General features: G+C 38.5%; 1 protein-coding gene across 1 annotated transcript; it reads right to left on the bottom strand.

The window, feature by feature from the left end:
* Positions 1-28,354: 28,354 nt before the first annotated feature.
* LOC122996140 (seizure protein 6 homolog) lies at positions 28,355-120,972 on the bottom strand. Its single transcript, XM_044371714.1, has 18 exons — positions 120,576-120,972; positions 74,164-74,916; positions 73,591-73,712; positions 55,026-55,218; positions 47,063-47,248; positions 46,013-46,181; positions 45,375-45,541; positions 45,083-45,277; positions 44,091-44,229; positions 35,995-36,191; positions 34,971-35,165; positions 33,947-34,138; positions 33,301-33,495; positions 33,114-33,152; positions 32,904-33,012; positions 32,718-32,814; positions 32,409-32,606; positions 28,355-31,964 (listed from the first exon to the last, which is right to left on the bottom strand). The coding sequence occupies exons 1-17, from the start codon at positions 120,658-120,660 to the stop codon at positions 32,538-32,540; spliced, it is 3,102 nt and encodes a 1,033-aa protein (XP_044227649.1). The 5' UTR covers positions 120,661-120,972; the 3' UTR covers positions 28,355-31,964; positions 32,409-32,537.
* Positions 120,973-121,896: the final 924 nt, after the last annotated feature.

Raw genomic sequence — 121,896 nt, forward strand, 5'->3', positions numbered from 1 at the left:
ATGAAACTCATTAATGTGGCTGCTGTGATCTCAGTCTGAGGTGATATTTTTCCAGCTGGAGTGAAGACCCTTGATTTTCAGACCTAGCAGACCCGGGTGAGGTATAATCAGCCCTATTGCAGTAGGGTCACGACTCTTGGTGGAACGGTTCGACTGGCCTATAGCAGCTTATCACCTGCTCCCACGCTGCCCAGTCCATCCGCTGAATACTGACAACAAGGAGGGATGGGGAGGGGGGCACTGTATGAATTGATCTGCACTCCCACAGATATGTCCCGCTAAGAGGTCACTGAGACTGTGTATTATGTACACTGGCGAGTCAATAGGAAAATATTAGCCAAACAGCTTAACAGAGAGGGGAGTGAGGGGGACACAGACACCACACGCATGAAAGGATGCACGCGTGTGTCAGACACACATCCCGGTCTGCTTCCCCCGGTGCATCTGTCAGTCTCTGATCTCTGAGTTGTATGCAAGCAGGGGAGTCATGGATGCAACATTAGAATAAGAGTGGACTGCAGGAGTGCCGCAGACAGACTGTGTCCTGATGCTGCCGCCCACCCTTGTCTTTTCAGCTGGGCCTTCTCATGCTCACCCTTTCATTCCAGCAGCTCTTTGGGACTGGGCTCGTCCCAATGCACAAAGCAGATGGGCGTTTCACAAAGGGCCCAGCTTCTTGGCAAGCTGGTGTCCTACATGGCTGATTACACCTAAATACCAAACCAAGAATTGATACAGTGGCTCATGGTCACTTTGTGCAATGGGGTTACAGGGCCAACATAAAAAAACAAAAGATAATGTTGGTTGAAACCTGTTTGTATTGTTGGCAAAAATTCATAAATACTACTAACTTTTAGGAGATGCTGGAGGATTTGAGATGCATAGATATCAACAATAGAAACAGACATGAACATTTTCATATTTTATTTGCTAAAAGATAATTTTATGTTGGATGGATAATCTGTGTTTGACAATACTTTGATATGGTATCATTTTTCTCTGTTGTGTGGGGAATATAGGCGCTTTACACCTCCAATCCAAGATTATAATTATACCGTAGAGCTGTGGTGACAGAGCATGTACTGGCTGAATACACATAAAATTACACTTTCGATGCTTTTAGAAAGAAATGCAAATACATACAGAGTGATTTACAGGGAGAGACTGACCAATAGAAAAATATATAGACAAGATTTTTTTTTCACAGTTTGTAAGATGTTTTATACAGGTATAGAAGGAGGGTAAATCTAACTAAACTCAGATTCAACACTTAATATAACATCTTCATGAGTAAGTATCAAGACTGGGAGCCTTTAATCAAATTAACACTCAGTCAAAGCATCACATGGTCACAATTGACATCACCATTGTCATAACTCTCTTTTTTTACTATATTGAATGCATTGCAGGAATTGCATAGATTAAATAACAATCCATGCATTGTGAATTACTTCTTACTGATTATCAAACTGTTTTCAATACACCTGTTGATTTACAATAAAGTTATTTAAATCAAATATACAAAGCACTGTCTATAAAACTATATTGCATAAGCATAAACATACACGTTTCCCTGTAGGGCTGTGAGCAGTGTTTCTTTCTCAAATCCAGTTTCCCCCCTTCTCCCTGATAGTATGTGTATGTGTATGAGTGTGTGTGTGTGTGTGTGTGTGTGTGTGTATGTGTGCATCCACATGTCCATTCTCATCTGAGGCTGTGCATGTGCACATAAGATAGAGAGGAACATAAAGAAGGGAGTGAGTACATGCCTGTAGCCAGACTATCCACATTTTTCATCAACATAAAAAAAAACAAACCAGGCTTCTTATCAGCAGCTGTGTCCTTTCCTTCCTCTCAGACTGCCCTCCCATCCCTGTCTGGCCTCCCAGATATGCTAATCGCTATGTAAGAATATCCTGTTGGATAATTACCATACATTACCCTGTGCTCATCTCCGGATTAATTCTTCATGTGCATAATCGCATTTGGGCTTCTTTTCCAGCCCAATGTTAAAGGTGAAAATTGGGTAAATACAATTTATACTGATCGAACATTATGGTATGGAATGTGTTAGCAGCTCTTACCTCCAGGATATTGTCTGCAGACTGAGATGACTGAATTAAGAGGATTATCTCTTCAGTCATAAACTGCCTTGACTGCTGCTGGATCTTAGAGAGTTGTAATACTGCCACCAAAGGCTGTTTTCAATGGAGCATTACCCTTTGTTATTTGATGGTTTTATATTCATTTGTATATTCATGTTTTGTATTAATTTCATACAGTGCAACTGTTGACACAAAAATGCTAATTATAGCATGAATTAAGCTTTTGTTGTTTATCTTTTTGTTTATATCAGCAGTACGACTTTACAAATTAATATTTTAGAAGTGCCATCATTTTTCTTAAAGTATTAATTTGACTCTCTAAGAAGATACAATTGGCATGAAATAATAAATATTTAAATGCTGAATTTCAATCTTATTACACTTATTACAGCAATTTATTTCAAGATCTGACTAAGTTTTAAAATAACATTGTTGGATTCGAAACTGACCTGCTTTCCAAATCACTCATAGACATTTAATTGAATATGTTCTGAAAATGTAGCTGAAAATGTGTCTGGCTTATAGACTGATCAATGCATTCTTGTCACATGATGCTACAACTGGAACCATCCCCTTATTGACAGCCCCTCCTATTTTTATATCTCATTTGAATATATTGAGTCGGCCATCTGTAAGCCATTTATCTACATCAAAAAGCCGTTAGAATTGCCGTCTCCTCCCCCTGGCCCGGCCTCCAGCCCTGTCGGCACACACAAATCAACACATGCGTGCGTATGTTGTTACATGTAAAAAATACACACACACACACACACACAGACACAGACACACACACACACACACACACTCGTGTTTCCATCAGTTCAGAGGACATTACATTGACTCAGATTAATTTCCTGGAGACTTATCCTAACCCTAACCATAACCACTACTTGCCTAACCCTAACATAGCCTAATCTTACTTTAACTTTAAACCAAGTCTTCACCCTAAAGTTAATGATTCAAATTAGGGAGACGAGTCTCCACAACATGACTGTGTAAACAGATTTACATCCACACAATGTGAGGAATACCTGGACTACACACACACACACACACACACACACACACACACACACACACAGGACAAAACATCTGCCTGATATTCACCATTATTCTTATCCATGGACATAGGAAGCTTTTTTAACATGATCCTTCTGACAACTGATGTCTATGTCTCTGTCTGCAGAGCTTTCAAAAAAGACCTGCTGGGGCGGTTGCACACATGACCCTTGCGAACAAAACATAAAGGCACTATTACAAGAGTAATGACCAAATTTAACAGTTTGCCTCAGTACACCTGGGTTCCAGACAAGGACCGTATATTTCCACTGACAGTCCAACATCTCTGCAGTGCGCAGCCAAGTAGAACTGAACTGGCAGGGTCAATATCCCTGGAGAGAGAGAGAGAGACAGGAGTGCTGATGTAGTGTATTTGTGGGTTCTCATTTGTGGCTGCATAAAAGCCCAGAGGGCACAGAGAGAGAACAACGCACTGAAGTCTCTTAATTCTCACAACTCTGGAATGAGACGGTAGTCAGCAGTGTTGAAAGCAGTACAACAGGAGTTTCATCAGGAACTGGTGGGGTAAAGTGGACAGTTCCCTCATGCTGGGGGGCTCATTTTCAGCGTTTCTGGCTTGCTGGATCTTGTGCATTAAATGTACAGTTCCATATTAACATTGTTATGTGGGGGCAGAGCAGGTGAGTGCAAGTGCAGACACTCAGAAGCAAAGAGACAGGGACATAGTTGGACAAGGTATTTATTACCAGGAGGGGAGAAATGGGATGCAGGCTTGGGGAAGCTTGGACTTGTAGCTGGGAAACTGGGGCTGGGGCTTGGGCTGGAAGTTGGGCAGGGAAGCAGGGCTGACGAGACAAGAAACAGGAGACAGGGACTGGAGACAGAGCAGACGGGACTGCAGGGAACAGGAGACAGGGACTGGTGGCTCAGCAGGCCCAAAGCTCGCAGACTGGGAGACAGGTTGATGGCTAGCAAGCTGGATACACCCAAACTGGAGGATAGTCACACAAGACACAGGATTGGAGCTAGCTGACAAACTGCTTGACTGCTCCAGGGAGGAGTTGGGAGACTCTGAAGAAACACAGGAGGTTGGAATGGTGGGCCTGGGAGGAAAAGGGTTAAAAGTGACTTTCTATCAGCTGGGACTGAGGCTTGAGCTGGAAGCTGGGAGGAATGTGGATTAATAGCAGGGAAGCAGGGCTGTCACGAGGGACTGGAGACAGAGCAGAAGGGACTGCAGGGACAAGATGAGGAACAGGAGACAGAGACCGGAGACAGAGCAGACAGGACTGCATGGAACAGGAGACAGAGTTAGACTAGGAAAACAGGCAACATCAAAGTAACATGACAAAAGCAGGAGAAATGGCTTGACACATAGACTGACTAGTGCAGAGGCTACAATCTGGCAGTGTGGATCTGGCAGAGCTGAGTACAAGTAGAGGTCTTGATTATAGAACGGGTTGCAGCTGGCGGGGCTCTGCTCTGACTCCAGCACACCTGTCTCCACTCACAAAATCATACACACAGGGAGAGAGAGGGAGAGAGCGACCGAGGAAGTGGCAACAGGTAAGGAGACACAGAACTGTGGCAGGAATTGTGACAAACATGAAAAAAAAACAGAGAGAGTGTTTTTGATATTAAAATCTTTGTATTTCAGGCAACATGAGCTGGATAATTGTCTGCTGATGTCAGTGAGCAGCAGCTGCTTTAATAGCCAGGAGAGCCTGAGGCAGAGCCAGAAGTCCCCGTTCAATCCCTGCAATGCTAATGTGCTAATCTGTTTTCTTCCAGCATGCCCTGGGGCTTTACACAGCATTATGGCCACAAAATAGTTTTTACATTGAATTAGTTAATTGGTCACACGACAGGGAGGGGCAGGTAAATGTGTTAAAAAGAACTTCTGAATGACATTCAAAGAGATGCGTTAAGCTTCACACCATGTTGCTGTGTCTATGTGCTGTGTGAAATATGATCCTGTAAGACAATGCCAACTGCTATTATTTGAGGAAAATGGTTACACCATCACAAAATCAGAAATCAATTACATGATGGTTATTTGTCTGTTAAATAAAAAAAAAAAAGAAATCAGTTTAGATGACAGTATGTAATTAGATTTTTTTGTGCCAGAGTCAGTGGGGCAGTGAGAGTCAGGAGGGAATGCATAGAGGAAGGTGCTAATGGACACAGTAGAGCAGCTGATCACAGCTCTGAGTGTCTGTCAGCCGAATGCTTCTTGCCTCTTGAATAAGACATATGCTCATAACAAAACACATCTCAAATGTAGCTCGGGCACCCTCACTGCTCTCCGAACAACATTGTTTCACACTATAAATTATCTGAAGGAGCTAAATCACTTCACTTTTCTTGTATGTTATGTTCAGTCAGGTACTTTGTCTACTCACTGTGAGAACACTGTAATTTTCAATACAAATTCAGATCTATTATGATAGTCAACTACTTACAGAAGAAAAATAACTACTGTAAATACTGTATGTTCTAATCAAATAGCAACTGGGGGTGAATACAATTAGTGAAGCCCTATTTAACTTTACATGATCTTAACCTGAATTCTGAAATCTGACATGATGAAAAAACTGATAAACTCATTTCCACTGATTGGTCTTATGTATCTGAGACACCACCACCATTGCTACATCACCATGCCAACTATTTGTCCAAACAGCCTCATCAATGCAGATGTTACATTTGCTATGTCAATAAAGCTATTTGCCGGCAATTGATCAGTTTCAAGCTCCTGGTTCCCACGAGGGCGTGAGTGAGAATCAGAGAGAGAGACCAGCAGAAGGAACGAGAATCGTTGATTCTTTACCCCTGACCCCAGATAATATCACTGGACCTGTGATCAGCTCTTCACAGGGGCCTAGCTGCATCTCACCTATTGGCTCCTCTCTCTGGAGATAGTGAGAGATAAAAGACGCCATGACACCGTACTCCCTCATCAGGAGTAGTCAGAGATCAAAATCAAAACACTGGGGAGAAAGAAGGCCTACCAGTCTGTGAATATTGCAGCACTGATGTCAGAGTTGATCCACTCTTCTGCATTCATCAAGAACAGTACTATTACTTGGGACTATGCTTTTTTCTGTTCTGGCTCAAGCATGAGCTAGGTGATCAAGCATAACACTACTTCTCCCCAGAATGCTTTTGGGTATCTTCCCTGTGGGTGAAAAGGAAGACGTATCTGTCAGCTGAACAAAGCTTTCCTTTTCTTTTGAAAGGAGAGGGAAAAATCAATGACTATCTCTACTTTGTGGAGACACAATCAATTTTGTGTGGGTCTTATCCTCTCAATGGAGATGAGGGAACAATAATGGAATATGGTCATTTCAGGGTCACAGCAGACTCTGGGTGCTGGCCTGCGGTTGAGGTGTTTATGTTGGATCTTGAGTGTCGTGTCGTGTATTGATTTCTTTCATCCTCTGTGTCTCCAGGAACCTGGGCTCTTTTAAATATACAGGGGGCAAATGATCACTTCATGGCTGCTCAACTTTATGTCTCTTCGTAGTCTTAGGAGACCTGAGATCTGCTGTATTCTCCTTCTTTTGAAAAAAATTCTCTGCCCAGAGCTTAAGAATGTTCCAAAACAAGTATACACTCATTTTCCATGGGTTTCCCCATTTTGAAGAGCTGAGGAATCTGAAAGGATGTCACATCATCAGTTGAATCAGTACAAATTTGAAAACCCCAAATTTTCATCTTATGTCTAATTATTAAAAAACAAAACAAAATAAATATATAAATATATGAGTTTCCACTTCAAAACGACACAATATTTCATGATTAGTTGGTATGTCATGAATGGTGTAGTACAGTAATGGAGTATAATTACAGAATCTATCATAGATGATGACTTTTTTAGAATGAATATGCTTTTATTTCTTCTAATTTAGATGATTGGAAAGCTCTTTTTACCTTTTTAAATCAAACTTCTCTGAATCATCTCTAAACTGTCCAAAATGCAGCTGCTCGGCTTTTAACTAGAAATAACAAGAGATCACATATCAAGAGATCACACCAATTTTATCCTCTCTGCACTAGCTCCTAATTAAGTTTTGCAATATTTAAAATATTGGTACTAACCTATAGAGCCTTGTCAAACACCACAGTATATTTTTGATCTGCTCCTCCCTTATACGCCCAATTGGGCTCTTAGATTTGCTCAACAAAAATGACTAGTTGTCCCTCAAACCTGCTATAAAACCCGAGGTGACCATGCTTTTCAAGCTGTTGCACCCAATCTATGGAATGCTCTCCCCTTATCGCTGCAATCCCTAGACTCCTGTGACATCTTCATGAAAGAGCTGAAAATGTTTTTATTCAGACAGGCTTTTGATTAGCCTGTGTGAATAGTTACTCCACTTTATTTATTGCTTTGTTTTTGGAACTTTTGTACTTGCTTATGTGTCTCTGTCTCTTATGTGTCATTTGTTTGTTGTTGCTGTGATTTCAACTTGTCAGCCCTGCGCTGTTTGTTGTCAATGTGACTTTTTAATATTGCCTTTAATAGTGTATTTTTCATTAATGTAAAACACTTTGATTTAGTGTCTGTGAAAAGTACTATACAAATAAACTTCACTTACTTGCTTACTTGCTTACTGCAGCAGATGTATAGCACACAAACACATGAAAATATCATCCAGACAGGACCAATCAGTACTGACAGTTTGCTTTTGCATTAAGAAAATGATAATAAATAAATTAGGTAAAGATTAATAAAAACAATATAATATAATATAATATAGTATAATATAATATAATATAAACATATGACCGTCATGATTATCACAAACTATAAACCAATGCAGAATATTCACCTGGCAGAGTTTGTCTGATATAAGATTTCCATTTTTATTTTCTATTAATCCCCTAAAATAATTCTTAATTCTATTTCTCATTCAGAGGATTAGGTTGCCTTTTTCCCACTGCATCTGTTGTTTACCTCCCATGATTTGACACACCTCTGCCTGCCTACTAGTTTTTACCAACATTCAAAGTCTTTTGGAACCTCAGATAATCCATGATTGGCATGGTATGATCCTCTGAAGCGTTAACATCATGTGAACAGAGCTTCAAAATGATTGTCTTTGAATAGATTAGTCTTATTCTTCATGTAAATCGCATCTTTGTTGCAATGCATTCAATAATACAATTGGTGTGACTCCTTTGATGTCACCACCACGCTAAAGTTAAATTTGGTGAGGTGATGCAAATACATTGACAGGTGATATCACACAGAGCTTTGCAGTAGACAGGTTGCTGTCTGATTACCACCACCTCCACATTAGAAACCACTGGCTACTCTGAGATATGGACAGTATGTGAATACTGGACCAGGATCAGATACGGCTAATGTGTGCACCACAGCTGAAAAGTATTTTGAAGGGAAAATCAATTGTCTACCTGTGCAGACGATCATTTCAAGATCTCTTAAATAGTGGCCATGTATGGACAGAAATCAGCAACGTATCATTTTCATTAATCTAAATTTAAAACATTTTATATGATGATGATTACAAGTCAACACAATTTAATTTGGTCAAACCAGCAGACATCAGAAGTGAAGCAACTAGCTCAGCCTGACCTTCAATAGTCATCACTGTGCATTTTATTTGGCCAGTATCTTAGTTTTTAACTCCAGGATGGGAAATGAAGCACAGTCCAATCACTGTTATAAAGAAACTCAACCCTTGCATGTTATTTAACAAGAGGTCTCAATATTAAGTGCAGTAAAAAGGGCTTATGTACTTGTTTGCACATTCATTGTTTACGTCATATCATGTTCCTGCTCTAATCACTCATTTTATGATTGGTGCAATACTTTCAAATGCACAGGTTGTTTTTTTCGAGCAGTGGTGAGCACCAACTTGAAGTGGAAAATAAATCAACCTGTAGAGGATATAAAGCATTAATGAGCTGAGGGACATAGTATAGAGAGAAGGAAAATGAGAACTGGGACCATCTGTCAGTTCTTGTGATTAATGGAAATGGACCTCTCTTCTCCAACCATAGCACTCCAGTATTCTCCACCACCTTAGATGACATTTCTTTGATCAGTCATGTTTTGTACATTTGTGGCAAATGACTCCATCAGACATTGCTAGCACCTGTCTGTCAAGCAAAAGGAAAACCTGATGTCTCACAGACAGGTGAGTGACAAGGACAAACTTGGGGAGAAAACCGACCAGAAGCAGTGGTGCAAAGGAAAAGAGCAGAGAAAAAAGAGTGAAGGACTATAAAAAAAAACAGTGACTTCACTGAACATGAATTCCCTGGGGTGAGGCAGTATCAGTCACTCTGGGGCTAATTCATGTCAGATGGTGTATGCTATCACTTCGAGAGGCCAGCAGAAGGTTGATAAAATTCAAGTGGAAATGAAGTTGGTTGCACAAGTGGACAGATATAACACCTGTGAAGAGAATAGGAAAGAGATGCTGCTACACTTTTCATTGACATTTCTCTGTTCTTAGACCAGACCTGGCCTCTTTCTAACTTCCTATATATTTGTAAGAGCCCCCTTACTGTAAAAAGATAAAATGGATGGACATTTTTTAATGGTGATTCCAATTATAAACTCAGTTCCTTTTTTAAAATGCAAAAGCATTCTGTTCCATTCAATTCTGCTCATAAAAAGAATATTGAACAAGTTCACAATAAGTTTGCATATTTGCAGTGTATGAAAGTTAAGGGATTTAAAAAAGGAAATACTATAAATGTAGCTACACAGTGAGGAGGAGTTGAAAATGTTAACTGAATTGCATCATATGCCCAAAAAGGGAGCGAAACCTGAGTCATAAATCCATCAGCAGCTGAAAGAAATGAGCGACTGCTCAGAGATAAACCTGTTCCACATTGAGAATAACAATGATTTTGTCCTTGTGAAGGTGATTAATACAGCTGACACATGCAGGAAAGTATTTGCTGTCATTGATGTCATTCTTAAATAACAAGATAAATCTATGAGATAATAAAAGTAGTCATCTGCATAAAAACACACATATGTCGTATTTTATTTGTTGGGGCTTTAAAATACTGGAAAACATCTAATACTGGTCCAATGATGTATGGTCTCTTCATTAATGAATGCAATGCAACTGTCTGGGATGTAGAATTAAGTTCTATATAACACAGATTATATATTTTTCTAATCTGGTTTTAAACTATTGAAATCCTTCCCTACTGCCTCTGACAAAATCATCCACATGTCTTTTAATAGATATTACCAACATAAATAAATAAATACACAATTTGCTATCTTGTTATATTAAATTATTGCAGCAACTAGTAAAATGTAGACATTCATGTGAAGAATCAATGATTAATATGGTTTTCTTAACCATATATAGGAAATGTCTCTATTTTCTCTATTTTCCATCTTTCCACAAGAAATATTAAAAACAACAAACAAAGAGGAAGCAAATTAGAAATAGTGATAAAAAAAAAGAGTTTAGTGGAGTTGCATTGGGGTGTCAGTCAGAGGCAGGTGAGAAAGTAGAGCAGATGGTGACATTTGTGGCTCTGTGTTGAGTGCATAATGTGCCCTCGAGCCTGAGGAAGCAATGTCTAAATTAATATGATTTGTCCACCTTTGATATATAAGAGGATTATACCTTATGTTCAAACACAGTGTTGTGAATAGCCACGGATGAAAAGTGACACAGAGTGGAATAGCATTAGCGGCTTCTGAAGGACTTCTTCATTCATTGTTAACTTCTTGCCTAATCCTTATTAGGATGTACAGGTCTGAGGGAGCTGGTCGTGGCTATGGGGACATGTGCCCCTATTGTGTGGCTGATGGTTAATCATGCTGTCATGGCAGGAGGAGGGGAAAGCAAATGGGAAGAGAATGAGGGATCAAGAAAACTCATAAAGGCCCCCTGCTCTTTATGGGTGTTACCCAGGCTGTGCTCTGATCCTCCTCCATGGCGTTAAGTATGAAGTGCAGAGCACAGTCACTGGCGCACATAAGGTGTCTGTGCACATACGTGTTCAGACACACAAACATATGATTGAAAAAAGTTAATTATATGTAGGCCTATTAAGGAAAAAAGAAAGTTCTATTGGAACATATGCAAAATTGGCATCATGAAACACTGATTTCATTCATCAAAACCTTTTTGACCATTAATTTCAGGCACTATCTATCTAAATCTATCAGGCTTTTTATTTGATTTAGTTGCAAAACTTTAAAGAGAAGTGAACAGACTTCTGTTCCACATACTTGCTTTATGTTGGATGAATGTTTTCTCAGTGTCTCTGTCAGTATAATTTTATAATTTTTTCTGTCTCACAGTTACAAATTTCCAAATCTTTTGTAATTGCTGTGAGAGTTTTTCTTCTTTGTTGTCCTCGGAAAAGCCTCTCCCTCCCCTGCTGTTTTCTGTGACCTCTTCTTTGGCCTCTCAGCAGGATTCAACGCCATGGAAACACAGTGTGGCAGTCAACTCCATTCAAATGTTCAGACTACAAGAGACTTATATCAGCTGATAAAGCTAATTTAGTCTTTGTTGGTTTGTTTCTTTGCTGTCACAGTTCCATACCAGACAATTATCACAGCTAATATGCATCAGTATGTTGTGGATGCTTGGAGTGTTTTGACAGACATGCTTTTGTGAATAACCTATTATTTAAGATTCTGTCTGTCCACCCTCTGCCCAGCCTGGAGCCTCTGGCAGGCCATCAGATTCTCTGTTGAAAGTCAGCTTTATTCCACTTAAACAGACCTTTATCACATTAATCATGATGAAAAACATAGATGAGAGAATTCTTTCAGGAGCAGATTTTGCTCCAGACAATTAACCCTCAGTGGGAAGTGGGAGAGAACTTTGACTCACTGCAGTGTTGGCTTTTGTATAATTTATATTGGAATCTTTAATTTTTTCCATCATCACAATTGTGATGGTAGGTGAAAGGGATTAATGTTTCCCCAAGAATGCCAACTGCCCTCAAGTAAATGACCTAATGCATGACTTTAAAGGTGGGAATAGATTGAGCTTCAAAAGGAGTATTTTTGCAGTTGTGTCAGTGGGGTATAAATACAAATTATGTTTTTGTCCATTGATAGTGTTGGAGAAAGTGCAAGTTTCTGCTACCTCATCTGTGACTATGTCTTGAATGGAGTCATCACAAGGCTAGACATAATGCATTGTTTCCTTTCCCAAGATCCAGTGACACTGATTAACTTGGAATTTAGCAATATTCATTTAGTTGGTTTATGTGAATCTTTCCGTACACACTGTCAAAAATTTTCAGAAACCTACCAGCAAAAGACCGACATTTCATTAACTCTTTTTTCATTACACCTGCAAAGTTGGCTTTTATGAGTCCCAATATTAGGAACTAATCAAAAAAATATCTAATCATGAGTGAAATTTTGAGGAGATAAAAGATTGGAGTTGAATGTCTTGTGACAAAGCTTATTTCCAAATTTGCAGATGCTAAAAAGGTACACTTTAATGCAGAGCTTCTGTCCATGGTCCTGAAACACTGACTGTTTCATCATCAGATGGGTAAATAGGCAAATATACAGTCATATTTCCTGTTACAGTGTCAAAAGTATCTGTGTGAACAGTGTATAAATATCTCACATTTCTCTATGTTATCATTCGTGCAGAGTAAGTAAAATAGCTAAATGTACAGTTCCATCTACAGAAATATGTCAGAACAATTTGTTGCATTCTTTGAGAATCAGAAATTAATCTAGGATTTGATCTAACCAGCAGTAACCAACAGTATTTTAGTGTGCCTATGCAACAGTTATTAGACATATTCATATATATATATATACACACACACATTTGTGTGTCAGTGTCATAATACAGCATTGTCCAAAGACTACCTTGTCATTGTACAGCACTGTACACGTGTTCTCTTCTCAGATAAGGAAGGAATAGCAATGTTAAATATTATTTGTATTCTTCAGGGTGTGCACCTTCTCCTGACCCCCACTCCCCCAAACACCACCGCCACAACAACGTGCTTCCATCTAATGCCACAGCACACTGGTGTGACCCCAGCATGCTCACAGAGACATTGTGGCAATACTATCATGCAAATGAAGTCAGGCTCATTTGAAGTGCCTTTGGGAGATCACTGGTTTATCAGAAACATGCCTGCCAGAGCAGCTCAGTATTGTCCATTCACACCAGTGCAAAGAGAGCATTGTGGGAGTCATATTCACAGCCCAAAGGTCAACATCAATACTAATGCAAATGCCGGAGCTGCATACATAAAAAGCAATTCAGACTGTCGCTACAAATTGTTGCCATCATATTTAGAGGGTCTACTTTCTAATTCTTAATAATGACAAGAGGCTGTAAATTACATATCAAATTCTGTATATGTTTATTCTGTTTCAAAAAACAATCAAGAACTCCCTTCTCACATCCTCTCGCTCACATTTGGCATTTTTCAACAACAAAACTAAAAATGTCTCTAGTGTTGGAGGATAATGTACAGGGACTATAGGTAGAATTACAATTGAAACAAATTTTAAATCATCCAAAATAGATTAGATTGTTGGTGAAATCAAACCCAGTTCAGTCTGCACTGTCCTAATGTACATATCAGTGCATGACATTGACAGCAACATACCCTCTTGTCTTGGTTATTCTTACGCCTGCAGAGCTTACCATCAAAATGTAATTAAATTACAAACTGATACATATCGGGCTCGTCACGCTTGTTTGTTTATCCATTATTAGAAGCAGAGAGCTTCCATCTTGTGAATAAGAGGCAATGCTGACTCAAGTGCCTCCCCCGCCACACTCCTGCACAGTAAATAAGGGTAGACAATAGATTTTAACCACTGTTTTAAGAACTGGTCTGGATGAAAATCCCAAAAAATTCAATGGGTAAACAAATAAGTAAAATCCATTGTTTGCAGAGAGCAGTTTGTGTATCAGTGTATTTTTAGCCAGCCAGCAGTGTCAAATTGTTAACATCCAAGTTATTTGTAAAGGAATTTTACAACATTATAAACCAATTTCCATTCAAACATTGTAGCAGCTGTGATGTTTGACTTCAGTTTGTGACATTTCCTCAAGTTAAAATACATGAAAATAACAGACTCTGACCCTTTTCAAACAAGCAAGCGGTTGCTTCAAAAATGCCCCTTTTCAAATTTGTTGACATCACTCCAGCAACAATCCATTTTCCCGTTGCTGGCTTTTGTTCACCTGGTTGTATACCCTTTTTGTTAGGAGAAGCGAAACAGCACTTGCCCTGCTTTTTGTTTACACACATAAAATTGGCGACACATTGCACTTTAAGGGTGAAATTCAGAGCCAAGTCAAGCAACAATTCAGCCACATCCTTTCTTCAGCAGTAATAATGAGATATATTATTGTCCCCATTAAATATGCTGTACTGTGTGTCTAAAAAAAGGCATAATTGTAGTTGTTAGTGCAAATTATGACACTTGTGGGTAAACGTTCTGTAAACTGCCATTAGAGGTAAGGAGGCTTTCTGCGCACTGTAACACAGCACAGAGAGCAGGTGGAGAGGCAGCAGGCTTTAGCTGCCACAATCTGACATAATAACCCTTCCATTTAGTAACACCTCCCAACCCCCATTCTTCTGCGTGATTGAAGTACTTTGACAATTTCTGAAGTTAGATGGTCCACTTATCTTCTTATCTATACCAGGTAAATTATTTGTGTTTAAACTGTACTGTACAGTATTAGAAATGCTTTTTTAAATTACTTTTATTCTGAAATAATAACAAGTCATCATGTTTTGCTGCATCTTTCTTGCACCCCATAAGGTGAGTATTTAATATAACATTTTGCTCAGCGCTTTGTATTTTTGTTAGGTTTTCTTAAATTGCCAACTGCTAAAGTAGTTAGTTAGTTATAGTTCATATCTTTTGAATTTCAGTAAACTAAGTGGATATGTTACATGCACATTTACTGGACAAAATCATAGGGTACATCTCATGCCATTGCATTTTTCCTTAATTAACAGTAAGAGCTCTTGATTTAAAGTGTCTCCCATTTCTGTGGTCACTCCTCTCGGATATGGTACAATTAGAACAATTACACAAGCAAAGTGGCACTCTGTCCTCAACAAGAAAAAGAGTGTAATATGACCCTCTGTCTGATTACTGTCTCCTCTTCACACTATAGCCATAATGATAGTGGAGTACATAGCTCGCTCAGATTATGAACTTTAGCTGGACTTCTGATGCACTGGTATTCATTATTGGGTTGATTCTCTCAGGTGTGATAATGATCCACTCTAACATGCACAGCCTTGTTATGCCTGCCATTGAAAACCCTCTTATTAATTGTCGCATAAAATGAACGCACATGTAAATATTGGAGATTTGTTGCACCTTCTGTTTTCACTGCTAGAATGATAATATCATAAGGAGAACTATCAGATATGTTACATGCAGGAAAACATTAATATAATGAAGCCTCATAGCTTATCTGCTGGTTTTATTTGTGTTCACAAGCACTTTTAATTATGTGTGACCACAAACTTGACAGATGTGGTGTCTAATTTTTGCAAAGTGGCATTTAATGCATCAAACAATTCTCTAGTCAATTTGTAGCTTGCCAGTTTCAGCATCCCATCATCATTCATCTCTGGCCTTGACCTCAAATCTTCAGTGGCCTTTGTCTCAGACACAGACTTGGTGATTCACAAGCAGTGCATGCCTGGTTTGTAACATCTCTTTTTCCAGTATTTTGTGACGGAGGCACTCTGTGTGTGTGGGTGTGTTTGTATGTGTATTTTCCCCACACAAAACATTTCTCAGAAAAAAATAATAAATTAGTTATGTGAGTCAAACATAAATAATTATGAGTAGTTCTGAGTGTACATAACTGCTATATTTCTGTCCTTATGCTGGCCAATCTTAATTTCATCTTAATGTATCTTATCTTTTTCATTACACGTCTTACAAGAATTCCCTCACTGGTAATCAAAATGTGTACCCTGACTTTGCATTAACCAGTTAATCTTTTCTAAACATGTTACAGTATCTCTGTCAACCTCATGCATCGTGCATTTCAGGCAATGAGATGAAAGCATTTATTTTTATTTAATTTCTTCTCCATTCAGTGACTTCCATTCATAATCACTCAAATATGAGACAAAAGGCTGCTGACAAATGTGTGCCCAAGCACTTAAGCAGCATCCTTCTGAGCTGTTTAGCAGCTTAGCTGGAATGTGTGCCAGCTGGCAGTGAAACATTATCCTGCTCTGATTATAACAGAAGTATTGTAACACTTTTTATCAAGCCAATATCAATCCATTACTATATACGTACCTAGCACATTATAAAGCATGCATTATGAGAGTTTTTATTGGCCTTCATAATGCTCTATACTATCTCAATAACCTTAACAGGGCTGCTTTACTTGATAAAGACGATTCAGCTTGTAATAAATATGCAAACCTTCAGGGATTACCATGGCATGTAAAACACTAAACATATATTTTAGTTTTTTGTTATCCCTTCACTGATTGAAATACACTTAAAGAGCCATAACTCTTGAATGCATCATCCAATTGCAATCCAAATTTGGGGTTGCTGTACAGAAGGGAAAGCTGAAGAAGTCTGTACAATCGGATGCAGTTTCACCCATAGGTGGCACTACAGTAAAAATAAATCAGTTTGCAGCAATTACAGGCATTTACTTCAGGAAATGTACATTCTAATTTGTTGTTTGTTTAAGGAAAACATATCATGCTAGTCTCCTTTTTCCTTTTCATGTTTTTGCTATCAGCAACATCGAAATAGTCTCATAACAGGGATCCAATTGCCCAGAGGACATCCACTTTCAACCCCTCTCCCCGTATGATAATATTCATAGCAAAATAGCTAATAACTCTGCTAATGATTGAGCGGGGAGAGCTCTTTTCTCCTCATGTTATCTTGGAAAGACATATGACAGCTAGAGGAATGTGGAGATCTGGGCCGTTAAACCAAAAGGCCAAGGAGGCACTTTGAGTGAAGGATCTTAGGAGATGCTCATGTTTTATCATTAGTGCAATACAGTCCATTACCAAAATCCTAGAACACTGCAATTACCCCTCAAATCATTTATCTAGGCTCTATATGTATGGCCCTCATATTTAATCTCAACCCTTAATCTCCACATATGTAGTTAAGCCTGGGCATCATTAACTAGGCCTGTCAGAAATCTAGTCTGGCTCATCTGCTAGACCTCCACTTCTTTACAGTCCTTTCTCCCGGCCAGCTATGGTTTATCACAAGTTAAATTATGTTTGATTCAAATAGTAATACCAGTGTGATCATGAACCAACAATCCATTCATCTTCATCATGGGGGCTCACATTAAGCTGGAGCCATTCACCCAATAATTGGAGGAATTGTAGAAGATTTAGTTCAAGTTAAAAAGGAGATATTACTGAAAACAATATTTGTTAAGTGTTGTTAAATGTAGCCACACTGCCTTTTAGTGTGATATCATGTGGTTGCTTCACATTGCCATACCCATTCAATTAAATGGACAAAAACTAGCTGCCATGCAGAGCAGTAAGTGCCCACCATACTACTTGTCATTAGACATAAACATTATTAATTGGCATTATGTTAGTATCAGTAATAATACAATTTTTGAAAAGTGTACTGTAAAGGGGCCGACAATAGCAGTTAGGCAGAAAAAAAGAACTTGGAAAGGATATTACTTTACCAGCTAACATAAAAATAACAGACATCATTAAGGAAGTAAAGGACAATCAATAACCAAAGTTAATTAATATCTAGACATTTCTTTCAAAATGGATGACGCAAGCTTTTTGCCTAATAGGCTGACACACTTACATTACATTGCTGTTGTACAAATGACTTTAGAATTGCATATACACAGTGTGAAAGATGGCATAAGGGATAAATGAGTACAGATCAGGCCACTATTAAAGGTACAATAAGCAAGATTTTCCTAAAAAAAACAAAACAAAAAAACAATGTATACACTGTTACAAAAGTATTCCTCTCAGTCATCATTTATGACCCACTAGAAATGTGGCAGTGTATTTATCTACAGAGACCCTGCCCTCTGCCTGTATTTTCTTATTTTCTTATTATTTTGCTGTATTGCTGCTTTGGGCAGTGGGTGTGTAGCCCCCAACCAATAACAGCACACAGGGTGTGAGGTCAGGACTTGTAATGTAGCAACTAGGGGTGTGCCTGACTACAAATTATTCGGCAAAGCACAAATAGTGGGTTTTTTATGAAAATTTATTTTGTACAAATATTTTAAAAATGATTTGTTTTTCGAGAAGAAAAAAGAAAACATGTTAAATACTAGTGTACAGGTCAGTTACATTGCTATCTCAGTCTGTCTCCTCTGCTCCATTGTTACATCTACCAGCAGGTCTCAACCAGGTGAATCACATCCACCTGCTACATGTTACACATTTCCTTATTTGGACATCACTCCAAAGAGATAAAGCTGAGCTACTGACACAAGCAAAGTGCTCCCAAGGGGCTCTCCATAACCTATTGTTCCCCTTCTCCTCTCCACAAAGTTAGGTTGTAAAAAAATAGGCAATAAATGAAAAGTGCACAGCAAGAATCGCCTTTAAAGTTCTTCTCTACACATTACATGCTGTGTTGTCTCTATGTTAAGGGTGTATAAATTAGAAGTCTGTCTGCACAGTTGCGATGCACTTAGTTTTAGCTCAGTAGTCAGCGCATGTCTATGATCTGGGAGACTCGAGTTCAAGACCCAGTATGGGGACCTCCTTCATAAGATATTATGAAGTGTTATATTTTAACACTTTAATATCCTAAAATTAAAAGCGTAATAAAAACAAAAACTGTATTTTTACACCTATTTCCTCTTTTTTTCAAATATAAATACAAATATAAATAATTTTGCTACCTCAACAAATACAGATACAAATACAAACACTGGGCTCTCCACACATCCCTAGTAGCGACCAGGTTACATCGCTGTCCATGTCTCTCTCCTCTGCTCCACTCTGCTCTCTGTGTCTGTGTCATGGATGTATAAAAAGCTGCAGGTCTGTGTGTCTTCTAAACTGAGGACAGGATGAAGCTCTGTATTCACACAAAATCCAGTAATGCAGCACCTTCCTACAGGGTTCCACGGAGGTGTGGGCATGTTTATTTGTGCTTTAGAATGTAACCACCATGAAACAATCAGAAAATAACATTTTGTTTTTTTAATATTTGTCTGATATTTGTCTGATTTTATTTGTTCTCGCCAGCGCGGCTTGCTCTCTTCATCCACTCTCTCTCTCTCTCTCTCTTGCTAGTTGAGCCGGGGAGGAGGGACCAACTTTGAATGCTGTGTGTTTACAAATACCAACCAAGAAATCCTGCATAGTATACCTTTAAGCTCCTCATCAGGCATTATGAATGTTCCATTAACATAGAATATAATACTTTGAAGCATCATTCCAAAATGAGATATTGCGTTGCTTCTGTAAAATAGAGACAAAATAGTTCAGTCATCCTAATTTAAAACAGTAAAGGAAATATCAAATAATACTGTATTTTGCAGTGCACTGTAGATTAGTGAAAAATTAATCTATTTTTAATGAATCCTTTTTATTGTTAAAAAAAAAAAAGAATCAAATTCTTTCCATGGACAGTTCATTCAGCTTTTCACATATATCTTCAGCCACAACTGAAACACAAAATGACTAATTATACTATAAATTGCATAAAATGCATTTGCTGCTAAGTGATTAATCAAGACACTTGTAAAATATAGTCCTGTAGTGCCTCCTGGTTAACATATTAAAGAATCTATTAAATTTTAATGTTTAATTATAAAAAAGACCTCAAATGAAATATTTATTACTTTTAATGATTCAGAAGCAGATTATGATTCTTATTTGTAGTGTGTACGCTGCTCACACCGCTGCCTTTGAAAAACAAAGATTTCAGATGACAAATACAGCTTTTTAATATTTGTGAGAAGAAAAGAAGACTTTCTTGGTCCTGAATGGGACAGCTAAATAAACTTGAAATAAATGAAATGGGTTAATATAAGGTAAACATTAAGTTTACTAATTTTTTTACAATTCAAATACATTTATTCCTGGTTACTTGTAGATGATCCTCTCCTCCAAAAATGTGCTAATGGTTTAAATGTGGAGCACTTGACAAATTAATTTGAACTTCAAACCAACAATGAAGTTATTAATGTGTAAATACCTGCTCAACTCAGTCAAAGTTAAAGTAAGTTCTCCTCTTTGTCTACTGTAAGGCATCTCCTCTCCTCTGGCCCACTAGATCCCTACTCTGAGGTTTATGAGATATTTTTCTTTATATTTTTAATCTATATGATGAATTTACCTCCCTTATAAAATAAGCCGTGTTTACATACCCTTGTTTTTTTTTAAATAAACAACAAAAAAGAGTGAAAACATCAGCATTGCATTAGCATTTTGTGTCTGGGTGTTTGCACCTGAGGCAAACATTTCTTCGGTTTCAGAGGCTGTGAGCCGAAAACTGTTAAAGTGCTTGCTCAGGTTAATCATTGTTTTCTCTTTATTTTCTGATGGCTATGATTCTCTCCATTTCCTCCAACAGTAATGATCAGGAAAACGAGCTCTGCGAACAATAGTTTACTCCTCTCTGCCTGTCATGCATCCAAATTTAGCCATGTACAAACAAACTTTACCTCTCATCCCACAAATTCCAAATCAGCAATGTTTGTTAATGATTATGCATCACTGTGCTGAACTGAAATGTGGGAGGGTGGAGTGATGAGAGACTGAAATCGATATGAACAGTGCATTCTTCCCCTCCGTGGCAGAGAGGGGGACCTATTATGGAGAAATCATGATTTATGTCAATGGTAGGAGGGATGTCAGGTTGAGCAAGGGATGGAGGTGCGAGCCAATAATGATAAATGCTCCCCATTCACATGCCCACCCAGCCCCCAGTACACTCCTCTGTGACCAGAGGAGAAGCCCTACAGCACTTCTCTGTGTTCGTCTTCTCTTCATCCCACAACTCTGTGATTCTCTTCAACATTCTCACCACCACACCCTCATCCAGTCTTTTGTGTCCCATACTCTTTTTTTATTTATGTCTTTTTTCTTTCTTATCAGATATAGTCCCCTCTTCTTCTCTGTTGTCCTGCCCATCTGTTGTTGTCTTTTCCATGTGATCTGTCTATGTGGAGACCGGCGCTACTGCCCATGATGGATTCCAATGATCCAGCGCTTTAGGGAAGAAGGAGCGAGGCAGTCACCTTTAAGCTGTGGCTGTGCAATCTGTCTCTGTCAGACATCCCCCATACATGCAACATGGGCCAGACAGTGAACAAGAGCAAGAGGAGGGGATGAAGAAGAAAAATGGCTAAGATAGTGCGTGGGAGAAGATGAAATATCTACAAAACCTTTCATCTGGTACGACCACAAATAACATAATCTCTTGGTTTATTAGCCTAAAATAGACAGTATATACAGTAGTAATGTACTATGTGACCTGATTGTATTAAAACAAAAAAAAAATCATACATTTTAGTGTTATAGCTAGTTGATTATCAGTGTACAATCTAAATATTTTGTGCAGTAGCAATTCAAGGGTGTGGATATCAGATTTTGACTGTATAAAGCTGTGGGCTTTACATGTTTGCAGTTGGTAATGATTTCATTTTAGTTTAATTAGTATTGAGTTTTGCATCAATACAATCTACTACAAATGACAGCTTCATTCAATACAGAAGTATTTGATTGGTCATCAATTAGAATTAGTATTAAACTGAGCATGATATCATTTATTAATCTTAAAATTATGGAATGATTTTCTTTTATCAGAGCTATTGAATATGTATTAAAAATGATGCTCAGTGATCACTGTGGCCACGCTGACCTGTGTTTGTATGTTCTTTCAATTTGTGTTTCCTCCCACAGTCCAAAGCAAGTCAGGTGAGCCGATAACTGACTGTAAGTGTGAGTGAGTGATTGTCTATATGCGTTAGGCCTGTGATCAACTGGCCCGTTTCTACTGAGATAGACCCCCACCGGCCCCAACAATACCACTCAAGAAGTGGTATTGTAAGTCAATTAATTAACGAATATAAGCATTGTTGTATTTAAAATCCAACACTGTGCTTCAACAAAATAACTTCTCTGCACATGTTCAGCAGGTGTCTGTTGTGAATGTGTGGTAGGATCTTTTTCACTACGCTGTGGCAGGGGGGCATGAGGCACATAGTGTGTAATTGATGGAGACAGATAGCAGTCAGATGTGATTAGTTCCAGCTTGGTAAGCAGTCCGTTGGTGGCATAGCTGACAGAAGAGTATGGAGAAGTGCAAGGGCAGCATTGGAAAAAAAAAAAAAAACAGAGGACAAACAGTCTAAATATCACATAGTCTACCTACCCCAAATTTACTCTCTCAGTATTCAACTGTATTCATTCATTGAGCAGTAGTCACTCAGTTAATTTTCTATATACTCCGCCTTTCATTGTCCTTAATTCTGTAATTCGGACATAATGTAATATTGCTATAGTGGCGACAGCCAAAACCTTTACAATTTTATCTTGCACCTGCCACATATTATATATAAGTAAATACCAGCTATATGCTTTGTTATTATTATTGACTTTGGCTGTTTGACCCACTGTACATCACTCTTGAATATGCAAATAGTCTAATTTCTATATTTAGATAACCATGATTTTATTTCTCACAACCATGAATTTACATTTAAAAATGCCCCAGTTGAATAACAGAAATAAAATCTACTTAATATGCTGAGGTGCATGAGTAAATAAGTTCATATTTGCTATGTGGCACACAGATACCTCCCAGCTCTTAAGCTTCTAGCAAACAGGATTGTGTGCTGCAAATTTACATATAGGATGGAAAAGGTATAATACCCTAGCACACCTGCGCACTGTGCTGGAAAATCTCAGTCTATAGGTGAATTAGCAGAGACTACTTTCATAATAGAAAAAACAATTGCTAGGAAAAAATTACTATTTAATTTTGGATTACTTATACACTACAAGAAATTTTATAAAATGTTCTGACTCACATTTTATCATATTTTACTGCTTTTCAAAAACATTTTTAATTCACTCAGTAGCAGAAGTCTGTAATTAACAACTCAAGAGATATCTCAAATTATAAATCTCGAATCAGTATGGTGCTGTGTGAGAGAAACAGAATGAATTGCAAATGCAACAAAAGCTTTCTTTTAATTATTATATTCCATTGAAAACACAATCTCTCTAAAAAGGCATTTAAGTGGTGCCTTGCAGAAACATCCAAGGTCTTGTCAAGTGTATTGCCAAGTTCTGATATTCATGAATGCATACTGTAAGATGTTTGCTACAGTTTCAGAACAAAGCTGAATATTTAATCTTTATTGATTAAAGTTAGTAATTACACTTAATACACTGTAAAGATTAGAGTTGTGAGTTTCACTGGGGTAGACTGAACAATAGCAGAAGTACTGATGCACAAACAGCTGACAAAATGTCTCTGCTGAGCCGGAACATGATCTAAATACTAATCAAACATCATTTACAGCTGGCTTTATTTGAGGCTCCTAAGAGACTGTCCCACCCTGCTTCTTCTCCATGGTAACCAGGGATTCATTTCAGAGGTGTCATGCTGCATTATCATCTCACCAGCTCATCCACTCCCCTCCGCCCTCTGGCTCACTCGCTTTCGTCCCCCCTCTGTTCAGACCCCTCTGTCTCAAACCTGCCCAGCATCCTGGAAGGAAAACATCTCCTATCTTGCTCTGGCTCAGATAATATACCGGAGTGATCTCTTTGCCTCACATACATACACATACATACACACTTGTAGGCACACACATGCTGCATACAGAGCAGGCACACTTTTAGGCTATTTTCACATTCATAAACATGCTTTCTACACATACATAACCATCATGGTGCCTTTTCAAACATGTAACAGCACATTTAAGTAACAAGGTGCTTATCTAGATTGTTCTGGCCTTCTCAACAGCATTCTAGTCCTGTCTGTAGAAGAGCATGTATGTATTATTGTATGTATTATTATTTTTACAACAAGTCTGACTTATGGTGAATTTAATTTTAAGTACACTGTATTTACTTTGAACTGCATTAGTTAAGCATTTGCGTTGAATGTGAATGTTTTTCTCTCAGGCTCCCACTCATCTGTCCAACATGGTGACCCCAGTGCAATGACTTCCTGCCTTATTCATCTTCACAGTCATTTATCCTCCTTCTGCTTCCATTCATCCTCAACACCTAAATCTTAATCATCAAGTGGCCAGTAAACAAATCATCTTTATTTCATATGTAAAAGTGCAAAAATGACCTTCTCTTTACTCCATTTTCAGCAAAAGTAGAGGTATATATAGATGTGTCACATGCTCAATTATCAATGGGTAGAAACAGCCAGAGTGGTCTTCAATACTTTTTCACCATGGCTGACAGTGAATGGCATTTTCAAAGGAAATAAGGGGTGAAATATATTAATGCACAAATAACTTGTGCACACAGTTGTTGTTCAAGACCATGATAATTATCTGATGACAAGAAGCAAGAAAATACACTGTACTGTCCTTTTATTCTTCCATTTAGACAAAACACAGTACTCTTTTTTTTTTTATCATGATCAGAAAAATTCTCAGAACCCACTGTGCATTCTAAATTGAAGTACTTTGAAAAGTGACAAGAGATTAAAATGTATTTCCCTCTTTGTTTGAAATCAGCTATGCCAGTGGTGGGTCTGAAGATTGAAGATGGAAGCTAATTCAAGCAGTTCTTTGTTTACATGAGTCTCAGTGATCTGAGGGCATTAGGGAAGCCCTGACCCCCTACATCTGCTGGAGAGTGAGATTTGGCAACTTGCCACATCAAGCAGCACCAGAGGCGTGAGGGTTTACCCTTTGTTTTGTGCAGAATGGCTTCCTGAGGCTTCAGTTTGTAATAACAAAGACAGTGAGCCCTGTCTGCGCTCGATGACATGGCTTCCTGCCTCATCAGCCATTGCTCCCCATGGACCGTTACACAGTACAGCAGCAAATTGGAGAATTTTCTTACATGAGAACAAAGGGATAAAGAAGAAGAACTATATTATTTCATACTGAAAGACTGAAGATCTTGTCTTGTCATTTTACAAAATATTATGCTTAATTTCAATGTTGAAGCAGTAATAATTCCCCACTGAATTGCCGCAAACTCAACAAAGACTTCCTAAAAAATTAAAGAAACTATCAGCACTACCTGATTTCAAATAGTTTTGGTATTCAAATTATGTTATGTTGTATTTCTTTACCCCCTCATCAGTCCACAGGCAGTGTGAGAACAAGATATAAGTGATTGTCATGCCTCTTGATTGAAATTTCAAATGTCCTTGACACCTAAATCTGATGTGGTTGATGTGGTTACAAATATGTATTCACTGAAAAAATTTAAATGAAAAACTAATTCACGATAGCTGGTGATTAATTCTTGCAAATGTTCCATTATCTGTCATGAAAAAGCTAAACATGATTTGTAAGTGTAAAAACAAGACAATAGCACAGTAAAATATATTGCACACATACTTTATTTCTTCTGGGAGTTATGATGCACAGACAAGCCTATAAAAAAAAAAAACGTGGTGGACCATATACTGCAGGTCAATGTTAACAAAGGTCAGGCTTGCGAGGGTCACAACCTCGACAGAGCAACTCTGGTACCAACCTCTGAAGTGGTGTCACTGACAAGACTGCATGTTCATTTCTCCTGCAGCTGGTGCTGCTGTCTGAAAGGTGAGGCAGCTTTTAGTTGCTCTCTCCTGCTATACTGTCTTAATGGCATATTAATCAGATTAATAGAACTGTGCTTCAGGGAAGGGAGAGCTGTCTGTCAATCTCTGCTAAAAACACAGAAGTACAAAATTAAAGAAGCCTCAGGGTGAACCATCAAAGCCCTAATAAACCTGATTAAACTTCAAATGTATGACAGAAACAGACAGAATGGAAATATTTTCATTTTTTCCCCCAAACTGAAAGCATCCATCTGTCAGTGATTGTGCTATTGCATCTAGATCCTCACAAAACATTTTTTCTAACTTTTAAAATACAAACCAATGTGTCCTGTCTCTATAAATATAATCACCAAGGTTTGCAATGAATTTAGGCAACAGTGATTATATTATCTGTACACACATGCTGTACAATGCTGCTAAATTTTCCTAACTGCTACAAATCCATGCATACACTAAAGCTCATTGAATGGGTCATTACATTAAACTATCTTTCATAATATGTATCCAACAGCCCCATGGTAAGCGCACTGTATGCCCTGGGGCTGCCGACACAGAGAGGGAGGTCTAATGGTCTGCTGTATTAGTGGGTTAATTGCCATGTCCTGGTCTCCACATGTCCTGGTCTCCATACTGGTCTCCACAATGCAAGCAGGAGGTTTTAGGATGTTAATTGTGAACCATTCTGTCCTGAGACCCCCACATCAAGCAGCCAGCCACTAGTGCATGGTGGGAGTATGAAGTGTTGGTGATGGTAGTAGACTGCCACCTGCTGGCAACCTAATATAACAGATCCCTCTTTCAAGACAACAGAGACAACACAAAGGACAGTCATTCTGTTCAGTGACACACAGATGAACTTGTACAAAATGACTTGCCCAGTATCTTCATCTGAACTCTTCTTGGTCTTATTCCATCTGTACTTAGGGCAGTGTTGCATACGTTTGACTAAATTTGGCTGCATTGATGAGCTTCAAGATGCATGAGGCATGTGAAATGTAAATTTAACTAAACAATTTAAACAAAAATCCAAGCAACATAACACAGTAAAAGTTATTTCATATACTTGTCAGTTGTTTATTTTGCAAACAGAAATCACATTTTCCACTATGGTCTGTGACCCCACAATTATCAATAAATCATATGCCAACTAACATCCTGGTAAATAAAGAAATACAGAACTCATTCAGAATATAGCAAATCATATGATGTTAATCCAAAAACCTTGAAACTATCCACAGTGATGGTGTTTACTTTTTCTTATCAGAAGTTTGTTGACCATTGTTATTTATGCTATCATATGATTTTAATAATTATCAGCCGGTCCTAGTTGTACCTTACTGAAAGTAAAGTGATGAGATATCTGTATTTTGATTGGATATTGCATGAATGTAAACATTTCAAACTGTTTTCACCTAATGCAATTAAATTACATGCAGCCTTTCAGTTCATTACAGAGGATGGCATTGATCCCTACTTGAATCACACACAGTGTAGTTTATTATATATATTTTTTAATACCCTCCACATTTTTCACAACAGCAGATATCGGGTCAGTCTGTCTGTGATTAACTATGAACTAAAGAGAACAAGCTGACACACGAGTAGATCCTTTGTTGTTGTCATCTTCTTCCTCAACCTCAAGACTGACTGCACAGCAAATTTACATTTTAATGGCTCAAGCTGCTCAGTGGCCCCTGCATCGACATCAGAGTGAAAGCTCAGCTGAAATAGTGGGTGACTGCCCCCAAACGACACACTAAGACAAACCAGCTCCCAAATAGACAAAAACTCAAGCCTTGACCTGTTTATAAAACCATGAGGTTGTACTTTATATATAATTATTCATTGGATATAACCCAGTATAATATAAACCAAACTAGTATACCAGATGACAAGAGTCTCTAGGAAAGAATAATCTGGCAGGATGGATTAAAGTCCTCCAGGTTATTTTAGTGATTGAGACTTTTACCTACTGCAACTGTTTATGTGAACAGAAATAAGGTGATATTAGATTGTAACTTTTGTAACTTCTGAATACTAAATATTTTTATTAGTGACAAAATATACACAATAGATGCACAGACATGTCAATTGATTCCCTTTTCATTTATCTGACACTTTACTATCTCAAAAAATCTTATTCCCTTTGATCACACTCCCAGAGATCTAACAAAAAACATGTGAGATCTGGAAATTTTAAACTAATGTTCAGATTTAACCTCCTGCTGCTACCTCCTCTCTCACCAAATTATTGAACATGTATGAATGCTAATGAGCGAGAGCACTTGATCTAAACTGATGGGCCTCATTGAGTGGCTCAGGGAAAATCAGTGACTTTTGATCCTCAACATGAGTGATTGTACTTAAAGTACATATACACAAAACAATATAGACTCTGTAACATAATCCAATGAAACACTGGGAAGCTTGGCAGCCTCTGGTGGCAGACAAAATAGACCTATAGTATACAGACACACCTGTTCACTGATTTCAGGGATAGTTGAAGTCTTTATTTGTTAAAGGCCAAGAGAAACTTTTCATACAGTTTATGTGTTTTTATAATACAGAGATGTCTGACAGTTTACTCTGATGTCTAAGCTGCTATGGTCATTGGCTATAGATCTCACTCTGCCAATTACAGTTATCATGCTGCCATCTCTAGGTAAACTTCTGTATGACAAACTGTATCCCAATATTGGTCACACCATTTTCACTATGGGTTTCATCTAAATACTAACATGTATGCTCCAGTTAAGCAGCTGTAACTGATTTTAGCAATTTATAGAAGATATTGATTATATTCAGTGATATTGCTGTTTTCTCGGTTCTGGTGGTCCGTCAAAACAAAGGTTCTCCTGAGTGTTTTAAATCTCATCAGCTGCTGCAACTAAACCAGGGATGTAAATCTGTGTTGCGAAGAGTAACACTTTACTTTAAATTTCCCCCATAAAGCATTTATTAACAATAAACAAACGTTTAATAAATGGTTATTATAACATGCTATAATGTATTATAAGCAGATATAAGGACATCTTTAAATGCATTGTATTTATCAACAATTATGACTTATATTAAGAAAAATATTATTACATCTGTGTTTTACTATGTTGTTATTCATTATCTGTTTATACACCATATACTAACTATTTATATACTGTTATAAATGCTAAATATGGGGACTTAAAGTAAATCTTTCTTCATTTGATTTTTGTAACCAATAAAGAACACTATGTCATTGATTAATTTACTCATTAATGAGTCAATGGTTACTAATCAGAAGACTATATTTATTAGAAGGTGATTTGGCTTCCTGGGTGTTAGTTGCATTAGCTGTGATGCTGAAAGAAAGCTTTGTTAGAGTATAAAGGATACACACAAAGGATATGAGGTCTATCTACAAGTCTAACACAAACAGATGCACCGCAACAATGTCACCCTAAGTAATAACCCTTGTGTCAAGAAAAGATCTGTTTTATTTAAACCACTGCACAATTTTAGCATGTGGTTTTTGTATGTGATCACTGGGTTTCACTGGGCTTTATCTCAGGGTCTACTAATGTTGAGGTGCAATCACATTTTGGAACATACACAAATGACCTAGTTGCTTCTTATTCTTTGAGGCAGACTTTACAGTGTGACATAAGAACAAAGTTATGCATAGCCGATGGATCCAAATCTGCATGAAAACATTTATGTGAGAAATCCTCTGAGGCTGTATGCAGAGCCACACATCAGCTAGTAGCTGAAACTTTATAGTGGAGCAGACTGAACACTGAAAGAGTGGAGGGCCAAGAATGTCAGACGCACAGCCATAAAATAACAGTTAAATCAAGATTCAGTTTTACAAACATTTTCATAAGTGATCTCTCAGGTTATAGTCAGTCATGAGGCACTCATATTGGACAGGCATTTTATTTACAAATAGCAGACCCATACACACAAAGAAAAGGAAGAAATGAAAATTTCAAAGAATGTTGGGTGATGGTGAATTTGTAATTTGTAACAGATCTCAACAATAAAAGCACCATTTCCCTCAATCTTTAATTGCTACTGGCTTACCGCAATCAAAAAGTACTCAAAAATCGATGCAGTCACCAACGGTCATCAGCAATTTCCTTTATAAAAATATCACCATGGTGATCCACAGGTTCACAGGTTTGACCATGGAAATGAAGACATATTTACAGTAATTCACAAAGAGGGAAATGGAACAAAATCAGTTGGGAACAACAACAACACCAAAAAAAAGGTTGGAGGAAAAGATGAGCAGTGCAGAAGAGGGTCCAAAAGGCAAAGCTTGAGCAAATCTTGCTTTAAGGTCTCTAAATGGACACCTCTTAATCTTTTTCATTTGTCCTGTAAAGACCAGACACACAAATCAGTTAAAAAGGGAATCATAATGGTAAAGGAGGGTAACATTTGTGAAGTACAAATAAACTTTAAAATGTGGACCTTACAAACTCCTCCTTTACAATACAATAAAAAGAACTCTTCAATATCAAACCAAATATATATTGTCTATCTTCAGTTGTGTCTTTATGATTTAACATACAAGCAAAATGACCTTCGTGAGTTTAGATGGAAAAAATACTCTAGTGTTGCTGTATTTGCAGTTGTTAAGATGATTATGGTGATTTTTTTTTTTATTAGTCTTGGGCATTTTAATAAACCCTAAATGAGAAAATACAACACCCACAATTTAGTGTGAACGTGACAAAACAGAAACAATCATTAGAGGTAATGTTGGATATGTTGTTCTTTACGTTAGGAGGGCCAACTATTAATTCCAATTACCATGTTTTTATCAAAAGCCCCATCTCTAAAATGTTTACAATTAATTCCATTTGAATGAATGACTAGTTTGGAACAAAAGCTCAGTGAATATTAGCATTATCTGTACCTTTGGTTGGGTAATTTGGTACATTAACTGCAGTTTCCGTTTTATATCAGAATACATTTTTTTATTCCAATTATTCCTTAACTTTTCTAAATTAATTCATCTGCCATCAGTATTTTTGGATGAAACATGCAAATAAACAAATGACAAAATTATATATTAGTTATATACCCTAAAGTAAGGTGCTGCTAGTGTGTAATGTAATGTTAATGCTGTGACTCAGGAGGTAGAGCGGGTCGTCCATCAATCAGAAGGTCAATGGTTCGATCCCGACTCCTCCTGTCCGCATGTCGAAGAGTCCTTGGGCAAGATACTTAACCCCAAATTGCTCCCAATGGTTGCGCCAGCACCCTTTGTGGTAGCTTGCCACCATTGGTGTGTGAGTGTATGTGTGTGTGTGAATGGGTGAGTGAGTATCAGAAACATTTTAAAGCGCTTTGGATAAAAGTGCTATATAAGCAGCCATTTACTCTTTTAGCAGCCATTTAAAACACCATAAACAAAATATGAGCAGTATATATATGTATGTGACTTACAGTAGATATTACAAAGCCACTGTTCCCACACATATACAATCGTTACTGTAGCATGATAGCACATTATCAAGTTTACTGATGTTTTTAGGATGACAGAGATACAGGGAGAGATAGTAGGTTTAAAAAGAAAAAACAATTAAACAGTTTTTGTTCTTTAGACTTTCAGAACACTATACATTGGTTTTTACACATGATTATACATGATACGTGAGGATTATTTAACTCTGAAATGTGTTTTGAAGCACTTTTTCAAAGCTAATATCCATTATATTGGGTGTAAAACAAACATGATTTGTATTTCTGTGGGTCACATGTCTCACCACCAACACTGTGTTTCAAATGCTCACCAACCCATGATTCTGTATACCGTAAATAACAGAAATGTGGTTTCCGACATCAAGTGGAAGAAGAACACAGAGCAGAATGATTGGGTAATTTGCAGAAAAATATGTCTACAAAGCGCCGACTGAAGTTCTGCAGTGAAACCAGATCAGAATGTGTGGCAGGTTGGGAGAGGTAGTCAAAAATATACGTCCGAAGGCTCAGGTGACATGTGAGTGACATGCTCTCGGCATCAGAAGGAGATCTCACCTCATAGTTGTTCTGCAGTACAGCCAAAGTGGACAGACTGACAGGGTTTAGTATCTAGAATGAGTCTGCCAGTGCTGAAGGAGCAGGGGGGGAAAAAGGGAAGAGGATGCTCCGGTCACAATTGAGACAAGTCCATGAAAAGAATACTTAAAGAAAATACTCACATTCATATACAGTACACACCATTCACACAGCAGCCTATGGCGATATGGTAAATATTTCTGTAATTTACCCACCCCGTCAAACAAAGTGCAGCCCGCTTTGATGCTACAGATATATAGAATTTATTCATTTAAAATAAGTAACATCCATGAATGATTAATACTCTATAAAAATATAACACCTCAATTGGTCACTAACCACACATAATTAAGTGTCATATGAGTTTTTACATTTAAGTTTTTAAACTGCATCTTATCCAGAGCAGTGTAGACTAGTAAATGTGCATTTACACACCCGTTGTGATTGCAGCATGCAACATGATACAATTAATATAACATATGTAAGTGATGACATACCACAATGTGAATGATGTACTAGTCTAACACGTCACTCTCTCTCCTCCAGGTGGATGAAGTATGGAAATCCGGAATGAAAAATGAGCTCTGACATCAGAGGACCTCAGATGTTGCTTATGAGCAACATCATTAGCTAAGACCACTTTGCTTACTGATGGGTGATATGGTGATGAAAGATGAGGTGGAGGGTGCCCTCTGCTGGTGAAACATGAGATGATGACGGGATGACGGCCAGATGGGAAAGGATCAGGACAGCACACTGGTGTTCTGTGAATCCACATCTTGCATGCTCATGACATCTGTACTTACTCCGCTCTCGTATACAGGGTTGTCGAAAGCTGACTCTTCTGTCATGTTGTCATATGGTGGTGAGGATGTTGGCATTCTGATAGACTTCCCTTGGAGTCTGGTCAAAGAGTAGAGAAACAGGGAACATCATGTACAGGCTCATTTGATTGTTAAAGTAATGTGTAAAGTTTTAATTTAACAGCTTACTTTGCAAAGTAGACATAAATCCCAATGACAACCACCAAGATGATTGCAGTTGGAATAAAAACAGCAAGGGCGATATTGGTTCCCTCCATGCTGTAATCCATATTAACAACTAGAAGGAGAGCACACACAAAAAAATATGAGAAAATATGAAATATGCACACAAAATAAATATTGATTTATTGATACTGCAGTCTTTTTAATACAACTCACCATCCAGTCTGCGTTCATTCACATATTGAGTTGAGGATGCTACAAAGAGACAAAGTACAAAGTGCAGTTCAGTCAGTGTTTGGCTCTGCATTCATTACACTTAAGTAAAAAATAAAAAAATAGTATTTCCAAATGTTGTGACAATTGTAAAATGTAAAGTTTGCTTCAGTGTGTAGAGATGATTTACCTCGACAGGCAGGGGGAGTACTGTTCCACTGTGACGGGTGTCCAGGGATGCAGTAGATGGTGGCCTCACCCTGCAGCTCGTAGCCTGAGTGGCAGGAGAAGGTCAGCATCTCTCCTGCTTGGTAAAAGGCCTTTTCAGAGCTCTGTACACTGGTGGAGGCAGCACCAGGGTTCCTGCATGGCTCGTACTTTTCAGCTGAGGGGACGCACAGTCAGGACAATATCTCATGTTACAAAAATAATCATATGTGTCTTTTTTTAACAGTAGAAAAACACTGACAACACATAAAGACATACGCATAAAACACTCCATGTCAGTGAGAATTAGGGGCCAATTCATTTGTATGTTGAAATTATGGGGGCATGAAGTGGCAAAAATCAACCAAAATTATAACTGACACCTTAAAAATGCTTTTACATTTACTATATATAATAAAATCTAAATAATTCAATTGTGTGTATTAATTAAAGTTTGTCACCAAATAAATAAAATAGCAGAAAATGAACAGATGTTTAAATCATACAATAATAATAACCTTTATTTATATTGCACTTTTAAAAAACAAGTTTATGAGTTTATATAGGTACATGCATACAATATGTGTGTGTTTCTGACTTATGTGACTTGTGTGACTTGTGTGACTTACGGACACACTTGGGCAGCCTCTCGCTCCATTTAGGTGTGGCTGAATCTCGGTTGTAGCAGGTGAGGAGGCTGTTGCCCGATAAGATGTAGCCTTTATTACAGATAAACTGCACTGTCGATCCAACAGCGAAGCGGCTGCCCATGATCACCTTACGACTGTGCTCCACATTGCCAGGGTCCTGACATGTCATAACTAGTGCAGCACAAAAACAAATGATGATAATCATATATGTCTTATTTATATATCTTTTGCAGTAAAAGTGGTAGAGTAATAAATAATATATATATATTTTAACAGACAAAAATATACGGTTATTACTAGAGGAAGTAAACAAAACAACAAAAAAGGTTGTAATGGTTGTTGTAAGCACACTTACTGAGAAGGATTTTAAGTTAACAAAATTACAAGCACTACTACTAAGTCATAAGTCAGTGCTATGTCAAACGCTACCAAGTGCATTTGACAGCTAGAATGAGGTCACAAGATGATGGACACTACAGTTTTTAAGGGCCTGATGCCTGATGCTTTACAATTGAAAAGTATTTTTTCCTCTCCCTGTATATCATCAACCTCCATCCCATACCAGTGAGTTTTAATACAGTATTTAGTGTATTTATAAAACTGTATTTATGTGCAGTTTGCTTCTTATTTGAGTAACTGATCAGACATTTCAATCTCTCCTCTATGTAAAAATCTCTCATCATTAATTATTATCGTATGTGTTTCCTTGTAATATACTGTATATAGAAACTGCAAAGTGGGCTGTCATTCTAAGAGTTCACAAGGTTACCAGGTGATTTTGCTTACATCGTACACAGCTTATCTGAAAACTGGTGACTCACATAACATGTGCAGATTATATTCACTTATCCAATCAGATTTTCATTATATGATCTAGTCTGTTCACTGTGACACATGTTGCACTTACCTGTGAGACAAAGGATTTTGAAAACACAGTATATATGAGGTCTCATTCGCTATCCCTGTGTGATCAAACAGAGAAAATACTAGTGCTTCCTCTCACCTTCCTCGCATCTCGGCACATCACCGCTCCAAGAGAGATCCCACTGGCACATGAGGATCTCAGAGCCTACCAGCTCATATCCAGGGTAGCACTGATAGGTGATGACGGTGCCGTGGATGAGATCAGGGTGGGATGTGCTCTTCCAGCCGTTGGTGATCTCCGGCAGCTCAGAGCAGGTGTCGTTCCTCGGCACCTCTGTTAGTGTTGGAGCATTTGGTGTTGTGTTGGTAGGAGAGAGGAGGGAGGAGAGACAGAGTGGGAAATGGAAAATGAATAATTACAGATATGAAGAAATGGATACAGCGAGTACAGATATACTTAAATGTTAAATTCCCTTGTATGATGCATATTTGATTTTCATTTTTTGTACAGGACTTAGATTGTAAAGGGAGATATGATGAGAAAACCCCATGTAACAGCTTCCTCTGTAGAGAATACAACTGTAAAACGTTCTGTTCTGTGTACTAAACAGCAGTGGTTTGGGAAGATAAATGTAAATAGAGGCTTGTGATGTTTGCTGGGAGGAACACAGCATGTGGTTTGGCACCAGTCAATCTGTGCCTCACTAACTGCAGCATACATGGCCAAGAACACAAAGCAGTGGGAAAAACCAGCTGATGTTGAAGTGTACCCTATTATTGTGTTTCTGTGTTTGTTGTTATCGAATCCGGTGCACCTGGGATAAGCCAGAAGACAGATAGACAGAGGCACAGCAAGAGAAAGAGAGAAAGAGGCAAAGAGACAGATAGACTTTTTTTTTCTAATTGGTTACCTGCTGGCATCTAGGTATGAGTAACATTTTATATTCCATGGTTGTTACCATTTCTGATGTTCCTAACTTCTAGCTTGGTTTCTTGCCAGTCTTGCACAGGGAATTTCACACTAAAACCGCAGCATACATAGACTTCTAGAAAACTATGGATTGCAATTTACCAGAGATGAAAATTAGGTCGTTTTATTATTATTGTTATTTTTTAAATCATTTTATCAATTAAAAAAAAAAAACAATAAACCACAGTCTTACCAAAGAAGTGGACCACAAAGCCATTATTATAGCCATAGATGTTAGTGGCGGGATCTGACTGAAACTGAATGGTGACATCAGCCATGGATGTATAGAGCTTGAAGTGTGGCCGTGTGCCGCTGTATTGACCCAGGATGTTGGCTGTCAGGTCATCACCATCATAGAAGGTCAGGAGGTCGTTTTTACCAACATGGAGCCTGGGAGGAACATAAAAACTGGCTTAATTTCTACAATACTAATGATATGAATGAAGACTACTGCTATACAGATTACCATGTAGCTGTGGTTATGCGATGTGTTAGCTGTGTGTTATGCTCAGAGCCTAAACAGTTAAGTGACCGGCATCTTCTGATGAAAGCAAAAGCTGATGACATAAGGGAATGTCAGCAGTACGTGGAAAATTTAAATTCTGTTTATATCAGATGGATCGAATGTGAAGTAAACACTAAATAATTCAGGATTTATGTCTCTTCGCCCCACACATTGATCTCATGAATATGTAGTAAAGTGTATCTGCAAATATGAGCAAAATATATGGAGGAATAATGTAAAGGAACCCTCAGTTTTTACAAATAATGCTTTAAGGTACTTAGACCTGCATAAAAAAAGAAGCAATACAGTACATGTCACCCAGGATTATAGAAAAATAATATAATAATAATAATAATAATAATAATAATAATAATAATAATAATAATAAGGATGAAAGGCCTCAGAAAGGGAGTAAATATCCAATAAAATAATCTAAATGTTGCCTAGTACATTGTAATTTAGTTTATTTGGTTTGACAGAACCTCTGCTGTCATTGATTAACGTAAGAATACATTGACCTTTTCCATTTGGAAATTCATATGTCCTTGCTCTTTTTACAGAGCATCAGTAAAGCTTGACATTTATTCAAAGACAGGTGATGGAGAATTATGGAAAAAAATAATAAGCCACTGAAGTTGTAGTTCCTGCTGATTTAATAAGCAGGCGAAACTAGTTCTTATGGGGCTTAAGGCAGGTGTCAAAATAGTTGTGCAGACTGGCTGTATGATTGTTTTGAATTAATACTAACAAGCTGTGTACAGTAATAGTAACAATAACAATAGCACCACACCATTCTTCAAACACATCATAGGAGCAATGCTCTTGTAGCTATGAATTACCCGTCCACCAGTGCATAAGCTCTTCATCACCATTTACTGTGCATGATCAAGCAACCTATCAAGGTCAAAAACTATTTTAGGGAAACCAGTGTTTTTCCAAAGTGTAACACATAACGATCCTCGTAGCTTTCCTCCCATTGTTTTGCACAATTTGCATTAATGCAAATTGCAAGTTGCAATGACTGAAAATCATATTTCCGGCTTATCTCAGCTGTAGTTGTGATCAAACCCCCCTGGTCTCAAATAATCTGCCATTTTTTCTTTATTTGTCTTTCTTTGTCATTGATTTACTTTAGCAAAAACATCCATGTTGTCATCACTCTAGTATTGAGCTAGGATCTTTTTAATGATAAATGTTTAAATTGCTGATAGTTGAGGTCAAACTTAAGAACAAGTCAAAATATTTAACAAACACATTTTTGATCAGAGACAATTTGTCATTTCCATATGAAAGAACAGCATGCAAATGCACTCCCAGCAGGGTCACAGGTAGACATCAGAAAGATGCGGTCTTTGTATTAATCATAAAAGTCAAAATATGAGCACATATTGTCTTGTTCAGGACAGGAAAAAAACACATATCACCTGAGAGATATATATAGAATGAAGGGCAGGTGATTCAAATAAATGAGATCACAAGGCAATCCACATGAACACAGAAACAGACTTTGTAGAGAGGTCATATTTTCAAGAAAGCTCAAACATCCATAATACTATATGTCCTAATTCTAGGAACCAACTAACACAAAATAGAAAATCAGAGTAAAAATGACCAAGTGGAAAGTGTGCATACATTTAAATTAAGCTAAAAATCTGCACCCAATGCAATATTTAAAGTTAAATAACATTTATGAAAAGATTTGTTTAAAATATCCTTTGACATATATAGATGTCAGTATAGTATAAATAGAAATGTACACAGCAAGTTGAAAAAAGACAAGAATGTTTGTTATTGTCTTCAGAGTTAATGTACAGAGAGACAGCAACCCATCAGTTGGCTGTGAACTCATAAAGACATTATGGAGTCTGATGTCAAATTCTACTTTCTATACAAATACATTTCCAGCATTCTCAGATTACCCATCAGAGCCCATTAGATTAGACCAGTCCTTAGATTTGAATATGCAGAGAACAAATAAACGTATTTAATTCAATTGTAGCTTTGTTGGAACAAACATAGGAATCTGTGATGGGGCCACATTATCAGGGATTGACAGAGTTTTATGATGATAGAAAGAAACAAATGACCTGTGTCTGTTTCCCACTCCTCAATCTCTTATCAACAACTTCCCCCCCAGAATTTCTCACGTCCTTCCACATGACCTCTGAGTAGAAACAAGAAGAAGTTAAACTCATCAGGATGCACCCACTGTTTGTCCTTTATCATTAAATAAAAACATAGTATGCCTGCTGACCATTTAGCAAAAACATGCTCAAGCATAACTTAAAATGCTTAAAATATATTTGCAGTGCTGTTTTGTGGTGAACTCAAATGATTAAAATAATGTAAAAAACTGATTATTAGTTTTTTTTTTTAATAATAATCCTATATTATGTTAACAATCAGCATTAACCAATAACTTATGGATCCACAAGATGTATATTCATGGAGCACTATTCAAGAAGTAACAATTGTCAAACAAAACATGACTAAAATGAGTGGATTCCACTCTCTGCTTGTGCAGTGTGCCGGTGGTGGAACAAAACTAAATTCCAGCCTCTCCTGAAAAACACAAATAATAGATGCCAGCTGCATGAATGAGAGTGAAATGAGGTGCTGAGTGACAAGGTACTCCCTCCCTGTTAGTTGGACAGCTATAGGGACAATTTATATGTCCATATTCTCTAACAATCAGGCACTGTGAATAGAAGTGACAGGAATAACAACGCCAGTTTTCCATTTCCAAACCGCCATGAGAACACTCTTGCATATATAGAAGTAACAACTCTTAAAATCACATTTGTTAAAAAGTGTTTAAAAAATAGTTTCCACATAGCGCTTACATTCAATAGGCTACTATATATGTATTTGTGTAACCCCTTATTTGACACATACTCCATGGATAAGATTCACTTTGATACACACTTTGTGGTTGTATGGAATGACGGACAAAGGACTTGGTGTTATTAGTAGTAGGACTTGTAATATCTGGACTGCAGGTTCACATCCTCCTGCAGAGCTAGACAGACAGAGACTCATCTTATTCAGTCTTGTCACAATAAAACAGTGTCCATCAGTGGAGTCTACAGAGGGGCACTGCAGCCAAATTGTTTGCATCTTTTTCTATCTCCACATCTCACGCCTCACCTCTATTCAAGCTCCATCCTCCACCTGCTGCCCATGTCAACAAGACTTTCCACCTTATCATTGCACTGTATTTCATTTTATCAGCTCCCAAAGGTGTTGCTGCATTCAGACTACCCTAGAAGGAGTGATATGGATCTGTCAGCCAGCAATCTCGCCGTGTGATTACCTCCAGTCTCTGCATTTCATCAAATTCAACACAAAAATGCAGCACTGCTCCATTTTGTTACATACTTTACAGGATTTCTCTAAAGGGCCACGTTGGGGCCAAGTGCCTGCTCATAATTGCTTGCTTATCTCTTCTACTCCAAATGAAAACATCTTTTTGTTCTTTCACATGGATCTAGTTCTTAATTTCACTACTTTTATTGTAATCTGTACATTGCTGTATGTTAACACCAAAACCTGTATTCTTTTAGCTCGTTTCACTCACCTGGTATGGTGATAGAGCTCAATAGCAGAGGTGTGGGTCTTCATTCTCCTCTGATAACCATATACCACAGATTTTTTTGCACTCAATAGCAAAATCTGCTCTCAGTTTTTTTATTATCTTTTCATAAATCAAAGCAGCTCTCAACACTCTGTCTGATATCCACCTTAAAATTGACATTACAAGGCAGATTCTCTTGGCAAAAACGTACATCTGCAATAGCTATTTCACAAGTGACAACACCACATTGGCTCCCGGTCAAGAATTTTAGTCTGATGTTAGACGAGGTGCAAGGCCAACACTGCAGCCACATCCGAAAACATCAGATTTATAGTTGACAGTGTTAGCAAATCACACGCTTCCCCACTTGACACACTGTAACCTTTCCTTCTGTCTGGGTTCCTGAATAGTCTCCCAAGTCACTCTAACTCATCAAAAATGCTGCAGTCAACCTTGATTTTAAATTTTCCCACTGAGCCCCATCTATTCGCTCTACTGCCTACTTGAAGTGTATTCAAAACCTTAGTGACAACACAGAAGAATGCCAAACGAACAGTGCCTTCAGTCCAGACTTGCACAGGACTCTGTAGTGAGTCACAACAGGCCATTCAGCTGCCCTCTCTGCAGCAAACTGGCAATCACTCCACCCAAATGTCATCCCACCTGGCTCCTTTTTTAATGGTTTCCCCTCCAGTCATTTCCTGTCGTGTGTTGCAAACTGATAACTAACGTTCTAAAGAATACGTTGACTGCTGCAATACTTGTTTTATTCTTGAAAACAAATGCATTTAAATTAAACTTGCTGTGACAGCCACTCCATGTTGCTAAGTGTCTAAAATAAGTATGTTTTGGCAGGCAGTCAGACAATCAAACAAGCAGCTCAACAGTTATGGTTAATGGTTCAAATCAGTCTTGAACATGGTTTACTGGAAAGGATGCAAATGCACAAAACCTTTCAGTCAGTGTTTAAATGAAAGGCTATACTTGTTTAGAGATGTCTTATTTGATTAAATATCTCATTCAACCGACATGGCTTGGGTGGGTGTGCTAAGTTCCAAGGGATTGTTTGAAAAAGGAAAACTCTTCCGCATATTAATGGCACCAGCTCAATTCTATAGATGAGGGAATGACAGCAGTGCTTTGTACTAGCCTCTAGGCACTTTGTCACCTTACGGTAGTACCATGCTGACCTGTCAAGTCTAAAAAACATAGCAAATCTCCAGTAACTCAACAGAATGGAAATTGCTTTCAACGGAATGTCAAACTTTCAAACGCCAACCTTCTACATCTTCTCATACACATATTGTCATATGAATTTTTCTGTTCAGTGAAAAAAACGTTATCTGTTCAAATAAAAATAACCATTTAGTGTCCAGGCAGCTACGTACTCCAGCATAACTGAGCTTGCTGATAGTATGTAATGCCCAGAGTCTCCACAAGAGGACTCTGTAAACCCAGTGTGTCTACTCAAAAAAGTCTCAACAGTTTACAGTGTTCAACAGATTTTCTCACCATGTTATATTGTGAAACGTATTTCTAGATACAGTATACTCTGAATGCTAAGGTACACATGTATGCTGTGTACAACAGGTGGGGATATCAGCTGTAACCTTGTGTCTCCATCTCTTGCTCGAGCCATGCTCCACGCTAATTAGCAAAGAGCCAGCCCTCCTGTTTGGCCTAAATTAATTAATCAGTCCTCATTATGCACACTGCTCCTCTGTAATTGCCAGCACAGGCACAGTGATGAATGATAATACAGAAAACATTCTCATTAATGTGGAAAAGTGTGTGCCCACCCTTATAATGAGACAGCACTCATCCACAAGAGCTGTTGTCGCTTCAACATGCAGAACAGGTACACACAAATAAACACACTTTCACACAAATTACATGTTGACCGAGCCTTTAGGAATGCTACTCTCAAGATGAGCAGACCAGACATGAGGGTAATGGGGGCCTCTGCAGGGATCAGACGAGGTGTGTGTTTCTACTGCCATGAAGGCCATGCATGATCAACCTTGAGATAAACTAGAGCCAGCCAAAGCACCATTCATTTACAGTGAGCGGCCTCATGTGGCTCAGATTAAAACAAATTTAAGGCTGGCACAATTTAAAAAGAGGTCTCTGAATGAAAATCAATTTACCTCAAATCAAACTTGTTTACTTCTGCATGTAGAAAAAAAATCCCCTCTGATCTTTTTTACCCTAGGTGCACTGGTTGACTTTCAACATCAGACATTTATCACTGAGTCTTAATCTTCAACTAAAGAACAGGGAGGCAAGCAGGGTCACACAAACCCCCATGTGTGGCTCTCAGACATTGCGTATTATTGGTATCGTCTGATGCCATTATTCCCTTTGATCTGTGACTCATATTTGAGTGATGGCTCATATCTCAGTGCCTGTAAGCCGCAGAGATAAAAGTTTGGAGCATTATGTGCATCATGGCCATGCAGCAGCATACAAAACTGAGCCAGAACAGAAACTATCCGCCCATCCACCAAACCCTCTGTTGACTCTATGCCACAGCCAAGCCTACTGAGTTGAGAGAGAGTCCTTGGTTCTATTTTATTCTTGATCAGTATACTTTGGATTTAATTCAGCAACATTTAAAGATCTCCTCCAGACATGTTTTTGAGATATATAAAATTACCATACTCTGCTTTTAAAAATAAAACAAAAACCAAATTATCCTTAAAATCCCTAAAATTTCATATCCACCTTCTCCCTCACTGAAAAATCCAGAATCTATGAATATGCAAATCTTTTTTTCATTTGAAAGTTTAACTGCTGGACACAAAATGTATCCTACTTTACCGAAAAGTCCATTCTCAGTGCAGGAGGCTTCAAGTTTCCACATCATACTTGTGTAAATTGCATACTGGACCACGATTAGCTTCCAAACTAGCTGTGATCACACAAATCCTACACATTGGTACACTCAGATTTAAGGTGAGCTCAGACAAACTTTCAGCAGATGAATGTGAGAACAGTCTTCTAGTGTCAAACTCTGCACATACATCGTTCTGCACAGTGAAGCTCAAACGTCCAACTGAGGTACACACATTTTTGAGCAGAGGGGGTGACTTAAAATAACAAAAACAAAAGAGAATCTCACCATATGCCAAAACATTCTGTGCTCATTGGTGGTGTTAAGAAGAATATGTTTTCTCACTCTGTTGTTTGGTCACACCAACATGTGAAGTTGAGAAGACGGTGCAGCTGAGATATGCATGGTTAAACCTTGTAATTTCACCAAACTTCTCTGAAATATATGAATGAATAATGTATTTAGAAAATCAAACCTAGCATTGAAGGGTGAAAATACATGCATGCATAAATGACCACTATGACCAATAGCTTACAATAGCCTCTCTTTGAGATTGTCAGTGACTATTTTTCTACCACCTCTGGCTGTATTCCCACTGGTTTAATTTTAACCTCCCTGCTCCCTATTGTGTGCAAGTGCTTCAGGCGGTAACACCAATCACTTATGCTGTATTTTTTTGTGCTCTCTATAGGATGAATGTTCATGAAAATAAATCTGTATAAGAAAAGCAGAAAAATATGCGGATTCTAATGCATACACTTTAAAAAAATGCAGTGTAACATGAAGGAAACAAGGATGATGTGATTCACACTTAAGAGCAATAACTCAGATGAGAGAGCAGGTGTGTGTGGTGGAGATGACGTTCATATAGTATGGTGAGTGGTGAGTATCGGTGAAGGAGAAACAGAATGTGCCTGTATTTGTGTGTGCATGTGTCTCTTCTGACATCCGTGTGCATGTGTGTTGAATGTGTGTTGAATTACAGTTGGGAAGGCTGGATAAGTGGCTCAGAGTAGTTCACTGCCAGAGCATATTCATTTCAAAGCCAACTCTGAGACACACACCAGGGAAGTGGGAGCAGGGAGGCTTACTGGCTAATCTGGTCAGAGAGCGAGCTGGAAGCAACACAGAATTCTTAATGTAGAGGATGAAAAAAAATCTAATTAGTGACTGCAACCAGAGAAACACTTCCCCGTGTCCATGTCGTAGTGTGTCTATGTGAGTAAGAGGAAAAAATAAGAAAGGGAGAGAAAGAAACCAAGAGTGCATGTGCTGTGTGTCTGGAGATGCAGTGTTTTACATCTCGAAGTCAATCTGACCTCCTCTCTGACCTCCCTGTGTGATTTTCTAGTCTTACACCTGGGTGCAGTCACTTACACTTGGATATCAAGCATGATCCTCTTGTCCTCTTCCACATGGATGCCCCAGATGCAGTCCTGCCCCTTGTCATAGGCCTCAGGCCAATTAGGAGACAACACCACACCGGCGGAATCTGTGATCTCCCCACTGCACACAGCTGCAACATACACAGACACCCCAGGTTGAGAAACATGTATTGTAACTGATCTCAAAACAGACAAATTTGAATCAAAATCAATGTAACATGTAAATTTAAAAAAAAGATGTTCAAATATTAATCGTGCAATTTACACAATGTGTATGTATATGTTGATATATGAGCTACTATGTGACTTGATAGGATGGAGCCGTGGTAAAGCTTAGTGCTTAAAAAAACTGAAATTGAGTGAGCAGGCTCCTTGACATGAACCTTGTAAAACTGCCTACTACCACTGAACCAAATGGTGACCATGACCCAGAGGAGCAGAAGTTAAATTTTCTCATATCTAGCTTTACTAGAGAGCTTTTCAATTTCACTGTGTGGCAAAATGACCATGCAGCCAACAAAGTCAGAAAGAGCAAGGTCAGCGTGTCATGTGTGGGAAGACTGTTAGAGAATGAGAGGAAAGGTTCAGGGGTAAACTGTTACTTAGTATGGTATGTCGTCTATGTAATGTGGCAGTGTTCAGCTAAGGCTAGCTATTGTATGCCTCTAATCCTAGGCACTTCTAAAAATCTTCCCTTCAAGTGGGTTATATTAACACATATTAAAATAAGCAATTGTTATAATTTTAAGAGAAAATTTATCAAGGATCAGAGTAAGGCAGCTTAAGAGGATATAGTTAACTGCTAGTGGTCCTTGATGTTTGAATAAAAATACTTCACAAGCTCCTGCAATGAATAAGCATACAATGAAAGTCTTGGGTCCTCAGGTCAGTCATATTTGCTCTTTTTTCCCCAGTGGAGTATACATTTTTAAAAAAGATTTAATGTCTCAGAATTACTCGAACAAATGAAATAAGTTGACTCACCCCTACAGGCTGGCTCGGTCTCATTCCACTGTGGGTTTTGCACGTCCACGCACTCAATCACTACGGAGCCTTGCTCCAGCGTGTAGCCTGGGTCACATGAGAATTCAACTACTGCACCCACACTGTAGGTGGAGTCACTGCTGCTGAAGTTACCATACTTCACAAATGGCTCGTAGCACATCCCTTTTGCAAAAGCTGAGGACACAAAAAGAAATGGCATCATGCATAAGTGATGAGATATAGTATATTCCTTTATATTAGCACACTCTTGCAATCTGCATAATAAACCTGCCTTCGTATCTAATGGCTGCACCAGTGGAGGTCATTGTCCCGTCTGTGGTGAATTCTACAAACAGGTAACGTCCAGTGCTGACCACACCCTCATTGGGCAAATACTCCACCTCATAGGAGTCGTACACAGGGGGAGAGTCTATGTTGTTGCCGTTCTTAATCAGCAGCCTAAAAACACATACACAGAAAGAAGAAAGATAGATTAAAAAGAGATGTGAGTGAGAAGTAAGAAAAGCATAAAAGCTGCTCACTGTTCCAGTGGTGGCTGTAATAACATGTGATAACATTCTCCGCCACTCCGTAATGAGGTGAATGGCCATGTGTGACGATAGCCATGTGGATCAGTAGTTACTGAAGAAGAATGTAATGCAATTGCTGTTTCCTACCACTCACCTCCATGGTCAATTCATTCGCATGATAGAGCACTGTTAAAGTATTAAAATGATAAAAAGGTCCTTTCAAATTCATCTGTCACTCCCTAAAGATTTGGATTATTTATAGCTCTATCTACAGTCATAATGTAATTCAGAAGATGAGTTTAAAGCTTGGTACCGTCTATTAGCTGAATACGCACAAAAATTCACACACTGTCTCTTACTTTACATTCTAAATGTGTTTGATTTTGTGTGAGATTGCCACCTGTCATCATCCTCTGCCAGAGCCACCTTCTCAAAGTGAATATGAAGCCGGTGGCCTTCAGGCGCCTCCAGGACCCAGTGGCACGTCAGATTGTTGCTGTAGTTGCCAGGAAATCCAGGAGAGACGATCCGGCCATAGGTGGCATTTTTTATCATTCCTCCACAGGATGCTATATGAATGTGAGAGAAAGGCGAGAAAGGAGACAGAGTTAGAAGGTAGGACTAAATGAGAAAAGTAACGGCACCAAAAGTCCCTGTCTGAGCATAGATTGCATCAGGATCCAGTGGACTGTGGCTGGGCAACACTGGGCAGCTCACCTAGGTCTAAAAGTGTGTGACTGTGTGTGATGGACTTGTAAAAGGAACAGCAAAACAGCAGCAGTAACACTATCAGTTCAGAGCAGCTGCAGGCAGGAATGGAGAAAGGCTGGGACTGGCAGATGAGCGTTTACCAGCAGGAGAAGGATAGTCATGCGGCCCAAGTCTAATTAAGGCAGCCAGGTCCAATGGCCTTGTTTTGCCCTGTCTCCAAAGAATAGCTCCCTGTGCTGCTAATCACATGCAAACACACTCATTTGGCCTCGGCGTGTAACTAATCAACTCAATGGGAGACAACCCATTGAAAGCTTTCGTTAATCAAAATCACCTGTATTGCAATGGGAAATAGGCAAAAGGGGCTTACAATATACCTCTAATATACTTCTAATTTGTCAGATTCTAAATAATTTGAAAACTATTTAAAACGTGTATTTGTAAAACACTTGAACAAATTTAATTAAAAAAACAAGTTTGCTTTAGTAGTTTGTCCCCAGTCACAGTTACAACAAGGTAATTGAGTACAAAAACAGAAATTAAATCATAAACAAACAGGTAGCCAACATCCAAATTAACCTGAAGATATAAGGAGACCTACAGTATAAGTGCGATTTGGTTTGTGTAATTTTTTTTACACAAACGTTTGAGCTGTTTTGTTGTTGCAGTTCAAGAAGGGGCTACCTCATTGCCCTGAACTGCCCTTAGTGTTAATGGCAAAGAACCAGATTCATCTTACCCACACATCGGGGCTCCTTTCCACTCCAGTAAGGTGTAGTTGCATTGCGACAGGTGAGCATTTTGGGACCCTGCAACCTGTAGCCGGTGAAACAGTGGAAGTAGGCTTCTCCGCCAGCATGGAGGTGCGTCACAGAAACCTCTCCACCAGCAGGCTCTTTGGGGAATGTACAGCTTAGCACAAAGGCTAGAAAGAAGGCAAAGGCGTTAGTTTAATTTATTACAGTATAATGTGGTATTTTTGGCATCTCTGTGGCTGGTAACTAGCCAACATATCTACTGAAATGCATTATAATAATGTTCAGTGACTTGCCTTGAGGAAGACTAATGTGCTAATTAGGCTGTGTAAATGTAATGTCAGAAAATTATATTTAAATGTATTATAGCTGCTGTGGTATGTCCAATGAATAATCTTTGATGCCCAAGATGTTACATAGTACTGATCATTTAAAAAGTGACGGCATGTTAATGCTATAATGCAAATGCAATTGCATCCAAATGCAGTTAATTAATTTGCTAATGATCAGCTCTGTAATGAAAGTGCAAATACTTCTATACATATTTGAATACATATATGAACAACACAATTTTAAATATTCCTTAACCAGTCTGAGGCCTGAGGGAGATTTTCAGTGTAAAAACAAACTTAAGTTTCTAGATGAATAATATCCCTGGACTTGACGTTTCATTTGAATATGCATAATCAAATCCTGGAAAAAAAAAGTCAATTTCTGGCCAAAACAAAGAGTCAACAATGTTAACTGGCTCCACAACATAAGCCTCTGTGTCCTGCATTGTGTATAACCCCTGCTGCTTTGTTGCATTGTTGACCATATTGTCTCCCCTCCAAACCAGTGCTGAGCAAGTGGTAGACATTTAGATATAAATGGGGAAACAAAAATACACATTTCACCAATATTTGTGCAAAGAAATCGGGTACAATGTTTTAACTCTGTCTCTGCCGTCTTGTTTTTCACATACACACATTCATTTCCTGGAGACTTATCCTAACCACTACTTGCCTAACCCTTACTCTATCCTTAACATAACCCTTAACTTACCTTAATTTTGAACCAAGTCTTCACCATAAAATCAATGATTTACATTGAGGGGACTTGCTTTTTGTCCCCATAAGGGAGACGAATCCCTGCAACATTACTGTGTAAACAGATTTACATCCCCACAACATATCTGGTCCACACATTCAGGGATGCTTTTTAATCCACCTTCAACTTTGTTTCTAAACACTTCAGCTCTTAATTAATTGCAGTTTACCAGTTACATACAGTATGCAAATGTACAGAGATATGCAGCAGAACAGTAATTAACATCACTACGTGGTCCGGTGCAAATACTTTGACAAATGGAAATGTTGCTGATCAGTTGAATATCGTAGTGGGCCCATAGTGTGATAGCTTGAAGAGGAATTGCCAATGTAGTGGTTGCTAAAGAGTCATGATTCCAGCAGGGTAAGATCAATGTCCCTGGACTTGCTTTGCATTGTTGTCCTGTCCCTGTTTTTAAATAAATGCTGTAGGATGGGATGAAGTTCACATGGATAATGGAGGGAGCAAACCAAGTCTGTAATGGAAGCTATTAAACAACCTTCTCTTCCCGTCTAATAACCACACTGTTCTACCTCATTAGTGTAGGCACTTTAATGACCAGACTAAAACTTTTTTTAAACTTCTGGCAATGTGTGAACAACAGAACAAGCAACATAATTGGACCCACTATGGGTTGTGATACAATGCCGGCATGTTGTGCAGCCACAAAATACAAAAACCTTTTAAAAGCTACAGACTTACTCAAACTTTGCAAGTTGCACATCATGTTTCAGCTTAATGGACTGTACGAAAAGCTTAAATAAGAGCTAATAGAAGGAGAAAACAACAAAGTGAAGGGCATATTGGAGGACCTGTAAGCGTAAAAATTATATTTGCAGTCTTAAAAGCAATTATGATAATAATCAGGCATGGTCCATGTAGTGTAAACACCTTAATCTACTTATGTTAATATGATTAAGGTTATTTGGTGTTTACAGAATTACAACATGGACTACTGCATTTTTCAGCTACATAGCTGAAGGGCTGTTTGGTTTGAGCCTTGCTTAGTTGTTACTGCTTTCTATTTTTGCTTACACCCAGATTTTGTTGCTTGATACCTATCATATTGAACATTACAGAACTGTATCATAAATCACTGCCATGTGCATTTCTATATGCATGAATAAAGGAGGGAAAATGGCAACATCTGATCCACATATACTGTTAATATTTGCTAAGGATATTGACAGTAACTTCACTATATTGTTATTTTTCAGGTGTTGATTACATGCCTGACCCAATCTAAATTGTCCTGATAAAGTAAACATCAACTAAAACATTCGTTAATATATTTTGGAACAGGTTCCATAGTAAAAGGATTAAGAGCCCGGCCTCTTAACATCATATATTTAGAGCTGGTGCATTTGCCACATGTAGAAAGGGAAAGCTAACAGGTTAGTAGATAGGCAGACTTGTTGGTTCACACACGGATACTTCAGTAAATTTGGGTTTAGAAGTCTTTGCCTGCACAGATGCTGAGTAAGTGGAGGTTATAGCAAGCTGGATTTGAAGTGCTTTCATTACAGCCAGACATTTGTAGATGTACAACAAAACTTTAGTGATGTGTCTAGCATTACCTTGAAGCTAAATTGGATATTCAATCTTTGAACTTGAACTCGAGGGAAAAATCCTAAACACATGATGGCCATAAAAGCTTGTGAAACTGCCCCCTATCTACAATGTTTTAATCTACTGACTTGGGTTTTTCTTTTATACAAGCCACTGGTTACCACCATAATGAAACAGGCCTTTCTCCTGCAGTAAATCAGTGAGCCACAGGGACGAGGTACACTGCCCCTGGGTCATCCATTCAATTCATAGTTTATCACTAGCTCCAATGAACCTAGTTATTGCCATTATCATAGCGGCATTTACATCCCCATTGAGCATGCAGTGGGAGAGCCAGAGGCAAAAATTGTGGAGCCAATTCCTGAAGTATTAAATTACGTGCTGCCTCCATTCCGGTAGATGTGGTGCTGGGCCATAAAGTCTGATTGTTTTGCTATTATAAATAATAGATCCACTGCACAGGCACCCAGGAAGATTAGCTGATGGTACTGTGGAGCCACAGGAAACAGCTGTGGCGCTTATGTCTTTAGTTATCGTTTCCTTGTAGAGGAGAAGAAAACTGTCACACTGGCGATACTCAGGTAAAATCTTCAGTTCTACAACAAGACTAGTATGATCCAGCATTGCATGTCTAATTTCAGCTTTATTAGAGAGACTGAAATTGGAAAAGACCATCCACGACATATGTGTATTACCAAAAACATTTTTTGTACATCTAAGGAAGTTACAGTTACAGTACCTGTGAAACTACTAGGCGAAATTTCTCTGATATCTGAATTATAGTTTATAATAGTATTATAATGAATCCCTATGTAAAAGGGGCAAAATATATTGTATAAAACACTATGAGACACTGCATTTCAGTTATCACCCCACTGTGATCACAGGTCAAATCAAGGAAACATTACTGCCATATGTGCTACAGTATCTCACACTGATTACCTGTGAGTGACACATATTGTTTGTATTAAAATCAGTGTCCTTAAAAAGATAAGAAAGAGGAAAAGAAAGCAGAAAGCCTTTGCGATTTAAATAGCATAGTTTCAAGTTAGACAGTTGTTTTATATGTAGCTTGTCATAGCCAGTATATAATCACAAGGCATCTGAACATGGGTCATTTTTTTTTAACTTTACTTTTGTCATTTTACACTTGTTCTCAGGGGTTCAAAAGGCGCATGTCTTGTCTTATTTTCTTTATTTCTCTCTGTTGCTCACCTGTGCAACAGCTATTGATTTGTAGCCTAATAGCTCTTTTGAAATATAAAATATTTCTGTTTATCCTGCTTCCTCAGCTATCTGACATTCAAGTGGTTTGTGTCCTTGTTTAAGGTAATGAACCACGAATCTGTATTTTGGATCCATAATGAGTTATGATTTCTTCAGCCTTCTGTTTAAAGATGCTTAAGATCAACTTCTGGAAATCATTTAAAGAGAGAAAACATTTCCTTTTATTCTGTATGCACATTTTTCATTCATCTGAGTACTTCAAATTGAGAATCCTGGTCTCCAACCAATATTGGACAAATATTGTTGACTAGGACACAATAGATGAACTGAGGAAGCCAGTAAGTTAACTATCAAATAAAATGTTTTTCCATTCAAGCCTAATAAACTTGTATTTAAAGTGTTGTATCACTTCAGGTAGACAGCTGGAATGTGATCGAACTTGGCAAGGTGGGGGCAGGAGATAATGAAATATTGTGACAGAACATAGCACAAACAATGATTGCTGTGTCAATTGTTGTTACTATATTTAATGACAGTGCTATTGGCAGAATATTATCCACCATGAGTTACATCTACATTTAGACGGTAAAATGTGTTTCCAGGGAGAACAATTCCTGTGCTGATGACTAGTCATCTCTCATCAGTTGTTATTGTTTTGATATAAAAGCAGTTGTAAAGCGGTTAGCAGGTGACTTGTGATAGTGTGACTGTCACTGTATCCAAGCCTCATGTCCTGGCTGTGCACCAAAGGATTACCTTTCACAGAAAGATCAATAGTGTTGTCTCTGGGAAAGTGATTCAGTTGTAAAAAGCCAGACCATAGTTCTGCCATGATGTGCCCTATTGATATTTATGTGGTTGGGTTAAAAACTCGATTTTAATGGTCATTTACTCAATAAAGCCTATTAAAGAGAAATAACTTTGGACTAGAGACAGCATCTCATTAATGCTACTGAGAGTTGTGGCACACGGTGGATTATACTGCCAGTGGCAGAGGTCCTCTGGCCACCTCACTTGTCAACACAGCTTATTAGTAACAGCCGATCAATAATCTCTGTAGAACATCAGTGCCATTGGCAATGCCACTGATTTATGCTCTATGTACTTCATAAAATCTTGAAATGACAATTTTTAGCTCACCTCTTTGTTAAGAGGTCAGATATGATGGCAACAATATATCCATCAACTGAATAACGAGAGGTAGTTATTCAATTCATCACAACTTAAGTTCAATAAAGCAACTTTTTAATTGTAGGGATCTAGGCCTAGGGTTGTCCACATTTGCATGTGCAGTGTTAAATTCAATTATCAGCACTTACAATGCTCATGCATACAAATGATATTCCTTTTTAAATAAATGACAATATTCCTTGACCTCCCTGTTAAAGGTCAGAATATCACTTCACTTTTTCTGCCAACTAACTTAACTCTTTTGCATGCAAGCTCTCTAATTAACCCAATACTATGCTTCAGAATGGCAGAAATCTCACTTCTCTGTTTAGTTTGCTAGTCTGGCTGCCGCTAGCAGGATAAAGTATCCTCGCAAAATGCTGTCAGGCACTGTCGCACATGAATTAGGCTTTGGGAGTTAAAATTGCAGCATATCCTTTTATTGTAAAAAAGCAAGTTGATCCATTTTTATATTGCATTCTGTATAAAACCAAGAATATCTGTGCCATGTCACATGAAAGTGCTGTCATTATAATATACTAGATAAAATAGTCAGGCCTGGATTTGTCCCAGAATTTCAAAAAAGTCCAATTTTTATTACCTCTTTATGGCTCTCCAGGGTGATGGCTTGGACTTGGACAACAGCTCATGCATAACTGTCTATGTCACTAATAAACCTGCCACTTAAGTATTTTGTAATTGTCTATATCATTGCAATAACAATAAGTATTAATAAGTATTAGTATTTTGGATTTATAGAGCCTAATAAGTCATAACTTCTAAATTGCGATTTTAATTATTTTCATAGCAAATGTGATAATTTTGTGGAAACCTGAATACTAAAAAGATAAATGTTATTTCACCAGCAAATAACACTGATTATGTGCATATAGACTTATTTATTCTTAGGATTATTTAATTCATGTTATATGTTGTGCATTGTTAGTTGCATGTATGGATGTCATTTTTTTCTGTATACTGTACTGCAGCTGCAGTAGTTGTCTCTGCATATTATTGTTGAATGGACAATGAAGACATTAATACCCTCTGTTCTATGTAGATGCAGATATGTGCATGTGTGTTTATTGTGTTTATTGAGGAACATCTTAGGAGAAGGATATACAAGGGAAGTGGTGCATCAACCCCCCCCCCCCCCCCCCCCCCCCCCCCCCCCCCCGTGCCCCACACTCAAGCTCCCTGTTGCCTACATATAAACAGTAAAACACACTGCTAATGTTATAGAGACATCCATCAGTCTGCCATCGCAGGCAGAGCCAACACTGTAGCAGATATTAATTACCCTGAGCTTGGATCCATCTCTCCACAGTTCTGTCTCCTTCTCCACGCTTGTCCAATCACATTTCTCTCAGCCCATTATAAAAGGACAAGGTGATACTCTGGCTTACCGAGGAGAGGAACACAAATTGAAATATTTTCTGTCTCCAATACGTGTAGTCTTCTAGAAGTCTGCTCAATGCATTTTTTTTCTCATTAGTGTAAATGTGATTTGAAATTTGATATCAGTTGTTGTTGTAAGGGCACAGGAATACCTACTGTAGCACTGTCAGACACAACAGGATCTAGCAGTAAATTTAGCCGTGATGTGTATTTGGGTTGAGGCCAAACTGAGCAAACCCGCAATAGGTACAATCCTTGGATGGATAGATTGATATAGTGTTTATTTTAACAGCACAAAATAGTCAAAGAAATGGTACAGGGTGTCTATCTACACTCATCAATAAACTTGGAAAAACATACATTTTCCACAGAATTATGCTGGGTAGGATTTATTATTTTCTCCTCTACTGAAATGCAAAGAAGAGAAGTGAAGGAGAAAAGTACACATACTGACAGTATAATACATTTAAACTATTTGTCACCATCTGCTCCATCTATGCATCACCCTGTATGATCTGCACTGACCCCACGCTGTCATCATTCAGCCTGACCACACAGCGATATTCACACATCCAACAGCGATGGGCTGATTTATCTCACGTCAGCGGCACTGTTTTGATGGTTGCTTTCATTTTAGAGCTGATGAAAGTGCCACAGTAATGTGGTGGAATGAATGTTTTGTCCACCAGCTTCCACCATCAACTCAAATCGATGGGGCATGTAATTGGTGGCCACTTTGTGAGATTGCTAAGATAAACAGACAGTGTTGTGGACATGGAAGATCGATGTCACGCATATAACAAGCAAGAGAGGAATTTATGGGCCATCATATTCACCAACAGCATACGGTAACTATTTCTCCTGATAGGTTTTTCTGCTGCCACACTCTCTTGTTGTTACTATTTGAACACATTTACTGTAATTATTAATTCTGCTTATTTTTAATCTATGCAGAGGACAACTGCATTCAGTGCTCACAAAAATAGCTTGAATATGTAAATTCCCCTAGCAAGCTATCCTCCTGCACTTCTGACCTACTCACTAATTGCTTGAGTGCTTGACTGCTTGATTGCTTGATTCATTGATTGATTGATTGATTGACTGACAACTTCACAATGGATGCCACACACAGTGCATGACAGTGAGGTCTCCTTTGAGAACATCAGCAGTTTTAGAAACGCTCCTTCACACAATTTCCTTTTGGGGAAGAGTGGAAACATACATACCCAAAAAAAAGAGAGAAAAATGTTATGAACAGTGTGGGGAAATAGTTAGTAGGGGGGGGAAGCCTGTACACTTCACGGGGCTTATGAATGTGTTATTTTGTATCTGTAAATTACGGTAAGCTCGACAGTCAATATTTAAGAATAGAGCATTGTGTAAGAATGAGACCTTGTTACTACTTCTTTGTTGTAACATGGTCAAACCCTAAGCTGAGCAATTGTTGGATTAATTTATGGTGAACATACTATAGTTAGCATAGTAATGGCTCACCTTGGTAATGCAGCAGGAGGAATCCGGAGTTGTGCTGTTGGTCACTACGAAAACGGATGGAGATCTGGTTGCTCCAGCTGCGTAGTACAAGGCCCCGCATCAAGACTGACTCATTGGCAAGGATGAAGGATTCTCGGCCACCCGTATCCTCTACTGTCACCTGTTCTCCCTCCAACACACTCACATTTAGCACCTAAAAAAAAGAGAAGAGGCAATATGATTACACATACAGTAGGTTTTATTGCCCTACCTTAGTGCATCATGTACAGTATGAAGTCATGCTAGCAAATGGTTCACTGACTGACTTACCCTTTGCAAAGAATCTCTATAGACCAACACATTGCACATAGAATAACAGTCAGTGAATTGTGCTTTTAGCACTGTGAGGATGGACACATTTATTTCTATTTACCCTCATCATTTCATTTTAACATAAAATAAAAAATCACATTGCACACAGGCCTGTTGACTTCTGACGTCTCAGTTCACACCAGATGAGGTCTTAATTCAGCCCCATCACTGCTGCATTTCCATTTAAAGCCAAGTTTACTCGAATTACGTTGCTCTGAAAAAAATGGGTCACTTCAGTGGCGGACTCAGGCTGTCTGAGGAGCAGGGGCAAAAAAATATAAAGGGCACCTGAAACATTCAACAGCCATCAACAGAAAACAACAATGCATGTTTGGTAAAAAGGCTACATCGCCTATTAAGATTAACATGTTATATGTTGACTCTGAATGTAAGGAAAACAACACCTCTGTTTTAAAAAGGATTTACTTTTTAAACATTTACTTTGCAAACTTCTCTGTAATACAATACAGAGAATGGGTAATGTTTTAAATGTTTATTTCTCAAACACAAGTAGAAACATGGAACCGGTCTTGTCAGGGAAGCGAGAGGCAAGATTGGTGAGATAAAAGGAGGCCATGAGTTTGTGAATATTAATGACCTTGTTATGGTCAGTTGGGATGTCCCTCTGAATGAACAGCAGAAGATCTGAGATCCTTCCTCTCCACATCTGTTTCTAAGCTGATCAGCTTCAATTTGGAGAATGATCGCTCAACTGATGCAGTTGTCACTGGCAATGTCAATGTGGCATTTATTCTGAGGAGTTTTGTCAGCTTTGGAAAAACTGTGTCCACATAATTTTCTTTAAGACACTTAAGCATAGCTTGGATGTTGCTGGTATGGAGAGCATAGGAAGAGTGGAACACCCTCAGTTCAGTGACAGTACTGTCTCCCTACATGTCATAGAAGTGGAAAATATCCTTGAAAGATTAGGCAGCTTCATCATGCCTTTCCAGTTACTTGGGGCATTAAAGGACTGACATACAGCACTAGAACTGCACTAGCCCTCTTGCCTCTCATGTCATGTATGATTTTACCCCTGCCAAGGCAGATGTTTTCACTCCGCTCTGTTTGTTTGCCTGTTAGCAGTTACTCATAAGGTTCCCTTGCAGATTTCATTAGTTTCATGACAGGATACATTTTTTAAAACTTTTTAACATGCCAAGACAGAGGTTTAAATTCTAATGGGCATCCCATCTAATTGCTAATGGCTAATGCAAATCTACCTCTATATCTGTCATCTCCTCCCTTGCTGCCGCTAGCTGCATTTTGCAGATTCCTTTATATTGTGTTCAATTTTCTGTCTTTTCTTGACATTCTGTAATCATAGGGTAACCCATTGCTAATCTCACTCTCTACAAGTACAAGTTAATCCAAGCTAAAGGGCTGTAAACGCATTTTGAATAAATAATACTCTAATGATTTCCTATGTGATTTTATTACACCACAAGGCTGATTTCCAGTTCGTACCAAATATTTAGTATAGAAATGGTCAGGTACATATCTAGCTAGTTAGCTACTATCAGTCTAACATATTGTTTGGCATGTTTTACAGCTTTGAACAGGCCTACATATAAAACCAACTTAGAAAATACAGTCTACACACATTAGTAATGCATAGTTAATACAATTTAATGTATACCCTTGTTTCAACTACAAAAAGCCTTGCTATGTTACCTACCTCACAAATTGCCGTAGGATCAAGGTTACAGCTTAGACTGCACTCCTAATGCACTTTCCTTATGGTCAGCCTACATAAAGCATACATTATTTCTAACATAATGGGCAGTCTACTCCATCATAAGGGCATCTTATAGGGCATAGTATCTCATACTCTTCACTGGAGGGGCACTTCACCATTTTTTCCTCCCATACAGTGCACCATTAAGGGCACTTTTTTTCATCTAAAGGGCACCCAATTCTGCTCTTCAGTATGTTAGACTTAAGGGAACCCTAAATTGCACTTTTTCCCCTTTTTTCCCCCTTTTTATTCACTAGAAGGACTCCTATATAGAACCTCCAGCTCACCCCATCACTATGGCAACTCATAGAGCACTGCATTGCATCCTCTTCATTTAAAGTGCACATCATGTTTTCTTGCTTTTGGGGTACCATATTTTATACTGTGGGGGCACCTGTGAGGGGACTTCAGGGGGCACCTATGAGGGGACTTTATCATATTGTGGGGGCACCTTAGAAGGCATTTTATCAGCTTGTGGGGACACCTTAGAGGGCACTTTATCCTACTGTGGGTGTGATTTTTGGACATGTTCTTACAGAACTCTGTGTGGAATGTTCTATGATGGTTTTGTCCCATTTGCTAAATTTATTATTTAATTTTGGTCCCCAAATTTCACTGCCATAGAGAATTATCAGTTCTAATAAGAATTGGAATTTTTTTAGCCAGATTTTAATTGAAATGTCAAATTTAATATTTCTTCTAATTGCATAGAAAGCTCTCCTTGCTTTGTCTCTCAGATCTTTCAAAGCCAAGTTGAAGCTTCCTGTGGAGCTTATGTTGAGGCCAAGGTATGTGTAGTTCTTTGTATAGTGTAATTTAGTGATATCCAAATAGAAATTGTGTGTGTTTTCCTTACGTATGGACTGCTTCTGAAAGATCATATATTTTGTTTTTGTTTGGTTTTTTTTTTTGGTTAACTGTCAGGGCCCAGGTCTGATAGAATTCATGCAGGAGGTTAAGGTGCTGCTGTAGACCTTCTTTTGTTGGTGTCAGCAACACCAAGAAATCTGCATTTGGGAGATGCTTAATTTCTGTGTCATTCAGGGTGAGACCAAATGCAGTGGATTGATCTAATTGATATACAAATTCATTAATGTATAAATTGAAGAGGGTTGGACTTAGATTGTACCCCTGCCTTACCCCACAACCCTGGGAAAACAGGGCTGTTTGTTTGTCTCCTATTTTAACTGCACATTTACTATTTGTGTACATTGTTTACATCATATGTTTTCCCTCAGTGCTACTGTTAAGTAGTCAATAGAAAAAGCCTCATGCCAGATGGAATTGAAGGCTTTCTTGAAATCAATAAAACATGCATGGGCCTTTTTCTTTCTTTTTGTCTAATTCTTGTTAAATTAGGGTGTGGAGGGTATAGATGTGGTCTGTTGTACGAATCTTTGGTAAGAATCCAATTTGGCATTTATTCAATACATTTTGGTTATTGATAAAACTGTCTTTTATTCATAATATTGCAAAAGGTTTTTCCCAGGTTACTATTCACACAGATTCCACAGTAATTGTTTGGGTCATATTTATCTCCATTTTTATAAAAATTGATGTTACTAGATCTTTATTCCATATGTCAGGAAAGGTGCCAACTGCTAGAATTCTATTAAAAAGTTTGAGTATAGCAAATTTATGGTCAGAGTATTTAATCATTTCATTTAAAATGCTGTTGACTCCACAGGCTTTTTAGCTTTCAGGGATTGGATGCTGTCCATCTTGCTCTGTTATTGAAGCATCTAGAGGGTTTTGGTTGTCTTTAATTACTAATTCTAAAGTTTTCCACTTAGTGTGTATTTTGTTTTGGTCAATGTTCTTAATAATATTGCTGTATAATTCAGTAAAATAATTAATCCAAATGCTGACATTTTGTATTGCCAGTTGATTTTGTTTTGTTTTGTTTTGTTTTGTTTTGTTTTGTTTATATTTTTGCAATCATTGTAAAACCATTTGTTATTGTTTATTTGTTTTTGTTTTTGATTAGAGATTTTCAAATTTCAAAACAATGCAAATTTATCAGAAATTGCATTAATTTTGCCCATAGCACAGTTTACACCCTCATTATTATGGGGAAACATTTTAGAAAGAAAGAAATCAATTGAATATTGGATTTTGGGATTTTCAAATGCCTTTTGGTAGCTCTCCATGCTGTCTGATTTCTATCTATATAAATGTGTGGTGTTGTACAGTTTACTGGGTTTAGAGGCCTCATGGTTGGTGTGTGCTCTCTTCAAAATGACAGTGATCTTACTGTGATCTGATAGTGGTGTGAATGCGTTGACTGTGAAAGCTCTGAGAGACATTGGGTCCAAATCTGTTATGTCATAGTCTACCGTGCTACTGCCCAGAGCTGAACTAAATGTGTAACAGCCCAGAGAGTCTCCTTGTAACCTACCATTGACTATGTACAGACCCAGCATGTGGCAGAGCTGTAGAAGCTGGATACCACTTGTGTTTGTAATTTTATCAAAATTCTGTCTAGGGGGTAATTCAGGGAGAGAAAAGAGGGTTCCACCAGGTGTTTCTCTCCCTGGATGGGATGTTTCAGCCAGCAATGAAATTCATATCATGTTCTGAAAGCTAATGCTGTCATAGGTAGTGGGCTCAGGTCTCAGGTATGCCATGAGGCAGAAAAAGTGTTGCCCTCCATAGGCTGATGTCCCTGAAGTAATACGTGTGCAGGAGTGTTAGTGCAACCGCTTGGAAAAGCCAAGACAGTGGGCAGGATGAGCACATAGCACAACAGCAGCAGCAAAATGAATGTGGTCACGTTGACTAACTGTCACTCAGTCGAAGGGGAGCTGACAATGAGCACGGAGAGGTTAATGGACACTCTGAGACTGAGCTTAGAGGTGACTTCTTCTGGAATGATCCATGAGGTCAGCCACTTTGATTAATTTGATTTTTATCACAACCAGAATTAAACAACACTCGAGAGGTTTTCAGACAAGCAACTGAGAACACAGCAGACAGTCAAACAGTACATCAAAAATGTCAAACAGCAGATATTCCTTTGCTTTTTGTATTACAAAATCACAAAATCTTTATGTTGTTAACAAATATAAAAACTGTGCATATTGCCATTGTAGCTTAGGTGGTTACAAACAACAGCCAAACGGCAGCCTCAAACCAGTGTCACAGTGAGTAATAAAGAAATGTCACATTATTTTAGATCCCATGTTTTCTCAGTTTCTCAAGGGCAACAGCAATGACAAAGCCTTAGGCACAGTTCTTTTTTTGATTTCTGCCTTTTTTGTCTCAGTTAATATGGAGGGCTTGAATGCTTTGGAAATTGGGTTACTTCGGGTGAGCATACTTGCTCTTATTACAACCTCATATTTTACCCCACAGTGCAGCACAATAACTCCTCCAATTTGATATTCATATTCAAATATTCAAGAAATAAGACTGACAATGTGGAATTGCAATTTCAGTGACCATGGGTTTAATTTGATAGTCTGATAAATTTAGAAAATGCAAACCTTGGAGAATCTACTCTAAATTACATCTATAATTGACTGTATTGTGATTTATTGTTTGTATTGTAGTCTTGTATTTTCAAGGAACAGGGAATTTAGAAAATGTGTAATTTGCTGTTTCATCCTGGCATTTCTAACCCTACAGTGACATAGGCACGTTAAATATTTAATTTAAAACTATAAGTTCCTTTATCTCTCAGTTTCCATCAGGAATTATTTCCCTGTTATGTGTTTCTGTTATTAAGCTGATGGATGAGAGATGGCTGATATTTTAGTCAACCATTGCTTCAAAAAACACCTGATGAAAAGTATCTGTAGTATCCTTGCTCAGTTCACCAATTCCTGTAGCCAGTTGCTGCAAGGTTGGCAGTCTTTCATAATTCAAAAATATGTGCTATGCAATGGTTGCAATGTAGTACTGAAGAACTTCAACAAAAGCTACTGAACATCACACTTTAAAAGAACAGTCTACTGTCCTGACACCCATCTGACAAGACATCTTTCTTTTGTAACAAAGCAGTAACAAATGACTAAACACATTGCAAGTGTAAACTGGTTGAGAATTTCTTCTGTTTTCATTCATCCAAAATGAAATCATGGCAAGTTAAAAAATATTTGTACACATATCCACATCTGCACATGTTTCTGTCACTATCAAAGTAAGGATCATCTACTTTCAACATAAATATTAATCAATGACAATATTTTTCTACCCTCATTTAATCCATCAATACTAAATAATATCCACAAAGCCATGATGTCTTCTTCATATATAGGTGACACACGGTTAAATGTTCCATAGCAATCCAATACCTTTCAGTCCAATAACAGTCTTTTTTTTAATTCAAGAAAATTTTTATGTCCTAATTTACATTTAGTTGTACATGCTTTTGTTTTTCTCACCTGGACTACTATAATGCACTTTGATTCAGTTCACCAGTTCCAATTGGTACAGAATGCTGCTGCTTGAATTATAACTGGCATCAAGAGATAAGAACATATTGTGCAAGCTAACTGCCTTGCTTCAAAATATATTACTGATTTGCTGACTCCTTACATGCCTGTGAGCTCCCTTAGATCAATGGATGGAGCTCTGCTTGTTATTCCTAGGACTCAGCTCGTAACCAAGGGTGACCAGGTCTGTGCAGTAGACCTTTTTCACCTCAGACATTTTGACATACTAAAGCAGGAAACGAACAGGTGCAATTAATACCATTAATGATGGCTGAATCCAATTTAGTATTTCCAAATCCATGGCCCTGGTATAGTGTATGATGGTTCACCAGTACAGTGTGGCTTCCTCAGACACTGAGCCATCATTGATGTTATCAGTTCCACCTGTGCTTGGGTGCTTTTCCTGCTATGACAAGTCAAAAACTCTGCTCTTAAAATGGTCTGTTAAAACCCACAGACTTTTGAACACTGCCTATTGACATGAGACAGACTACATCTATCACTACTTCTAAATCACTTATGAAAACCTTCTTTCATAAGAAAGCCTTTGTGAATATTAATGTTTAATCTGGTTGCGTTTGAGTCCTTTTGATTATTAATATGACTATATGATGACGATGATGATAATATGACTATATTTAATTTTGTCTTTTTTTTGTCTGTTACATGTTTTTATTCTTTGCAACTTTGTTACTACTTATTATTTATTTGTCAAATCAGACTGTTTTCTTGACTGTTTTACTGCAACATCTTGGGAGAAAGTTGCACTATTACTGTAGGTGATGGAAAAACACATTTTTGATAATTTTCCATCAATCATATTCTTACAGTCATATTCAGTGAGGTTTTGATTATTATATTCATAATCAATGCAGATTGCAGACAAAACTAGTGTAATTACACCAACGTTGAACAGTAGTAGTGTTTACAGTTTATTTATTATAGGCATAACACCTGACTGCACAGATGTTATGTCTCATGTATGGTACACACTGTGATACTGCAACAATTTCATTAACTTCAATCATTTTCAGTGAGGTAAAACAGGTTGTGAGTCTGTGACCACTTGGTTTACATATACCTGGGAGGCTTATGAAGGACAGGGTAAGCAGATAGTGGACAGTGAACATTTGGACTGATAGATAGTTTGGCCCCAGAGGGCCCTATCATCTGTCATCCACCCTGGGACCTGTCACTGCAGCCAGCAACAGCTGTCCTGCCTCAATTATGAATCATTGGCCATGTCAGGAGACATCATTACCTTATCTTCACTAGTACTGCAGCCAAATGCCTAGAGGGACTGCTTTCACGCTGTCTCTCTCACTCACTCACACACACACACATGTACGTGCATATGTGTGTGTGTGTGTGTGTGTGTGTGTGTGTGTGTGTGTGTGCGTGTGTGTGTGTGTGTGTGTGTGTGTGTGTGTGTGTGTGTGTGTGTGTGTGTGTGTGGTCCAGGTATTCCTCATGTTGCGGGGACGTAAATCTGTTTACACAGCAATGTTGTGGGGACTCGCCACTCTTATGGGGACAAAAAGTAAGACCCCTTAACATAAATCATTAATTTTATGGTGAAGACTTGGTTTAAAGTGATGGAAACACAACTATGTGTGTATGTGTATGTGTTTGTGTGTGTGTGTGTGTTTTTGTCTGTGTGTGCATGTGTGTGCACATGTATACACATGTATGTTCAAGAAATGTAAGACTTTCCTGTGAGTAGGTGCTCTTTCACTTCAAGTGTGTTCCAATAAAATATTTCCTATGCCCAGTCAAAATGAGAAGAGAGGACAGAGGGTCATCTCTCTCCTCTAGCCACTGTCTTTTCAATCAAACCACTACAACAAACAGACCATCCTGCAAGGCCAAAGTACAATTGACAGGCCTGGCACTGCACTCGGAATAGAAAACATGGAGGAAAATCTCTAAAATAAACGTTTCAAAGCAAGACAATATTTGCAGGATTGAATGCCTTGATCTTGCTGTGTTTGCCATGACCTTTGTAGAACCGGGAGCTAGCAGTGTGCTGCAGTGTTAAACTGTGAGAGTGAACAGTAAGCAGAGGTGAAGATCCATATTATCACATCCAAACAGAAAGCAGCCTGCCATTGCTTTTAATCTGTGACTAGTCACATTTCAGAGGGAAACATGGTACTTTTTACGCCACTGTATTTACCTGACAGCAACTAACTAGTGACTTTGCAGATTAAGATTTTATTCACAAAACATATGATCAATTTATAAAATACGATGTTTTATTATAGATTTAAACTACCCAATATTTTAGTAAATTGTTAAAACTATAGCTCCACCTTCATCAGCTATGACAGTAAATGCTGTTTACACATTAATGCATCAGTAATGATATCCCACAATATATAAAATATAACACTGACAGTGACCTTTCTGTAGTAGAGTACTTGTAATTTTAATACTTTCTAGTACATTTTGCTGATATACTTTTGTAGTTTTAGTTAAGAGAGCTTTTCAAGGTAGGACTAGTAATTTGACATTGTAGTAGTGTTACTTTTACTTCCAGTAAGTAAAGGATCTGAGTTGTTCTTCCACCACTGCACATAATAGATCAACTAAATAGGCTCATCTGTATCATGCAATTAGGAGATTGCTGTCTGCTTTAAAAACTAAAGAAATACTATATATCTGAAAATGCTACTTGGACAAGAAAAACTATTTCTCCTGGTGCTTTAAAATAAACAATTTGTCAAACAAATTAGACTTTTACGCATGGCGTGTAATCTTTACTTACTCATTTATTAATTTATCTGTGAGCACGCAGTATGAGTTAACTGTCCAGAGAGGCTGGCTCTCACTGATAACTCACTGTTGAAAACATCTGGTGGTGCTCTGCAATGAACATTTACACTGACTCACAGGAGCCATTGCTGATGCTGAAATGAGTAGTTTGTAATCAAAATGATCCCACTATACATGGAAATCAAATGACCCTGCTGCTGGGGGCAATAAATCAACAGCCATTGGACTTGCCAGCTGCAGTGCCATTACTATGATAAAAGCCACTGGCCTATACGGTGGAGCACACTGTTAGTGCACCTACCTCATCTCCCCCTATCTAAGGCTCATGTTTCTAAATCATAGTGTGAATAAGCTTGGTTCACCCAGTTGGTGTTTTTGTGTATCTCCTGATAAATTCATACAAAAACAGACTTATTCCAGTGCTCATTATATGAAAAACGTTATCTTAATTGAACATTCACCTCTATATAAAAACAGCCAAGGCCATTTCCTGTTTGCCCTGCTGTCTAAAACAATGGATCCTTACCAATCAGCAAAAGCTGAATCTTAATGAGAATGTGCTGGAGCCAGTGGCTGAATACAATACTAACTTGCTCATTGTCACTAATTTCACATTTAAGCTTGCCCATTTTATGCTCCTGGGATCACCAAATGCAACCACCATATAGTGACCATTGTCTCAAATATTATATATTTTTTTATCTTTCAGAAGCTTCTCTATGGACAAGGAAGCAGCCATTAAGACCGCCTGCATTTGAAACACTTTCATGAGATGAGATTCTTGCTTCCTGATAAATCTGCTTCACTTTTCGATGTGCCTCTCGGCCCTTGACATCTCAGTTTATTTGCAGCAGTGTGCAGTTTTGCATAGATTTAAATTCATGCATTGCTGATTATTCTTCGGCTTTTCTTGCATGCATCTTAACTCTCCTGTCTTCATCATGACACTGAAAGAGTTGGAGAGAACATAGCCCACTGCCAGACAGAGTCTTCTCCCCTTATGACAGCTAGCTGGGTGGAGGAGCAATTAGTGTCACCTGAAAGCATTCCTCTTGGGATGGCTGGGCCCCATGAAAACTCATCTCAGCAAAGCCCTGACACCCTTTAAAAAGCTCATCAAGATCAAACTGGCCTTCTTTATGTCCTGCCTTGCTCCCCCAAGGCACAACATGATGAAGGCTTCCTTCTGCCTCATCTCAAGTTGATTAAAGGCAGCAATCCTGTCTTGGCCTCCATTACTCAGTCAGGCTCATTTTCTCTGCAACATATCTGCCACGTGTTTTCGCGCTGCTGGGGACCAGAGTTACAGAATGGACAAAACATGTGCATTGCCTTGTTAAAGCACCAATTTTATTATGTCAGCGGTGAGGAGGAAGGCGTGACTGTATTCTAAAGAGACACTCTTAGTGTTACAAAAATGTCAGAAGTGGAAACTTTGTAGCAGTTCTTTGTGGCCCTTTCATCAGATGAGAGCACTAGCGTTCACTGAACACCAACAAAACAAATCTAATTCCCTCCCTCATCAGCCACACTCAGCCAGGGTCAATGCCGTGTGCATTTTGCTTCTTTTGTAAGAAATACTGGAATTAAAATGATAGTACAAAGATCAATACAGCAATTCACCCGGCACTGAGAGGACACTGTGTGTCAAGTATTGGTGCTGCTTATTAACATGACTATTGATTGGAGTTAGAAGAGCATGGTCGCTGAGGCAGCATCAAGTACCAATTGCTAACCCTCGAGCCGAGGTTAGATATAAACACTTGGCATGCTCTGTAACATCTCAATCCTTTAACAGGCATTTCACTGATGATACACCTCAGCAGTACTTTGTGCTCATTTTAGGAGTAATTAACTACAACATACAGGCTTGAGCTCATTAGATGTTTTGGATGTTCTTAAGATTTATTTTTGCTTTGTTTGGAATTGTCCAAAACAATATTCACTCATTTGAGCATGAAAAACTTGGAAACTATAATTTTCCCCACTGAGACTTGAGGCCTTTGTTGGATATTTATAAGCTAATTAACTAAAACAACAAAAAGCTTTGTGTATTCTTTCACTTTTACATTTTATAACTCACCATAAAGCAAAGCTAAAAGACTACTTCAGATGCAGTATTCTACCGTCTCTGTTACTATATTATGTTTCCTTATTATTGAAATCCTGCTTGAACATTTAACTGTCACCCACTGTTTTAACCAGCACTATCAGAAGAATAAAATACAATATTGATTAGAAAAAGAAATCACATAACAAGTGTTAATTTGTTCCTGTGTTTTGTTAATTAAAGGTTCACCACAGGAACTGAAGCTGATTGAGACAGGGTAGAGGAGCTAGACAAATAGAAAAACTGATAAATGACATAAGGATGAAAATAGAAAAAAAGGAAAAAAGAGAGGGTGAAAGAGTTGGGAAAGGGATGGAGAAGAGAAAAAAAATGAGATATACAGTGTTGACCTCAAAATCCTTCTCCACCATCTTTTTGAATGATGCTGCTTTAAACCTGTCAGAAAATGGAAACACTCTCCCAATCAGCCTTTGTGGCAGAGGGAGAAATTGGCCACGTCTGGGCTCCTAACCCCTGAAATGTATCAAACGCTCTCAGTCCTTCCCACACAATGCATTCTCTTTTTGCAAGAGTGCAGGATGTGGCCCCCATGAAACAGAGCTGGGACAACCTGTGCAGATCCTCAGATGGTAACTCCTTCAGACCCAGGCAGGTAGATCAGTGAGCGGAGGAGACAGAGAAATCAGAGTGGGACAGATGGCCTGGAAAGAGCTGATAGCTAGCTAACCCACCGGATTTATTTGATCAAATAAAAAAAGCTCCAAAACCTCCATCTGTCCTCTAAAACAGTATTACAAAAGTGACTGTGCAGAGAGGGAGAGACAGATATGGAGAACATAAATAAGATGTGCTTAAGATATCAAAAATTAACTGGTGAAAATTTCATTTCCACATGTATTTATACAGCAGAAAGTGGAGCTAACTTAGTAGACCCACATGTGAAAATAAGATCCACATCCCATCAAGCCTAATTCATAGATAGATATGAGTCTCTGAAATTATGGATGAGAAATTGAGCGACATAGCTGTTTTGACATGCTCATGAAATAAAAAAATTAGTTCTGGATATGAGTAATAATTAATCACATCCATCTTAAGTATATAGTGATATTGATTTGTTATATAAACCTACCTACCTACAGTAAATAAGATGTCAAGGACAAGAAAACTGAAGATACTGAATCCTGAAATAAAGCCCTCCTCCATATAACACTGACATGCTCAATCTTTAAAGCTATACATCATTGCAGATCTTAATGTAATAGCAAGCAATGTCATACAAAAATCAATATTTTGTATCTTAACTGATAACTCATAGTTTGCACTTTGCCTGTTAAATAGTTGAGTTACTATTACATGAAATTCCTCTATTTTTTAAATTGTATTCAAAAGCACAGAACATTTTTGAAAAAATTATAGTATTATAGTATTAACTACAAACCATATACTATAGTGTTTATTACACTATTGTTTTTTCTTGGCCCTGAACGTTGGTGTTACATCAGCCTCCTAATATTTGTGCAGTTATTCTGCAAATAAATCGTAATGTGGCCAGAATCACCAGATGGGGCAATGCATTATATGCTGTTAGCTGTGGCCGAGGGGTTGAACAGTCAGGCTGAGGGCAATAAATTCTCCTGATACGTTTTTCATCCTCCCTCTCCTGCAAGCTGCCAGACTGCTGAAAGGAGTATCGACTAAGCACAGAAAAGGTCTGATCTTCCTTATTTATTCCCCACCAATCTCAGTGATATGTGTGAATGCTTGCGGTGGAGATCAGAGGGCTCTTGGGGAATCACAGACACTGCCTTCCTATATATATTATTTTTTACAGAACCACAGGTAGAGTACACCAATGTTAATATTTATTATAAAGTCACCACATCTGTCCTTCAGATTTTTACTTTCACCTAATTTCCCTCTTTCACTGTTGCAAACTGCTGTTCTGTCTGCTATAACGATCACTCCCTTCCATACGATTAGACAGCTGCCAAAACAAGTACATGCACTTCAACCATGATGTCCCTCCTATGACTCCTCTGCTCTGAAGTGTGGAGCATAATTCCACCATTCCACCGCAGGCTGACATGCAGGAGGCACGGTGTATGCTCGCTGACCAGATACTGTGTGTGGAGCGGACAAACCTGGACTCTTTCGTTATTGTCCTTGGCGACTTTATCAAAAGGAATCTCAGCCATGAACTCCCTCAATACCGTGAGCTGATTAAATTCCCGACCAGAGAGGAGAACACTTTAGATCACTGTTTTACTACAATCAACAGTGCATATCATGCCTTCACCCGTGCTGCACTGGGACACTGACCACATCATAGTGTACCTGATTCCTGCAGAAATTAAACTTCTCTAAACCTGTTATGAGGACATCTAAGAAGTGGACCTGTGAAATTATGGAGGATCTTCACAAGTGCTTGGACTGTACTGACTGGGATATTTGCAGGACTGCCACCACCAGTCTGGGTGAGTACTCAGAGGTTGAAGTCATACATCAGCTTCTGTGAGGACAGCTGTGTACCATCACGCTGTGTATCACACCAGGGTTAGTTGCAACAATGACAAACCCTGGTTTACAGCTTAACTTAGACAGCCAAGGTGGGAAAAGGAGGAAGTGCTTAGGAGAGGGGAGTCAACCAGAGTCAACTTTTGGAGAAACGCAACCCAACATCACTGCAGCTGAAGGCTGCGGTGGCCAATCACAGCTGGAGATCACCAACCTCAGATCACAGATCATCAACTTCAAACTGAAAGTCCCCCACTCTCCTAACAACTCACACCTGTCCAACAACCTGAATCAGTTCTACTCTCAATTTGAAAGACAAAAGGACGGTCCTAACACATCCCTCCTGACTCCAGCAATCATCTCTAGTTCCCCCTCCTCACCACCTCAGATCCATCACAGACCCACTCCTGGACCCCCTGCAACAGGCCCCTGCCAACAGGTCAGTGGACAATACACTAAATATGGCCCTCCACTTCATTCTCCAGCACCTGGACTCTGCAGAAACCTACGCCAGGATCCTGTTTGTGGATTTCAGCTCTGCCTTTAACACAATCATCCCAGCTCTGCTGTAGGACAAGCTATCCCAGCTGCACATTCCTGACTCCACCTGCAGGTGGATCACCAACTTCCTGTCTGACAGGAAGCAGCACGTGATGTTAGGAAAACATGTCTTCAACTCCCGGACCATCAGCACTGGTTCCCCTCAAGGCTGCATCCTTTCCCCTCTACTCTTCTCCCTGTATACAAACAGCTGCACCTCCAGTCACCAGTTAGTCAAGCTCCCTAAATTTGCAGACGACACCACTCTCATTGGGTTCATTTCTGGTGGTGAGTCCACCTACAGGTGGGAGGTTGACCATCTGGTGTCCTGGTGTGGCCAAAACAATTTGGAGCTCAATGCTCTAAAGACAGTGGAGATGATTGTGGACTTCAGAAAGAACCCAGCCCCTCCTGCCCCCATCATCCCGTGTGACTCCCCAGTCGACACAAGTGGGAGCTGAACATTAGCTCCCTCACCAAGAAGGCAGAGCAGAGGATGTACTTCATGTTTTATTATTATTATTATTATTATTTATTTCAGTTCAAGCTGCCAAAGCCAATGGTGGTGCACTTCTACACTGCCATCAATGAATCCATCCTCACTTCCTCCATCACCATCTGGTACGCTGCTGCCACTGCCAAGGACAAGGGCAGACTGCAGTGTGTCATTTGCTCTGCTGAGAGGGTGAGAGGGCTGCAACCAATGTCTGCACATCATATCACATCTAACACGGCATGCCACATTAACGCAATCATTTGTATTCTTTGTATTATTAGACTTGCACATTACACATACTGTTTATACTGTGAACATTTGCACATTCCCGGTCAATATCTTGTACATTATATTTTTTAAAGTCTACAGCTTTCTTCACATAGAACATATTTTTTATTCATCCTTTATCATAAAATTGTATTCATATATTTATACACCTGTCTTTTGTGGCAATTGTATTTTTCTCACTTTGTATAGATACTTGTTTTTTCTCGTACCTTCTATTTTTTTACTGTTATGCACCACAACACCAAGACAAATTCCTTGTATGTGAAAACTTATTTGGCAATAAATCTGATTCTGATAAGCATTTTCCCACATGATAATGTTTGGCACAGTTAAGGGTATCAAAATCCAGCTGATCAAAGTGAATATTTGAAATATTTGCGTATACATCAAGATATATATTTTTGTTTTTATAACAAATAACAGAAAAAAAACAATCTGCAAAACTGTGCATAATCTGTCCAGAGAAATGAGTGGGGGAAGGTCTGTGATCCCACCAGAGATCATTGAGTGAAGATGGCAAATAAGCTAATCAGAAAATGGAAGCAATTAATTTACTCACTACAACAACCATTCATGTCATCTCTCTTTTATTATTGGATATTGTGATTAAAAGGAGATTAGTATTGTCAAGACAACATACGTGAAACATGATGAAAAATAGGACTCTCAATATGGAAGGACAGAGCATTGATCTGAGCTGTTTAATAGATCTATTTGGATTGTTTTCTGCTGTTTATGTGTCTAAATCCACTGCAATTCAAAGAAATTAGTTGGTCATTAAAGCATCTCTTGCTACTGTTAACTAAGGACTGTTTTATAATATACCCATTTAGCAAGTACAATGTTCATAATGTGAATTCTGATCATATTATCTTTAAAATACCCTGCAAACTAGTCTCTGTATATACACAGGGTGGCCTGCAGAAAATTTTTAAAAAGACAAGGAAGAAAAAAGTCGTTATAAAATGTATGTTAGAATGTGCCTTGTAGATTAGTTCATTACCAGCTGTCCAATGGCACGTTGAGTCCCTGGACTGGAGTACCATATGTGCAGAAAAATTACAATTTGACATATCAGAGTTGTCATCTGTTCTTGTGTTCCATCTCCAATACAGTACGGTACTTGTTTCCATGCTGGTGAAAGAATCAATCTAACAATTCAAAAAAATTAAAAAATAGAATAAAAAACACTACAAAGGGTAGAGGCTTCCAGGGTCAGTGCCTGGTGGTGTCAATATAACCACAATGTGCCTGCAGTTCAAATCCTGCTGGGGATCTTTGTTGCATTTTCTTATCTTCTATTCATGTTTCCTGTCACTCTCTGTTGTGAACTGAGGAAAAATGCCAAAAAAAAGGATTATAAAGTGCGGCTGTCCAACACACCACACAGTGTGTGTAGATACAGGACAGAGAATGTTAACCAGGTTGGAGCAAAGACAAGGTGCAGCAGCTCATTGTCTAGACCATTAGTACTGAATCTTAGAGAAGTGTTTGAATTTTATTGCTGCTGCATTGCTTCATCTTTCAGACTTCAATTCCTGGTTTGGCTATGTATTCCTGCATGCTTGTGTGTGAGTGTGTGTGTCCCAACACACATTTACATGAGTTAGATAAGTCTTGTCAAATGGGCAAATTCTATTTAGCAGCAGCTAAATGTCTGCCCTTCTTGTCCTTTGTGCTTCAAGAATTAAACACGGGTGAGTGAAGAGGTTTAAATTGTAAATAGTTGAGAACTAAAAATCATCTAGGTGTAAAAATGAAATGTAAGGTAAAAATTGTCCAACTTGCATAACAATTTCTGAGCACACTGCTACTCCCTCCACAAGTCTACTTTGTGATCTCTTCCATTCCTTTAAAACCTTGAGACCTGGATAGCCTCCAGGCAGAAGAGCTTCACACATTGCCGATCAGAAGGTGTGACACATGCTTGACTTCATTTTCTATCTTTCCATCTTCAGTTTATGTCTTTGCCAGAAACAGAGACCACAGCTTCATTCTCTTCAGCCGTGCCAAGCACTTGTCTGTATAGTTTGCCATCAGATCACTATCAGTTTAGCAGTAGGAGGTTGGGAGACAGTGGCCCCATTTGTTCACATGGAGGTGCTGAAGCGCATGGCTTGCCTCAGTATTTTTTTTTATCAGACATGGTAGATGTAAGAGGATAAAATGTCAGTATGTTCTGGCTTTCTACCCTTGCAGTCTTTAAAGTATGCTATGAAATGTTCTGCCAAATGCACTGGAGAACCTGTAGAAGTAGAGATCTAATACGTCAAATGTGCTCAAATGCATGCACTTTTGTGTGTGTGTGTGTGTGTGTGTGTGCATGTGCACATGTGCAGGTAAGTGTGCCTGTGTTTGTAAGTGGTTGAAGATTTACTTAAGTTACCCGGAGGAAGCTTTCAGAGAAAAACACACTCTCAAACATATACTCTGTCAAGACTTATCTTAGCCCTCCAGAGGCAACAAGACAAAGCTCACACATTTTAAAGTCTCCAGTGGTAAATGAGGCGTTTGAGGAATTGCAAATGCCAAGGAACGCACACACACTGACAGTTAATTTTTATAACCTTTTGTGAAAAGACTTACCGAGCAAACATTCAACCTGAGACAGACCCCGTCCCTTGTGCCCCCATCCACCCACTCACCCCAGCAATTTCCTGCCTGTCTATCTCCATCAACCCACACAAGAGCAGTGAATACTCTTAGCAGCTATGACTAAGACCAAAATATGTCAGTGCTCTTCATTGTTTGAATGAAACCTTTTTTTTGCAACATTATTTAACTTTAATTTTAAAAAATCAAACATCACAGTTCATAGTACAACATAATTTGTATATATTATAATGGCTATAGTCAATATTTTATAATAACAATGCTTGACATTACTTGTAAAGTAAGCTGTTGGTAGCTTCGTAGCGTCTTTCAGCTTATTGTTTTGGTTTTATGGCCCATTACTTCAATGTTTTGGTTGACTCTCACTACTATCATCAGCATAGTTTCCCACTGAACACTACCTGCACAGCACCAACCTACAGACAGAAAAAGTCAACAATCCACTGGTGAACATAGTGGAGCATTTAGCAGCTAAAGAGCCTGATTATCCCTCATGGGCTGGTGGAGACCAACACAGAGCTACGAGGAGAGTGAACATATGTATTGTATGTGTATTATGTACATAAGAAAGCCAGAAACATCCATATTAAGGCTAAATGTTGCTCTATATTTGCTGGATGTGTAAATATGTAAGCAACTTTTTTGTTGTGGGGGCATTTGACAGTGCAATTTTGAACTTTATCACACATTGCATTCTGTAGTTTCAAATGACTTATAACAACATCATTGTGAGCACTGACCTGAACCTCAATGCCATATCCCAGGTAGACAGTAATCAAGTAGTTACACTCCGCCCCAGAGTCAGGTTGCTGCAGGATTTCGACGTTACCCTCAGGGTCAGTGAAATTCAGACTGCATGGCTCTGTAGGAGACAGTAAAAAGACAAGTGATTCCCTTTTTCCCGGACCACTGATCTATCTGACAGCCCACCTGTGTCTCCATGGCCTTGTAACCCTCTAACTATCTCTGCAGATTTCCTCTCCATACTGCTCATCTGGGCCTTTAGCCCTCTGTGGCCAGTGGAAAGGACGGGCAGGACACATCAGGGAAAATCAGATTGTTTTTGACACATGAGCAACTCTGTTATCCCTGGTGGAGAGATGAATAGCTGTGTGCAGCATGCAAAATGAACAGCAGTGATGCTGATGACCTGATGCTTAATTTTCTTGCCCTCTGGGATCCACGTATTAAAACTTAGGGGGGAGATATTCTCAATTTTGAATTCCCAGTGGGGGGAAAAAGTTATTATGTTGCTGCTTTTTATTTCACAAAATCATTTGAACATTCATCTTTGAAAGTCAGAGAAAACATACCTGATGTTTGCATGGTGGTGATGGTGGTAGTTGTGATAACGGTTGATGTTGTAGTGGTACCTTTTACTTGGGAAACTGAGGTTTGATTGGGGAGAAGATGATCAGGGCTGGTTTTGTTTTTCAGTGTTGTTTCCCTTGCTTCCCCTTTCTCCATCCTCATCGCGGAGGGTGCAAGGGTGGCCTCTACGGGAAAAGCACTCCAACTCCGAGACTGACTTCTCTGCAAGGATGAGGAGGCCACTGGGATATTTTCAGTGAATGAACCTCTATTATTTGGTGTCACTTGAGTTGTGAGGGAGTCTGTGGTTGCCTCTACCTTGTCTAACGCCACGGTCTTTCGGGGGAAAGATGTGGACGGCCTTGGTGTTGTGGGAGAGAATGTGGTCAGTGGGGAGGTTGCAGCTGCAGTGGCAGTAGTGGCAATGTCTGAGAAGGCTGGGGCATCCTCATGGGGCACTAGCTGAGTGACTGGGTCCCCTGCATCTGAAGCAGACACAGAGCCTGGCATGGTGGGATATGCAGCCACAGAGCCATCCCTTCTGAAAAAGTGCTGGTCCCCCTGGAAGTCCCTTGTAAGAAGGTGCTCATGAAACAGCAGGCCCTTGAGGACAGGCCGGTGGTTGGGGCTGTTCATAGGTGAGGCAGTGGTGACCGAGTGGACTTCGCTCTCTGTGTCCTGTGTTGAAGAGTGTGTGAAGAGATCCCTGTCTGGGTCCAGTGTCCTCTTATTGATGCCGTTACTTTCCTGTGGACCTGAGAGTGAAGGAATAAAGATAATATGGTTATGTTAAGCAAAATATTACGGGCCAGTAAGCTACAAAAGCAAAGTACAATACACAAGAGCAGTATGTCTTTTTGACAGATTCATTATTGAATCATCAAGGCTGCCAGACGATAATCTACCAAAATTACGCCTAATGAGGTGAGGCGCTGTCCTCTTGTATAATTCTTCCCCACATATTTTGTTGCTATTTTAATCAGTTCATTATGTGTGTGTGTGTGTGTGTGTGTGGCTTTAGGGGTAGGGATAGTGGCATAGTAAGTATAATCCTTTATACTTTCCCTTATAGAAGCTTTAGTGATAGCACAAAAATCTAATGGGTTGGCATATGTAGGTCACCACAAATAAAGCACAGTATGATATGATAGTAGTAAGAACACATATATGTATATAATATCTTCTAGTGCATCTTCGGTGGTTAAAATCAGAATATGAGGTTTTCTTTCTGTACTTGACAAGCTATATTCTACATTTAAGTTAAATTAGATTAGTACATGGTGAGTAGCAGCTTGCAGAAAGCCAGTTTATTATCAAAGACGAATTCCACAATCACACCCCGCAGGCAGTGGAATCTCAGAGCGGAGAAACACTGAGCAGAAATAGTCTAGTTACTTGTAGGATAAAAAGGTTTAAAGGCATATATTTTTCTAAGGCCTCCTTCTGTGGGCTACTATTCTTATTCCCTGGATTTTGCAACCTCACCAAGACACACAGACACCACTCAAACACAGTGCAGGCATTGTTAAAAGTTGCACAGGAAAAGCACTCAACCAGTGAATAGTCAGTAAACCACAATAAGACTGAAATGAGTAAAACATTAATATATACAGATTTAGAATGTTTAATAACTCAAGCAAACAAATGGATATATCCTGATGCTCTGGAAAGATGCTTAATGACACAAGTTTGAACATGAAGCTTTTACATGATATCCATTAGAGAGTAAAAGCAAAGTGAAAGATATTCTCTGCAGGTACTTTGCCATTTTAACATGGCCCCAACAATGACACTCCTAATCCATTTAAATGACATACTGAGCACCAATTTTGAAACAGTCATCTAAAGACAGAGTCTAATAACAAAATAACCAATAACCAACTTCAGACAGATGCACATACTTAATCTTTAATTGAACAACTTTCAAAAATAAAAAAAGGTAATACCACAAGTAGGAAGTAAACAATACAGACCTGATTATTAAATTAAAGACTGAAAAGATTAAAGCTGCACATATTAGCTAAGCTTTCTTTGTGACACCTGTCAGCCTAAATCACTGCACAATAAAATCAGTTAAAGGAGATTTGCTTTTAGTTTTAGCTACAGAAGGTTCTTCACCTATAAGTGACTAACAGTACAGCGCAATATAAAACTCTGTCATTATCTATCACCTCTATATCAGTTTAAACACCAGTGTATCTTTTAACAGCTTGAGAAGGACAGTGTAAATGTTTTTGGTAGCCAAATGATTTCACTGTGAGTCCAAAAGTGCCATATTTACCCCATTATCTGCTACATTTTCCCCACATCAGTTGCTTTGGGTGATGAATGGATGGCTCCAACCACTGCAAATCCTTAAATGCTCTGTAGTCAGTGTAAACATCAGCAAAGATTAACTTCTTTGCATGTCCTTACTGGCTTTGATGGGACAGTTATCCTGAAATGATCAAATATCTTCCAGCTGGCTGCTAGTTATGCATACTCAGACGTCAACAAAGAGTTTTGCCTCATTTATGAACCTTAACGTGGAATGGGTTTTCATCAGGTTTTGAAATTCCAGTGCTGACTTGCCGTTTTACAGCATGTGTTAGTAGGCTTTAATTCTACCTTGTTAGGATAGAGAGGTGAAAATACAGTGCACTTCTTTGGGTGCATAAAAATAAAACATCTATGGAAATCAGCATTCTTCTAAAATACTGTGGTGAGATGAGCTGACTAAAAATACAGCTGACTGAAATGAGAGTTCTTGCTTTCATGTTGGCATCAATGCAATCTCCATCTTTCTCTTTTTCCATCTAATTTTCTGAACTTACCTCCCACCTTTGAATCTGTATAAACTGTAGCTAATTTGCAAATATAGAAAAACACAGAACATAAATGTTTACATAAATCTAGCAATATGAACATGAAACAATTATATGTGTTTTGAGGTATGACATGAATAAGTGGCTAAGATAAATTGTAAACACAGAGAACTTGTATAATCCTCTTATGCGCCTATGTGCATGTGTCTACATGAAACAATACCGTCTGTTTTGACACCTTAATTAGCTTGCATTCTGGGTGACAGTTTGTCCTAATGAGGTAGAAAAGCTGCCAGCACACGTTTCATGGTTATAGATGAAAGGATGCTGTTGACATAGAAAGCAAATGAGTGAGATATCCTCATGTTTCCTCAAGAGCTTAAAGGAACCTTAACTAAAAGGCAAAACAGATATAAGGTTTGTTAAATAATGTTCCTTAGAGGTCAGTTTAATGGCAGTACAATGTTTGTGTACATGTGAAATGACTAATCATGTACAGTAACATGTCACATCTGAAACAGTAAGTCAGGTTTGTGGAGAATATAATCTCGACTTTGCTTGTAATTTAAATGTTAAAAATACTAGATTTCTAGATAACTGTGTCTGATTAACATCATACATCTATTTTCAACTTCTATTTGATTGTTTATGCCTGTTAATTCCAATGTGATCAGTTCTTGAAATGCTCAAGCTTGCACACTGTATTCTACAATTGACTGGATCATTTTTGGTGTATTGATTGAAAGCACAGTTGCTTTTATTGCATATAAAATAGATGCTTAAATCTGCTTGCCAGGAGGCAAATGTTCATCCTGGAAAACTGACTTTGTCTTTATCGATTCTATAAGAAATCCCATAGCAGGAAATATATATTCAGGTTTTAATGGGAAATGTTCTCTGAATAAATGTGAAAATAAACCGTGGCACAGGAGAAGCTCTGCTTTGCTCATAAAACTTCGAAAGTAGTTGCAAGCCATTGTAACATTTGCTGATGCAGAGTAGTTTTACCACCAGCCAGCACACTAATAAAAGTTTGATCAGGCTATTCAAGAGGAAGAGTAAACAGTTTTGTTACAAAGCCCCTGCACAACTGACAGAATTGACACATGGTTTTACGTTTTACTGGCAGATGCGACAACACCCCATTTATCTTTCTTGGCGACAGAAGCAATTCAAAGACCTTTTGATGTTCTAAGATGGAGGAGGAACATTTCCTTGTAGCCTTATTCTGTCACAACAAGAGCAGCCAAAGCTGCACTTTAAAGGCAAACTAAGCATAGTTGACATGTCTCACTACCAGAGAAAATAAAGAGTGTAAAGGGAGGTCTTCATGAATGATTGAAGTGTATAAGGCTGCCCCCTCCACATAATTGCAAAAAGTATAGAGGATTCTCAAACACACACATACTGTATAGTAAAGCTAGGGAACAGTCATTTTGCCAAGATTACTGTTATTCCTGCATCAAATTGGTTTCTAGTGGAAGTGATAGTGAAGTCCTGTCTCTTATTTTCTTATCTTTGTCTCCCTCTCTGTCTCTATCTGTGTTGGTCATGTTTTGACCATCCAGTTGCTGCCCTTTAGTCAGAATATTGAGTGAAAGTGGAGAGTGAGAATGTAGAACTGGGTTAAACCAGAGTTTCTCATACACAGATCAATACAGGATCAATGTGTACAGGTTGGAGACCTCACTGTGGTGATTACAGAGAAAGAGTACTGCTACAACACTGTTCTCATCTCTGAGCCTTAATTGGATATTTACACTGGACGTTTCAGGGAATGGAGCTGAAAACTGAATTTTGAATGAAATTTCTTGCATATTAGTGTAATGTAAATCAATAAATACAAAGCAGGAGATTACCAATTTACACAATCTTTTTTTCATCAGTCTCATCAGGTTGCAACTGTTAGTTGCAAATATGTCAGCCAAATATGACAATTGTAAATTTCCAGTCACTGATTACTAATCGTCTCTATAAATTATGTAAATTGCCTTACATTTCAGTGGCTGAAACTCCTGACAGATGAAATTTCCAGAAGTCATGAGACAATGGCAGAGCTTGCCAAGCAAATTAGATGATGTATGAATGTAAATGTGCAGAATGTGTGAAGGCTAATACCAAAATTTTGAAAATAATTTATAGCTTCTTTCCAGGGGCTGCACCAAGGGTGGCAACAACCACCAGGGGAATCTGATTGGCCAACCCTGGTGCCTCCTTCTACTGGATTCTGAGCATGGCAGGCAATTACCTTGTCATTGTTCATGTGTGAAGAACATGTAGCTTTAACAATTGACAATAGCAAACCAAACAAGTAAAATAACAGACTGTTCATTGACGGATGGCACAAATGTATTCACCAAGAATGCTCTGCTTTGCCAACAACCAGCAATACTGGCTCAAAAGCAACTGCCAGTATGTCTGGTCTGGTTTGTAGATTGTTTTACAGTAAAGTAAATGTGTACTTTGACACACAATCTCAGCTACCCATTTATTTCCTTTTGCTTTGGTTCAAAAAACAATTCCTTCTATCAAACATAAGCTGCTGTATACTGTTTTTGTACGGTGCCAATTCTAACAAGTTTAGCTGAAAGATCAGATCCAGCCTCTGTTAAAAGTGTTTGACAGCCAACAATTCTCATACATTTCACTTGGGAGCCAACTAGCCCACATACAGCAGCAAGAGAAACAAAAATGGGCTTTTTGTAGAACAGCTATTTTTATGTTGTTCTCAAAAATGAAATCAAATATTTGTGCAGTGACAGGCTGTAAATGAAATGCAAATGCTGTAATTATTGTTCATTTGTTCATTTGATGTGTTTATCCAACCTATTAATGTCAAGCTGACAAAAATTACAACCTTTGTCAAACCCCGATTCTCTGTACAGAAACACAGACAGGCCCTGTTCTCACCTGTTTCCATCCACTGTTAGAAGATCACACCCTATTGCCAGCCAATTTAAATTGATTGTGCTTGAAGGACTTCAATCAGGTATATATATATACAGTAATATGCTGGCTTAACCGATGTACTGTCAGAACAATCCTGTTGTGCTCTGTCAGGTTCACATGATGGGTGTCATGCTGTGATATCTAACCCCTACACACAATAAAATCACAAAGAGATGCTGTGCTGAGTATTGTACTAGTGGTCAGAAAGGTTTTGCTATAAGCTTGATGCAAGTGCAGCAGACATAGGAGATGATGGGAAATTTTATATAGTTCTCTTACCTCAATTGAACATTTAATTTAATGCAGTAAAGCCAGCAGCTAAAAGTAGATACCATGCTTCACACTCAAGAGGTTATGTGTGTAACTGCATTACATCACGCAACATTGAAGCTGGCTAATTAGAGCTAATTCATAAATTAAAGGTAGTAATTACCATGACAGAATGAGATTGCTGTTATCTTATTCTGAGCAGTGGCACAAATACAATAAAATACCATTTATTGTCCTTGGGGAAATTTAGTTAGTGAAATGTTTCTTCTGTGAGCACATTCAGTAGAACACATTTAGGATATGTTAATGTCTCAGAGGAAGCCTAGGGTCTTGTGAGTGTGGAAAATATTCACGTTCTTAAAGACACCAAAGACCTCTTGGTGATGTTAAATGCTGTCTTAAAACTGAGGCTAAATATTCATCCATCATTACTAGATATCTAGTTACTGATGCAGACAAATCTAACTTGGCAGTATAAAAATTATCAAAGCAAACCTAATAAAACTACTGAAATTTGTCTGGCTGTCATGAAGTCAAGCATGTTTGTAATGGTGATTAAAAATACACAATACTTTCTGTTTTCTTATGGCAGGACATATTCTTATCCCTTAAATTTGTATAGACCACCCTGCCACATTAACAAATGCTAAAAAAGGTATAGTTCTACTCTAAATCTTAAAAAGATATCTTGCAGGATAAGGTATGACAATGAACAGGATGTCATGCCACATCTCAACTGTGCTACTCCTTTGTTTTTCTCCACATAATGAAAGCAGTAAGAAAGGTAAACAGGATTTGCTGTAGACTTCTAAAATTATAAAGCATGTTTGCAGACCTATAGCTCATCTCTACTGACCTGATTATAATTAAAGGCTGCCCAGCCATTCTGATTATGTGCGACACTTAGAATAGAGGCACAAGCTCTGACTTTGCCTTAAAATTCCATGACAATCTGTCATTCTACACCGACTAAGATGACAGAGTGAGCAATCATAGGGGAACCCTCCTCAAGATGGCAACAGACAGCCTCCTCTCTTCAGTTGCATATCAATGGAGTCATCAGTGAACACTCACTGCATGGAGAGAACGCTAATAAGATGGGACAAGCCACACTCGAGGCAGGCTGCTGATTGACATCAATCTCCTTATATCCAGGGCTTTATTTCCTTATTATTACAGAGAGTCACTAGACAAGCAAATCAATAGACAGTTTCCGCTGGGCTCAGATACGAGGGCTTCAGATCTCTCTACGTGACTCCTTCTAGGGCCCTTAGTGGAGGTTTAGCTCATGAATTCTTTGTAAGGTGAAAAATTTCTAGTAGTGACATTTGCTACAGTTCCTGCAGTATTTGTAGATTCTTCACTTGTTTGCATAAAGCAATGAGGAAAGACTATAGGAAATAATGGGCTAAAAGTGATAAATGATTCCATTAGTCAACTTAATGAATTGATAATTTAATTTGGTTTGTGGGGTGTGACAGGTGCATGGGAGGGGAAATGAATAAACAAAAAGGTAGCAGGAAAGAAATGTAGAAAATTAAATTAAGCGAGCACTGGCTGGAAGAACAAGCCTCTCAAGAAAGGAAACAAACAAAAAACAAACAAACAAAAAGGTCACAGTTTCATCCCTCACACAGTAATTTACAGTCTGAAATCAGGATGCATGGGATAGTGCATCCATGACTGTGCAGAGATTCCAATTTCAAAGCATCAAATTTTCCTTTTACTGTCTGTCTGGTTTTCGAGTCGTGAGGATAACAGCATATTGAAATGAGGCAGACTCTTATCCTCCATCTGCCCTTTGACTTCATTGAGCGGAACCATAACTTTTCCCTTTCATTTATTACGGCCTGTCTGTGTTCTGGTTCATTGAGCATCGTCCTTCACACAGACTTTAAACAAACTGTGTCTTAATAGTGCTAGGAAGCTCATAAGACCTGACCTTTAGCTGGAGCAGAACAAAAACAGATCTACCCAGCATCACTATTTGCATGAGCTACTGTATAGCTGCAGGGGGTAAATGGGCAAACCTTAAACAAATCTGAACTCCATGGCAAAAGGTTGAATGTAGTTTAATGAATGTAGTTTCATTGACAATAAATTGCTATATACTGTATGTTCACATAAACCATTTTCATTTCCTTATTTAGATTTCTTCTGTGCATCTTTTGCTTTTATGCTGTTTTTGTCTGCCAAAAAAAGGAATGAATGAATGCATGTCTTGTTGTACAAATGCCTGGTATTAAAATTACATCATTTTCTGTAATCACGGCTAAATCTGTCTCACATAGAAGCCAGATTCTTGTTGTATTTCAATTTACCAATGCTCTGCATCCTAGAAAATACTGGGAGGAATGTCTCTTTTCACACTTCATTTCCTTCCATTAGAGTAATTTATCTTTTCATTTTCTTCTCATTTACTCCATGGTGGAGTCAATTAAGAATGGAGCTGTGGGTGAAACAAGAGCTACAACTTTAAATATGTAGTGGATTACTGTAATGTGGGAGATCTGCTAAATCTGTAACAACAACAGTTATGAAGTCATAGAAGTTCTGGATTAATAAAAGAAACATTTAATAATGTTTCTTTTTGTCTATGTAGTGTATTATTTATTATTATCAAATCCTATATGCATAGCTTTAGTATTGTAATGTAATACAGTTGTTGAGACAAAAATATATAATATACACCCAAGTACAGTCATGTTATACTTTAAAGAGCATTCTCTGAGAGTGCAGGTTGAACATCTGACTCTCTTCCTGACAGCAGAGACATTAGTGGTGAATTTAAAAGCTGCTTGATTGATGTCACACTTTATGCCCTTCTCCCAATGATTTTCCAGCCCCATAACAGTTCATGGGGCTCATGGAAAACACTGCTAAAGGACCATGCTGGCAATTTTGTACCTTATCTATGTACATATCAAAGATTGACATGCTTATGTATGCCATTACAATTGTCAATACTCTGCATCTCGTAAGGAGGCTCTAGCTATAACGCTGAATCTGTCAGTGGCAATGAGGAGGCAACAAAGAGTCATTTCAGCCTCTAGAACTCCCTCATTTTCTTTATCAGACAGCTGCGACCATTTGAAACTAAGAAAATTGAAGTGCCAGCAGGATACATCAAGGACCGTTGTCTTTGTTTTTTCCATGTTTTGAATTTGGCAACAAATACACTGCTCTGTTTGAAATAAAATGAGTGTTTGTATGGTGTGTACAAGCATGGCAATAATTGGCAAGGCTATTTAGATAAGGTTTGGCATAAGTCTGGTGTCTTGTGGGCATGCTTGGTAACCCTCTATTTTCACTGCTGTTTTAGTTGGCTTTTATTGCAGCAGGATGGAAAAAGAGAGAAAGTAAGAATTACTTCAGGTTAATATCTACAATGGTATATTTTTTTAGGCCTGAGGCTAATTTCATGCTGGCTGTGTCGACTTCACAATTATCCAAATTGTTTTAAATTCACTCGCCCCAACACACTCAGGAAGACTAGAAACCTGTTACTCAGTCTTACACTCTGTGGGAGTCTTCTCCTGCAGAGTCACCTTCCTTTGAAATAAGCTTCCTGGCATTCTCAAAGAAACAGACGCTGTCTGTTTGTCTATTTGCGTCCAGGCTTAAGACCCAGTACAGTTTACCTTCTACCTTACTTCTCACCTGACCAGCTGTTCCATTTGTCTACCCCTTTATAGTCTGACACACTGTACAACGCTACTGCTGTGATCTGTGCTGCCTGATGCATTCATACACACATACAGAGACAAACACTCCAATCCCCATTTTAGCATGACGCACATTAGACAATATAATGTATTATATCAGTTATTCTACACCATAAGTGGACAAAGCAAGCCATTAAAATAGTAAATCTGAATAATGTGTCATGATGATATAAAGGACAGTGCCTTGTGCTACTTTTCTTAGACTGAACATTCGGTCTGAAATGTCACATTTAAGTTTTCTGATTTCTTACTTCAGGCTAGCTCATTTTTCACATGCTGCCATGAGGATCTTGTATGATAATCATGGCACAAATATTACATTTCATCTATGATTTCTATGATTTCTGATATGACTAGGCTATCAGACACTGGGTAAATCTGTGGTTTGCAGGGACTCACCTGTGAACTTCACCAGCAAAGTAATATTTTTCTCTATGTGTTGCAACACTTTTCCTTCGATGTTCAAATATGTGGATGTCAATTTCTATGGGTAAGAGGGAAAAGGTGAGTTTGGAGAGTCTAAAGGACTGCAGAAGTAATCGTATTCAAGTGTGAACCTTGAACTTCATGTATTTACAAGATTCGCTGAAAGAGTTGGGAGGACTGGGAGGTGGAGCAGCAGACTTTCAGACAAAAATCACTTCAGCTCTTACATCTGCCAGAATCAGGACAACATGAACAGCACAACTGTTTCCTGTGTGCACTCTGCTGAAGCAAGCAAGCATAATGAAGTATAATTGGTCGAAGGAACAAGAGAAGAACGGAAAAGTCTGAAGGATCTGAGAGACAATGCGTTTGAAATTGTATGTTTTTGACACCTGATGGCTGAATCTCTTAAGGAAAGACAGCTGCGCAGCCAGATAGAAAGACTCGACATTATCATTCTCCAAGGAAGATGTTATTTTCTTCCCTCTAAACATAGCAGACACACAGTGGAAAATTGCATCTAAGTGGAGTGACGACATTCACTTAAACATAGAGAAGAGGCTAGAGTCTGTCGTTCTTGCTTTGATCAGAACTACAGGCTTATTTCTTACACTAGAGCTTTCTATTTTAGTGTGTTCAACTCTGTTGTTGATAGTCACTAATCTTTTTGCAGTGAGTGCCAGCGGGATATCTGTAGAGAACTTTCTCACTGTATACTTTTTTTTTTTTTTTACTGTTCCACCAAGCATTGTGGTGGGGTGTTATATTGAGACAGTAGTGATAACTGTAGTAGCTTACCATAACTTATCAATCCTTTTCAAACAATGAAAAATATTTTCAAGCCTTTGAAATTGTAATCGATTACAGCACAACACATCTTGACTGAATCAAAGCTCAGCAATTTCATAAGAATATTTTCCAAAGCAATCTTGAAACATAAAGCAAAATATAAAACACTAACAATACAACCCTGAATCTTAGAGGGAGTGATGAGAGAGAGAGTGTGAGAGAGAGACAGAATGTCTTCGAGCAGAAGCATTTTAATATGCTGGCTGCATGTTATGTTGAAATTAGTTTTATGCGTTTTGGCAGGGGGTTGCCAGAGAGCAAAGCCAGGTAAGGGCCTGTGAGTACACAAGTCTGAAAACATAAATGCTGTAAACCAAAACACGAGCTGCCTATTGGGAGGTGAGGGGAAACAATATTAACACTGACAGTGATGGATGATGCTGCTTCTTGTAGAGGTCTGATAGATACAGGGCCTTTTAGAGCCGAGAAGCACCATGTTGCAGACTAAAAGATGCATTCCATGTGTTTCATATACAAAAGCAAAACCTGCATTCATCAGGAAAAAATGTCCTAGTGTTCTTTTTTGCATAAAGATAGATGGGTTTTTCTTTGCTTTCTTCATTTTCCAGCTCGACTGATAAAGTAAATGTTAGATGCGCAGCACATTCATACTGTGGCATACAGAGCCACTTGCATTGCCTCTGAACAGTTTGCCAGTGACTGAAATGTACTGGCCACTGCCACTATATTGTAAATGGTGCCTACTTTAACACAATAGAATGGACTTTGACTGGAGCTATGGGAACTCAAAAGTACATTTGGAGCTTCAGTCCAGTAGGCCTATTGGCACTTTTTTTTTAGTGTTGTGTTTTTCCTCCAGTTGTGATGCATTCTTTGGTTCAGTGTTTTGAGACTGTATGCATTAGCTATATATCAGAATTTATTGTAGCACTTACAACATTACGTGGACCACATTGATTCTTCTTCAGATTTTGTGCCAACATCTGGTAAATGTTGAGATATTTCACTTGATACGTGAAAACTTTGACCTGCTGGTGATGCTACAAAAGTCCGGGGTCACCAAAAACATAAGATTCATCCACTAGGAATAATGAATGTCTGTCATTCATTATTCCTCAACCCAATCCATTCAATAGTTGTTGAAATATTATATCTGGACCAAAGTGGTGGATTGGCTGACTGACATTACCATCCCCCGAGCAATGCCTCTAATGTGGCTAAGAACTGAAGCTGTGCATACGGTACCAGTCAAAAGTTTGGACACACTTTCTCATTCAAGGGAATAGAAAGGTGTGTCCAAACTTTTGACTGGTATTGTATGTTGAAGGCTATCTATTGTGATGTTGAGTCTCACAAACATATGGATAACCGCTGTTTAGGCCTGCAATATCATCAGCCTAAATTCCACAAAGCAATTGGCTTGCACATCTGTATTAACTGCTGCCAGCTCTTCTACCTTCTCCTGATGTTGGTTTCAAAGTAAAACCAAAAGCTTGAAACAGCAAATGCCTCTCTACTCTCATTTCACCTCTGAATGTTAGTGGGGAAAATGGTGATTTTATCAATGGTGATATTGATAAACATAATTTATCAATATTTTGCTAGAAACAGTGAAACAGTGAAACAGTATCACTATACTGGTACCCATGTCAAAAACCTATCAAAAGACTACAAAACATATCAAAATATATGACTTGATGATTAGGTGATTAGTGCCAACCCCTGTGTGTTTAGTTGTGTGTGTCTCTCCAGTGCTCACCACCGCCGTCAATCATGCCACAGCAAACATCTAAAGTTCAAATCCTACAGTCCAGATCATTGTAATAAGAAAATATGTTGGCCGAAGGAAAACAGTTACAAGGGAGATAAAATGTTATATTATCTTCTTTTTTCAGCTGCAGCTCAAATTGATGTTAATCTACCCTCCACGACAGCTCTATTCAACATACAATATCAACCAGCCACATGTGATATCTAAGTTTTGAGTAAGTCCCTTCAAATTCTCCCCACATATGGTGAAACTGTTTTTTTTTTGTTTGTTTTTTATAGCATGGGAAAAGGTTAAGGGGAGATAAGGTGAAATAAAACATGGAATTGTCATTGATAATAAGAAGAGATAAGATGACTCCGCTAAGCTGTGAGGCAGATGTGAAGATTGAAAAAAAACCTCATATAACAAGGGTCATACTGTGATACTTAAGTTAGTTGGAGCACTTTTGTCATGTTTTTCAAAATGTATATCTGACTGTAGCATTCTTTTACGTCATTTGTAAGATGTGCAATCCATGTTTCAATGCCATAGCTTAGTAGTTCTACATCCTATGCTCCATGGTAAGTACAGACATAATTATTTATATCAAGAAGGACAAGTGGACTGAAAAATGTATACTATACTTGGAAAGGAAATTGCTTCATATTTGAAGCCATTTTAAGAGTTAAAATATCCAGTAAACAAGCTTGCACACATAATGAACATGTCACTGTGGTACAACTAGGGAAAAAAATAAATAGAAAAAGATTTATTGTTCATATTCATATTCATTCATAATACTGTGTTTAGTTATTCCTGTTTTATTAAAGCAATAATCCACTTTACAGTAGGAGGGTTTTGACACTTTGTGTTTTACCTCAGAGTAACTTTTGCAGAAGATGCTTTAAATAACTGCAAACAACCTCTTGTAGCTTATTGCTTTAATAGTCTGCTACTGATGGAGCGATGTACTCGCTGCTCTGATCTCATTTAAACTTCTCACAGAAAAGGACGGCCCTGCCTCATGGTGAAAGAGCATGTTATTATGAAGTGCTGTAAATTACCACACCAGGTAATTGGAGAACATCAGTAGAACTAATAAAGTTGAAGCACTGGCAGATGGTGAAAACAAAACCCAGATGATAAAAAAATCTCTTGGCAAGCAGCTGTTATTCTTTAAAAACAAACTTTACATAAGCAGTGCCAATTCCATCAAAAAAAAACACCTTTCACCGCACTAAAATTGCGAAGTTGTTTTCCATTGACTTCTGTGTAATGAAAAGAATCATGACAGTTTATAAACTTTTTTTATTTATATCTTTATTTTTCTTTTTCTGTGCTTTAAAGCTTCACCAAAATTGGATTTCAAGCCTGGCTACCCTAAGAGGATCTACAAACACATGTGGTGCAAGAGCAAATCTGTGTGGAGAAGCACCGAGTGAAAAAAAATAAAAGAGTGAAAATTTAAGTGGTTTAGCCTGAATGGATTTAAGGGGCTGGAAAATAAATTTTAGTACCCAGTCATTCAACCTTCTCATTTCACTGTTAATTTATATTTTCAATGGTTTGTCTATTTCTGCTCAGTAGAAATCTTGACACATTCATCAGGAGGTGTTTCACTCTCACTCTGTTTCATGCAGCTAGCTGTTGTATGGGTGGCATTAAACTGTTGCATCATTAATCCAGTTCTATTAATTATAGATCCATGCAAGCGACAGTACTGTTTAGCTAATGAATGACTTACCACTCAAAAACAATACTGTACTAAGACACTAACATTGGCCAGATAATTCAGTTTCGTCAAACATTAGAGAAGAAGTTAAAAGTGTTGTCTGATACGTAGTGAGATCAAATGTTATGTTCCTAATTGCGTAAAATACATGTCTTGTACATCACGTCCAGTGCATGGATGCATTCCTGTGATATTATGTGTTATGCAATTTGAATCTCATGCAGGAGAGGCAGACTTTGTCAGCAGAAATGAAAAGTCCTAATAGAAAGTACAGACAGAAAATTGCTGAAAAATGCTCAGAAATAAGGGTTGATATAATAAAAATATTAGAGATTATGACTTTAAATGTCTTTAAATGTCTTTTTTTCACACTTTTTAAAATACAAAATAGTATCATCAAGTGGGAGTCACGGGCAGCATAAATCACTGACATAATCATCACTTCATAGAGAAAATGAGTGCTTCCCAAACCAAATATAGCATTGTGTTAGCGTTGTCCTTTGTGTGAACAACTCATGTGACTTCATCAGCTGCAGCTCTGGAGAACTACATACTGTATGTACAATTTCATCACAATTAAAAGAACAGCTAGCAAATGTTATTTTATATGCACTAAAGAATCAGAAATCATTAAAGCCTGTTATACAGAGTAAGTTTTGTCAATCTATGTAAATTTAACATTTTCCATTTTCTACAGGACTGGCTGCAGAGTCTCAAAAGTATCATACGCAAAAGTAAATGACGTCCATGTGATGCACTATGCTAGATCAGATGCCATCTGGACAAACTTAAGGAACTCCAGGAGAAGCTATAATTGGTAGGTGAGCAATGGCAGGTTTGTGGCTGAAATTGTTCTAACAATGAAAGAAATCTTCTCTTTCATGCCTATTTCATTTGTCTGCTCCTCTTGAGAATTTAGCAAAGCTCCTTAAGGTCTTTAAAGACAGCAGGTGGTCACATCACCCACGCCAGTACTAACACATGTGCCATCCCACATGCTGGAGACATACATCAAAGCTGATACTCACATCTGCAACTGTTTGTTTATTCCACAGTGAGATATGAGATCAACAGCTCTTTATTTCAACATGCAGGAGACATTAACTCTCTTCAGCATAAACACACGTACACAAGTCCTACTAAACCCTGCACCGTGATCATCATCAGTGTTGTGTTATTGTTATGTTGCAAAATCAAGCTTGTCAACTACAAACTGCACTAAAACAAGAAGGTCTGATTTGCCAAAAAAAGACACGGCTCTTCTGTACAGTAAGTTGCCCAAGTTCAAGGCCATATGACAAGAATATGCAATGCTTTTTAAAGCTTACTTTTCACCAAAGATCTGTTCACTTTTGAAGTTTAACAGCCAGCCGTATGCGCTGAAAGTCTTGATATGACTTAATGTCCATATTTAACAATAAAAAAACTTATCAGTGCTGATCACTATCCTCTGGCAGGTTTCATAAACATGACCCAAAAACTTCTCTCTTATCTGTTTTCAAAGTGATGTGGACTGACAGTAGCAGTATCATGCATGAAGCAGGGTGAATAATTCAGAGTATTTTTTAAACGGACAAAAGACTAGGGGAGAGTGACAACTTGTCAGCGGGAGATAAACTGGGCGAATGAATAAGAGATGAAGAAAATAAAAGTAGTCTAGTAGATGTAGGTAACCCAGTGCCATCCACTTTTCTGCAGCTTCCTTTTATATGTGTGCAATGATTTACCCTTCCTCTTCTTCTTTTTTTGTTGACGTGCATCTTAAAAAGAAACAGATTTCTGTAAATTCTTCATTTGCTATGTGTCGGAGCACGTAGAAGCCAAGGCCAAGGCAGGGATTTCTAATTCAAAAGGGGTCATGGGGAGAGACGTGAGGTGAGGAGATGTTTAATGGTGACTAACATTGGCTGCTAACGCCGTTGGCCACTATGTGACTCATTTTAGCTCCCGTCAAAGTGAACTCTGACCAAGTGTGTCCAACACGGCAGCCATGCTGAAGGGGAGTTACACGGACAAGACAGGAGTGAAAGGGTGCAGAGCGTAACTAAGGGAGAGGCCAGGAGGCAGGTTCTGCTATGATTTGACAGTTTATGGTCAGTGCATTTATCACAAATGTCATCCTTCATCACTGCTGAGCTCTACCACATAGCCTGTATATATGGAATATGCAGTAAGGGTCTGGATAAAGGCATCCCTCAAATGGAAAGTACCAGGGATGGAGTGAGTACTTGATGATATTTAGTTGTAGACAACATACAGGTACAGTCCAAAAGCAAGCATCAAAATCCCTTCTATATGACAGTAAGGAACTATTATAACATGAACTGTATTCCTTACTGTATATTTCTTTGCAATCCATGTAGAAGAAAACCTCATTCAAAAACCCACTTTTGAAATTAAAAAAAAAAAAATCGCCCTTGTTGTTCAAGTGTTCAGTGGTGCGTCATTTGGCAATGCGTCATGGTGTGACAAGAGGGAAATACACAATAAGTATGTATGAGTGTTTTGGAAGTATTTTCTGCAACTATCATCAAACATAAACTGCTTTTTCTTTGCTTCAAAAACCTGTAAAGCAACTTTTCTACCTCTTTTATCATAAACTCATCAAAAAACCCTTTTTTTCAAACAAGGACATATAAGAAACGCAAACAAAGCCAGTACTAGTGCAGTGTGATATACCATATGTGATTTTCTATTAGTTAAAGCCCCAAGACAACACACCAAATCTTTTCAAACATCACAATACTGATTGTTTTCTTCAAGTCATTCAGGGCTAACAGTGTTTTTCAGTGCATATTCACTGACTCCTCAACTCTAGCCATAAATCTGAGCTCAGGATTTAAAAGTGAAAAATAAATCATAATTTTTCCATATTGGGCTTAGATACTTTTTATTAATGCATAAACAGATTATGTTGGATATTTGTGTAATCAGAAATTCTGTGTTACAAATCCTCTGCTTGCCTATAGATTGTGTTGTGAATGGGTTTGAAGTGTAGCCACCGCTACTCATCAGTACCCTCCACAATCACAGTACACTAGAGTCTAGCAGGCAACAATACACTACATTTTATTAACTTTAAAATGCCCAAGTTAGAAATTAAAATTTTAATTTAAAATTAAGACATCAACAGTCTGCATGGAACACTTTCTGTTATGAAATGATCTCTGGCATGAAATGAAGCACATTAGTACATGAGGTACTAATTAAGTAAGGAGTCGTCTCAAGAGCTTGCATTATGAAACAGCTATTATCTTGAGGATCAAATCATTTCTGTCTTTGAATTTCTGATTGAATTCCACGGTGGCAGCACTTTTCATAATAGATATGTAACATTTTGGAACTACACCCTTCAATTAGCAATGATACCACTTTGTACTTTGTTGTATCCATTTGAAGTTCAAGACAATTAGTCTGAAGTTTGTTGCTGCACTTGGCTTTTCATGCTGTTTTTAAACTTGATCATACAGTATGTGTTTAAGGTCTCCCCTGTACAAGCAGTTTTTTCAGCACACCTTATTTCTGTGGAATATAATGTATGTTAACTTCAGAGGCTGTATCTCTGAGTGCAAGTTTGTGATATGGACATTTGTTCAGAAAATTCCTGTAGATATGATTCACATTTATCAGTACTGTGAGCACATACAGTATATTAACCAAGGAGTGGGGCAGTAACCGTCTACTCTGTTCCAGAGTAAATCTGGTAAATGTGTACATTTTCTGGTTAATCTGAGTGGAAAATGTTTGTCACAGTAGGGCAGGGTTAAGCGGTCTGTAGCACCGTGGAAAATACAACCCAAGTCTAATCCCTTAAATCTTGGCATATACCGGCACAGGAAAAAAACAACATTCAAGCCAGCATTACCGGAAACAGATACTATGTGATACACATTGTCTCACTGTGAAATTTTTCATTAGCACAGCCTCCTGTGAAAAGACAGTTCAATTTGGTCACTTGATATTAGTTTGGCAGGAAAAAATATAATAGACAGATAATTGCAACCACTGTTTAAATCATCCTGTTGCCATTACTTATTAAACTGATATGAGGCAACATTTTGAGAGTATTAAAGATTTTCTTTTCAATTATTTTTGATTCGATTGCAAAATTGAGTGCTCAGTGTTGATAATTTTGGACAACCGACTTTGCAGTCAAGTACCAATCCAGTCTTAAAAAAGGCCTGAGGTCTTAGTGGCACCAGCAGTCTGTGACTTAAATACTTAAATAGGAGAGTGTGACTGAGAGCTTGTTACAGCATCTGTCCTCATCACTACAAACTCAGCCAACAACCTCACACAGTTCCAGCTACCTGTCTGCTCCATCCCACAGGGAGATGAAGAAGTGAGCGGTCCGACACATCAGTGTGTCAGTGCTGCGAGCCGTGCCAACCACAAGGTTAGGAGGATAGCAACCTTTACGCATGGCTGAGGTCATGCATATTCTGATTTTAACTGAGCTTGAAAGAGTTGTTGTTCATTTTGTAGCAACGTATCATCATAGTCTCACAGCTTCTCCTGGAAAAAAAAAACATAAAATCAAAACTAAAGTAGAGATTGGCTGATTTGGAGCCTGAGAGCATCAGACCTATCACCCTTTTTAATATTCTGAACTCAAAACACACACACACACACATTTTTCTGCCCCTAAGGCGATGTTTGAGGTAGATGTTTTCAACAACAAAAAAAAAATCATTTAAAAATGAGAATGCAAATGTGCCAAATTGACTGGAAGGTTGATGGATCTGAATGAAATATTAATAAGCAAAGGTCTGTAAGACAAAAAAGACTAGAGTCTGCCAGGTTCCCATAACTATTATAAAGTCTAAAATATAATTTGCTGTATCTGCACCTAAATTTGATATATATTTTCTCTTATGAAACTCTTACTTATTAAAGGTTGTTTTTTCCTACTCAAATTGATTAGCCTAAGGTGGAATACCTGAAATAATTTCTTTAGGATTTTAAGAATTTTCCTGGTTCTTTCCTGAGCCAGACAACCAACCATTCTCTCCACTACTCTGTAGTTTCTTCAGTCAATGCTCTTTGCTATCCATATCCATCAGGCTTAGCATCAGTAGTGCTGATGGTTGACTTCATGGATCGAAGTATGTGGATTGGAGACATGTCGCACAGTGTCAGGATCAACTACTTGTGAGAAGGTTCATCCGAGGAGCAGGAGCTGTGATTGGAATATTTAAACATATAATACAATACATATAATATCCTTCTGTTGCTCAATATTATTTTTTATTTGTGGTTATTTTTTACAGCAACAGGTATTATTGTTGTGTTGCAGCACATTGTTCTGCACCATGAATGACTGTTCACATATATAACTGCAATGAAATGGAATTTTAATAAATGAGCTGTTGTTCAGTGAGCTCACAGCGGTTAATAAATATTTTAGTAATTATTAATATTTGCTGGGAAGCAAAGCAGTCTCATGTCTGCTCTTTTATATGCTGCACAAGGGGCTACAGCAGCAGCCATGACCTGCCGACTGTCCTGTAAAGTGCTCCTCTTATCAGCCGGGAATTTATGTCAGCATGTGTAGTGCAATAGCCACATTTACAGATAAAACTATCCATCTTTGTCTGTCTGATGGCTGAGGACAGAGAGCTGAGGTCATGTTGCTGTTATAGTGGAGCGATAACTGATGAAGCGATGACCCTACAACGTTGCAAAGATTGGCAAAGACAGAGTTTTATGGCCCAGAAAAGGTCACTGGAGCCATAAACAAAATCGGATACTGACTGAACAGGCAAGGTTGTTGATTAAAACTCCAGAATTTTGCTCATAACTCCATGGCGAACTTAAAAATGAGACACACACTCATCGACCAGTCTGTGCCGTCCATATAACTCAAAGACAGAGGGTAGTTCAATAAGGTGATAAAGCAGATGAACAGCTGACATTTGAGGCAACAAATGGCAAAAATAGAGAAAGAATAAATAAAACTGACAGGAACAACGAGGCTATCGTATACAGTCTGAAAAACAGTCCGTTACACAGCTTGCAAAACAAGACTGATTATTGTCATCAAAGATATTTCAAAATGCAAAGCGCTGAGCTTCACGCTGAGTTGGCAGCATTGCCTTCTGACAGATTTAGATAAAAACTGATTGCTTTACAGTATTTTATGCCTGTCATTTCTTCAACTGTTGTCATTCAAGGCATGTAGAATACCAGTCGGGATCAGATCTGTAATGAAACATCTTGAGTGTGTAACTAAGGAATGAAACAAGAGTGTCTGTCCATAGAGGTTGTGTTTGCCATAAAGAAGTGTACAGCGGGGCAGCAAATGGATTTTTTTTTTAATGTAGCAAACTTAGAGATGAGAAACAGCAGAGGATAAACTTCTATCTAACAAAGCCTCCCCATGCTGCTGATCCATAGTCTGTTTGTATGTGTATGTTGCAATATAATACTAAAGACACAGTACATAGTAGTCAATGAATACAATCCTGTGAACCTAAGCATTGTCATAAATATTATTTTGTTCACAGATAGTGTTGCACTGTACAGTTTCAATGAAATTCAAGATCTCACTACAATTCTTTGCTAAATATCCATCATTAGTCTAGTTAAGTGCCTTTATCAGATAAAGGTACACTTTTTCCCTGAGATGTACATAATGATGATAAATTGAGGGAGACCATCCATAGCTCATACAAGTGCCTCTAACACTCCAGCGCACTGAAGAGGCAGGAAGGAATCATAAGTTTGGTTGTAAAAAATTGTAAATTATCAAGCTGTTTGTCAGACGTTTGCACAGACTCTGCATACTGCTGATGCTGCAACAAGATGCACAATAGTATTTCATTCTGTTTGTGATTGAGTGCAATTGTCAAGCCATGAGCTGTAGTGTCATAAAATACATGTTTATTGAGCGAGACAGCCAGTCTCAGACGGGCGCGGCAAATCAATTCTAGACAGCATCGGCAGACTCAATCAAATAAAAAAGAACAACTTTTAACAAATCTGGATTTGATTAAGAAAGTAATAACTAGATAAACAGATCATACTCTTCCAGACATCTCACTCGCAACACTCGTCGACATCATAACTTGTAAAGCTTGCAGAAGCAGATTCAGGCTGCTATGACAGAGCTGGTAATGAACTGAATTTCATACACAATCACTATGAGTCAGTGGACTGTCAGGTTGTGAATTTAAATATATCTCACATGACCCTTATTACACATAAGTCATTCTCTTTCACCTTTTGTGCTTTGAATAGCCACAGAAAACAATAGAAATCTGATGAGCACGTCTTTTTTTCCTTTTCAGATAATACCGTACACCGGCGTAAACATGATCCCCGAGATAAGATTTAAAGCCTGAGAAGTAGATGACTGTCATTGGAAATCTGTGGTTATATTTCTTGAAAAAATACGCTTTGTTCTTCCATCCTATCATCCGCTTAAGTGTGAAAGAATACTGTTATCAGGCCTGAAATGTACTGTAATTGATTAAAACTATTAAGAGGGACAAAAGGACAAAGGGAGTGAGTAAGACAGACAGCGAGTGATGTTTGGAGGAGATGATGGCAGGAGAAACCCTGGCCATCCAGCAGAATTTTAATTACTGCAGGCAGCAGCACTTCTTGCAGACTAATCTCCTCCACAGTAGGATTTATAGGCATTACTGATGCTGACAAAGTGATCGCTCAGGGAGAGATAAAACATTATAAAATAAAGCATGAAAACGGATATGAATAACACTTCCTCTTCAAGGCAAGGTTGTTTTAATGTTTGTTTCTCTAAACTGAATTTCTTATTAACAGATTGCTATGGATTATTACAATTTGTAAGAACAAGTGTGTTTTTGTGTGTTTGTGTGTGGCATATGAAAAAGATTGGACAGTATTCTACTGATCACTAATTATCAAGCAGCTTTGTTCCAAACAAACTTGTGTAAAAGTCTTTCCCCAGAATGTCTGCATCACAAGTGTGTATTTCCTCAACAGCAAAGGTTAATGTCATATTAAAGCCGATGTGAGTGGGAAGCAGAAATGATGAATTCTACACTAGTTGTGATTTCTAAGGCTGTTGCAGTAAGGACATCCCCCTCACCCCTCCTTCGCTTCCTGACATTTCTATTATTGAAAAACAGCAACTCTCGGATAGCATGCTACTGCAGCCGCACTATATCCGCTCCAACTTAATCCTCCTGGCATTTCACTAGCCTGCTCTTCTTCCTCACACACGCCAAACTATTTAATATTTAATCCACTTTGGATGGGATTACCACGCTACGGGTTTGTTGAAAATTTTGGCAGGGGACAGCCTTATCAATGGTTATGATGCATGGCGATTTTTCACTTATTTCCCTTTGGCTATGAAATGGAAAGTCAGTTGATTGTGCTTGTTGAGTGTGAACGGGGATTGATGAGAGGTTGGAGTCTGCAGTGAGAGTTCCTAATGAACAAATAAATCAAGCATCTCTCTGAGAGTGAGCCGATGTCTCACCGCCTGGATCGCAAAGTCACACCGCATCAGACTTGCTAAAGAAGATGATCAAGGGCGCTAATTGAATTGCAGTGTACACACGTACTGTGCACTGCGCCCCACCCCCGTACAACCGGAGCTTTCACCTCAGTGGATATTGCCTTTACTTTCTCAGCCTGGAGTCAATTTCACAGCCTGCAATCTCCATATGTTTAGCTAAAGAAATTTAATTTCTGTTATTAGTGACAGTCCTTCGGCCACATGCTCAAATGCTCACACACACGTGCCATGAACGAGACAGACGCAGACACATTCCCAGATGCAGACATACCTTGAGTGAACACTCATACACCCACAGCATTTAAGTGTGAGAGCAAACATCTTGCATGAATTCAGTGCAAATTATATAGCTAATTCATTATAGTCGATCTCAGAAATGACTGGCTGATATTACAAAGAATAGTCTGAAAGAAGATGGTTATTTCAAAAAGAGAAGACTAATGACTTTGGATTGACTTTCAGTTTCAAAAAGGATCTGCAGTATGAGCAGCAAAGGAATGTTATGACTTTGTTTTGAGCAGTTTTGTGGGTTGGTATAAGATACTGCAGAATTGATGGAGCTGAGCATACAGCTTTAAGTATTTTTTTTCCTTTAAAGGAGAGCTGATGGGCTGAAGCAGAACTCTCAAGGTATGATTAATGCTTTAAGTAAAGATTTCCATATATCTACATTGTTGGAATGTTCCCATTTAATTTCCTACATAACGACTAGCTGTTTGTCTGCAGGGAGTCTTGCTGCCAATCTTGCAGATGGGGAGAATGGGGATCATTACTGGGAAAATCAGGATATATTCTCTTGTGATCAAAATAAAAGCAAGGGCCCCTCTGGAGGCTTGTCTGCCTAAGAATAGAAACAAAAACATCAACTCACAAATCTTGTGAACTAAACACAGCGATAGAAATCCAATAGAACTAGTTTCAAAGCACTCCACGGTTAACCATCCTACTGTATCTACCACCTGCAGCAAGACTAAAACTTCCCAGTAATACAGATAAAGGCAAAAAAATGTTTTGCAAACACAAAGCCCTGGGTTATTTTCTCTAACATGTATTTAATATATATCACATGTCACAGCAGGTTGTTCATTGTGCATCTAACTTAGTACCATTCTCCAAATGAAGTGGAATGATAAAAGCTAGAAAAACACAATGATGTACTGATTTATAACACTAGTGACCAGATATGGGATGAATCCTACCCTTATATGATTTATTTTCACACCCTAAATCCAGATTACAGCTCCAATTTATTATCAGAAGGGACACAGGTGTGTGCATGTTTATGCAGGGACTGCTGGCACAAGAGGTTTGTTTTGCTGTTTACTTTGCCTCACACTCCCCCTTACCCCAAAGTTATCAAGTAAGATAAATTGAAGAATTTGTGCAAAGTAAGCCCATGCCACTCACCTGCATGCTTTAACATTTCTTTCACAGTACCAGGCTTGACTCATTCCCCCAATCTCACATTGCAAATCAGTTTCCTTGGTAGAAGCTCACGAGTGGCTAAAGTAATGTGTAACTTGGATGGACTGATCGTGGGCACAGAAAGAGATAATTAGATATTATGCCTGTCTAGCTATGCCTACAGCATACAGAATGTAAACACCTCTTCAGGTTATTTGCTGCTTGGCTGTTTTGTATGTGGTTCAGAAAATATCACAAGAAGTCTCACGTGGAATGGGGAACTTGTAGGAGAGGGATTTAGATGTGTCGCCAGCAAGCCTGCGTGATTATTGAGAAACTGCGTGAGAGCTCAGCACACCAGCATGAAGAATGAGATTTGTAGTGTAGAGATGTGGACTCAATGTGACAACACATAATGTGGGAATGCCCACTGGCCTCGTTCCCCGGACTTACATATGATAAGCTGCAACTATCGTGTCTTGAGCCGCCAAGTTGGTGTGTAACACAGCCTCATCTGGCCAGGGCAGTGGGCTATGACATTTCACCCCCCTGCCAAGAGGATCCTTCTTCTATCTTCTCTCTCCAAAGCACCCGTGGCCCCTAAGAGCACCGTCAGCATGCAACAGTCAGCTGAGCCTGATTGAATTAACTGACACAAAATGGATTCTACTTGCTCAACCTGCTGGACAGATGAATGCATCACTGCCAGACTTTGAATGCAGGCATGTGTCTGATACCAGCTTTCACCAGGTTATAAGGATGCAGTGGCTCAGACAGCCATTAGGAAATACATCCACAGCGCTACATCAAATACAACTAGGACGACTGTAAAAGATAACAACCCTCAACCCTGGAATGGAGTTCTCAGATGATCTGTGAAAGGTTTCTTGTTTCTGCGCTGCATCAAAGGCAGAGTTGGCTGTTTGACATAAATGTATGTGTTTAATGGGGCAGTGGTGGCCTAAGGTTAAAGAAGCAAGCATGTGACGGGAGGTTGCTTGGAAAGTCTGGGTTGTGGAAATTAATGAGAAGCACTTTCCTGTGGTTGCACTAGGCAGCCCTCGAGCGTGAGTGAATGCAATTTCATGAATTGCTCATAATCCCGCTCTCCCTTCAACCATTGCCCCAAGGGTGTAAATGAATGTGAGCTCCAAGGCAACATACCTGGTAAAATAAAATATAAACTTTCTGTTAAATCCACAACAACAACAACAACAAAAACAACATCAGCATCAACTATTAGTGCCGTGAATATGGTGCATTGAAGAGAGCTACACTATCAAAATACTCAAGAGCACTAATGGATGTTAAGACCAGTGTTGTTCCATTTGGTGCACTCAAGGCCACAGCACAAAACATACATTCAGTTTGAGAGTTACCTAAGGCAGGAGTTCCTGAAACCTTTCACCTTCCTGGTTGTACGTGGCTTATATGCCAACATATATAAAATGTCATTTTGATAAAAGAAAACAATTTTGGAGCATTTACCATGACAAGTTTCATTTGTATGTGTATAGAAAATAAACACATGAATAAATCCACTGAATGGAGGAGCAGTGAAATTTATCTTCCTCTTGCAGAGGTCCACTGAACCTTTTAAAAGAACCCTGTAGTGTTCCCTGTTTGAGAATCATTGACCTAGACGCCTCAGCTGTATGTTACTGGACACATGAATCACTTTTTCTTCTCTCAATTTAGTGTTGCTGCCTCCACAATGAAACATTTAGAGAAGAAACTCACATTTTGAACAACCCTAGAGGATGGGTGTGGGTTCATCCTCAGGGATTGACTCATTGATTCCCTTCAGCCCTTGAGGCTGGCTTTGAGAGCCACTAGGCCGATTTCAAGGGCTCTCATTACTAACACATACATGTAAAAATGTTCATTGCTGCCTGAAGCTGTCTACAGAAGAACCCCAAATTGAGCGCTGCAGCGAGGATGATGGATAGCCTTGTCCGAGACACAGATGGCTCCTGCAGGGGGTCCGTTTCCCCGTGGGATGAGTCAGCTGGGCTGAGGACCACATGTTGACAGCCAGAACCTCTTTGCGGTGTAACATAAGGCACCACAGAGCCATATATAACAGCTTGGAGACCATGCATGTCTCTGAGATGTTGTATTAGTACCACATGATCAATAAAGCAGCCAAGTGTAACACTAACAGCTCCAACATGTATTTTATTCATTCTTGACTGTGAATAGTCATGTATGCTGTGACATTCCCCTTCTCTGGAAACTATTACCCTGACAAAACCTTCTCTGTTGTGCCTCATCTACTCAATACTCAAAAATACATATCTTATTACTTGTGAAAAAAAGAGAAATAACACCCACTGGCACAATAAGAGAGACATGGTGATAACGCATCATGTTGAGAATCGTATGAAATGAGTCTGTCCCATAACTGTTTTGAAAAGGTCAGAGTACTTAACATTAAACAAATAAAAAAAATAAAAAATGAAAAAACACTCAATGTGCTACCTATTACAAAATGATAAATAGGTTTTTAGTAAAAGTCTTTTTAGAATATTTTAGCTGTAGGAAATCAAGAAAATAAAAATATGATCTTTGTAAATATAAATAATATTGGAAATAACAGAAAAGCAACACCCTATTATAATGCTTATATCCATTTCAATTATTAACAAATAATTTATTTGTAAATTATTGACAAGTACTTTTTTGATATATGAACCATTTATAAGCCATCAAATTAAACTGTAAAAAATTAATTATTAATTATCATTTTCATTATATGCATTTGTAGATTATTATAACTTGTTGGCCTATTACTGTACATGTCATTCACCCTTAGAGGCTAAAACAGCTTAACCCTTACTTTATAAGCAGACACATATGCCTTTGCTAACAGAAAATTTAAAAGGCTTTTTGTAGGATTATTTTTGGATGCTCTATGTCAAGGTATTGGCAGAGCAAAATAAGGAAAAGCAGATATGGGCATGCACAGGACTGTGTGACAGAGAGCGAGACAACAAATCACACAGAGCGTGCAAATAATAGAATCAAAACACTGAAAATAATTTGGTTTAGATAGCCAAAATCCTTGCCCCAGCTTCCTAAAAAGAACCAACCCTAGAGTAGGAGTATTATTTGTGCTGCCACATCCTCACAGCGCAGGGCAGCAATAAATAAAACTAAGCAAGTGCGGGTTATAGTGGTGCTATGAGAGGATCTGCGCTGTATTTCACTTTGATTGAGGGGACAGGAGGGTAGTGGGTGATGGAGTGCACTTGTGTGAGTGCAGGCTGCAGGGTCACATGTCTTTGTCTCCTGCCCTTTGAATAAGTCTTGCCCTCCTGGTCCTGCTGGCCCTGGCTCTCCTGTTGCTACAGGTATGGCTAATCAGAGACTGTGCCATTGGGTCCATGCAGTCAGCTCTGAATAAAACATAGAGCAAAAAATTTAATCAAGAGAGGGCATCTGCGGCTGTCTGAGACTGCTGGTACCAACACTCCAGCTATTCACCACATGTGTCCTCATACTAATGACAAGCCTAAAAGGAGGCAGAGGGCAACCTCTTTTCATAATCAAAGTGCTTTTATTCATGACATGTCTATTAATTAGTTTGGAATAGTCAGCACCATGTGCTCAGGAGAATTTAAATTGGCTGAAGAGGATTTGCCCTTTCTCTGTTGAGCCAATGATTTCTTGGCAAGCCTTTATAACCAGGGAGGGACAAAGAGGGGGAGAGGAAGAGACAAGGAGATAGAAAGGGTGTATGTGTGTGTCTCTGTCTACCTCTCGCTCGCTCTCTCTTTCTCTCTGAGTGACTCATAGAGCCTATAAATCACTGCAGCAAAATTGAAACTGTCAGTGATATTTGTACTGTTACAGTGTACTGTACCTAAGCTTGGTGTGTATATTAGTAAGAACACACGGGCACATTTGAATCCTATAAAAAGACTAATCCTTCCTCCACAAGTCATATCTGTTTTGTGCTTAATGTGCCACATAATGCTAGAAAAAGAAAATGTAACTTAGAAATCAAATGCATTATAAAAGCATTAGATCACCTTGACAGCCTGTGTTACATTTTGCCAATGAAAGGCAGAGTAAAGTATTCTCTTGTATGAAATACTTCAACAGGATACGAGAGAAAAAAATTCTCCAATAAAGGTCTTATATATAAATAGGACTGCTTGAAGAATGACAACACCTACTACACCTACCTGCTCTTGAGAAACATCTATATTACAAACCATATTCTTATAGCATTGTGTGATATATCTTTAAAATCCTATATTATTCTAGTGTAACAACTAACAACGACTTGGATAATTAAATGTCTTCTTTCATGGCTTGCTCTCTATCCTCTGCGTCTCACGTCCACAGAAAAGAAGCTATTAATGTCTGTTTACATCTCTTGTCATTAAGGCTGCACTTCAACTTTTTTTTTTTTTTTTTGGACGCCTGTGACAATAAAACCTAACACAATAGCATTGTTATCTGCTTTCATTAAAACTGTGAATCAATGACAGTATCCAATTCAAAACTGAAATAATAGAACCTCATAAACAACCTGTCTTTGGTACAGTTAATAAACAAGCATGCAGTATTGACACTTGTCAAGACATAATCAGCAGTGATGTTTTAGTCATGGTGAAGGATGGAACAGGAGGCAAATTGTTTGCTAATTCTCATTTCACACTCCCAATGTGAAATCAGCCAGGCACACAGCGCACCGGTTCCTCTACATGCACAATGGTTTGGCTCGCTGCGTAACACCAAATTATCTTTCCCTTGGCTTAATTATTCATTAGGCAAACATAATTAATTTAAGAAGCTTCTCTCACAGGAAGTGTTTCAAATAAAGGCCAGAAGGACAGCTTTCTGCTTAATCATTAACTGAGCGCAGAACACAGCCAAGAACCTGCAAGGGTCTGGATGCTTTATTGAATATAATCTCAATGTGTGCCAACATTTTCTCACAGAGCTATAAAAAAAAAAAAAAGTTGGGGCCTTGTGCAAAAATGCAACTTTTTTTATTGGTTCAGCTGATACCAGCTGATAGGTATACCTTCAAATATAAGCTCTTGAACATTTTTTTTTTAAATGTGTGTAATTTAACTCCCACACTAATATGAGCAAGGAATAAAAGCACTGCACAAACTCCACGGATAACATGACACACAGAAATCTCAGATGATTAGGAGGCATCTGATACATTTTCCAGTCCTTGCTTGCACACATGGTTTAACAGGCCCTCTCTGCTGTGTCTGATGGGGTCATGTTGCTTGTGTGACCAAGGGGAGAAGGATTTTCTTTGCAGCTCTTCTTAGCCATTCCATCTTCCAGCCTACACATTTACCAGAAAACCACCCTAATTATACACACTGAGTACACAGACACACACACGCTCAAACTTTGCCCTCTCTTCTCCTCCTTTATCTCCCCCGTCCTTCCCTCAATCTTCCAGACTCGGAACAGAAGCATCTTAGAGAGAAAGCGCAGGCTTTGATCTATCTTCTCCGTGATTCAGAGCTTTCAGATCAAGGGCTGGTTTGTCTTCACCACCAAATCCACAGACAGCCCGAGACAAAGAGCAAACATACTAAAGTGCCTTTCGAGATCCATTTGCGTAATGGCAGAGCTGTTTGTTAGTGTGTGTGTGTGTGTGTGTGTGTGTTCATGCATTGACCCTTTTCTGTTTTACCCCTTTGTGCCACTCCATTCCAGCAATCATTACAGACTTCTTTTGTGGTAGATTATTATTGTTTTTATGCTCAGTGTTTCAGCCATGATGAGATGTCTAAACTGAAGGACCATGACTTCCCTACGGCTTTTGCCATTGTCTGTATTCACCTTATTTCAAGTAAAGTTTCTTTGCAGGATTACTCTCTGCAAGCGAACAATCCTCATTTGTATTACCATGGAAACAAGATATTTTTTCCCTGAGGATCTATTAAAACACTTCTATTCTGAGGATCTATTCATGAGTCAATGAAAGGGGTGAATGTGACACCTCTCTGCTTCTTTTGTAAGTGTGTCTCTTGGTCATTTTTGTTTTAAAGGCTCCAAAACAAGTAGTAATCAGGGAAGGATTGATTGTTTTTATCATATTACTGAAAAAAAACAATTCCGTAGCCACAAAAAATGATTTAGTTTTCTAGAGTTCATAAATTGTACAGTTATAACCTCTAAGGTTTTTGTCAGCCACATTTTAGTCTTGATACCAGACAATTGGAGATCTCTGCCTACCAATCGTCTGGGGATTTCTAGATGCATGGTAGCTACTTGAATGGCAAGAACGGCCGCTAACAAACCTACACCCCTGTCTTTTTGTCAAGGACATGCCTACTGGAAATGATGCTTTCCCGCCATTCTCCTCCAACTTTCTAATCATTTCCACCCAGTTTTAACAACAAACCTGGGATATGTCACTGTACTCTGATTTTATGAAATGATTGTTGGCCCTCTGCTTTATTTTCTCCCCCTTTAATTGAGACAGATCACAACATTTAGATGCAATGACTGCAGAGGACAGGAGCCAGAATTTGGTGTTGGGCAAATTTCCCCCTATGCATGTAAACTCATGTCATTTCATGTAAAGGTCACACCCTTGGCCACCTGATAAACCCCAATAATTTATTTTCTTTATTTTATAGAATTTTACATGCTTCCCTTCATGTGCTATGCAGTTATAGATTTTTTATTATTGATGTTTATTCGACTATTGATCAAATAAGCCAACTAGATTATTATGCATGTTCAGCTTTATGGCAAAACATAACTATTTTGAGACTTCAGTTCCAAATAAATATGCACAAATATCTTAAACATAAGGTTTATATCTCAGATCTCACATACTTATTTCATTAATTATTTCTTTCTAGCCACACATACACTAAAACAATCATTTTGAGTTGTTTTAGTAACCAAAGTGACCATCTAATCCTTGTATAGCCAACCCCTTTTGAAAGCAGTGGCATGTAAAGACAAATGAGTAGAAAAAAAGCATTTGCAAACCTTTAGGATCTGTTTGAACTCATGCCTTCAAATTTGCTCTCATATTTGCCTTCATAATCAGTTTGGACAGACTGGATTGTACAGTGAAATGAAATGTGAGCTCACAAATCCCATTGGCTTATGGGGTGACAAATCCAGTTGGCTTGGGAACTTGGTGTAATTTTTTTTTTTTTTTTTTTAATGAAACCTTCCTCTTATCTCTACTTTTATTTTAAGTTGGGTGATATAAATATGAAAAAGTCCATAGCTAACTTTGTTGGTGTTTAAAAGAGTAAAACCAGGGGTGAAACCCTAGAACATAGCAAGGGATACAGAGACAGAGAGCACACATACCGACAATAAAAAGATAGGCTGCAGAATAAAATGCCTCCAGAATCACAGCAGACGTTTAATCCAATTTCCTTGGCAGTTGGAGTTGTGTAAAAATCCCATGGTGGTTTGTCCCCTATAAAAGCCATGAGAATGGCTATATGACATCCAAATAGGCAATCCCAAAACACTAAAAGCAGAATTGATCAACAATATAACAAGAGAGAGACAGATTCAAAGAGAATCTACTGAAGCCGAAGGAGAGAAGTAGAAATCAACATGCCCATGTAATAACCAGGTGGACTGTTAGAAATGACTCAGTCATCTTCAGGTTTTATGTGTTAAATACCGTGTGGAAGATCATGCATGGTATCATTATCTATCTATTTATTAATTTCTTTCTTCATTTTTTTCATTTCTTGATGTATTCTTTATTAATTAGACTTACAATTACAAATAGTTTTTTTTCCTTATAATGTTCGTGTCGTATTTCAAAATGAAATTTCTCAATATTTTATTGTCTAAAATTATACTTCTGGTTTAGACAGAATTATAGATACAGACAATAGCACACTGTACATGGATGTCCGTTTGGGACCTTAAAATCAAACATCTGATAAAGCTCCCTGGGTTTTTGTTTTCTCCTCATGCTACTAAAACATTCACTTCACAATAGGCTGACTTACACCACTAAAACTATGTTACTGGGAGCTGCCTCCCCTCTCCTGTCTCTACATTACCTTTCATCACTGCCTCACATGTGCATCCACACGCGGAGCTGGGGCTCCTGGAGCAGGGCCAGGGTGCGTCCCTGCAGCCTCTCAGAAGAAACAGCTTTGTCAAACTCAGTTAGCTGCCTCCAAGGGGAAACACCTCTTTCCACAGTAATACTCCAACTATTCACCATCATGCCCCTGCCTCTGCCTCAGCCACCTCATCAATCCACACAGCAACAAAGGTAAACAGCCTCACACCTTCCAAACAGAGGCCTGTGCTGCTTTGTTGACACAGTGTATGTGCAAACCGCCTGCACTGAGGGTAAGCGACTCACAGGACAGACTGTGCTTCATTTACCGAAGGTAATTGCACTGGAGCCAAGTGGTGCACTTTTGTGATGAGATTTTTTCCAGCTTTGCTAAAACCTTGTCTAGATTTGTTTACTTGCCAGATGAAACTACTTTGACAGAGACACATAATAAGTTCAGCTAAACACAAACATGTCACCTTCAAGCGAGAATGGTCACTGACATTGACAGGCTATTTACTGACTGTCCTCCTTACGGTGTACACCTAGGCATGAAATAACATGGCACTTGTCTGGTCGGGAATCACTTAAGATGCTCTGAATGAAAACACTGAAATGATGTATTAGCAATTTTTCAGGATCAGGATTTTGAGCCCTGTTGGGTTCTGTATGCCCTCCTGGTTTTGTTCAGGCACTCTAGATTAAAACAATTGACAGGGTGTGTATCTGATGTTTTCATTAATATAAATAGAAAGTGAGAAGATTCCCACTTTGCTTTCATTCTCTCCACATCTGTGTAACGCTGCTCTCACTTCTGTAGACTCCTTGTCAAATTGCTTTTAACCTGCTACCTTAGTCGAGCTGATACACAAGTCTTGCCATGAAAACACAGGATATACCCTCATAACCCCCACCTAATTGAAGATGTTCTACTCCTCTCAATGCGAAATCTGAAACTATACTATAATATACTACACTATGCAAATGTTCATCAGTCTAACTCCGAATTCTCTTAAAAAAGAGAAACAAATTTTTGAAAAGAAAGAATGCCAAAAAAAAAAAAAAAATCAATCCCACCCTGTGTGCAGCAATAATAAGAGACAGACACTGTATACTGGAGAGTCTAACCCTGTCATTATTTCAACAGCTGTCCTCACACATTGCAAATTCAGTTTTACTCCTTTTGTCCTGATGAAAAACACAGGATGTAGCAGTACATTTTATGCACAATACAGCAACAGAAATGGAGAAAACCCAAGAAGCGTGAGAGTGGTTGCTAACAGCATGGACACACATCTTTCACAGAATATTTTCTCTCCTTTTCCCAAGGCTGTTTGCTGATAAAAAAAATTTGGGGGTCTTTTTTTGTTCCTGCAGAACAGCCTCCATTAAAAGAAGCCAGAGATGTGTTTATGATGCTGCTCATGTTGATAGTGAAAGAAAAAAAAAAGAATAAAGAAGACTGGAGGCCAGCGTAGAGCTCATCTGCTAAAATGGATAAATCAGAGGTGTTTTCTGTGTTTCTGTTCAGACTGCTACTTAAATCAGTAATGATTGCAATATAAAACCATTAAGGGCAGACATGTTGAGTTTCTCAGGGCAAGGAAATTGTGCTATTTGAATGTCTATTATTCCAAATACAAAGAAATGTATATATTCTTTGAAATTGGCGCATTTGGCAGCAGGCCATGGCACAATGGATAGCATTGTTGCCTCACAGGAGGTTTGTTTTCCAGCATAGCTCTTTCTGCGTGGAGTCATGTATGCTGGGATATGCTCTTGTCATAGAATTTGTAAGGTAAACTATCATCAGTTTACCTTACTTATATGAATCAGTGGTGTGATTAGCCATTATCCATTCAATTTAACACAATATCATTAAGTTTGCTGATGCATGTTTAAATTTATTGGCACAGAGGAGAATAATTGATGTTTATAGTTCAGCTCGCAGACCTGTCCAACAGAGGTTAAACTGGTGACATGGTGACGTCTGTGCCTACTCGCTCTCCTTCTCCCTCTGCTTATGTCTCCTGCTGCGTTTGTGTGCCTGTATTAATTATGTTACCGGAAACACAAATCTGTTCAAACAGTCACATTATGGGGACTCATCTCCCCATTTGGAAGCTAAAAGCCGCCTGGTCCCCAACAGTTAAACCATTAAATCTTAAGGTTAAGACTTGATTTTTGGTTAAATGAATAATTTGATAAGACTCTTATTTGTTCTCTTACCGAGAGTTTGAGGAGAAGATCAAAGCCTCTCATGTCTGTGCTAAATATGAGGCTGGAGCCAACAGGGATAGCTTAGCATAGCATAGGCAGCAAGTAACTCTCTTTCCTCGTTTCTGTTTGAATACAGATTTAATAAACAAGATATAACATGTTGATAAGTAAGCTTTAGAGGTGCTGTCAGTTGGATTTTATTTTTTCCTTTGGACAGAGTCAGGCTAGCTGTTTACCCTTGCTCCAGTTTTTGTGCTAAGCTAGGCTAACCACCTTAGAGCTCTTCATATTTAGCGTACAGACATGAAAGTGGTATAAATCTTATCTAACTCTTAGCAAGATGGCAAATATTTACCAAAATGTCAAACTATTCCTTTAAGGTTAGGGTAGAGTTCAGTTAAGGTTAGGGACAAGTTATTGTGAGGTTTAGGTAAAGTGACGGAGCATAGGTGTTACTAATAATATTAACAATGGCTCCATTTTATTTAAGTGTCTCAGTAAGCCGTGACAGTGAGCCAGAATAAACAATACCAGGACCTTGAAACTGAAGCAGCCAAATGGAATTAAGCCAGCATTCATTTTATTATTTACACCTGTGCTTGTCCTTTTGTCCTTTTTATTCTGTGAAAAAAGGCCTATTCCTCACCTGTCCGCAGGCGTCCTCAGTATGTTCACTTTCCCTGCACACCTGTGGCTCATCCCCTCATCAGCGTTTGTGACCAGCTGCCTGCCTCACCAGCTGCACCTCATTATAGCCCGTTACTGTCTGTTCTCTGCATGTTTTGTCAGATCACCATAGTTTTCCCATTGTCCGTTTTTGTCTCCCTTTCTGCCTACTTGTTTGTTTCCTGTTGTGAACTGTTGACTGCCTGTGAATTTCAATGTGCTTTTTTTATGTTGTCTCCTTTCAAGTTTACAGTAAAGTTTCTGTCAAGTTCTCCACCTCAGTCTCCTGCATTGGTGTCAACTGCTTTTTCACTTTTGTGAAGAGTTTTTGGGGAGATTTTTTTGCATATGGATGATGCAAGATGCTGTTGTAATTCCATAAAGCAGCCGAGTGATTTCACCCTCTAGGCCTGATTTCACATCATTACTTACATCATTTAAACTGAATCATGTATGAAGAGGAATGTAATAACACGATATATAATTGGTTGAATGTGTCCACCCAGAACTGCTACACTGTGAAAATCTGACTTTACACAAGTGGTATTCACGTACTTGTTTCCATATCTATTTTACGCTTTAGCCTACTTTTAATGTGTGGAAATGTGTTTCTACATCTTCTTATTTTGTTGTATGATTACAGGCTGTTGTTTACATTTCACTTTGTTGAATATGACTTTATGCTGTCCCTAAAGCAGAAGCTTTCCACAGATACTTGGTATCACGGTTTCATCTCACATCATATGAAGTATGGTTCTGATGATGTCGCTCGTAATTAACAACCCTGCCTCTTTGACATGAACACACTTGTAGCTGGATTGGAAAACATAGAGTTGACTGAGCTAGTTGATAGAATGCTTCGTAGTGCTGGTTATCCAGGATGGCCAATGTTAGGCTCAATCAAGCCAGCTAACGAAGAGATATCCCGTGTATATTGAACTTGCTTTTTATTACAGGCCTTAGGGAACAACTGCCTGGTTCAAACAAACTAATTTTATGTGCTGACCCATCCATCCACCCCAATCTCCTCTGTAGACTTTCTGGCTCTGTCACTACTTCTCACTACTTCCTCTATTGCACCCAATGGACAAAAGTCATAATTACTTCATCCGCTAGAGGGTTTTGTCACTTGAACGTAAACAAATATCATTTTTGGAAATTCGCTGAAATAACTAGCGCTATTTTTTTCTTGGGAGAACAGTCTCTGTGTTTACTTGGCTAAAACACACTTAAAGATTGAACATATCTCACTGCAATAACTGTTAAGTTTATTAACTATTTTGAACATTATCACATTAACGTAAGAGTAGGGAATTGAGGTTAGTCGAGCTTAGTGTTATTTGGATTAACGCTTCCATGACATTATGATTAGATTATTGAGTAACACTCATGAGTAAACATATGTTGTTGAGAGCCCAGTAAATTTACCGCAAATTTATCATTGATGGTTGAATGTTCTCATATTTCCACCAAAGGAATAATCTTAACACTTTAATGTTTTATTCTAAAGAGAATCATAGGATTATTATAGGAGTAAAATAAACCCAGTCTCCTCCTCAGTACTCTGTAAAAGCCCTTGTCCGGTCTTTGGCGAAGATCATCCCTTATACCATCAGAATTCCTTTTCTCTGTTTGCCTTTATAATTCAGATTTAATCCTAGTACACACAGCTGGGCTTCATGGACTGAATATATGCTCCTCCCCCAACCTGCTGAGCCACATTTAAGAACTGATCTCTGGGTTAAATGAGAAGTCACATAAGGATTTCAGATGTTATGCAACAACAATGGCACATTCACCTTTACACCCAGAAAAAAAACTACACAACTGTAGACTATAAAAGAAAGTACTGCTATAACAGCATAAAAATGTTAAAGTACAGTAAGTATGCCTAAGTAAGCATTTGTGGTTTAATCATTCAGTGATGTTTTGGATTCAGAGGCAATGATAAAACACTTAAATATATCATGTAAAAGATATCAGTAATGTGGGTATTAATCTAGTTATATAATTTAAATATATCATGCTCAATTAATTTGTGGGCCCCTGGGCTCCAGTAAATCCCTCAAAAATAACCATAAGTCAACCAGGAAGTGAGCTTAAAGACAATACACACAAACACACGTGTGCCCCTAAATGAACACTGCAGACATTAATTTACGGGCAAAAATATTGGACTCATATTTAAATGAAAATGACAAACAAAAACTAGTTAAAATTTAAAAACAAAAAAACCCCACATAGTTAAATAAAGATTCAGATCTCAATGTCAGCCAGACCTTTTCAATAAAGTGACATTCCCATAATACGAATGAGATGAGGATGGTAACTAGACAAATTCTAATTTGTTGTTGACAATAATATGTTTGTAATGTTATTCAGAAACCTACCAAAGGTTGTATGTGTGGGACTCAGTCAAGACAGGATGTCTGAATCACTCCTAACACTGAAAATACAATTTTTCAGACAATGGTGATGTCTTACAGCATCATTTGCTCCTCTAAACTAATAAGCTAAAGGACTTTAATAAAAATGAGAGAGTCTTCAAACTAATATCTCAAAGTTTCTGTTTCCTCTTGTGTTTCCTCTTTGGTTCTGATGAGTCATCCAACAGCAGAAAACACATTTAAGTGCAGGAGTTTCCACTCTCAACCATGTCCTCAAAGAACAAACATATAGACATACAACTTCAGAGACGAAGACACAGAGATTATAACAAGACTAAGAGTCTACAGCCACACTAGCATTTATGTGAGCGTGGCAACATGTCCACAATGACAACGTTAACAAGCTGATGTTTACAATGTGCAACATCTTGGTTTATCATATTAACATACTAACATTTGCTAATTAAATCAAACACAGGGCACAGCTGAGCTGTACAAATTTTTGGAGAAATGATGATGGCAATAGATGTTGATAAAGTTAATAATGTCTATACCAAATTTAATAGTAATACATCCAATAGTTGTCATAATGTCAATCTCTTGGTGACGCTATACAAGAAAAGTCAGAGAGAGTAAGAATTCATCCTCTGAGGACCACAAATGTCCGCTGAGCTTAAAAAAAGAAAAGGGGTGTTTGGGTTAGGGTTAACCCTAACCCCAACGCAAGAGTGTGAGGAAGAATACTATTTAGCATGAGGTCAGCCATTCTTTATATTTCAAGCTGTAAAAAGAGATGGAACACAAAGATTTGTTAAGTTTACATTATATCACTGTCAGATGTATTGTTTGGTTTCCAAAGCATTTCCTCCGTCAATACAAGGCTGCTGAACATCACTTCACCATTTATTTCACACAGCATCTTCAAGAAGTGTCAAAAATGCAAGGACCAGCTTTTACCACTAAAAGCTATAACCCAGCAACTCCAGCTGTTCCCCGCTAAGTAATCCATTCTTAAGAGCAAGTATTCTTTTTAAAGGCTGCTCACTGCTCTGACAGATGGAAACAGTCACAATGAGCCGGCTCTCCATCACCAGGAGCGAAGCAGAGGCAGAGGACTGCTCTATAACTGACAGACAATTGCCTGACCACCCAGCAGAGGCCTGGACTGCCAATGTTCAATATTTTGAAGACGGCGGTCGATGTTAGAACCTCTAAATTATACGCAAGGTCCTTGGGGACCTCGCTTCAATACATCTCACTACACAGAACGAGGCTCACGGCCACATCGTGGCTTCTCTGTCTCTGTATTGTCTGGACTAAAAACATAAGCTGGACAAAATGCTTGAAATGGATGTACAGTACATTATGTTTGTGAATCTTTGCTGCATTTTAGCCAGGGACTCAGTTCAGTGGGATATTCCAGTATTACCATGGTCAGCTGGGGACAGGCAGTAGGCCAGTTTTACTTAAAATCACACACAATCATTGGTGGAAATAAAATCAAAACAGATGTGAAGTGAAGTCCAAAGTGGAGTGAAAAGCTGCGACTATAAACGCAATGACTTTCCCGCATCCTGCATACTTTCTTTGCTTGTTTGTCTTTGACTATTTTCAATTACTCGTGGTGCTACTATCCCCTTCCTTGATCTATCCACAACATTGTTATCTTTCTCTGCTACTTATAATATGTTTACTCATCCTGATGAATTCAATTACATCTTTTCAGAGGAAATTACTGTGGGGGTGGCTCAACCTGCCAGAGGTCAGCACTAACTGTGAATACTAAAACTACTCCCCCAAACACATTACACAGCCTATTACCTGCTGCTTTCCACACAGCACTCTCCGACCCTACATAAGCCTTTCCACTGCCACAGATGAAATGCTTTCTAGATGGGATCTGGCATGGAGAAGAGGGGAAGAGAGCTGGAGCTGTCCCCAGGCCTAATCGTTTCAGAGAGCCGTCCCCACTGCAGCCACAAAACACGCCAGTCCTGATTAGGGAGGTATGTACATGGCCAGGCCGAGCGTGAAAGTAGGCTACCCAAGCTGACTCTTTTTCTTTGACTGACTGGTGAGATCAATAAGGCGCAAGGCCAAAGGCAAAGCAGGTAGAAAGTAAGCCAGTGACGTACTGCCTTGACAAAGTGGTAGACATTGCTTCATTTAGGGTTTTTGCTATACTCTTCACTTGGAATATATTAAATGTGTATGCCCTCCCAATTTGGCCAGGCGCAGTTTCTGAGTTCATTGCCCTCCCAGCAGGAAGTCCTTCCCCAGTCCTCTGCTCTGGGAGTGAGATTTCATAAATGGAGCATCTCCGACTGCCTGCACAAGATCCAGAGGAAATTTCTCTTCTTTGTTGGGGATCCATCTTGACAATTTCATTGTCAACCTGTTACTTTAAATGTCTGAAGAGATGCTTGTGTTGGGACAAAATACAGGCAGAAAACTCTCACATAATTATCTAAAGGTAAGAACCCATTTCAGGTCTATCCAAACTGTCAAATTGATTAAACAAACAGGACAGGAAATGCTATCAGGAAAAACTCCAGTTTCTTCTCTCTACATTGTATTGTTTTAAATGATCTGCCATCCTGTGTAAGGGTTTATGATAAAACCCAGTATATTATTTATTAGGTAAAAGACACTCCAATTTACCAGGAATAAGAGTGCAGGTTGAAGGCTCAAAAAGTAAATGTTCAAAGAGCAAATGATGGTGCTTTAAACTCTCTGAAATCATTAAGTATTATTGCAGTGAGCAAACAGTAATTTCCTTTTACAAGAATTAGAAAGTTAAGCTTTGCTGGGTGCTTATTATGTTCTGGTTCAAGTTCTGTTGCTCTTTGCTTAATTCTTGAATAGCCAATACTGCAGTTACCTTCTGAATACATATTTGGAGTGTTGGTGTTATTTTATTTAAAGGTCTAAAAGATATATATAGTAATGAATAATACATATAAATATATGCTGACAGGGTATGCTATTAGGAAGAAAAAAGCATATTTATCTATTCTCTATGCTGGACAACCAAAAAAGTGTAGTTTATTAGTTTGGTATTAGCACACCAAAATGCTAAATTATTTTGTGATGAATAAATGCCAACCACATTCATTTCAAGTCTGCCTTAGAGATAAACTGAAATGCTAAATCTTTACAAAAACGTGGAAGCACAAAAAAACCTGACAAGGAAACTGACATAACATTAAAACATACTCATATTATTAATTGAGTCACTGACATACAGTGTAGTGTTACTTAACACAGGAAACATGTAAAGTATAAGTAAATATTGTAGCCTAGCTATTTGACTATTCATACATGATGTTTGAACGCCCACAATTTCAAAGTTGATGCTGCATTGTAACCACAGAGTAAGAAAATTGGAAATGTGTCCAATAACTTCCACTACCACCCTTATCTGAATTACAAGATTTAACTGTAGTCTCCTTCAAGAGATAGCTGAAGTATCGCCTGATTTAGTGAGAACACCAGGGTTTATTTTCTATAGGGTAAAACCAGCTGTTGGTGAACCAATCCCAGCACAACAGCGATGAAATCCATAAAAGATCCTTGCAAAAACACTCTTTTCCCTTTGACAAATAAAGCTCCGCACTTTTGAGGAAGAAATATATGAGGCAAGGACTCAAATTAGGATGCGCAGAACATTCTCATGGAGCGAGAGAGGCATTTGCACATGAAGAGCTGAAAATGAGTCGCATTCAGCCAAGCTGTGAGCTCCACCTAGGAGGCAGTGAAAGAGACCGACACAGGCACAGAGAGGGGCTGAGGCAGGCAGGCGCCAAGCCTTGAAGAGGGGCATTCTGGCATAATGACGCTCATTTACCATTGACAGGCCTTGGGAAAGTTAAACTAATTATGACAGCACACAGATGCTGAATAGCCCTTGATGAAGTTAATCACTGGCAATCCAACAAACAGGTGTTGAATGATTTCTGTTACCTCCCCTGGAATTATAGGATGCTCAGATTTTTCCATTGCACCGCTCAAAGCAACAATCTACCCTAAAGCAGAATTATGCTGTCTTATTCCCATGATCTTGGCAGATTTAATGAACGCTTGTGAACATGAACAACTCCTCCATTGCTGGAAAACAGAAAACTAGTCTCTTAACCTGTAATGTTAGCGAGACAAACAAGGACATTCACTATTGAGTTGAGCGAGCACGCACAAGATGCCTGTTTTAAACATAAGATGACCTTCATTCCTCTGTAGTGGTAACAGGTGTCAATACAAAAGAAAGTCCAGAGAGATACTACTTCAGCCTCTCAGTGGTGCAGTTTTAATACATGCTTCTTCCAATATTAAGCTTAAATCAAGACCATTACAAAAATGTGTTTCAGTGTGTTTTGTTTTTATTATGTCAACTGACTGAACTGGATGCTAAATTGTTGTTTTATACCATCTAAACTGGAATATCTAAAAGTAATACATAATTTGTCAGATATTGTCAATCTACCGATGCCTTATCCATCATGAGCTATGACAGATAATCGTCTGTTCTTAACGAACAAAGACATGCAGAAAGACTCATTATTATTGTCCGAATCACAGTCTTCCATCTATAACACATTCTTAAAACCGACAGTGGTCTGTCAAGGAGAGCTCTGTCAACCAGGAGGAGATCGTAACTCATTTAATGAGCTTTAGGATACATAAAACATCTCTTTCTGCAACTCCCAGATCACTAAAAAATCATTGTTAACAGGCGGAGATAATGTGTAAGCATAAAGATAATAGACTCAGCTGAATGCCATTAAATTGTGCAAAACTTCAAGTGCCACACCAAGGCCAATGAAAACTCTCCACACTAAATGGATGCATGAATAGCTATTAAATATGTCAGTATTTTATAAAACATAATAACTTGAATACATTTACAAAAACATATTATTATTGAGCTACTTTGTGAAGAGTAAGTCGCAAAAATCAGAGAGATTTCTAAGCAAATGTAAATTCAGTACACTGAGTTTTTGATGTGGTGAGGAATGCTTCTACACATGGGTTTCATGTAGGAGATGGGAGGATATTGCACATAGTGTTTTGTTCACAGTACTTTAAAAGTCAAAATAGATAGTTTTGATAACATGCTTTATATAAGCATGTAAATTTGATTGATATCTCCTATGACAAGTTCAAGCTGTTGCCTCAGCTGTCTAGTCATGTTAAAGATGAATGTACACCATTTCACATAGGTTAACCACGATTTTAATTCTCACAAAGGGAGCACTGTTTTTATTTTAATTAGATTTGATATTAATGAATGTATATACAGTATATTTTTTATGATATGAGACAAACTCTATCCCAGGATACAGATGGTACACACAGCCAGACAAGTTGCCATTCTAACAATGTACAAACCAAGTTTTAATATATGATTTCTATGTAGTCACAAACCACTTGACTTGTTTGTCTTTAGGATGTCGCCAAAAATCAAAATGTAAGGAAACCATACAAATTCCACAGAGAAGGACTGAGTCACTAAGTCATTTCCGCAACACATAAGCAAAAGCTGGAGGACAAACTAAATGAGAGTGCCTCATGAAAAGCATAAGACAGGTTTACTGTAGGGACTGTCCATTTTATTTTCTTGGTGTTTTTGCAGTTAAAACTAAGCCGTTCTGATCAATTTTAATGATTGTCCTTTAAAAATCTTTTTACTCTCTTCCTCCCCAAATGGCCTCCTGTTATTGATGTGAAAAAAATAAAGCAATAGAAGGCTTGACCAATTCATTTGCAAAGCAACATCATTTATCAAAACTCCATGCCTACATTCATATCATTATTGTATATTTTAACTTACCTTTGATCAGTGGTTCATTATTTCTTCCATTTCCTTTTGTCTTTTAAATGTATGATTATTTGATGATAATATTTCCATTACCTTAATCCTAGATTACCTTATACATATGAAAGAAACAGCTGATGCTAATAATGTAATCTAAGGCTGGGACACAGTTTGAAATGTTCTCTGTAATATGTACAAAGCCTTGAATTTACATCCATGTACATCTTTTTATTACTTTGAAAAGACATGAAAAGTGAGTAGCCAACATAACCCAGTATTACCTCACAAATTAAGAGAGAAACAGTTTAATCGGTTTTATGTTTTTGCTCTGATTACCCACATTCATTATGACTAAAATGTTTACATGCACAGCATGAAATAATCCTGGCCTCTGCAGTGGCAGCACTACATGTACAGCCAACCAGGTATTGTTTCCAAGATTCACAATGCCTGAGCACTTTATGACAATTGCACTGCATATAGAAAAATACATAACCGGCTATTAGAAATCAGTGTTTTCTGAGTCATATTGTAAGTGTGAAATAAATACTGAACAACAAAAGCAGCCTGATGCAAAGTGCAACTTGGATGGAAAACAAAAACATGCAAATCACCCAGCAGTTAAGGAACAATCAGTTGCTTGTCATTTTGATTACCCTGACAACAATTATTAAGCTATATTTATTAATGAAAAGATTAACTGAAACAGCACTGCCAATGTGCACAATGCACAGGGAAAATAATGGCACAGTTCCCGAAATTTAGAAAAACATGTATCTGTTCGTGTGCTTGTGACAGCGAAATAGATGGATGGGTGTTTGTAATCCCTGCGAGGTAAAAGACTGAAGCAAGTTCACAACAACAGGCAGTGCCACAAATGAGAGATTAAGACCTCTTCTAAACAAAAAACCTCACTCGTTCCTGTACCTACTGACACATTCAAAACTTCTGACAAAGAAAAACATCAGAACCTCAAGAAATAAAAAGTGAAATGACCCACCTTGGAGAATTCTCTACAATGTGAACATCTGCTGGCTAAGCAACAGCAGAGAACTCACTAATGGAAGCTGTTAAATTTTATTTTGCTCTAAAAATAGTGCACTATGCATTTTTCCTCTCCCTAGAGTTTTGAGCAGTGAGCGAACAGCACAAGTGTGTTCCTAGGCTATGTGCAATTGTGATTCTGAAAGCACTCAAAAATTCACATATTTTCTACTAGGAAGCACTAATGTGCACCTCTGTGTGTGTTTACTCAAAACTGATTAAATTTAAAGATTTAAACAATATAAAATGTCTTCTGAGTGTGTTAGGCAATACCACGAATTACTGGATTTGCACTTTGCTTACGTAAGGTTCTGGAACTCTGTGCAGGAGCGGCTACCGCACATTTCCTCCACTAGATATTCAATCAGTTGATGTTTTGTTGATGGTGTAAGATATTGTTTTCGGGCACTGCTCTGTAGTTGCTCCTCAGGTTTGGATGGGCTGAGATGCAGTGATTGAAACAGCCCAGGTAATATCATCTTCACAGTTATTACTGTAAATTGTTTAGTAATCACTTGTTCCTCATAAACGTGTTCATTTTCAACATGTACTGACGGCATTCATAAAATGCAGAAAAGTGGATGTAGAAAGACATTCCTGACACTGTTACTTGCATAGACTGATGATGTGATGTGTGTTCTTTGTCTTATTCACAGAAAAAACTAAGCAAAATCTAATATGTTCAACATTTAATCCTGCTTGGACAAGTAAGTACGGCTGTAAATATTTATTTATCAAGCTGTACAGTGGCTGCACTTTGCATGATATTTTGTTAACCTTATTTTACAAGTCATTACTCATACCCTGCATACTGGACACATTGCATCTGAATGCCCTACTTTGGGGGTGGCTCATGTCTAGCTGCTTGATAAAGAAGAGTTCACCACAAAAGAGGGGCGATACAGTAGTAAAATGTGTGGACAAGTTGAGAGAGAGAGATAGTCTAAAAGGAAAGCTAGTTATGATGATGATGAAGAGAGGGCAGAGAGCACAATAGAAAAATAATTAGGACAAGGCAACTGTGCATGAATCCATCACCGCTTCCCACAAGCACTCAGCTGTGTCAAACAGCTTGGTCAATAATCTTCAGCAATTCCTGAGGATTAGAGTCTTATTACTGAGCACCGTCTGTCACACAGACCTCAGTGCCCAAACCAGTCACTTCCTGACTGTTTACTCCGGGTTCCCACAAATAAATAATCATCTAAACATCTCACTGTGGAATTTTTTAGAATATTTTTTAGAATAATGTTTAATTTGTGGATGGCATATTAAGTTTTATTTGTGGACAAACGTGTGTGTGTGTGTGTGTGTGTGTGTGTGTGTGTGTGTGTGTGTGTGTGTGTGTGTGTGTGTGTGTGTGTGTGTATTTAAGTTGTGATCGACAGTAAACCGCTATGTAGCTGACTGTTAAACACATTTTACCCCGTGGCAAAATGTGAGGATCTATAACTTCTAATTAGCCATACTCTGTGTGCAGTATGGAGCCACTTGGAAACCGATTTTCGTTTATTTGCTGCGTGCCTCTAATTTCATATTTCAGTTACGTCTGTAGTAAAAGGGGAAAGGTATCAGTTTAGAATGATCAGTATCTTTGTAATCTACAACTTTTTTTAACCAGAATTATTGTCGTTTCTTTAAAGCTTGATTGTGACGCTTTTTACCAACATATTGTAAACTTAATATCAAATAAATCCCTTCGTGAGCACTCCAGTGGGTTAATACCGCCACATACACACTTGTAGATCAGAGAGTCGTGAACCTGGTGTCATTGCCCAACACTCAGCTTTACCTTCGCCTTGTATACTTTGACAAAACGAAGTACACGGAGCAATCTCCACAAAGTACACGCGTTAAGTTCTTACCTTGTCCATGTATTCTGGCCACGGCGGCAGCGAGAACCAAAACCGCGAAGAGGGTCTTAAATTGACAGTCCTGTCTCATACACATGTCTACTAAAGTCGAGGTCGCTCTTCGCGGACCTACAGGATACGTCCTTGTGTTGAAAAAAGAATACTTCCAGGGCGGAAAAACAAAACCAAAAACAAGCAAAGCGAGATTTAGACGTCTGAGGAATACAAACAGAGCAGCGCGTTGTTGCTGATGCACTTCCTTGTGAATTCGCAGAGTGAAGACAGTCGAGAATAATCAAGTGAAATGCGGAGGTCCCTGTTTTTTAATTTGAACGCTCAGTAAGCGGATTCCTGGCTGTGTGGAGCTGTCGGCACAAAGAGAAGAGGCTGCCGAAGCTTCAGCACCGCGGACAGCTCCTAGCGTCAGCTGATGGAACAGCCTCCACAAAGTTTAGTTGGAGGAGTTCGAGTACTGTTGTCTGCATTTTCTGCTTTCATCTTAGTCTTATTACAATAATACCATCATATTTATCTATTATATATATATATATTTATTTACTGGGCATTTCCTACTTCATATTCACATCAACAATAACAGTCATGATCAGGTTCAAATATGGAAATTTGATTTTTTATCCAGTGCTGTTATGGCTCATTTTATGATCAGCACCAGCAAACTGTGTGGTCTTATTCTTATCACCATAACATTGCTTGGCTTTTAATTTTGGATTCTAATTTAAGCATTCTGACCAGTATTTCTGCCCACAGCAGTCACGACTGCAGCTGTATGGATTTTCTGTTTTTTTAGTCTCATTCCCAGTAAAGCTCAGACCCTGCTGTGCATGATGAGCCCCACTATGAGACAATCCTCAGGTGCTGGAAATAATCATGACATGAGTCTCTGAGTCCTTTTTGTAGGTTCAGTACTTTGTGTCTGTATTTATTTGCCAGTAATGTATGTCCCCCCCAGTGCTTGCAGGCGAATTCTACATTGATGGATAAGGTGGTTGCTTTAACCAGTAAAATAAAGTGTTTAGTCAGTATATCAGCAAGAGCTAAAACCACGACAAGTAGCGCACATTGAAACAAATCCTTCAGGATGTCCTGGGTTCAATTAGACATTGAAGTCCTACAAGCTCTAAAGGCTGCTGTCGTTTGACCTCTGACCTCCCTGCAGAGTCTAAGCAAGTGAAAAGGCTGTTTCTCCTAAAAGATCAATAGGGGCATTACATCATTGTTCTTGTAACAGCAGTTAAGCAGATAAAGGTAAGCCATCATCAGCCTTATATTCTTATACAGCCTTATAACATTAGACTCTCTTAGTCAGCATGAA

The sequence above is a fragment of the Thunnus albacares genome, chromosome 13, assembly GCF_914725855.1.
Source record: "Thunnus albacares chromosome 13, fThuAlb1.1, whole genome shotgun sequence".
In the NCBI taxonomy this organism is placed as follows: Eukaryota; Metazoa; Chordata; class Actinopteri; order Scombriformes; family Scombridae; genus Thunnus; species Thunnus albacares.

What these genes read in the sequence shown, in the direction of transcription:
- LOC122996140 (XM_044371714.1), bottom strand. Translation starts at nt 120,660, where the DNA reads ATGTGTATGAGACAGGACTGTCAATTTAAGACCCTCTTCGCGGTTTTG. An exon ending in GATATGGCATTGAGGTTCAG is followed by an intron (nt 55,219 to 73,590) that starts GTCAGTGCTCAC and finishes TCTTTTTTTTAG; the next exon opens with GTGCTAAATGTGAGTGTGTT. An exon ending in ACCCTGTATACGAGAGCGGA is followed by an intron (nt 32,607 to 32,717) that starts GTAAGTACAGAT and finishes ATGTTTCACCAG; the next exon opens with CAGAGGGCACCCTCCACCTC.